The sequence below is a fragment of the Trichomycterus rosablanca genome, chromosome 7, assembly GCF_030014385.1.
Source record: "Trichomycterus rosablanca isolate fTriRos1 chromosome 7, fTriRos1.hap1, whole genome shotgun sequence".
NCBI classification, from domain to species: Eukaryota; Metazoa; Chordata; class Actinopteri; order Siluriformes; family Trichomycteridae; genus Trichomycterus; species Trichomycterus rosablanca.
Window position 1 is genome coordinate 37,968,800 of NC_085994.1, and position 119,496 is coordinate 38,088,295.

At 39.6% G+C, this 119,496-nt stretch overlaps 4 protein-coding genes and 1 non-coding gene across 5 annotated transcripts; 1 reads left to right on the plus strand and 4 right to left on the minus strand.

Annotated features, from left to right (window-relative positions):
* Window positions 1–12,534: 12,534 nt before the first annotated feature.
* On the plus strand, window positions 12,535–29,400 carry setd1bb (SET domain containing 1B, histone lysine methyltransferase b). Its single transcript, XM_062998188.1, has 19 exons — window positions 12,535–12,574; window positions 14,086–14,192; window positions 15,601–15,696; window positions 15,790–16,054; window positions 16,180–16,301; window positions 17,829–19,076; window positions 19,377–20,003; window positions 20,403–20,570; window positions 21,129–21,219; window positions 21,295–21,518; window positions 22,183–22,249; window positions 22,331–22,711; window positions 22,845–23,021; window positions 24,317–25,473; window positions 26,484–26,657; window positions 27,381–27,506; window positions 27,820–27,939; window positions 28,615–28,752; window positions 29,124–29,400. The coding sequence occupies exons 1-19, from the start codon at window positions 12,535–12,537 to the stop codon at window positions 29,295–29,297; spliced, it is 5,502 nt and encodes a 1,833-aa protein (XP_062854258.1). The 3' UTR covers window positions 29,298–29,400.
* A 5,879-nt stretch (window positions 29,401–35,279) lies between these two features.
* On the minus strand, window positions 35,280–35,352 carry trnaa-agc (transfer RNA alanine (anticodon AGC)). The gene has a single exon. It is a non-coding gene; the product is annotated as a tRNA-Ala (tRNA).
* A 1,941-nt stretch (window positions 35,353–37,293) lies between these two features.
* Window positions 37,294–52,185, minus strand: hpdb (4-hydroxyphenylpyruvate dioxygenase b). Its single transcript, XM_062998189.1, has 13 exons — window positions 52,162–52,185; window positions 45,146–45,208; window positions 44,018–44,122; window positions 41,716–41,758; window positions 41,456–41,538; window positions 41,225–41,314; window positions 40,771–40,874; window positions 40,600–40,677; window positions 39,992–40,154; window positions 39,404–39,475; window positions 38,970–39,092; window positions 38,349–38,465; window positions 37,294–37,946 (listed from the first exon to the last, which is right to left on the minus strand). Exons 1-13 carry the CDS (start codon window positions 52,183–52,185, stop codon window positions 37,836–37,838), a joined length of 1,176 nt encoding a protein of 391 aa, XP_062854259.1. The 3' UTR covers window positions 37,294–37,835.
* Window positions 52,186–63,875: 11,690 nt separating this feature from the next.
* LOC134317490 (carbonic anhydrase 4-like) lies at window positions 63,876–73,516 on the minus strand. Its single transcript, XM_062998190.1, has 10 exons — window positions 73,502–73,516; window positions 70,289–70,336; window positions 68,753–68,826; window positions 67,813–67,851; window positions 67,523–67,696; window positions 67,139–67,284; window positions 66,962–67,054; window positions 65,395–65,461; window positions 65,156–65,313; window positions 63,876–64,094 (listed from the first exon to the last, which is right to left on the minus strand). The coding sequence occupies exons 2-10, from the start codon at window positions 70,312–70,314 to the stop codon at window positions 63,876–63,878; spliced, it is 996 nt and encodes a 331-aa protein (XP_062854260.1). The 5' UTR covers window positions 70,315–70,336; window positions 73,502–73,516.
* A 7,897-nt stretch (window positions 73,517–81,413) lies between these two features.
* aplnra (apelin receptor a) lies at window positions 81,414–83,701 on the minus strand. Its single transcript, XM_062998687.1, has one exon. It carries the CDS (start codon window positions 83,563–83,565, stop codon window positions 82,489–82,491), a length of 1,077 nt encoding a protein of 358 aa, XP_062854757.1. The 5' UTR covers window positions 83,566–83,701; the 3' UTR covers window positions 81,414–82,488.
* Window positions 83,702–119,496: the final 35,795 nt, after the last annotated feature.

Genomic DNA, 119,496 nt, shown 5'->3' on the forward strand with positions numbered 1-119,496 from the left:
CAGGCGCTGCAAAAGTTTAAACATTTATTAAAATTTGGGCAAAGATACAGAGGTTCCTTTTTGTGCCAGTATGTCAAATGTAAACACACTTAAATAATTTTATCTATGGACTTTTTCAAGTTGGTAGCAATGTATAGTTTGCTGTTCAAAGATGACCCTTTTACCCCTTGATAATGATACAACTTACTTTTATACAGTTTTTTTTCTTTTGTTTAAGAGGTATACATGCTGGCCCCTTCTACACACACACACACACATATATATACACACACCTGTGCACATTCCTCTGGCTCTCATATCAAAACACCTTCAACTCACCACACACAGTTACCCACACACACCCCTACACACACAAATGTATACACAGTGGGGTAAAAAAAAAAACTTGCGGCTCATTTTGAGGTGATGGAACACGTGGAGCCTGTAGCCATGACACCTTAGAGAGCCCAAAAGCATACACATGAACCCCACACCTCCACCCCCACGAAATCCTCGAAACAACCTGACAGCTCACACTGATGATAATTTCATCATACATTTGATGGATTGTATTTATAATAGATAGTATTGATTTTAATGATATGATAAAGATGATATGTATTTGTATAGCATTGCTCTGATTCATTCTCACTTTTTCTGTCATGAATATAGCCAGGGTGTGTAAAACATGATGTTAAAATCCTAATAATGAAATAAACAATAACTAGTACTGTAGTAAATACAAAACCCCATTTTCCGAAAATTTGAAAAGTTGCAGAAAATGTGACTTCAAACCTGAACTGTAATCATTATGATACGTGTTTGTTTGTTTATTAGGATTTTAACGTCATGTTTTACACTTTGGTTACATTCATGACAGGAAAGGTAGTTACTCATTACACAAGGTTCTTCGGTTCACAAGGTTATATCAAACACATTCATGGACAATTTAGTGTCTCCAATTCACCTCACTTGCATGTCTTTGGACTGTGGGAGGAAACCGGAGCACCTGGAGGAAACCCACACAGACACGGGGAGAACATGCAAACTCCACACAGAAAGGACCCGGACCGCACCACCTGGGGATCGAACCCAGGACCTTCTTGCTGTGAGGCGACAGTAAGATCCGTGTCCACATACTTTTGGTTGTATATTGTAGTTCATGTAGCCTCATGTCTTTAGCATGTAATAAATCACCAAATCATCACTTTAATCTGAACCACACAGCACAAGCATTTCAAACGCTAATTTAACTGAAACATCATGTTCTGCATCTTCTGTGTTTGCTGAGAGCAAAACAGCAAAGCCGATCATCTCAGTGTGACTGTACTGACTCTCTGAAAACAATGTTTCTTCCCCTCAAAACAAATCATTTCTAGATGGAACACATGTCCTTAATTTCGGAGAAGCTTTTGGCCATCTGGTTTAGGACTCCGACTAGCTGGAGGTTGGGCACTTTGTGGCCACAGCGAGGTTTCTGAGCTGGAGTGTGTATCGCTGTGGACACACACCGGGCAGCGACAGAAACGAGGACACAGATGCTGGGACTTGCTTTGATGCTGCTATAAGGGGGGTGAAAGGTACAGCTTAGGGTGACACAACTGACTTATTGGGGTGGCTCTAATGATACTGTCGTACAAAGCCGAGTCAAACAGACGAATACACATCAAGCAATCAACACAAACACGAACACACAAACACTCTTCAAACGAGGCAGGAAGGAAGCCCTGTCAACATCGCAGGCTCTTTTATGTCTGTGGTTTTATTATTTGTTTTCATTAGTGTTTTTATTGTAGCTGTTTGGCCCGTCGTATCTCCTGTTTATGAAAGCCGTGGCTTTCAGGACCCGTCTCTTTTCTTTTTTTTTTAAATGAGCAGCTGTTTGAAATTGAGCTCTCTCGAGATTCTATGATGTATTTTCTGTCCCTCAAAGGCTGGTAAACACTCTTTTCTGTCTCTTTCTAAAAAAAAAACCCACTCTGTTTGTTTTTAGGGTAGGAGTCTCCTCAGGGGACGGGCTGCTTTTGAAAAAGCGCTCCACCCTAAAGATGAAGCTATAGTTTGCAAAAGCACGAGATGAATAGATGCCGGTGAGGAAGGTTCAGTCATCATACACATACAAAAGCTTCATGTCAAAATGAACATGCCTTTCATCAAAGTAAATACCGGAATCAGTTTTAAATTGGTCATTAAACCTTGGTACGGTGCAGGTTTGGAATAAAAGACTAGCTGTAATAGTTAGTTGTAATACTACATTTACACTGATCAGCCATAATATTAAAACCACCTCCTTGTTTCTACACTTACTGTCCATTTTATCAGCTCCACTTACCATATTGAAGCACTTTGTAGTTTTACAATTACTGACTGTAGTCGATCTGTTTCTCTACATATCCTTTTAGCCTGCTTTTACCCTGTTCTTCAATGGTCAGGACCCCCACAGGACCACCACGGAGCAGGTATTATTTAGGTGGTGGATCATTCTCAGCACTGCAGTGACACTGACATGGTGGTGGTGTGTTAGTGTGTGTTGTGCTGGTATGAGTGGATCAGACACAGCAGTGCTGCTGGAGTTTTTAAATACCGTGTCCACTCACTGTCCACTCTATTAGACACTCCTACCTAGTTGGTCCACCTTGTAGATGTAAAGTCAGAGACAATCGCTCATCTATTGCTGCTGTTTGAGTCGGTCATCTTCTAGACCTTCATCAGTGGTCACAGGACGCTGCCCATGGAGCGCTGTTAGCTGGATATTTTTGGTTGGTGGACTATTCTCAGTCCAGCAGGGACAGTGAGGTGTTTAAAAACTCCATCAGCGCTGCTGTGTCTGATCCACTCATACCAGCACAACACACACTAACACACCACCACCATGTCAGTGTCACTGCAGTGCTGAGAATGATCCACCACCTAAATAATACCTGCTCTGTAGTGGTCCTGTGGGGGTCCTGACCATTGAAGAACAGGGTGAAAGGGGGCTAACAAAGCATGCAGAGAAACAGATGGACTACAGTCAGTAACTGTAGAACTACAAAGTGCTTCTATAAAATGGACAGTGAATGTAGAAACAAGAAGGTGGTCATAATGTTATGTCTGATTGGTGTATACTGATGAATATGTCACCATACTACATACTGCTACCAAAATTTGATTCAAAAGTTAAGTTAATAGATAACCTTTTTTAAATATTGTTTACATTTTGGCCCCTCTGAATATACAAAGGGATCTTGTAGGGCAGTTGTTTCCTAGTGGTTAAGGTACTGGATAAGTAATCGAAAGGTCACTGGTTTAAGTCCCACTACTGCCAGGTTGCCACCGTTGGGCCCTTGGGCAAGGCCCTTTACCCTCAATTGCTCAGACAATATACTGTCACAGTCCTGTCAGTCACTTTGGATAAAAGCGTCGGCTAAATACTGAAAATGTAAAATTCAAAAAGTTTCAGCACTTTTATTTTGGTTATAAGCAGTGAGGGTGTAGTAGGAGGAGTAATCGGTCGTGTCTGAGAGACTGAGAGATGCTTATAGTATGAATTTAGCGCCCTCTGATTTGAACAGAAATCCAAAGCTATGAGGTACGTGTTTCTGTATGTACTGTACATCTCTGACTGGCCTGATGATGGTGATGGCTGTCACTGGATGTCTCTGGTCTGTCTTTGCTAACTGAGCTTCTCTGTGTGTCTTGTGAATGAGTAGTAATATAAGTGTGTGTGTGTGTGTGTGTGTGTGTGTGTGTGTGTGTGTGTGTGCCATCATGCTCACTCTCGCAATAAGCGCGGCAAACACAAAGGCGGCTCCTTACAGTGTGTCGTTCCAGGGCGAATACCAGGCCATAGCAACCCGCAGTAGAAAGAAAAGGGGGTGTCCAAGTTAGCTTAGCCGCACTGCAGTTGACGACCCCCGTGTGACCCTTCAACATTTCAACAATCGCTCTCACCCAGCTGGAGATGTAGCCTGTGTGTGGATGAGTGTGTGGATGTGTGCGTGTGTCTCTCCGTGTGTATGGGGGTAGCGGGTAGGCTAGTGAATGAAACCCAATCAGCTCAGGTTCCTGCTCAGCGTGAGTCCCGGACCCAGAGCAAAAGAAAGCCATGAGGGACTTAGCACTAACGCCATCATGTCCAGACAATGAGGCCTCTTATACTTACACAGTTATAAACACATCCCGCACTTTCTCACACACGAATGCACGCGCACACACACGCACACACATATTTTTGATCTGCTTGATTAACTTTCTCTCACTTTTTTGTGCACGTTTAAGTCCTGTATTATTCACTCACTCCAGGATTTTGCATTTTGCAAATTAAACGTCTGCAACATTTGCAGGAATTGCAGTTTTGCCCAAACACGCCAATATTTTAATGTTAAACACGTACAGCTGGTCAGAAGTTTGCAGGGCGTGTACGTCATGACAGTCTTCGGATTTCAATGATTTATGCAAGTTTATTTTTCTGTATCTTAAACACTTAAACTGACACTTCTTTATCTAAATATAAATACATAAACAATTCTAATGTGGGTTTTCTATAAACATGGCAAAATCTGCTGAGTTAAAAATAAATATACGCTACATCTAATAGACAGACAGACAGACAGACAGATCAATAGATAGAGCAATAGACAGATAAACAGACAGACAGACAAACAGACAGATAGACAAATAGACAGACAGATAGACAGACAGACAGACAGACAGATAGATAGATAGATAGATAGATAGATAGATAGATAGATAGATAGATAGATAGATAGATAGATAGATAGACAGATAGATAGATAGACAGACAGACAGACAGATATACAAACAGACAGATAGATAGATAGACAGACAGACAGACAGACAGACAGATAGACAGACAGATAGGTAGATAGATAGACAGACAGACGGATATACAGACAGACAGATAGATAGATAGACAGACAGAAATACAGACAAACAGATAGATAGATAGATAGATAGATAGATAGATAGACAGACAGACAGACAGACAGACAGACAGACATACACACAGATCATATGTCCCCCCTGCTTTTACACTTTGACTAGTCGCTTTTATGGGCCATAAACTCTGAGCTTCTCAAACAGCTCTGATTGGCTCTTTTAATTCAACCAGATGTGTTGGTTTTGGCACAGACCTGACGTTTATAACAGTCCACATGTACTCAATAGGGTGGAAGGCAAGACTTTACCAAGGCCTTTTCAAAACCTTATAGCCTGAATCACACATTCTAAAATGTTGAAACACCCAATTACATGCAAGATTTCATAATCATCACTTGAGCTAGTATTAATTCATTATTCTTTCAGATTTCTGCAATGCAACAATTTTACTGGCAGTGAAACGGCACTAGAGCAAAACACCACCAACACCACCAAAATGCTCAGCAGTGGGTTGAGTGGTGCTGGTCTGAATGTCTCACATCATTTTCTCCTCCAGACATTATTTTGGTCATTCTGTCCAAACTACAAAGAACTTATGACAGAACTCAAGTTTGTGAGTGTTTTATACTTTCAGTCATAAAAAAATAGTTGAAATCACAAACCAACCACATAATCCTCTACAAATGTTTGTAATGTTTCATTTCTGGTTTTGTTTGGGTCTTTTGGTTTGTCTTGCTGTTGGTGCACCCCTCACTCCCACCCTCACATCCAGCTTTCTGCTTTTCTATTTGGCCAGCGCTGTATTTTTTTGTGCATGCTAAGCTACAAATACTTCTGAAAAATACAAAAACTTCATGTTCAATATTGTTTTCAATAACGGTTCAGTCACACCAGTATATCTGTGGAATTGAAGTGTGAGAGCGCGAGTGAGTATTAAACCTGCAGTGTGTGTATGAGGCTGTAATGTCCCGCTGACTCATTAGCATATCAGAATCGTCACCCAGCGTGACGCTGCCGCTCCCGCTCATGCTGCTAGGTGGCACTTCTAAGAGACGCCATGCGCCCTTTGAAGCACGAGCAAGTGAGCGTTCCAGAACCTTTAGAACCTCAGAGAGAAAAGAAGAATGGAAGTTTAGCTTTTTCTTTATATTAGTTTTCTGAGATTGATGCTGTTTTTTATTTCATTTTGGAAGTTGATGTTTAATAATTCTCTGTGATGCTGCTTCAAGCAGCGCTTCATGTGGGACTGTTTTTAATATCAAACAACAAAAGCAAAAGCACAAAATAAAGTGTTTTCTTTAGAAAAATAGGCACAAGTGACAATGACATGAGGCAAAAACATATAAGACCGTTCTTTAATCAAGATTGATCTGCTGTAAGCTTTGTTTTAATACAGTCTGATTCTAAAACCTTGAAATGCCTGTATATGCGCTACTGAATGCTAATAACTTTACACATGTAATACAGCGGTAATGTGGTTGACCTGAAGGTGTCATGAGTGTATCCCAGTGCTGTAGTGTTTAAGGATGGGCCCCTGGATTATCCACAACTTTCACCAGAATGCAGCAGTTATGAACAGTAAATGAATGAATGACATTTAAAAGTGGTTCTCAGACTGTGGCAGGAAAGCTGTGCGGCTCTTTCCTTTCAAGCTGTGACTCTTCAAATAAAATAAAGTAAAATAAAATAAAATCAGACTTTATTGATCCCCTCAGGGAAATTAACTTGTTACAGCAGTACAAGAGTGAGAAGAAGAATGGAAAAAAAGGAAAAACAAATCTATATATGTGTGTATGAGTGTGTGTAGGTGCACATGTAGATGTGTAAATGCATGTGTACATACACTGATCAGTCATAACATTAAAACCACCTCCTTGTTTCTACACACACTGTCCATTTCATCAGCTCCACTTACCATATAGAAGCACTTTGTAGCTCTACAATTACTGACTGTAGTCCATCTGTTTCTCTGCATGCTTTGTTAGCCCCCTTTCAAACAGTTCTTCAATGATCAGGACTACATCAGCGCTGCTGTGTAATATCCACTCATACCAGCACAACACACACTAACACACCACCACCATGTCACTGCAATGCTGAGAATGATCCACCACCCAAATAATACCTGCTCTGTGGTGGTCCTGTGGGGGTCCTGACCATTGAAGAACAGGGTGAAAGCAGGATAAAAAAAAAAAAGAAACAGATGGACTACAGTCAGTAATTGTAGAACTACAAAGTAATAAAACGGACAGTGTGTGTAGAAACAAGGAGGTGGTTTTAATGTTATGGTTGATCAGTGTATGTGTATACGTACTGTATATGTATGGATATATACATGTAGTCATATCTCACCAAAAATTGCACAACACTAGTTTGCACACTGTATTCACTATATTGTTAGCATACACAAAAGTACAAAACATTATTAAATGTTTCAAAAACAAGAACTAGTTTAGCTTTCAAATAGCAGAAGATGCCTAATTTAGCACTCTGCATTTGCCTTTATTTTAGTTAACTATATTTTCTAATGCAAAAAAAAAAACAGTTTGTATCTTATATTTTATTCCCACATGACTGATGCAAAACAATACAATCAGTTTTATTTTGTTGTAAAATAGTGAAAAGAAGCTCACTGCCATTTTTGCCAGACTGATGCCTAAACTGATGCACAAGCTCAGAGCTGATTTGGTTAAAAACTCTCTCCTCTTTCACTCTCTTTCTTTCTCTGTTTTTTTTGGGGGGGGAATTAGCCTTGAAGTTGGTCTCCCATCAGTCACGATGCACAGCTCTATTGACGGGCTCCGGGTGGGTATTGATGGCTCCATAATTTGGGCAGGGGAGCACAAAAAGCCGTGCCCCCCGCTGTGCCCAGCACGGCACCGTGGGCAGCGGGAGACCTCGCATTTTATTAGCCTGGGAGAGTGGCAAATAAAGCGCATTCAGCCGGCCACTGATCTCTGTCAGCGAAACAATACGGCCGTATCTCACGACGCTCTCCTGCTCTTTCATTCACTCACTCACACAGACGGAGAGAAAGTTGGTGTTACTCTATTCTCATCACTGTTCACCCCTTTTACCTTTACTCTTCATTTATCTTCTGTACATTATTTTAAATATGAATTTATCTTTCTTTCACTTAGTTGCCCCCAGTACCCCTCATAGTTTGCCTCTTTAGCTTGATGTATAGCCGCAGACTGAAGTAGCTGAAAACTAGCCCATTCAAAGGTGCTTTTGCTACAAGACGGCATAACTAGATTAGGCCAGTACTAGATTAGTTTACCACCTGCCCTGTTTTATGTGAATGTTTACAGTGACTGGAACAATTTTAGCCTCTAAACAATTTTGGGTTTTATTCTTTATATTACACAAAGTCTTTTTCTTCAGTGTGCATTATGACACATAAAAAACATCAACCACATAGAATATATTACAACAAACCAATGTTTATGAAAGAGTAAAAAAAAAAAAAAGCCCTTAAACATAAATTATGTTACTGTTTACATTGGTGCCCAATGCCTGCAAATGTGTTTTCATTCTTGTCCTCTGAACATTCAGTCAAGTGCCTGAAGCCAAAGCTCATGACTGGTAAAGATAAGTGTAAGGGTGTGGCTGGAGCTCAGTATGAGCATTAGGATGCTGTGTCCCAAACTAAATATTGCTGTTCCTAATAGTAAACTAAATTAGTATATACACTACTTGGCAAAATTTCTTTTAATGGTCATAACAACAAATTATTGTCAGAAAATCTGCAATATTTAAGAAAATCATTTTTCTAAGATCTATACCACCATTTACATATTTACATATTTGATATAAAACTTAAATAACACCGGTCTGGGTGTTAGAATTTTTCCAAAATATATTTTTGGCTTGTTTTTTTTTTTCATTGAAGATTAGTTCAGCTTTGGGTTTGTTCCATTTATTTACCCAGGAGTAAATGTTTTTTACTACCTGCTCCTCTAATTAATGGAAAGAAAGAACTTCTGGCCATTCAGATAAACCATGACTGTGTTTGGATGTCTGCGCATCTAATTTAGACTTTACTGAAAGGATTTTTAAAAGACAGAAAATCTTGTGGTCTGATAAGAATTGGAGCATTTTGGCTTAATTTTAAGCAATATGTATGGAATGAATTTAGTATGTCAGAGAAAATAATTGATATTTTGGTGCTGCACATTTTAATACTGATTAAAATAAGATAGATAGCACAGTGATTTCATTTCATTATTAATTAAAGTCAATAATAACAAACCTGGTGTTTGACAGTGCATTAAAATGCATGATTGTAAAACCTGATGAATTGCAGTCATCCAAAATAATCCTGATTGGCTCAAAATGATTCTGATTAAGCAATTATATAACACACGTAACAGAAACAGAGACACATAGTTTTCTGCACGTGTACTTCATTTTAAGTACTGAAATAATAATCAAAGGTTTGTTTCAAGCCAAACTACAGTCAGGGTACCACTGTTGGGTTCTTCTAAAGTGTCTGTTAAATGCTGTAAATGTAAATCCAGAGTAGTGAAGTTACCGGGGTCAAAAGTAGCAGTGACTCTTACTTTGGCTTCTCAGTGTCCATTAAATACAGTCATAACACACAGAGACACTAATAGGGGCAAGGGGGCGTAGTTCTACACCATATGGTGCCCTCCTAAAGTATTATTGGTAAGAAGATCCTGTATATAAAGCTCTCTCTCTCTCTCTCTCTCTCTCTCTCTCTCTCTCTCTCTCTCTCTCTCTCTCTCTCTCTCTCTCTCTCTCTGTGTGTGTGTGTGTGTGTGTGTGCTTATGTGAATACTCATACATACTGGGACAACTGAGCAAACATAGAGATGAAACGCCCCTTTTTTGACCCAGGGGATTAATAACATGCACATGCTTGTTCATGACTGATGATCATAGATGACATGAATCCTTTGTCTCATATTGTCTTCTATATGCTTTATAAACCAGGTGTGTCTTTTTTGGAACAACATGTAGAGATTTTAACCATTTGATAGCCGTAAAGATGTACAGCCAGGTCCAAAAACCCAAATGTATTACCAAGAGGGGGATCTAGTGACTGTCATTTACATAATTTATGTGGACATTAATTAATTTGAGTAACTGAGCCAGGCCCTTAACCTTATACGTATATGCCTGAATATAAATATATAATACAACTGAGTGGGGATTTTTTTTTTTAAATGTGTCAGTACAGCACTCTTTATCTAAAAAACTTGCTTAATGTTTTACTCTTTGAAACTTTTAAATATTTATCAGTTATTTGCCTTTTAAGATCATTTTTTAGATTTTATTACATGTAATATTCATCTGGGCCTAATATGGATAATATGATGTTTAAATCCTGTATTTCTCTAAACCCACTTTTAACCTGCCTAATCATACACACACATACACAAAAAATACACACATGTGCCGTGCTAACAGTGTTTAGCTGAGACCGCTACATCCTTGGAAACATGCCCACACAATTTTTGCCACACAGTATTTGGAGCTTGCTTTAATCTATCCGTCCACCAACAGTTTTATTTAATATCTTACATAAATTATGCTCTCAGTATTAAAATCAACGACTTATGCAACAGTCCCAGAGCTGTACCAGGAAACTTTTTGATGGGCAGAAAAAAGTCCATTTTTTGGACTTCTCATAATAGGTTCAATATTTACTGCAGAGTCAGAGCACAATTTGGTTGTCTAGTTTTCTAACATGGGTTGAGAAGAAACAAGTCTAAACACTGGTACAGGCGTCCCACCACCCGAACCAGAGCTGCTAAGCTTAAAAAGAGCAAGGGGGTCAGGGGTGGGAATAATTTTCATAATGCAACCTTCTCTGTGGGTCTAAAGCATAAAGCTATACAGAGATATTGAAGGAATACATTAAAGAAAAAAAAGGTCTTGAAAGCCAAAGTGGCAGAGAACAGAGAACTGCCAGGACAAGAAAAAAAAAAAAAAAAAAAAAAAAATGAGAGAGAGAGAAAGAGAGAGAGAGAGAGAGAGAGAGAGAGAGAGAGAGAGAGAGAGAGAGAGAGAGAGAGAGACATTATAGTATTATTGTAAGTATTAACAGTATTAAAACAGGAGATAAATAATGATCTGGTTACAGTTTCAGCAATAATGAACAAAATTTACACTGAGCTAGAGGCAGTGAGAGATCAGTAGTAGTTACTGGACTAGTGAGCAGAAAGTTGCAGGTTCGAGCCCCACCTCTGCCAAGTTGCCACTGTTGGGCCCCTGAGTAAGGCCCTAACGGCAGCAAAAGATGAGCGATCATCTCTGACTTTACATCTACAAGGTGGACCAACTAGGTAGGAGTGTCTAATAGAGTGGACAGTGAGTGGACACGGTATTTAAAAACTCCAGCAGCGCTGCTGTGTGTGATAAAAGTTGCTGTTTATATCAGGTTTTCTACTGTGCTTTTTTAGGCCTATGTGAGAAAGTAGAACAACAGCACTTCAAGGGGCTGCAAGTGCAGGTCCAGGTATAGATCTGATAAACTGAGACAGCTGTAGGTCTGACTGTATACTGTGTTTCTATATTGGTAATATTATATGCATGTGTAATTAAGTCTAACATGGTGCAGTGTTATAATCAATAACATCACCGAACATACAGAACATTATTCTTAATTTTCCTAATAAGTTTTTTTTAGTGGGGGTTAGATGTCACTCCAGTAAATCTGCTCTGGAGTGATTTTCACACGATACCCCAAGCACTGGGAAGTAGGATTGAACATTTGACCTTTGTCGCCATCTGCTGGTAATACTGTGTCTTAAAGAGTACACATCTTTCTCTGCATCTGACTCTTGTGTACCTCACTCAGTTTGTACCAATGTTGTCCTATACTATATTATGGATCATTATCATAATTATAATTATTATTATGCTTTAGATTTTATATCATTGAACTACACCTATATGTATTAAAGTATTGTATATATATATATATATATATATATATATAGTCAATTATGCACGTATTATACTGTACATGCATAATACGTGCACCCAATGGGGGGGGGGGGGGGGCAATGAGGTGGGTGGTTGAGTTCATGTTGTGTAGGAAACAACCCCCCCCCCCCACCCCCACCCGCCATGGGCCCCAGTGCACCTGCCCCCCCTGTAGTTACGCCACTGGTGGAGCTTGACTGTTATTTCACACAAACGCAGATTCGTCTCATATTCGCACTTTGATGAGTTACTTACTGCACTGCTCAAGCCAAGCGCTGAACAAAGCGGCAGTTCACTGTTAATTTGAATTTAAATTTTAAAAATTTTTTTATCCGAACACGTTGAGTTTATGATACAAATTTCTTGACAAAGGGCATTCAGTTTCAAAAATTTTGAGTTTAGAGGACGTCGAGTTACAAGGTACCACTGTATTTATTTATTGATTTTTGAATGAATGAGGAGGGTTTAATTTTGATCTGGCAACCATATCCACATAGCAACCGCTGGTTAGGGCACCTGTATGATGCGGGGCGGGGCCACAGGTAACTCCCACCTGTTGTGATGGGTTCGGTCTCTCGGGAGAAGCTCGGCAGTACAATGAAGGAGAAAAACAACAATATTAAACGTGTATATATGTGTGTTTAGGTGTTTATAGTGTAAGAGTTTATTTATTTTGAATAAGGAGAGAGAGTGAACAGGAGTGTACAATGAGTACTAATGATGTGCGAAAGCGTACAGAGGGAGGAACAGGAAGATAACGGTGAGTAATGATGCTCAGACTACCAGCAATAGTCCATCTAACATGGCTGCCGTTTATTTTCTGCTATAATACAACATAAACACTCGTGTTATTAACCAATATTGATATTTGGGCTTTACAGAATCCACCACATTCATGTTCTTTATCATGCTGTTAATAGGAAATATATTCTACATTAAAGACATCTTAAATTAATAGGATGAGCCTATTGAGTCTATACTATCTACCTGTCAGGTCACAAGTTTACATACAGCTGCAAGTAACATTCATGCCTCATTTTCTGTAAATAAATACTGTTATTTTGGCACCATGTTTCTTATGTTAACTTCGTATGTTACCTTATGTAAACTCCTAACTCCACACAATTCATTATGATTGACTACAGCTGGTGAATTCCCTTTGCCCATATAAATAGGGCTAGTTTGACTGCAACTTTTACTCCTTATGCTGAGAGGAAAAACTGCCACCAAAACAGGTCTGGCAAACGATGCATTTTAATCCTATATTATACATATAGAATTAGAGGCTGCAGTGCAAGAACAATGCCATAGCTAGTGCTTTTTTCTGCTCACATGCTCTGTCAAACTTAAAGGTGCCAACTTTGGAGCCAAAGTTTAAGGGCTCCCTTATAGCATGCTAACCTTGAAAGCCCATGAATGATTTAAAGTCTGTTTGACAACTGTGTTCCAGCTGCTTCTAAATTATCCGCTCTGTTTTCTCCTATACTTATTATTCACATATTTAACTCCTCTAATTAAAAATATAATACAAAATAAACCACAAACAACTCCAGTGCTTACCAAGACTGTAAAAAAAACATGTGTTGTTATGTGTTACAAATTCTAAATATTTAATATTTAAAAACATTACACATTAAATGACCAGTGGACACATATGTTTATTGCCTAAATGAAAACGGGATATGAAAGCCATGTCTCTTTTAATTAAAAACAAGAGAAGCAGTTGCTAATATTACTGAACTTGACAGCACATTCTAAAACCATGGGCATTGATTTGGGTCCCGAAGATGTTCAGTGGGGTTTAGGCCATTGGACTTCCTCACATTTACATTTTCCACAATTAGCAGATGCCTATCCAAAGCGACTTTCAGTACAGTTACAGTCTGAAAAACTGAGAATTAAGGGCCTTGCTCAAGGACCCAACAGCAGCAACCTGGCAGTGGTGGGACTTGAAGCATACCTTAACCACTAGGCTATGGCTAGTGGTAGGCTAATTCCTTCACACCAAACTCATTAAACAATGTCTTTCCTCACCTCGCTTGACATATGGGGCCCAGTCATGCTGGAACAAGTAATGGCCTTTATCAAGCTGTTGCAACAAATTTGGAATCATGTACACACAGGGTGTCCACATAATTTTAGGCATAATGAGTATAATAGTAATTATAAGTGTATTAACACATACCTTAAATTCAGGTTCAGAGTCTTCAGCATTGTATTGAAATGTACTTGAATAGAGAATTAATGTTACAGTAATGTTTATTTCTGTAGAAGACAGAGCGCCGATCTGGAGCAGCTACAAACTGATTGTGGATCCAGTGTTGAATGGTGGGAAAGAAAAGCTCTACCGCTATGATGGACTGCATTTCAGCGTACCTGTAAGTTTGTGCTGGGCACTCTCACTGTCTGTCTGATGTTAATGATGTGATCATTCTGTATTCATGCTGATGACTTCTCAAAGTGAAAACGTACTCAAATTTCTAATGGAAATGTCTGAAGGGTCTGAATTCGCAAGTTCTTGCCAGCGGTGGCTTCCTACTCATTAGATTATCCCAGAAGAAAAGTGAGAATTCACCCAAGCTTCCTTCAGTCTCACAATCTCTAGGGTTCTAAAAAGCCCCTACATTGAGTTAGAGTTAGATATTTACACTTATACTATAGACCAGCAGTGGCTCTGTGACACAGCAGGTATTGTGAGTATTTTGTAGCTTCAGGGCCCAAGTAACCTGGGTTTGATCCTGGCCTTCAGTCTTTGTGATGCATTTTGTACGTGCTCCCGAAAACTGCATTTAGGTCTCTCCTGTAAACTGCCCTTAAGTAGATTTAAATGCATGAATAGGTGTGTATGTAAGCAGGCATTGAATTCTGATAAATGATGCTTAGGATTACACATATAATAGAATGATTTATTTATCTTTTATCTTCAATATTCACCTGTTTATCTTCAATAACTGCTTCAGGGTTGCAGTGGGTTCAGTGCCACCCGAAAACACTGGCCACGAGGAATACATCTTGGACAGGGTGCCAATCCATTGTAAACACATGTAATGTTACAGGATCTTGTACCAGTGGATTAATACTTTTAAGAAAGTAGATATTAAGACTCTTAGTAGTGAGACATTAACAACTATTAAAGTTCAGGTGTTTCAGCCACATCAACTGTTAAAAGATGTTTAATTACAATGAAATAAAATAAATCATGAGCTTTTAACTTTGTGGCAACAAAGGCTGGACTTCAAAAACACTGATCACTAATGGGATGAATTGGAAGACTAATTACAAGCCAGGCCTTCTCATTCCACATATGTGCCCCACCTTAATAATGCTGTTTTGATTTAACAGTTACAAATTCCCAGTGACATACTTCAAAATATTCTGAAAAGCTTTCTTAGAAAAGTAGAGGCTTTTGTAGCCATGAACGGGGTGCCAACTGGGATCTCATGGTCAGGTGTCCACATATTCTTGGCCATATAATGTAGTTAATTTTATTAGTAAGAAATTTTGGACCCAATCTTGGCTCCTCTGTGCAGTCAAATCAAGTGTGTAGGGTCTGTATATCAGTGTTGTGTAAAGCCCTATGTGGATTGGAGGGACCTGAGGCCATTTCATTTTTAACAGGTGCTACTCGTTGGTGGTATTTCTGTTGATTAAACTATCTTTAAATCACCCTGACAGTTCAGAAAAAAACTATATTAACAATAACTGTATCCTGACTTATGTAGACTAAATATTTTTCCAGAGGGTTGAATAATATAAGCCTGTATTTTAATATTTTTTCTTTTACAGAATGCAGACGTTTTTCCACCAGAAGTCAAAGACCCAAGATTTGCTCGCATTTGGATCAAATTCAAAGAGACAGATCTGCCAGTCCCCAAGTTCAAGGTAACAGCAACACACTCATTTCTAATGTGCATCATGTTATCTGAATAATCTTTGGTTTATTATTGTTGTATTTATCAATACATCTCTTTCTAGATTGATGAGAATTATGTTGGTCCACCAAAAGAGGTGACGTTCGCCAGGTTAAACGACAACATCAAATCTGGTTTCTTAATGGACATGTGCAGAAAGTTTGGAGAGGTTCAACACTTGGAGGTTTTGTACAATCCTGTAAACAAAAAACATTTAGGATTAGCCAAAGTCATATTTGAAAGTGTCCGAGCCACCAATGAGGTCGTGCAGAAACTTCACAACACATCAGTTATGGGAATCACCATTCACGTAGAGTTGGACCCTAAAGGTAATTTTACATTTTTTAATTGATAGTTGTATTGTAGTATTGATATCCTAACACAACCTGCACAGAGTATTTGCATGCTTTGCAGGTAATGCTGACATGATGCTTTTATGCTTTTCTGTTTCCAGGAGAGAAGAGGACGAGATATTTCCAGCTGCTTGTAAGTGGGCTTTACACGCCCTTCACCTTTCCTTTAGGGGACGAGGCCTGGAGACCACAGTCACCATCCTACACTTCAGACTCTCTTACTGTGAGTGTGACTTGCACAAACAGCTAACAACAAGCTCTGGATTAATGCTGCGCTTTTTACTTTGGGCAAACAGAATTTGTATGTAATCTCTTACGTTCTGGAAAATGTTTTATTTGCATGAAGTGAAATGAGGTGGTTGTTAATGTCCTGACTCTTAAAGGGGTCATAACATAGAAATCTTTTTCATTTAAAACATATGCTTTAATGTATAGAATTGCTTATATTGTTATATATGTTAACATTTCTTCAAGTTTTAAACTGTTTAGGTCACGCCACAGTTTATTCAGTACATTACTGTCAGAATCAGACTCTTATTTTAATAATGTAGACCAGATATAAACATGATGAACCTTCATTCACTCATGAATGAATCAGCCAGTAACTGTGGACCTGGAACTCATGTTCAGATAAATTGAAAACAAACAAGTTGAAACTACAGTTCAAATAAAAAACTGCTTTTAAGACCCCTGAAATGCACATACACATTTTGTCTCTTATTATCACAATTTATTCAGTTTGTTTGCTTAGACAAAATCTGAATTATGTCACATTAACAACATTAACAGTAATTATTAAATGTCTAAAAGCTGATTGTCTGTTTAAGATCATGTATCCCCAAGTTTTTTTTATAAATGATGACATTCTGTTCCGACTGAATCTGGAGTAATGTATGAAGTTTAATATCTGTCCAATAGATGGATACATGTAAACATAAATAACACCATAATGTTTTAAAATCTACAATCTAAATGAGCGTTCTGGTTATAGAAGACCACATACAGGTGTGTGTGCTAGTCTCAGTAGCAGCTGTCAGGCATGTGTTGGATAGAACTGTTATATGGTGTAAAAAGCCATAGATGCAAACAGACCTGCAGCAGTGAACTAAGGGCTTGTTCAATATTAGAATATTAGAATTGATCTATTTACAGTTAAAATAAAAAATACATGTTGTTATTGTTGTGTGAGTGATTAAACCTTCAAAAATATTCATCTATATCTTAATTTTTTTATTTCTCTTAACCACTAGAGACAGGATGCCAATTTATTGCGGTGCCTTGGCCACCCCCCAAATATTGCAAATCATGTCTGTACTGTATGTAAACCCACAACTGGCCTATAGCGTTGTTGAGGATTCAAACCCTGAATCCCAGCACTAATGGGTTTGATTAATTTACCATTGCGCCACTGGATATTACTTGAAGTATAAAATTATTTATCTTGGAATTTACTAAAACTATTGATAAATATTAATATTGAGATTATATAAATCAACGACATAAGGTTTCCTGTGGATGTTCTTTTTAATTAATAAATGTGGTACAGAAGGGTGATAAAATGTATGAAGCAACATATGAGCTAAAGTCAGTAATTGTATACCCTTGATGAATTGTATTCATCTGTATAATCAGTGAATGTATGTAACAGACTGGTGTACCTAATTAAGTGCTCGGTTAGTGTATATGTTTATCATTTCTGCATCCTAATTTTTACTCTTAAATCTCTAATTCGATGCTTTTGTTTACACAGGAGGATGAACTGGTTAAACGTCTGACCCACGGGTTGTTGTCTTCTTCTCTATCCTCATCCTCATTTCTCCTTGGCTCCACCCCATTTGATGTCTCCACACCGATGTCTATGGACACTGCCTACTCCAGCATGCATCAAGACACACCCAGCAGCTTCTGCCAGGATACGCCCCACTCCTCGCCCGTGTCTTTCGTGTCTCACAGTAACCCAGGAACCCCTCCACAATGCAGGGGGAATGAAACAGATACCCACATACACACGGATACACCCGGATTAAAAACCCAGTCTGATTCTCAGCCCTTGTATCGCAATCCTCACCTGGTACAGCTGACCCCACACACGCCCAACACAAGGCCAGGGGCTCAGAACGTATCTACCTCCCAGTCTCACCAGACGGGCAGAACTCCTCGTGGTAGGCACAGGGGTCAAGTGTGGGGTGCCAAATATCAGAATGCGTATAACCGCAGGCCTGAACATCGCTATGTGCACAGACCAGGATTTAACAGTTCCCATTATCGTTCTGGCAACAATTTAGTGCCATTAGGACCTGCAGCAGCTCAGACGCAGATGGATATATCTTCCAAGAAACGTACAGAAGCTTTGGGACAAAAAGTGACACCTTTTATTAGTAAAGCCTTAAACACTCCTAGTCGGCCATCTACAGGAATCAAAGTCAAGGAGCCAATTACACCAGTTTCCCCCAGAGTCAGTACACATCATAAACAAACATACAGGAAGATTGTGGACAATGCTGTGCACATAAAACCATCTCGCACCTCGTATAATTCTCCTCCTCATGTGCCCATGGACACATCTGTTACCCAAACCCCAAAACAATGTTCCTCTCCAGGGCCAGAAAAAAGCCCTTTAATTGCAGCACCTTCTCCAGACCCGGTTCCAAGCAGCCTGGATTCTCGCATCAAGATGCTTCTGGGTAGTCCAGATCCTTTCCCGAATGGAGAAATTTTAGATTCTGAGGGTCGTGTTTCTCCAGACATTCCTCCTTCTTCTGAACCCCTTGATGTGTCAGCCTCTCTGAATTGCAGTTCCAGTCAGTTTAGCTCTACACTGAATCAGCAGGCCTCGCCTGGGTCGGGAATCGAAGACGTGAGTCCTTTCCCTCTCCCAGACTCAGCAGAAGAACAAGAAGAGTCTGAATCAGACAATAAAGGTCCTTCCAGGATACCTGTGATTTCAAACATGTGTTTAACGACACGCTCAGCACATCCATCTTATCACACACCTACGGTAAAGCTGGTGCATAGTTACAAACCTAATATGCTGCTTAAACTGGCAAAATTTTTATCCTGTTACAAGCTAAATATTATTATATTATGTTTATTTCATTTAACCAATGTAGATTGTTACAAAATTGGTCAGATTTGTCAGTATGTTTATTTGTCTTTTAGATGAGCATCTCTGTTTTAGAGTTTAGAGTTTAGCAAAGCACATAGTGTTTTGTGTGCTGTGTACATATGGTCATAATGACTGTGGTCATAAAGACCATTACACTGAAAATGTAAATAATAACGTTTTTATCTTTTTCAGCTGTTCCTACAAGAGGGTGAAACCTTAGTTCATCCAACTGACCCTGAACCCCACAGTGAAAGTGCTGCTCCTGTATTCCAAATGCCCCCTCCTCCTGTTTTATTACCTCCACCTGGTTTTCTGCCTCCAAATTTACCTCTTTGTGGACCTCCGCCCTCCTTACTGCCTCCTGTTCCATCCTTGCTAAATTCTTCCTCTTCAAATCCCTCAGTACCACCTTCACTTTTTTACCTCCCACCGAAGGTCCCAGTTAGCAATGTTAACAGACCCTCTCGGTTTCCTAGCCCTCCTGCACCCCTTCCCATTCCAACCAGAATAACCCAGGGAAAATCCCAACCCGTTTACCCCACACCTTTTCCCATACTGGCTCCTCCGACACCGCTGCCCTATCAAGCTTTTCCTTCATGGCCACCTCCGCCCGTGCCTGTGTTTGACTCATCGGTGCCTCCTCCGGGTTACGTTCCTGTGAGCGCTTCACTCCACAAAGCCACAGTGGATGGAGTGATGGCTGCTGTGGCTGTTGAGCTCAGGGCAATAGTGAAGAAAGATATTCATCGCAGGATGATCGAGGTCGTCGCTTTTGGGGAGTTTGATCAGTGGTGGAATGAGAACGAACGCACAGCTAAGGTAAAACGTGTGAGTTTACCAGATGTGAAATGGAGAGTGTTATCTCACTTTCTGGGAAAGTATAATAATTCTTTTAATTACAGTTTATATTAGATATAATCATTTAATTATTACAAAAATTATGAAAGAAGTTTGGGTTTTCTAAAAATGAATTTATCAAAGTGTTGCATAAATCAAGATGGCACTTATATGTCCTTTGAACTATGTGATTTTTTAGTTTTGTCTGTACATTAGATCTTAGAAACATTAGACACGTATTGAGTAATTGACTATATTTGGGGCAAATTGTTTACACTTGATTTATATGAAGTGATAATTGTAGTTATAAACAAAATGAATGTATTCACTTCTTTAAAATTAAATGCTTTTGTTTATTGTTTTATTTGTACATATTTACAGATATCAACAGGTCATCCTCAGCCTGTGGACAGTAAAGAGAAAGAATTTGTAAAACCCAGAGATTTGGACCAGTGGAAGACTGTCGAGAGTGTGGGGGCAGATGGCACAACATTGGGCACAGGACTAAGTGTGGGTCTAAGATCTGCTCTTAAACTTCCTTCATTTAAGGTACCTCCTAAACAGCCATTTACTTCACTTAAAATAAACCCTGATCTTTATTTTATTTCGCATTTATGAATTTGGAAGAAGGGTACAAATGAAAGGCCCTAACCTTTCTGGTTTATAACATTTTATTACATAATGAGGATTGATGGGAGTTTGCACATGTGAGACTAACCTAATGATAGACTAAAGCTGACAGTTTTAAAGCTAAATTTGGGAAGCACAGGATACCAAATACAAAATTCATTTCTGAATTTACTTGCTAATTTTTTCTTCTTTTATACCCGATTGTGAAACCCTCAATTGGTACCAATTCACCTGCTTATTGTGGATTTTTTTCACTTAAATAAAGAATTAATCACAGGATAAATAAAGGATAAATCACAGATTATTGTTTCTATTGCATTACACAAATGTCCCAACTTTTCCGTGAATGGGGTCTGTAATAAAAGTAATTATAATAATCTATTGTTAAATAGTCCTTTTTACGTATCAACTGAGTAGCCAGACACATTCCTGGTATATAAATAAATGACCGTTATAATAATAATAATAATATTTTAGGTAAAACGGAAGGACCCCTCTAGTGAGGACTCTGTAAAGACCAAAAGGTTGTGCCCTTTATCACCTGGTCAGAGACTCTCTGCAGAAACAGGTGAGTGCATTATAGACTGTTCACTTGCTGTAGGTGTGACTATTGTAGCTTATTTTACCAGCTTGTTGTGTTCAGAAGCAGAGCAGCAGACGTATACGGAGGAAGAAGCTGTAAATGAGCCCAAAACAGACCATGAGGTCTCTGTGGTGAAACGGCGGCATGCCAGGCCTCTGGAACTCGACAGTGACGAGGAAAAGGAGGAAGAGGGGAAGGAGGAGGAACAGAATTTAAGAAAATGGGATAATTCAGGGCCTGAAAATGAAGACATGAAGGAACGAGAGCTTTCTAATAATGATCAGGTACAAAACGCTTACAAATGTTAGAGCTGACATGCTTATAAGCAACAAGGACTTTAAAATGATATCTTGCTATTACATTTACATTTTCAGCATTTACCATACGCTTTCAACCAAAGCAACTTGCAGTACTGTGACAGCATACAGTCTAAGCAATTTAGGGTTAAGGGCCTTGCTTAAGGGCCCAACAGTGACAACCTGGCAGTGGTGGGGCTTAAATCAGCGACCTTATGATTACTAGTCCAGTACCCTAACCACTAGGATAGATTTGCCCTTAAACACACCACATGATTTAGTAGGAATAGTAGCAATTTAGTGACAAAAAGTACCCTATAACCAAATGTATGTAGACACCTGACTTTGAGCTTGTTAAACCTGTCTTGATGGACCCTGTTTGTGCATATTGGTACAGTCATGCTGAAAGAGAAAATGGCTTTATCCACATGATTGGCAGAAATTTGGAATCATATCACTGATTTTTTAGAGTTGATTTTATACACCTGTTGGCAGTGGGTGTGGCTGAAACACCTGAACTCAGTAATTAGGAGACGTGTCCACATACATTTGGCCATATATCCACCAAGACTCAATTCAATATATTTTAGCAGTTCTGGGGCAGAACGGCAGAAACTTTGCTTACAAAAGCTCTTTATTTTTGTGATGATAGGATAAGAGTGACAAAAATGAAGAGTGGACCTCAGCTGATAGACAGGATGAAAGTCACTCAGATCAAGGTAACTGTCAGGTTAAAATTAAATAAAAGAATGTTATACACGCTTCTAAATGTGAGCCTAAACTCATTAACGTTTTCTCAGAAGTAATCAGCACAGCATCACCGGAGTCCTTATCCTTCATTGAAGTGGATTCCAGCTCCACAGTCTCCCCAACATCTGACTTAAGCTCTTCCTATGAGAGTCGGTACTCTTCTGAGTACTCTTCAGACTCTGCATCCACTTTTGAGGAGGATGATGAAGATGAGGGTGAATCTCTGTCCTCTGAGGCTGCTGAAGAGCAGACGGCACCAGAGGAAATCTGGATCTCATCAGATGAAGAAGGTGAAAATGAGCAGATCATTAGCAGTCCTGCTGGTTTCTCCGTGAACTCCTGGGAGGATGAGCTCGACCCTCCGCTGACACCGTCCGCTCCATTTTTTAATGCTGAAGACCTGGACGAAGATCTACTGAGTCTTCCCAGGGGTGAGAGCCCTTTGATTAACTCCAAATATTGATCACAAATATTGAGTCATGACTTATTTTATTCCAATTTGTTTTTTTTTCCAAATAACTAAGAATAAGTGAGAGATTGGTTTAATTTTTCTATTTTTTGTAGACCCAGGTCAAGAGGAGGAGCTGCGGGTGCGAGTGTTTCTGCACAGTTATGGCTGTCAGGATCCAGTCAAGCAGCACTTATCCAACAAACTAGACCTAACAGACCCAGCTTTGCTTTCAACCAGAGAACTAGAGCTGCAGTATCCACCATCACCATCCTACAGAGCATCGTCCTCAGGTACAGGTCACAAATCATAAAATCCTAACTCAACCAGAAACTGAATGCTATGATATGGGTAAAGGTTTACATGCACTTGCAAGATACTTGGAAGGACAGTGGAACCCCGATTAAATAAAACTAAAAGGGGGGAGCACTCATCCGAAAGGTCGATTGTCCGAAACAGTGAGGTTTTTTCCAGGAGGTGCGAAAATATACGAAAACACAGCACTAAGGTCCACAAAGTGCTAAACATGCACATATGATTAACAGTAAAATGAACAATGTAAATAAAGATGTAAATATATCATGTAAACCCTGCAAATAGATAGACATTACCATTAGCACTGTCGCCTCACAGCTAGGAGGTCCTAGGTTCATTCCCTAGGCGGGGCGGTCCGGGTCCTTTCTGTGCGGAGTTTGCATGTTCTCCCCGTGTCTGCGTGGGTTTCCTCTGGGAGCTCCGGTTTCCTCCCACAGTCCAAAAACATGCAGTCACGTTAATTGGAGACACTGAATTGCCTTACAAGTGAATGAGTGTGTGTATGTGTAGTTGTGTGTGTCTGCCCTGCGATGGACTGGTGTCCCGTCCAGGGTGTTACTGTGTGCCTTGCCTTGCCCATTGAAAGGCTGGGATAAGCTCCAGCACCCCCCCGCGACCCTAAGCGGATAAGAAAATAAATGAATGTACTGTACGGGTGTGTGGGAGGAGATGTATTTTTGCCGTGATCGTATAATGGGGAGTCTAAAACACTGCTGGTGGCTACTGGAGCAGCGCTGGTGCAGAACTAAGCACTAGAACTTGCAAAAATTAAGCATAAAACAGAGAAAAGGCGAGACCGAAGCAAGCCTGCAGACAAAATAAAGCCTCTCACTCATGTAAACAGAGAGACGTGCGCTGACTAGTGGGCAATTACTGAACTACTGGTCTTGGTACGCTTTTCGAAGGAATTTTAAACAATTGGACCGGACATCTCTTGGTTTTCCAGATTTTGTCTGTTAAATCCGAAATCTGTTAAATGAATGTCCGTTAAATTGAGGTTTCACTGTATTGACATTCATTTTTATTGGTGACTGAATGATTGACAAAAAGGATTCATACAACAACTTCATTTGTTTCTGTAGAAAGTTCTGGAATATTTTTACATTTTGTGACATGGCCTCCTGGTTAGTGATTTTGATTACTGACTATATATTTGGTGACATTTCTTTACCCTCTATAAATAGGGATAGTTTGACTGCAACCATTAGACTAAATCACAGCCATTACAAAAAGTGTTAAAGTCTTTGTAAGTGTATCTTTTTAATATTCACAGATGAGGGGTTGGAGACTCAATCAGAAACAGAACTGGAGGATCCTATTTACAGACCAGATTTACTGGAGGATTCTGGGAACCTTAGACCCCCCACACCCACTGGCTCCCAGTCTGATAGCGACCCCGAACTCGAACTCGGACACAGACTCTCACTCCCTGCGTCTGAGGAAGAAGAACGACCTCCTACTCCAGGTGGAGGTTTTGAGACAGAGATGGAAACTCCTGTTCTGTCTCCTGCTCGTGCTTCACCGCTCCCTCCTCCACCTTCTCCTACAGGCGCCCATGACTATCCTTCTCCTCCTCTCTACTTATTCCCTCCTCTTCTGCCCCTATACCCTGCTTATGAGGAGACACCCAAAACTCCAGGCCGAAACAAAGAGGAGCTTCATCATTCTGTGGGTTTAAAATCATCACTCAGGATGGCCATGCACAGCCCGTTTTCGCCTTCCTTTCTTTCCGTGTCGCCTCATGCAGGAAATGGGATTCCCAGGACTCCGGGACGAGACGTAAACCCTATGTCACCTCTTTCTGAGGAAAGTGAGGTCAATTTTAATCAAAGGGAGAGTCTGCGGCAAAGGGGTCGATGGCAGCAACATTCACACCCTTACTGGGTGCATAGCGCCAGCTCGTCACCTCACTCCTCAGACTCCTCAGGTTCAGAAACATCAAACTCATTTCACCCTCGACAGCAACCGAGTTTATCCTCGAATCAGTTAGAACGTTTAGATGTTTTGCAACTCAGGAAAAAAAGAGAACGACTTCAGCACAAACGAAGAATGATGTTTATGCACCAAAACAAGCACAAAACAGACACCTCAGATGTACCTCTGAGCAGGGAGTTACAGCGAATAGACGTTCAGGCCAAAAAGCCACTTCAGGGCCTAGAAAATCGCCTGGACAACCAACTAGAGACTGAGCTTCACCAGAAGGCACTAGGTCACCGAAAGGCCCTGTACTCATACAGAAACAGGACATCATGCCCACGTCAATTCACTCCACGCTCCAAGCGCAGAGAGAGGTTGCTTATCAATGCTGTCTGGACTAAGGGTGTGAACATGGAGGAGATCGGTCACCTGAAGGCCTCTTACGAGAGGATGCTGCAGCAGGACGATGCCCATGATTGGCTCACCAGCACACATTGGGTCCCCCATCCTCATATCCTTTTTTAGACCATTGTTTCTTTCTGTGTAGGCCTGCAGATGCTTACTTATTGATGTTGGTTGTGTGTAAGCCCATTTTTCCTGTCCTTGTTTATATGACATTAAGGTTAAGCAGGGGGCGGTAATAAATAAAACTTGCAAGCATGGGGATATTTTCAAATCCACTTCAGCTCAAAATTGCACTTTTGGGTTCAACCTCTTAGCACAGACGCAAGGCTTACATTAAATTTCACTGAGTTTTTTTATGGAACAAAAACTGTGGGTGTGGTTGGCCCATCTGATATAGTAGGTGCCACACAGCAACAGCTCCTGAGGAACTTGGTTTGATCATTGTTTGCAACAACTGCTGGTTACTGAAGGTAAATCAAACAGCTATCGTGTTGACACACAGAAAACTAAATATTTTGCATTTATTCATTTAACTTAAGTTAATTCTTTATCATAATAAGGGTCACTGTGGTTCCAGAGCCTTTGCCATGAATTGTATGTACAAGACAAGAATATTCCTTTCAGTGATCAATATCCAAGTAATTGAAGGTTTAGGTCCTTGCTCAAGGGTCCAAGAGTGGAAACCTGGCAGTGGTGGGGCTTGAACCAGCAACCTTTCAATTACTAGTCCGGTACCCTTACCATAGGTTAGAAAAAAATGCTTTCATCTATCACCACAAACTGTTCTTTAGTTGGAATTATCACAAGTTCTGTGTAACACCATATAACAAGTAAGTTTTGTTGAGGAGCATTTGAAGCAGTGAAAAAATCCTAGAACCTTTACAGGGTACTTCATTTAGAAATGGTTTCACATAGAACATACAAAATATCCACATGAATTGTGACTGCACCAATCACATAGGTCTTTAAAGGGTTGGATGTCCCTGCAGCACACCTAACCACACCTCTTCATAATGTGATCATTCTAGCCCAGTCCATTTGTAGAAATTGCACCATTCACCACCATCGTCCTTTATTTTCTCTCACAGTAATAATCAGGAACGTGTGTATTTCTTGACTCCAGTTCACCCAGCAGTGCTCCTGTAGAATGGCCGACAAAGTCGAACTGCATTCGGTATCACCTGACAGGATGTGCCCGCACCGAGGGATATTACATCATCAGCAAGAGGGACAAATTGCAGTACCTCCAAGACAGTCACACAGTTTCAGAGGAAGAAACAACAGACACCCGGGTGAGAGATAAACAACTGGTACAAAATCTGTCCATATTCACTTATTACAACACCCCACCTGCTGAGTAGCGTGGCGGGGGCACGGATTGCATTATCATGTCCACCTGCCATGCCAGGGTGTGGATTTTATTTGGTTAGCTTGATTACTTTTATCTATGTATGTTAGTTTGGCCAACTAGATGGAAAATCAACATCTAGTTTGTTTTATTTGTTTGTTTATTAGGATTTTAACGTCATGTTTTACACTTTGGTTACATTCATGACCGGAACCGTAGTTACTCATTACACAAGATTCATCAGTTCACAAGTTTATATCAAACACAGTCATGGACAATTTAGTGTCTCCAATTCACCTCACTTGCACGTCTTTGGACTGTGGAAGGAAACCGGAGCTACCGGAGGAAACCCACGCAGACACGGGGAGAACATGCAAACTCCACACAGAAAGGACCCGGACTGCTCCACCTGGGGATCGAACCCAGGACCTTCTTGCTGTGAGGCGACAGTGCTACCCACCGAGCCACCGTGCCACCCCAACATCTAGTTGAGAACAGGAACGTGGAAGCACATCATAAGGAATTGTTTACTGGGAAAAGCACTAAGTACTTGGAATAAATAGCAAGCATGCTTACTGAATAATGACTATAATTCTGAAGCAACTGACAGTATGCAGTGTTAATACAGGCTTATGTTATTAGTTTGTATTCCTGTATTTAATTACAGTGTAAGAACACGCAGACTCAGTTCTCATCATCATCCCGGTCCGGATCAGATTTTCGGGCTGAACAGCGCCGCCTGCTGTCTTCCTTCAGCTGTGACAGTGACCTGCTCAAGTTCAACCAGCTCAAGGTGCTCATCATAAACACACTAGCATGCTGTAAACTCTCTCTAATGGGTCATATAATATAGCATATAGGTAAGTAATAAAGTATAATTAAAACATAGGGTGCGTATACAATTATCAGGAAAAACAAGTTAATTGTTTAATGACAGTCAATTACTGTCAGGCCTAAATGTAGAATCACTTTAGTTTTTAACTGCATTTTATTAGCAATGCAGAATGTAAATGGTTTTTAAGTTATTTTTATATGCAATACAGCTAAATAGTTTATATTATTGTAGGTAAAATATGTAATGTGTGTTCATTGTGTTGGTAATGCAGTACCGTAAGAAGAAGCTGCGCTTCAGCAGGAGTCGAATTCATGAGTGGGGTTTGTTTGCAGAAGAGCCAATAGCTGCTGATGAAATGGTGATTGAGTATGTGGGAGAGAGCATCCGTCAGGTGAGATCTGTGGGCCATGTGTAAAAGCCTTGAGCACTTTTTTGCTCCTATATTATTTGTTAGCAACGGTTGTGGCTAAAACACTTGAACCTAATAATTTGGATGGTTGTCCTCATACTTTTGCACACCTCATACACATCACATTACATTGATTTCATGTTAAATTTGCAAAGCAAGACCTTGTGTAGCACTAATTTATTTTAGACCCACACGTTTTATTGGCAAAAAATAGCCAACTTTGCTATGTTCACCCTTTAAAGGACTGCACTTGACCAAAATACACAATAGATTCAAGATGAAGGAAGTGCTTAATATTCAAGTGTTACAACTAAGATTTTATACAATACCACTTATGATACTACAAATATGTGCAGACATGGTTTGCAGTCACTATAAAGGCTAAATTAGATGGCTTATTTACTCTATACTTTCTGTTTGCTTTTGTTATTTAAGCTTAGCCTAACATTATAAGTGATTAAGGCAGGCAAGGCAGATTGCAGGCTGACTGACTTCCACGGAAATAAATAGACACTGGACTTTAGGAAACTAGAAATCTTTAATAAGAATCATTCTACATTTTAGCATAAGTGGTTCATTTGTTGTTTCATATGTTAATTTATACTCCCAGTGTTGTGTCTAGATTTCAAGCTGCTGTGGTTTAAAAACAATGTCTAGGTAATAGCTGATATGCGTGAGAGACGCTACGAGCAGGAAGGCATCGGTAGCAGCTACCTGTTTAGAGTCGACCTGGACACCATCATCGACGCTACCAAGTGTGGCAACCTGGCCCGGTTCATCAACCACAGCTGTAATGTAAGAAGTGACTCTGATTAACACTATTTTAGCCCTACACCAAATGTAGTAAATAAGTGGGATGATTCAGTTAACGAGAACTGAATACATTTAGAACAAAGTTACAAGGCAGAATTATGGTAAACTTTCATCAGCTGATAATATATATTTGGTAAAGTATATTTAGCAAAAACAAACAGTATATTTTCCTGTGTGTTGATTCTGTGCTAAACTAAAGGCTTTATACTTTATACTTCCCTCACTTGGTAGCAATATTAGCCTTGTAATCGTGGTACCACACTGAATAAGAAATGTCTTAAATTACTATATTTTAACTATGTGGGATTAACTTTGTTTTTTAATTGCATGTTGATGTTCTGTTGTATGTCCAGCCAAACTGCTATGCGAAAGTCATCACGGTTGAAGCTAAAAAGAAAATAGTCATCTATTCTCGCCAGCCGATCGGTGTCAACGAAGAGATCATGTATGATTATAAATTCCCCATCGAGGATGAGAAAATACCTTGTCTGTGTGGAGCAGAGAACTGCAAAGGAACTCTCAACTAGCAACAATGCTATTTTATGCCACTTAGAGGGCTATGTATATAAAAATAGATATATTCTTTAGTTATTTTACACAAAGAGGACTCTTATAATGGTACTTAATGTTTATTGCCAATGTTTTACTTCCTTTGAGGAAACAATGATGCATAATTAGCTACAGATTCAGGGGTAAACATTTTAACAAAGCAATCATTGTTTAATTTAATGAAGCTGAGTCTAACTCACTGTATATAACTGTACAGCTCTTTTCTAATATTTATAAACCATTTTAATACAGATCATATCCAGTATGTATGTATTACATTTCAGCTTAATATGCAAGACAAATAAAATCTATTTTCTTGCACATAAGCGACTTCACCTGTTTAATAAGTCATGTTATGACAGCTTATAACCACAGCCTGGTGCACCGGACGACTTCTGTGTATTGGCACACAACCCATAAGACAAAGGTAACGAAAACATGACTGATCAGCCATAACTTTAAAACCACCTCTTTGTTTCTACACTTACTGTCCATTTTATCAGCTCCACTTACCATATAGAAGCACTTTGACGTTATACAATTACTGACTGTAGTCCATCTGTTACTCTGCATGCTTTGTTAGCCCCCTTTCATGCTGTTCTTCAATGGACAGGACCACCACAGAGCAGGTATTATTTGAGTGGTGGATCATTCTCAGCACTGCAGTGACACTGACATGGTGGTGGTGTGTTAGTGTGTGTTGTGCTGGTATGAGTGGATCAGACACAGCAGTGCTGCTGGAGTTTTTAAGTACCATGTCCACTCACTGTCCACTCTATTAGACACTCCTACCTAGTTGGTTCACCTTGTAGATGTAAAGTCAGAGACGATCGCTCATCTATTGCTGCTGTTTGAGTCGGTCATCTTCTAGACCTTCATCAGTGGCGCTGTTGGCTGGATATTTTGGTTGGTGAACTATTCACTGCTGTGTCTGATCCACTCATACCATCTGTTTCCACACAACAATTTCACTTTGTAATGATAGTACACCATCTGTAGTTTACCCTCAGTTTATATCAAGCAATTCTGATGTATCATTTCTAAATAAAGGTCTTTATATTGCCACATTTCTATTATTTTAACTCTAGACTGTTATTAAAAAGAATGATCTAGTTTCCACACAATAATTCCACTTCATAATGATAGTACACCATCTGTAGATGTCACTCAGTTAATATCAAACCGTTCTGATGTATCATTTTAAAATAAAGGCCTTTGTTTAAAAATGACACATCAAAATTGCTTGATAATAACTAAGTGACATCTACAGATGGTGTACTATCTTTATGAAGTTAAATTATTCTGTGGAAACTAGAGAATTCTTTTTAATAACAGTCTATATTGAAAATAATAGAAATATTACAATATAAAAGGCCTTTATTTAAAAATGATAAATCAGAATTGCGTGATATTAACTGAGTGACATCTACAGATGGTGTACTATCATTATGAAGTTAAATTATTGTGTGGAAACTAGAGAATTCCTTTTAATAACAGTCTAGATTGAAAATAATAGAATTATTACAATATAAAAGGCCTTTATTTAGATATGATACATCAGAATTGCTTGATATTACCACCATATTACCAGTGACATCTACAGGTGGTTTACTATCATTATGAAGTGGAATTGATCTGTGGAAACTAGAGAATTCTTTTTAATAACAGTCTAAAGTGAAAATAATGGAAATATTACAATATATAAGGCCTTTACTTAAAAATGACACATCAGAATTGCTTGATATTAACTGAGTGACATCTACAGATGGTGTACTATCATTATGAAGTGGAATTATTGTGTGGAAACTAGATAATTCTTTTTTATAACAATCTAGAGTGAAATTAATAAAAAAACAACATAAAGGCCTTTATTTAGAAATGATACATCAGAATTGCTTGATATTGACTGAGTGACATCTAGAGATGATGTACTATCATTCCAAAGTGGAATTATTTTGTGGAAACTAGAGAATTCTTTATAATAACTGTCTATATTAAAAATAATTTAAATTTGACAATATAAAAACCTTTATTTGGAAATGACACATCAGAATTGCTTGATAATAACAGTGATATCTACAGATGGTGTACTATCATTTTGAAGTGGAATTGTTGTGTGGAAACTAGAGAATTCTTTTTAATAACAGTCTAGAGTTAAAATAATAGAAATGTGGCAATATAAAAAGCCTTTATTTAGAAATGATACATCAGAATTGCTTGATATTGACTGAGTGACATCTACAGATGGTGTACTATCATTATGAAGTGGAATTGTTGTGTGGAAACTAGAGAATTCTTTTTAATAACAGTGTAGAGTTAAAGTAATAGAAATGTGGCAATATAAAGGCTTTTATTTAGAAATGATACATCAGAATTGCTTGATATCAACTGAGTGTAAACTACAGATGGTGTACTATCATTATGAAGTGGAATTATTTTGTGGAAACTAGAGAATTCTTTTTAATAACAGTCTAGATTTAAAATAATAGAAATATTACAATATAAAAGGCCTTTATTTAAAAACGATACATCAGGATTGCTTGATATTAACTGAGTGACATCTACAGATGGTGTACTATAATTATGAAGTGGAATTATTGTGTGGAAACTAGAGAATTCTTTTTAATAACAGTATAGATTGAAAATAATAGAAAAATAACAATATAAAGGCTTTTTTTTTTAGATATGATACATCAGAATTGCTTGATATTAACTGAGTGCAAACTACAGATGGTGTTCTATCATTATAAAGTGGAATTATTGTGTGGAAACTAGAGAATTCTTTTTAATAACAGTCTAGATTTAAAATAATAGAAATATTACAATATAAAAGGCCTTTATTTAAAAACGATACATCAGGATTGCTTGATATTAACTGAGTGACATCTACAGATGGTGTACTATAATTATGAAGTGGAATTATTGTGTGGAAACTAGAGAATTCTTTTTAATAACAGTATAGATTGAAAATAATAGAAAAATAACAATATAAAGGCTTTTTTTTTTAGATATGATACATCAGAATTGCTTGATATTAACTGAGTGCAAACTACAGATGGTGTTCTATCATTATAAAGTGGAATTATTGTGTGGAAACTAGAGAATTCTTTTTAATAACAGTCTAGATTGAAAATAATACAAAAATTACAATATAAAGGCTTTTTAAAAAAATGATACATCAGAATTGCTTGATATTAACTGAGTGACATCTACAGATGGTACACTATCATTATGAAGTGAAATTATTATGTGGAAACTAGAGAATTATTTTTTAATAACAGTCTACAGTAAAAATAATACAAATATTAAAATATAAAAAACCTTTATTTAAAAATGACACATCAGAATTGCTTGATATTAACTGAGTGACATCTACAGATGGTGTACTATCATTATGAAGTTGAATTATTTTGTGGAAACTAGAGAATTCTTTTTAATAACAGTGTAGATTTAAAAAAATAGAAAAATAACAATATAAAGGCTTTTTTTTAAATGATACATCAGAATGTCTTGATATTAACTGAGTGTAAACTACAGATGGTGTACTATCATTATGAAGTTGATTAATTCTGTGGAAACTAGAGAATTCTTTTTAATAACAGTCTAGAGTGAAAATAATACAAATATTAAAATTTAAAAGCCTTTATTTTAAAATGATATATCAGAATTGCTTGATATTAACTGAGTGACATCTACAGATGGTGTACTATCATTATGAAGTGGAATTGTTGTGTGGAAACTAGAGAATTCTTTTTCATAAAAATCTATGTTGAAATTAATAGAAATGAGAAAATATAAAAGACTTTTATTAAGAAATGACAAATCAGAATTGCTTGATATTAACTGAGTGACATCTACAGATGGTATACTATCATTATGATGTGGAATTGTTGTGTGGAAACTAGAGAATTCTTTTTCATAAAAATCTATATTGAAAATAATAGAAATGTGGCAATATAAAGGCCTTCATTTAAAAATGACACATCAGAATTGCTGTCAGGTTATTACCAACTCTTTTTTTCAAAGCTTGAAATTGTATCCCTAATACAGTTTGCAGGTAGATATGGGTTTATTTATTTTTTCATTTTTAACTGATATATGTATATATTTTTTTAATTGATAAATGTATATATTTTTAACTGATACATTTATATATTTTTAACTGATATTTTTATATATTTTTAACTGATACATTTATATATTTTAACTGATATATTTATATATTTTCACTGATATATCTATATATTTTTAACTGGTTTCTATATTTTTTAACTGATACATTTATATATTTGTAACTGATATATTTCTGTATTTTTAACGGATTTATTTATATATTTTAACTGATATATTTATATATTTTCACTGATATATCTATATATTTTTAACTGGTTTCTATATTTTTTAACTGATACATTTATATATTTGTAACTGATATATTTCTGTATTTTTAACGGATTTATTTATATATTTTAACTGATACATTTATATATATTTTAACTGATATTTTTCTATTTTCTTAACTGATGTAGTCGCTATTACCATAATGTTTAGTACACGCACATCCTTAGAAACAACGTGGGGTCTGACGCCATACTGATTTGACTGAGCATTTCGAAGTGGAGGCTGGCTTGACTGGCTTGACCGCAGTTGAATGTGTCCGAGTGTTGATGCCGCATTATAAAGACAGAGGATGCAACGAGTTTCAGCTCATGTACACTTTTCAACATTATGCGTTGCTCTTAAATGATCATTGTCTCAGTTTATTTTGAGTTTCAGTCACAGCTTTTATGTCGAGCTTTGTTTATATTCTGAAAACAGAGCTTCCTTGGAGAATGCGGGCATCGATCCCGCTACCTCTCGCATGCTAAGCGAGCGCGCTACCATTTGAGCTAATTCCCCTGACAGCCCAAGTGCCTAACCACAGAAACAGTCAATTACATTGTACTATTTACAGCCTGAACTGAGAGCTTAAACCATAAGAAATCGTTATTTAAATGTTAAATCATCTTAGTAACTAACATCACTAAACAGGTGTTAGTGTTTGTTCTGCTTTATATTGAAGATTTTGTATTGACCAACAACTCATCTACTTTTTAAAGTTGTGTGTTGCTGTTAAAAGAGAACAGAAACATGATTTCAGCTTTCTGGTCATGAAATTAAAACTCAAACCTCCACTGGAGAATAAGGATACCAGCAAATAAAAACTACTTTAACCCAAATGTACATTTGTGGCTGCCTGTCTGTGTTGCCAGATTGGGTGGATTTTATTTATAACTGGCGGAGAAATTGGCAGAAATCACGACATTGCAAATAAAAATATTTATGTCAATGCCAATTTGTAATTTGTAAGATATCAGCTGTTAAATATCAGCAGTTTGGCTCATGTAAACTTTTTAACAATGTGCGTTGCTGTTAACTGATCATAGTCTCGGTTTATCTGGAGTTTTAGTCACTGATTATTTGACAGACTGTATTATGAAAACAGAGTTCCGCTGGAGGCATTGGGCATCGATCCCGCTACCTCTCGCATGCTAAGCAAGCGCTCTACCATTTGGCATGCATGCAAACTGTAAGTTTTCAGGGTATTAAACTAAACATTGGTAATATTTCAAACATCTATTTTATTAGCATTTTATCAGGGTTGCCAGATTGCTACAGTTCCACAACGTATTGCAAAATCCGCAAAAACGCACGCAAAGAAAACCACCCAAACATACTCATTATAACAATTAACTGCTGATATATTACAGATCAGTAATTATACATTTAGGGACATTTAAATTATTAATATTTTTTATTTGCAATGTCGTGATGTCTTAAAATCTACCAGTTTTAAATAAAATCTGCCCAATCTGGCAACACCGGCAGCTACAAATGTACATTTATATATTTTTAAGTTTATTTGGAGTTTTAGTCACTGATTATTTGACAGGCTTTATATATTAAAAACAATGTTCCCGTGGAGAATGCGGGCATCGATCCCGCTACCTCTCGCATGCTAAGCGAGCGCTCTACCATTTGAGCTAATTCCCCTGATGGAGATTTCTACTTACCACAGAAACACAGTACATTATACTGGGCTAAGACTGAATTATAAAGAATGCAACGAGTTTAGCTCATTATACGTTTCTTTTAAATGATTCAGTTTATTTAGAGTTATTACAGCTTTAATAATAATCAGAATATTCTGAAAACAGACTAATGCACTGTACAGCGACCCTGACCCTTCATTTTGTATACCTCAAACAATATACTGTACATAAAAGTTTGGTACACCAACAAAAAATCACGTATCGCTACTTTAAACCAAAAATGTTAATACAGTTTTAATTGCAATAGTGGCGGTGTTTTCTAGGCGATCAAACAAAACATCTGAAACATGTCAATAATGTAGCATTAGCAGGTCATGCTAATTTGTTTACCAAATCAAAAAGGTTTTTAAATAACACAACCATAGCGTAAATGTTGTTGTACTCTTTTTAACAATATATTTAACAATGAATTGATGTTAAACGATTATAGTACTCCACCAAGTGAGCCAATTCCTGATGTGTACTAAGGACATTGTAAGTTTTATGACAAACTTTTAATCAATAAACCATTAGAAATTGTTGTTTATTATCTTTTTATCTTTTAACAACTAATATACTGTAGCGTCGCCACTGGGGGCCTGGCACGGGCTTTACCCAGAAAGCCTTGCAGCAGTGGTGTCTAGGCTCACCGTAGCCGTGTATCCTGGTGTTGGGAGTAGGGTGGCTGCGGTGAGGGCTGGGTAAGTAGTTTAGTTGTTTGTATGTTGTATGATTGTATGTGTGTATGAATGGGTGTGTGTCACCAAACTACTGAGTGAACTGCCAAAGGCAGCTCACTTGCGTCCCTGAGGCTATCCTTCCTACTCGCCGGCGCCACATTGGTGACAGAAGCGGGATCGTGGTGTTTGGGTGGCTCTGATGGTTTGGTGGGTCAATATGCCTGGTCTGTCCGATTGTGCTAGCCCAGGTGTTGCGGCGAGGGCATGTGTTACTGGCGGCTGAGCCCACTGATCGGGTCAGTGCGGTGTTCCAGTAGGCCAGATGCAGCAGTGGGTAGAATGGCGGCTCGGCAGTGTAATGGGGTGTGGCCCGGACATGGAGCCACCCAGTAGACGCTGGTGAGTTGGTCACCGGGTCGGTTGACCATTAGGGAGGGGGCAATGTAGTGTCGCCACTGGGGGCCTGACACGGGCTTTATCCCAGAAAGCCTTGCAGCAGTGGTGTCTAGGCTCACCGTAGCCGTGTATCCTGGTGTTGGGAGTAGGGTGGCTGGAGTAGGGTGGCTGCGGTGAGGGCTGGGTAAGTAGCTTAGATGTTTGTCTGTTGTATGATTGTATGTGTGTATGAATGGGTGTCTGTTCCTAAACCACTGAGTGAACTGCCAAAGGCAGCTGTCACAATACTGAAAGTTCCTAGGTGAAATATATGTTAGTGTTTTTACTTTATATTGTAAGGTTATGTAGGCTATTTAATAATTTTAAAATGACATATAAACATATTCCACTGGTTATCTTTTCACAATGTTAGGATCCGTCTCCAATCAATTGTTGATATGGAATAAATCAACGGCCCCACATGTTCAATTCATTGTTACGTCCTTGACTTTACGTTTTGAGCCAACTCCCGGTCAACAGTTGTGTATTCTTAGTGGCTCATCATTTAAATGTCTATTTCTCTGGCTATTCATGCATTTTCTCTAACTGCATTGTCCTGGTAAGGCACACGGTGGGCCTGGAGCCAGCTGGAAACACTTACTTTACTCTCTTATTCTGGAACTCTGGAACTCGCAAATTTCTTTTTGCTTAAACTGTGTTAGTTTAATTGTTAGGTTTGACAAGGGAGAGGAGAGGTGGCACAGACAATATAGCTGCAAATAAATAATGATACATGTTTATGCTTTTTAAAAATAACATAATTTTTATTGTGTTTCAAGTGACAGCAATAGTACAGGAGCAAGAACAGTTTTAAAACAAGGTGATAATGCCACTGCAGTGAAAGCATCATAAACATGCTATAAACATGCTTAGTAAAAGATGTTGAAAGAATAGTTCAAGTTAAGCATCAGCAAAACTTTGTAAATAAAACAAAATCACTTTTTAGAGTAATGAGGTTCCCTGCAGCTTTGGGATTGTAAACATTTGGGACACCAAATCCCTTGAGGTATTTAACACCCACACTGATAACATGTTTTGGTGGATCTTGTATGAATGCTGTAAGAAAAACAATTAATACTGCAAGAGTTTTCATGCACATTGATTTTGCTTTGGTGTGTATTTGATTTACTTTCTCATGATAGCATGATTATTTTTCATAATCTGCTAACTCTACTGTTTACAAAACCTGGTAATAGCCAGTTATAGGGATACAAAAATGCAGAACATATGGCATCACTCTGTTAAGATCACAGCTTTAATATGCAAAGTTTGAAAAAAGGAAATTAAAATGAGTGTATAAAATGTTTTGTATTTGAGCATAATGCCTGATTCAGAGTTTCTCAGCTGTGCCATTAGGTGTGAGGATGGTGAGGTTTCCTCTGGCGTGCTGGTCCGCCTCGATTGCCTCAAACAGAGACTTGAAGTTTCCAGCTCCAAAACCCTGTAACCAATAACACAGCATGACACACAATTTAACTTAAATTTTGGTCATTTTAGCAGTAAATTTTAATTGATTATTATTAGTCTTTGGTTAAACACATGTAGTCATATTTTAGCCATTCTGTTTCAGTCTAGATTTATAGGAGAAAAACGACAACAATGTAGCCTCATGCTACTTTGTGTTGTGTGGTACTGCACTACGCCGGGAAAGGATCGTGACCAGGATAAAGAAGCTATAAAACCTGACATAAATAAAATTTTTTATAAATTTTTATTAACCATTTTATCCTGTTCAGGACTGAAGCAGGAACACTGGATACAAGGTCACGGGGATTCAGCGACTCCCTTAGACCTAGCCAATCATGTCTGCAACAGCTGCAACAGTGACTTTGTGATGTCTTACCTGGTGATTGTGCCTCTGAATAACTTCGAGAAACACAGTCGGTCGATCCTGAACTGGTTTGGTGAAGATCTGAAGAAGGTATCCATTGTCATCATAATCAACCAAAATGTTCAGCTCCTAAATAAACAAATGCAGATCGTTATTTGTTGCATTGTGTGGATGCTGATCAAATCCTAAATCCTTTGATCTTTATTGGACATCTCATTAAAACAAATGATATTCAGATAGAGTGACCTCTATGTGATCTATTCTGTGGAAATGTGTGACCATTTAGTCAAAGCATTTAAAAGCATCAATTTAAAGCTGGTCAGTCGGGCTGAGGTCAGGGCTCTGTGAAGGCCACTGGAGTTTCTTAAAATTTGAGCTTTTCTTTATGTCTTTATAGAGCTCGCTTTGTGCACAGGGGCACAGTCATGCTGGAACAGGAAAGGACCTTCCCCAAACTGTTGATGCAAAGTTGGAAGCTTATAATTTCCTTTATAGAATTGACTTCTTATACCGGTTAGCAACTGTTCTAGCTGAAACACATGAATTTAATCTTTTGTCCATATAGAGTATGTTAGTATATTTGTTTATATTTGTCTGAATAAAACATATGCCTAACAGGGATTGAGATCTGACCTCCAGGGTGCTCATGTCCTCAGTGATTTTGACTTTGGAGAGCTTTAGTTTCTCTCTGAGCTGCTGGTAGTAGACATCTGGGACAGCCATGAACTCCATGCCACGCTCCTTCAGATTACGGATCTAAACACAAGCACAAACATTTCTTAGGTCAATGTTTTTGGCACCAGGAAGCTAATTAAATTGTATTTTTAGATCTTGTCTATAGTAATATTATACCATAATACTGTAAAATGATTAGTTCATGTACAAATTGTAGTAAAGGCTGCTTTATGCTTTCAAAAAGCAAGAAGATGTAAGTTTGGTGAGGTGGCTTGGGTCAAGGCAGTTTGAAAAAGTTTAATAAAAAGGAGTGATATTTTGTATATTTCATGTCCTAGCTATCTTTTTAGGAGTGAAGTCTATTCCTGCATGTCCTTGTGTTGTTCACTCACAGCGTCAATAATGTTTGAAGTGTTCATGGCAATGTGCTGGACTCCTGCACCACCATAGTACTCCACGTACTCCTGAACACACAGGCAAAAGTGTTAACTATTGATGGTAACAAATTACTACTGATGTGATGTTATAAAAAATGTGTGTTTGTAAATGGAAGATAACAGTATTAAACAAATAATACCAAAAAGCTTTACATTCCGATTCATTTGAAACAGGTACAATATAGTTACATAAAGAAGGCATGAAGAGCAACTGTTAAAACATTTAGTGGCATCACAGTGACAGGAGGTGATGTGGCTGGATGTGACGAGAGAAAAGTCATCAATGTGACACCAAAAGTTTACTTTTATCTTAAAGCAAATATGTAGCAAAGTGATATGGCCACAGCCAATCAGAGTCAAGCACAGAGGAACTTGCCTTCTCTCTACCAGAGAAACAATCAGAAATGCCCACTAGTTAAGAGCCAAAATTGATATAGATGATATATAAATATGATGAAATATTATGATCAGATGCTACTTCTGAATCTAAATGACATAATAACAGTATGTACAGTATGTTCTGTTTGGGTCCAGTGTGCTTGCCTGAATCTGTGATTTGCGTTTTCCCATGGCAGGTTCATTGATGGGCATTTTTACTGTCTCCTCGTAGTTGGCAACCACGATGGATCGCAAGGCACTGAACTCTGTCTGCAACTGTTTATCATCCACCGACCAGAACCGGTGAAACAGCAGGTTCTTCTGGTACCTGCAAATACATTAAGGATGTGTTCTCTGTACCGGTAAGTCTCAGTAAAGGAGGTTTAGGTCTGTAATTATAAGTCCACCAAAAAGAAGTATAATCTTTGTATGTGTGTCATTGTATGGGTCCATGCCTATTTTGTTTGGGATTAAAAGTAAATAGTGCTGAACAAGAAATACATTCAGCACAATACTACATCTGAACACTGTATCAAACAAAGCATGAGAAACAGCTTGAATAATAATATAGTGTCTGTTTTGTTTTAAATATGTTATATATTCTGTCACACTTACTGCATTGAGATGAGCATTGGCATTTTCTAAGCTAGAGATAGAAACATATTGGTATAAAGATATGTAAACACAGCTCCTAAAAACAGTCCTAAGTGGCCACAATAATGTAGAAAGTAAGGCAATGACTGTTTGTGAGATATACAGCTGTAGTTCCTCACCATTCCACCACAGGCACCATCTCATCAACCGGCTGGTTTCCAACCACGTGATCAATGAAATCCAGATGCCCGCTTGGTCTGTGAGGAAAATAAAAACCAGTTTGAAATACTTTCTACTACAAAACAGACTTGAAAGTGCAGTATCTAATGTTCTTTATACTTTTCACTTACAGCCGAGCCAGAAGAGGATCGTGGAAGAGTGGGGCATGGAATCCTGGGAGGAAAAGTCCTGAATATCCATTTCTTTCCACCAGTGTGTGAGTTGTGTCTCCATACTAAATAAATATAAGAAATGTCTCAGGCTATAGCAATACATGTTTCACTGAAAGAGTCACTATCACAGCGCAGTATACACTCACGAATTAGGAAAACTCATTTTTACATTGGGACAATTTAGTGCAGCCAGTCAGCAGTACTGCAAGTTTTTAGAAAGTGGCAAGAAGCTGAAGTACCTGGAGGAAAACCATACAGACAAAGAAAGAACACACACAACCCCTTATATACCCTGGTCAGGTCCCCAGGGCACAACTCTACCATCTGCACCATTGTGCCACCCACTAAATAAATGTAACTACCTTTAAACTAACCTGTGTTTTTGTTCAGGAAGCTATAAAGCCGTACATACCGTCTGCAGCACAGCAACTTTCACACTGCCAAACTTGTCTTCCAGGACCTGAGGTTCCTTAACTATAACAGCACCTCGCTCCCTGGCTTTCTGTGCAACCACACACAAACAAGGACATTTAGACACACTGATTCTGCCATTCTGGGATGAACAAGTTTTATAGTAACATGCAGAGCATAAATACAATAACAATCATGTTCAACAGAAATACGTCTAGCATGTTATATTTACTTGCACCAAGAAGTCACAGTCCTCTACAGTGAAAGCAACATCTTTAACTCCATCTCCGTGTTTAACCAGGTGAGCCCCCATCTCTGCTCAGATAAAACAGTAGAGTCAATTTCACAACCGAAAGCCTGAAAATGGAAAGGTTTGTTGCTAACAAGAACTACACAATGTGTTAAATAACAAAGAGAAGCAAAACCAAATGTTACACAGTGTGTGACTACAAGTAACCGTATAATATAATAAAACATTGACATTTTTCTGACCTTTGTTATTAGGATTCAGCGCAGAGGAGAAGACATAAATAATCTTTAATTAAAAAAGAGAAAAGAACAAAGACATTACTCTGTTTTTTTTAACTGAATATGTGCTATTTAACATTTAATCATGTTATTAATATCATGTTTTGTATTACTGCATCTTTACTTTGACATTATTCTTACAAACAGGCAGGTAAATTACAGGTATTAGATATACTGCTTGTCTGGAGCATTTGTTTTTTTAATTTTACAGCTGGCTGCTTTGAAAATAATGTGATTATCTATAAAAGCTTGCAATTTTATGAGCCTATATTAAAAACAGATGTGTCTGTTTAATACTGTGGTAAATTAAATAAATGAGTATTGACACCTGCACACTTTTAACATGGGATTAATGGAAATACAGTGTATCACAAAAGTGAGTACACCCCTCACATTTCTGCAGATATTTAAGTATATCTTTTCATGGGACAACACTGACAAAATGACACATTGACACAATGAAAAGTAGTCTGTGTGCAGCTTATATAACAGTGTAAATTTATTCTTCCCTCAAAATAACTCAATATACAGCCATTAATGTCTAAACCACCGGCAACAAAAGTGAGTACACCCCTTAGTGAAAGTTCCTGAAGTGTCAATATTTTGTGTGGCCACCATTATTTCCCAGAACTGCCTTAACTCTCCTGGGCATGGAGTTTACCAGAGCTTCACAGGTTGCCACTGGAATGCTTTTCCACTCCTCCATGACGACATCACGGAGCTGGCGGATATTCGAGACTTTGCGCTCCTCCACCTTCCGCTTGAGGATGCCCCAAAGATGTTCTATTGGGTTTAGGTCTGGAGACATGCTTGGCCAGTCCATCACCTTTACCCTCAGCCTCTTCAATAAAGCAGTGGTCGTCTTAGAGGTGTGTTTGGGGTCATTATCATGCTGGAACACTGCCCTGCGACCCAGTTTCCGGAGGGAGGGGATCATGCTCTGCTTCAGTATTTCACAGTACATATTGGAGTTCATGTGTCCCTCAATGAAATGTAACTCCCCAACACCTGCTGCACTCATGCAGCCCCAGACCATGGCATTCCCACCACCATGCTTGACTGTAGGCATGACACACTAATCTTTGTACTCCTCACCTGATTGCCGCCACACATGCTTGAGACCATCTGAACCAAACAAATTAATCTTGGTCTCATCAGACCATAGGACATGGTTCCAGTAATCCATGTCCTTTGTTGACATGTCTTCAGCAAACTGTTTGCGGGCTTTCTTGTGTAGAGACTTCAGAAGAGGCTTCCTTCTGGGGTGACAGCCATGCAGACCAATTTGATGTAGTGTGCGGCGTATGGTCTGAGCACTGACAGGCTGACCCCCCACCTTTTCAATCTCTGCAGCAATGCTGACAGCACTCCTGCGCCTATCTTTCAAAGACAGCAGTTGGATGTGACGCTGAGCACGTGCACTCAGCTTCTTTGGACGACCAACGCGAGGTCTGTTCTGAGTGGACCCTGCTCTTTTAAAACGCTGGATGATCTTGGCCACTGTGCTGCAGCTCAGTTTCAGGGTGTTGGCAATCTTCTTGTAGCCTTGGCCATCTTCATGTAGCGCAACAATTCGTCTTTTAAGATCCTCAGAGAGTTCTTTGCCATGAGGTGCCATGTTGGAACTTTCAGTGACCAGTATGAGAGAGTGTGAGAGCTGTACTACTAAATTGAACACACCTGCTCCCTATGCACACCTGAGACCTAGTAACACTAACGAGTCACATGACATTTTGGAGGGAAAATGACAAGCAGTGCTCAATTTGGACATTTAGGGGTGTAGTCTCTTAGGGGTGTACTCACTTTTGTTGCCGGTGGTTTAGACATTAATGGCTGTATATTGAGTTATTTTGAGGGAAGAATAAATTTACACTGTTATATAAGCTGCACACAGACTACTTTTCATTGTGTCAAAGTGTCATTTTGTCAGTGTTGTCCCATGAAAAGATATACTTAAATATCTGCAGAAATGTGAGGGGTGTACTCACTTTTGTGATACACTGTAGTTTAAAAAGTAAAATTATATTGGTATGTTCAGACTGCTGGACAAATTCAATTTATTTCTCAAATCCAATTTCAAGTTTTTGTACTGCCAATAGGATTTGTCTGTCTCAATGGTTGTTACATTAGTGTAAGCTTTCAGATTGTCTGCTATGGTAATAATGCAGGTAAAAAGGCCAAAGTCTTAATGTGGCAGTGGTGGGACCTGAAACCACCTGATTACTAGTCCAGTTAAACAGTTTAACAGCAATATTAGTATACATACCTTTCCCTGTTTGACCACGTGGGACACCACATCACGGCTGCCCGTCTCAAGCCCCCTGTACGCCAGCGGCTCAAAACCAAGCTTATTGCAGTAATAGGAGGCCGCCTAAAGTAAAAAATGAATTAGATTAGATCCAGAATTCACATCTAGTTATAGAGGATATTTAACATACTTTATAGAGGAAGTTTAACATACTGGAATCAAGTGCATTTTACATACACCTGTATGGTCAATATAATCTAAGGATTTTAATAGCTTCTGCAAATGTTTTTGTCAGTGACTACATAGTAAAATAGGAAAATTATCCTTTTTCTGGTGTATTGGCTGGTGAAGAAAATCCTATGATGCCATTTGCTTTTGTGTCATGGAACAGGTGTTTCTTTCCAACGTTGGAATGAAAAACCAGGCTGTTACCTTATGCTGATAGAATATTTGTCTGGATGATTAGATGTGATCCAAAATCACAAAAAAAAATCCTAAAAAACATAGTCCTATTATAATAGCACAAAGGAGACACCGTTATACATTATATAACTTTCTACACCACTAACCTATCAATACAATAGTAGTGTTAGGATTCGAAATGTAGTACTGAAAGCTCACAAATAGACATGAAAATGCTGCTTTTACTAGAGTATCTATTGTCAAATCTTTTTACTAAGTCATGTGTACAACTATATCAATGTGATAAAATAAGTTAACAAAAACCACACATCTTATTCTTATGACAAAATCATCATATACACTGTACTTTATGTATATTTGTATCCTGTATTTTTAGTCATTTTACTCCTATAGTAGAACATTCACGATAAAACTAGCAGAAGAGCAGATGTTTCTGTATCAGTAATAGATAATCCTTTATTAGTCCCACAATGTAATGGTAACGATTGTAAGAAGGGCGTAACCATGTGGCCACAAAACATTACGACTGGAGAAAAACTTCAACATGGATCCAATTAGTGAGAGGATGGAGATAATTTTCTTCATCTGGTTTACACACTCCCCTCTCAAGAACCAATAGCATCGTTCAACACAGAAACTCCTCCAAGGTTTATCGAGTTCACCGAGTCAGGATAAAGAAAAACAATACCTGAGTATAAAGTTCTGAGAAAAAGAAAGCTTTACCTGTTTGGCATTGCCAACCCAGAAAGTGAGATGGTCGAAGCAGAGGAACTTGCCCAGGTCGTGCTGATGGAAAAAAAAACATGAAATGAGTAAAAGAGTCAAATAAAGTAAATCTTGTGTGCAGTAGAACATTCAGTAGATGTCTGACAAGGATTAAATTATGGTTGAATATTTAAAGCACATACCTTTTCACCTTTGTCTGTGTAAGTAGTCTAGCAATAAAAGGAAAATAACACAGCTGCTATTTTTATTCAGCATGTTTAAGAGTGTAATTAAACACGAATTCATTTAAAGAAAAAGTAAACTTACCATGTTGATGTTCTTTAGCTCCTGTGCTCAAGATGCAGTATTTGGTCTGTCTGAATTTAAATAGCAGGGGGGTCTGTGGCCCTCCTCACACCGGGGCGGGTCAGATGCAGGAGTTATGTAATACAGCTTTACAACAACACTACTACACATAATGTCTTCATTTAAATAATAAATAATAGCAATACTAGCACGACAATGGATACAAATATATTTTCCTGCATTTTAAATACTTATCACATCATTGCAACAAATGCGATGGAATTAATGCTTACTTACTACAGGTCAAAAATTTGAATGCACCAACTTACAGAGGGTTTTTTCCTCTTTATGTTCAATATTTTCTGCATTTACACTAATAACAAACATTATTTATTTTATTTATTTATTAGGATTTTACACTTTGGTTACATTCATGACAGGAACGGCAGTTACTGGTTACACAAGATTAATCAGTTCACAAGTTTAATGTCAAACATAGTCATGGACAATTTTGTATCTCCAATTCACCTCACTTGCACATCTTTGGACTGTGGGAGGAAACCGGAGCTCCAGGAGGAAACTCACACAGACACGGGGAGAACATGCAAACTCTACACAGAAAGGACCTGGACCGCTTCACCTGGGGATCAAACCCAGGACCTTCTTGCTGTGAGGCGACAGTGCTACCCACCGAGCCACCAGTGCCAAGACATCAAAATTATACATATGAATAATTAACTTAATCATAAAGTCACTAAAAAGGTGGTAGCTGCATAGGGCAGTGGTAGCTCAGTGGTTAAGGTACTGGACTAGTAATCAGAATGTTGCCATCATGTTCAGTCATAATTGTAAGTTGCTTTGAATAAAAGCGTCTGCTGAATGATGAAAATGTAAACTTGCCTGGACAACAGCTTTGCAAAATATTCTTTTATCACCTACAATGAATTTTCAACACTTTTAACTCTATTCAACACTTGTCCTTTTTTACCTTCACGCAATCAGGTAAAATTTAATTTTTACTTTAATGAGGTGTGTCCAGACTATTAGCATACATGCAGCAATGTTAACACACTTAAAATACAGGAAAATTACAAATAACATCTATGACAATGTGGAATAAAATAAGTATATTTAAAAATTGTAGGGTGACATGTTGGCAGAGCTGGTTGGTGGAGATGGTGGCACACAACATGAATCCTAGTGACCTTCTGAGCATCGCTGGTCAATAAAAGTAAGCACTTTTTTGCCGTGTGTACTCAGTGTTAGTGCCGCTCAGCTTGAGAATCCTAAAACCTGACACTGATTCTCTACCTTTATTTAGCGGCACACTAAAATAGTAAAATGCTGTCAAAAGTTTTTCTCCGAACACACTGTTTTGTCCTCCCCCTTCCAAAATGCAGAATGTGTGTCAACAGTTTAAGGAAGGCCTTTTTTTGTTCCTGCATGTCCAAGCCCCATGTTCACAAAATGAGGTCCATAAAGACACGGTTTTACAAATTTGATGTGGAGGAATTCTAATGGCTAGCACAGAGCCTTGAACTAAACCACATAGAACATTTTTGGAATGAATTTAAAAATGTGAGCCAGGTCCTCTCGTTTAATATCCATTAACGTCCACAGGCATGCTGAAAAAAAGGGAGAGGTATTACAGCTGTGAAGGTGAGGGCGACTTCATATTACTTCCAAGGTTCAAAGTTTATTTGTCATATACAGATCATACATGGTATAACTTGCAGTGAAATGCTTTTACAACTGCCTGGTCACATTAGTACCTAAGAACAAAGGTAAAGAGCAAATGTAATGTACAAAATAGAAAGTGAAGTAACGTGTTAGTGACAAAACTTTTTAACATACAGATATGTTGTGAGTCTTTTCTATGGAAGTAAATCTGTCTCATCAGATTTTGAATTTAAAAGCCTTTGAATTTTGATTACTGAACTTTAAGCCTTTGAATTTTGATTACTGAACTTTTTTGCCTCAGAATTCAACCCACACATTTTACAATAACTCATTTTCACTTTCATTTTTTGATGTTAACAAATTCAAAATCAAAAATTCAAGTTTATAAAATTCAAATAATATATATTCAGGTTGCTCAAATTCGATAGGTCAAATTCAGATCACAAAATTCAGATTAAAAAATTCAGACTAAACATCCGGGACACGCAGGATGAGCAATCGATTCCAGAGCCGTAGAGAGAACAGAGTAGCGACACTCCCATAGAGAACCGCTGTGACGGGGGCGGGACATTTCTCTGCACAGCTCCGGGTGGAGCTCTGTTCATTTCCACTACTGAGCAGCATTTTCAGCTGTATGTTGCTTTGTTTTAAAGAAATAATGAATTTGATGTCATTAATATACTTAATACTGTTATTGTTTAGCATTTGCTCAGCACTAAATGTTACATGTTTATCTTATTTAATAGGTATAACTGAATTTAGCTCATTCAGTTAAGCTTAATTAATGCCACTAGAGTCTTTTCACCTTAAAATGAGGTGATTAATCAAGAGTCTTGTTACAGAAATGATAATAAAACATTAGAGCCATAATAAATCATGCTACTTTTACTTTCACACTTAAGTACATTTGAAGGTAAATACTTTAGTACTTTTACTCAGTGAAGTGGAGGTAAAGAGTATTTTACTTTTACTACTACTTTTACTGGAGTAATATTTTACCTTGGATATCTCTACTTTAACTCAACTACATGGTTTGTGTACCTTGTCCACCACTTACATTAGACAAAATGAACTAGTGCATATTATTATGAATTAATTCATGTATTACATGTAGGAATGAATTATTAATCACTCATGAAATAAGAGATGAATGAAGCTATTTCATGTACCTGCACAATAATGTTAAAGGTACGGTAGTGTGTTTATAAATCTGTTCATTCAGTGCAGGTAAACATTATGAATCCAGCCACATGGCTCAGTGTTTAACCAAAATGATGATTATTATTATTATTATGAATCCTCAGGAAAGTGAAGGGAGATTATAGTTTATGCAAAAAAAAAAGAAAGAAAAAAAGCTCTTTAATCTCTGTACTGTATATTGTTTATACTACTTAATGATATGGCATTATTTAATGTATGCTAATATAATGTACTGTGTGTTAACAAGAACGATCTATTCATTATAAGTCATTATAAACATCAATCTTTCACTTCATATACCAAATGCAGTAAATGTAAAGGCAGTTGAAAATACCCAGAAATTGTACAAATGTTTATTATTTAGTGTTTAATACTTCATTCACTGCTGCTTGTCCCATCCCAGCTAGCCTTGTAATTGTGGCCCACTTCCGGCGCAGCTGGGCCGGAATAGCCCCCAAAACACTGCGATACCATTTATTTCCCGTTTTCTTCTCCTTTCACATCCTCATAGATAAAATAATACATTTATTCTACAGATTAACTACAGATTAACTACAGATTGTGCAGCAGAAAGTATTTTATTAAGATAATTGCAGCAAGTATAATAATAATAATAATAATAATCAGAATATTAAAAATAAGACAAATTATAAAAGTGAAACAAAATGACAACTATATTAATATTATATATAGAAAATAACATATAATTGCATATAAGAATGATAATTATCAAAGTGAACAATATTGTAAATATACATACTATACTACGCATACACAATACTACTAAACATACTACTACTACAACTACATCTACTAATACAGCCTACATACATACCATAAATATTTTACACACACACACACACACACACATATATATATATATATATATACAGTGGTGGAAATAAGTATTTTATATTATTAATTATTATTATTAAGTATTTAATACACTATTGAATGAGCTTTAATTATTTTGCAGCTGTTGGCTAATGCAAGAAACTGTTTACCTTTTAGCTAACGTTACCTGAAGTGTATTAGTTCAGACTACCAGTTAACCTGAAACTCAATAGATAACATTACCTAACAGTTTCCATTTCCAAATTGCTCTCTATCTTAATCCAAAACTCATTAATAGACTTTCTGCTTACATTTTGCTAAGTAAAATGTTAAGATTCAACGTTAATTTACCAAACACGAACAAATAATTAGTCCTCTTTTTTAACGGCTCGCATCGCACTGTTGCTATGGTGACGTTGTTCCGCGTCTCTACGAGCACCAGCCAAACCCAGCTGTGGTAACAACTGGACCGGATCTGGCTACACTGATTCTGGCCGATTCTGACACTCGGCCGACTGTGCCGATAGAAAAGAGGGAGCTGGACCAGATGATTGTGCTAGCTGGGATATGAGAACATGACAGCGCGGGGTTTTTTGAAACTATTGGATGGATACATAAACCACGTGACCGTGTGGCGGCGAGAACAAGGATTGTCGCAACTCTCTCTATCTACGGCTCTGATCGATTCTGTCTCAAATCGAACCGACACCCAGCCAATCAAGTTACACTCCAGCGATCAAGTGACAACGAAGCGGCTTCGTTTACAGCAGAGCCGTAGAGAGAGAGAGTTGCGACACTTCTTGTTCTCGCGGTCACGTGGTTTATGTACCCCTCCAGTAGTTCCAAACAAACCCGGCGCTGTCATGGGACAAGCAGCAGTGAGTGAAATATTAAAAGGCAAATAATAAAATATTGTACAATTTCTGGGTATTTTCACCTGCCTTTACATTTACTGCATCTGCTTTAATGTCAGTTTGGTATATGAAGTGGAAGATTTTTATAATGACTTAATAGGTTGTTCTTGTTAACACACAGTACATTATATTAGCATACATTACATAATGTGATATCATTAAGTAGTATAAACAATATACAGTACAGAGATTAAAGAGCTTTTTTTCTTTCTTTTTTTTTGCATAAACTATAATCTCCCTTCACTTTCCTGAGGATTCATAATAATAATAATAATCATCATTTTGGTTAAACACTGAGCCATGTGGCTGGATTCATAATGTTTACCTGCACTGAATGAACAGATTTATAAACACACTACCGTACCTTTAACATTATTGTGCAGGTACATGAAATAGCTTCATTCATCTCTTATTTCATGAGTGATTAATAATTCATTCCTACATGTAATACATGAATTAATTCATAATAATATGCACTAGTTCATTTTGTCTAATGTAAGTGGTGGACAAGGTACACAAACCATGTAGTTGAGTTAAAGTAGAGATATCCAAGGTAAAATATTACTCCAGTAAAAGTAGTAGTAAAAGTAAAATACTCTTTACCTCCACTTCACTGAGTAAAAGTACTAAAGTATTTACCTTCAAATGTACTTAAGTGTGAAAGTAAAAGTAGCATGATTTATTATGGCTCTAATGTTTTATTATCATTTCTGTAACAAGACTCTTGATTAATCACCTCATTTTAAGGTGAAAAGACTCTAGTGGCATTAATTAAGCTTAACTGAATGAGCTAAATTCAGTTATACCTATTAAATAAGATAAACATGTAACATTTAGTGCTGAGCAAATGCTAAACAATAACAGTATTAAGTATATTAATGACATCAAATTCATTATTTCTTTAAAACAAAGCAACATACAGCTGAAAATGCTGCTCAGTAGTGGAAATGAACAGAGCTCCACCCGGAGCTGTGCAGAGAAATGTCCCGCCCCCGTCACAGCGGTTCTCTATGGGAGTGTCGCTACTCTGTTCTCTCTACGGCTCTGGAATCGATTGCTCATCCTGCGTGTCCCGGATGTTTAGTCTGAATTTTTTAATCTGAATTTTGTGATCTGAATTTGACCTATCGAATTTGAGCAACCTGAATATATATTATTTGAATTTTATAAACTTGAATTTTTGATTTTGAATTTGTTAACATCAAAAAATGAAAGTGAAAATGAGTTATTGTAAAATGTGTGGGTTGAATTCTGAGGCAAAAAAGTTCAGTAATCAAAATTCAAAGGCTTAAAGTTCAGTAATCAAAATTCAAAGGCTTTTAAATTTCAAAATCTGATGAGACAGATTTACTTCCATACTTTTCTGGGCTGTTTTATTTTACTGAATGGAGGGAACACACTGCAAAATGCACTACAGCTTCTAATTAACAGACTAGAAGATTCTATACAAAATACTCTCAGTATAAAATAACAGTTTCCTTCCTAACCTTGGCAAGAGACCACTATTTCATGTACTTCAAACAATAATAGGAAATAATAAGAAAAAATAAGAAAAAGATCAAGATATCTGAGTTGTCTGGGTTTTTTTTGGCTTGTAGGGTATCAACGTTTTTCTTAGAAAGCCATTTTTATGGTGGTCCAAAATGTGGAACATATGGAGCGCAGACAGAGGAGGCACAGCTGCTCTGGCCTCTGATTGGCTGGCTGCATTTTCTGCTCTGGTTCCACATGCCAGACAAATTGCAATAAATTTAAGTTATGCAAGTATGAGTTCTGCTGCACTTAAAAATAAAAATAAAACACATATACATATTTGTGTACATATTTGTGGCCGTGTGCTTTGGTGTAACATATGATTGTATAATAACCTTTTGTCATGAACTGAATTTCACAAAAAGTGCAAAGTCATCCTGAACCAGCTACAATGATCTCGGCTTGGTTCCACATTTGTAAAACACTCATGGCAGAATCTCTATATGTGAAGCCCATACTGTCTTCATCTCTCTGGTATACTACCACCATCACCTTACCCCATCACCACACATATACACACACATTTCTTTCTCCTCCTATGTGCTGATATCCCCAGGTGTGTTTCACCCTCAGCAGAAAGCCTGTGTGCATCTTGGGACTTCATTATAAATGTACTCACCTTGCAATGCTGTAACAGATGACAAATGAATCAGATCATACACTAATGAGCTTAGTTACACCCTGAATAAGGACATAACACCCTTAATATAAAAAAGTCTGTCTTTAGGGAGTAATAACACTTATACAGTGACCCGTGGGCAAAGCTGGTACAGTTCAGTTCTAAGGTTTACATAAACGAGTTTACACAGAAAGAAGCTCATGTTCTTGTAAGTTCCCTTGATAAGCAACAAGCATTAAGGTGTCATTTTTAGATGGTAGTTGTTGAATTACACATTACTATCTACACATCTTCTCTTAGTAAAAGGTAACGTTTGGGTTTCATCACAAATCTGGCAGTAAGACCACTGTACTTGTAAGCCAATATTAAAACCCTGCTGTTTTTGTTTCAGATGATTCTATTGTGATCTAATATATAAGCATTAGTATTTTGTCTAATGTTTTTGTCAATGGTAAAATAACAGTAATACTTTGTATAGATGTAGAAAAATAAAATGTTACCAATGCTCAAAATAACCAGCTACAGTGCTGTGGAAAAGTATTTGCCCTACCGATTTCTTCTATTTTTGCATTTTTGTCACACTTACAGTGTATCACAAAAGTAAGTACACCCCTCACATTTCTGCAAATATTTCATTATATCTTTTCATGGGACAACACTATAGACATGAAACTTGGATATAACTTAGAGTAGTCAGTGTACAGCTTGTATAGCAGTGTAGATTTACTGTCTTCTGAAAATAACTCAACACACAGCCATTAATGTATAAATAGCTGGCAACATAAGTAAGTACACCCCACAGTGAACATGTCCAAATTGTGCCCAAATGTGTCGTTGTCCCTCCCTGGTGTCATGTGTCAAGGTCCCAGGTGTAAATGGGGAGCAGGGCTGTTAAATTTGGTGTTTTGGGTACAATTCTCTCATACTGGCCACTGGATATTCAACATGGCACCTCATGGCAAAGAACTCTCTGAGGATGTGAGAAATAGAATTGTTGCTCTCCACAAAGATGGCCTGGGCTATAAGAAGATTGCTAACACCCTGAAACTGAGCTACAGCACGGTGGCCAAGGTCATACAGCGGTTTTCCAGGACAGGTTCCACTCGGAACAGGCTTCGCCAGGGTCGACCAAAGAAGTTGAGTCCACGTGTTCGGCGTCATATCCAGAGGTTGGCTTTAAAAAATAGACACATGAGTGCTGCCAGCATTGCTGCAGAGGTTGAAGACGTGGGAGGTCAGCCTGTCAGTGCTCAGACCATACGCCGCACACTGCATCAACTCAGTCTGCATGGTCGTCATCCCAGAAGGAAGCTGACGCACAAGAAAGCCCGCAAACAGTTTGCTGAAGACAAGCAGTCCAAGAACATGGATTACTGGAATGCCCTGTGGTCTGACGAGACCAAGATAAACTTGTTTGGCTCAGATGGTGTCCAGCTTGTGTGGCGGCGCCCTGGTGAGAAGTACCAAGACAACTGTATCTTGCCTACAGTCAAGCATGGTGGTGGTAGCATCATGGTCTTGGGCTGCATGAGTGTTGCTGGCACTGGGGAGCTGCAGTTCATTGAGGGAAACATGAATTCCAACATGTACTGTGACATTCTGAAACAGAGCATGATCCCCTCCCTTCGAAAACTGGGCCTCATGGCAGTTTTCCAACAGGATAACGACCCCAAACACAACCTCCAAGATGACAACTGCCTTGCTGAGGAAGCTGAAGGTAAAGGTGATGGACTAAACCCAATTGAGCACCTGTGGCGCATCCTCAAGTGGAAGGTGGAGGAGTTCAAGGTGTCTAACATCCACCAGCTCCGTGATGTCATCATGGAGGAGTGGAAGAGGATTCCAGTAGCAACCTGTGCAGCTCTGGTGAACTCCATGCCCAGGAGGGTTAAGGCAGTGCTGGATAATAATGGTGGTCACACAAAATATTGACACTTTGGGCACAATTTGGACATGTTCACTGTGGGGTGTACTCACTTATGTAGCCAGCCATTTAGACATTAATGGCTGTGTGTTGAGTTATTTTCAGAAGACAGTAAATCTACACTGCTATACAAGTTGTACACTGACTACTCTAAGTTATATCCAAGTTTTATTTCTATAGTGTTGTCCCATGAAAAGAGATAATGAAATATTTGCAGAAATGTGAGGGGTGTACTCACTTTTGTGATACACTGTATATGTTCCTGATTATCAAACTACTTTTAATATTACACAAAGATTAAGGTAAACACAAAATGGTTTTTTTTGCATTTTTTCCCAGTTTTCCTCCCAATCTAGTCCTATCCAATTATGCGATTGCATTACGATTCCTCTCTACTGTTGCTAATCTCCACTTCTGATTGAGGAGAGCGAGACTGACACACGCCCCCTCCAACGCGCGAGCAGTAGCCGACTGCATCTTTTCACCTGCACAAGGCGAGTTCATATGTGGATCAGCTCTGTGTACAGAGAGCCACACCCTGATCAATGCATTATTCCTCGACTCTGTGCAGGCGCCATCAACCAGCCAGCAGAGGTCGTAATCAGTTATGGGGTCCTTGTCCAGCTTCCCACCCTGTGTGAACAACAGCCAAACGTTGTTCATGTAGCCACCCACCCAACGAGTTTGAAATGTCAGCTCTGGTGTGCTAGGGTGTTTTACCAAACTACTTTTAATATTAGACAAAGACCGAGGTAAACACAAAATCTTTTTAAATGATCTCATTCATCAAAGGAAAATACAAAACACAATTTGGTTTGTCAGTGAAAACAAAAAATGTTTTTTGTACTTTTAACAGTTAAAAAAAAGTTTAAACAATTTACTGAATTATAGTTTTTAAATTTTATTCCATTTTTAGAAAGTGTCCCAACTCTTCTGGAAATGGGGTTTGTAATTGAAAGATCTGAAATGCAAAAATAGAAAAAATCAGACTTTCACAGCACTGTATGTCTATTGGCAAGTATCATGTAAGCATGACATCCACAAAGTCCAAATCCACAGAACTGTGTTTGACTGAAATGAAGTGTGGGTTAGAGTGTGTTTAGGGAACACGATTATGTAGTAATGGCGTATTCCCCCATGGCAGAGTGAGTAAGTGTCACAGAAGAGTGTTGGTAAGGTAACGCTAAGATGGTCCAGCTCCACAGGGACAGAGCCTGTGTTAGTCTGATCGGTTATCCACTCTCAAAGCACTCAAACAGAGACGAGCAATCAGAGAACAGCCTTAGATACTCAGTCATTAAAGAGGATAACAAACCACTAGCAGCATGGGTGAGAGGACCGGTGAAGACGTGACCATGCCTGATCATCAGAACGAGGAGAACAAAAGCAGAATTGAAGGTGAAGGTGAAGAGAAATGCCTGGAGGACATTACTGCTGATGATGATCTAGCTCTCCAAACCAACACGATTCAGGAACAGATGAACAATGGTGAGGAAATAAGTGAGGAACAAGCTTTAAAGACAAAACGACAAAGGGTGAAGTCTGTTTTCTCTCTGGTGAGGAATCAACTTCTTCCGCAGCCTGCTCTGGAGGTACGCAAGTTGGGAATGTTGCAGCTCGTGCATCAAATTACCAAACAGCTGGACAACAACAAACTGGATGAGCAAGAGAAGCCAGGATGTAATGAGGCCCAGCTGCCTGAGGTGAATGTTACAGAAATACGAGACGTCACCTCGGAAGAATCTGAATCAGAGAAAGTGGAGGTAAAGCAGGACGAATACATGGTGCTGCTGCGTGAGGTACTGGAAAGTGTCGAGGTTTTAAGGAAGGAGGTCAGTGAAGAGATGAGTCTGCTGCGCCGGGAGTCTCGGAGCCATACAGAGGAGATGTTACAAGCCCTGGAGAAGCGACTCACTAACACGTTTAGGACTAATGCAGATACGAGTGTGAACTCTTTCAACACCATTCCACCTCTCCCAGGAGTCGCCAGAAGACGCCCACTGAGGCGCACCATGACCACCGTGGCTATGAAAAACACAGCACCGACTGAATTCCGGCCCCGATGCCTGTCCGAGCCGGTGCGAAGTCGAGCTGCCGAGAATACAGTCACTGGAAATGTCAATGGTATCACCCACGCTTTAAGAAAAGGAGCTGAAGCACAAAAACGGCTGCTGCTTCCATCCATCACAACACAGCATAATAATAAAGCGTTACATTCCAAAACTCGCACAGCCAAACCAGCTTCTTAATTATGTACTGGAGAGTACAACCACACAAATGAGAGTCCGTGGAGATTAATTAGTACAGCAAACAGAGGACATGCTGTTAACAGTCAGAGAAAGGATTTATCAGCCTGCACTGTGGATATAAATACATTTAAAAATTAGCTGAGAATATGTTGTTAGGACTTTTAAACACAAGTTACTAAGGGTGCTTGCTTTATAAGTCATATTAAAGGACTGTTTTCTAGCTATGGACTGGTGTACTAAAAGCCTAGCTCACTAAAAATATTCACTGTAAATACATGCCCATCATTATATACTTCCAAAATCATTTTTTACAGAAGCCAAGCCACCTACAGGCATATTTTGAGAAACATGAAGAAAGTGGAGCAGGGGTGGTGTGAACCCTAAACCATATAGTGACACTAAAGCTGTATGGGACTTACCTGTAAGTAAATAAACACAGATTTGGTAACAGAATCTGCTACATGTCTAAAAGTAACACCAGAACTCAGCTATGATGTGGCATTTTAGCATTATTATTCATCAGTACAACACATAATGTGATGTTCTTACTTTTGTCTTTATGCTGTATGTATTAGACTGATATTAATTTTACAATTAAATTATTAACCCTAATAGTGCAGACTGTAATTCTTCATAGGCTTCAACCCAACGTTTTGAAACCATTGGTGCACAACCACAGAAACCCGGTAGATCTTATCGACTAAACTATTACTTTGTTTATAAGTAAACAAGTGTACTTTTTATTAACACCATCCCTAAACGGACATTGTAAAATCTGTTGTAAAAACAGATTCATTTCATTCATTCAACTACATCAACTGCTTAAAATCGTTTATTGAACACTGGTCACAAGGCAGGACTATTCTTTCACATCAAAAAGCAATTCAGATAAGTCAGTCTACCTTCAAGAGTTCAAGAGAGGCTTTAGTGTAATTTCAGCTATATACAAGTACATACTGAAATGGAACAACGTTTTTCCAGGACCAGGGTGCAGCATAGAACAAAAAGTGCAAGATAATACAATATACACAGTGCAGATAAACAACAGTACAATACATACAAAATAAATTTCTAATGTAAAAGGAAATTAGGAGAGACAAGACTAGATTCAAGTGTAGTGTTGGCCAGTACATGGTACAGAGTAATTGATAGGTGAGGTAAAAATATATATTCTGATATACGTACAGTTAGCAGCGTAGGGTGTTTTATAGCAGCAGAGATATACACTTACATTTTCGGCATGTAGCAGACGCTTTTATCCAAAGCAACTAACAATTATGACATAAACATGATTTTGAGCAGCTGAGGGTCTTGCTCAGGGGCCCAACAGTGGCAACTTAGCAGTAGTGAACTGGCAACTTTCTGATTACTAGTCCAGTACCTTAACCACTGAGCTATCACTGCCCTACTATATATAACAAGAGTAAGGTGCAAAAAATGCAATATTGTGCAAAGATGCAAGTAATACAGTCACTAAATGTCTGTCATTATGTGTTGGAGTTGTCAGAGTCCAGGGAACAAGACTGTGTGTTTGAGTGTATGCATGTAAGTTTGAGTAAATTTGAGTGTGTGTGTATGTTCAGTGTACTTACTGGTATGTTTCTGAAAGGTGGAGAAATTTAAAGTACTTAAAGGAAATCCACACTAATATGGGAAAACATACCAAACTCAGCAGTTACCGAAATAAACAATAAACCCTATTATAAGTCTCTGTGAAAAAGTAATTGCCCCCCAAAGCTAAAGTTAGATGTGCTATCTGACACTAACTACTGCCTCATACACTTCAGATAAACAGATTTTAGTCTTTTACATCACTTTAAAGGACTTTTGAGCCACTCGTTCTTGGAGAACCGATTAGTCTGACCACATATTGACTAAAACAATTCAAAAGCTTAATTTCGTTTATTATGGTATGAGTTAGAGATTGATCTGTTATTGTTTCTTTCCCACCTGTTTATCTTCCGATCACAAACTAATGATCAAACCTTATCAATAGCCTACAAGGTTTTCCTTCAGAAATCTCTGATAGAAAGATGAATTAATGCTTCTGTCAATTAAGAAGCTGTAAAAGTACAAACATCATCATGCTTAAGTGTTATTGTGATGTTGTAGTGGAGTCCTGTGTTAGTTGAGTTCCATTTTTAAATGATCAGTCCACAAAACTCCACAGCGATTTTAAATGACTTAAAACATTCCGTAAAGACTGTCATTCTTAACTGTAATCTGAGAGACGGGCTGTGTGGTGGTCGCAAACATTCTGATGTAAACGATTAAAGTAATGGTGGTGCTGTGTTTTCCAGTGGTGCTGTGGCGCCCCCTTTTGGTACAGAGCAAGTTGTTCAGCTATTTGAACTCTTTTTTTTTTTTTTTTTTTTTTTTTACTGTAGAAAGACTTTGGTGCAAAAAGGGATTCTAATGGAAACAGCTACTTGTGTAAAATAGTCCCTTCGGCCCACCAATTCTCGGACATAGCCAGTCTGTGCAGATGTCCGACTAGCCGATAGGAGAGCTGAGATTTGAACTCGAGAGCTCTAGATGTCAGCAGTGGTGAACTAGCATGTTTAGTGCTGCAACACCCAAGTGGCAATTTTATTATCTTCATATGTATTGTATATTTATTTATTAGGATTTTAACATCATGTTTTACAAACTATGGTTAAATTCATGACCCAAGATTCAGTTCAAATTTTAATCTCACACAGTCATGGACAATTTTGAATCTCCAATTCACCTCACTTGCACGTCTTTGTACTGTGGGAGGAAACCGGAGCTCCCGGAGGAAACCCACACAGAGGACCCGGACTGCCCCGCCTGGGGATCGAACCCAGCACCTTCTTGCTGTGAGGCAACAGTGCTACCCACCGAGCCACCCGTGCCTACTCGTATGTATTGTATAACCTGAACTCTATTGTAATTATGTTTCAAATTTATTAGAATATCACTTTAACTTTATTTACAAGCTATAAAGTATTATAGCAAAGTACACTGTAGGAGTCAACAGAAAGAAACCAAGACATGCAAAGCTGTTTATAAATGTATTACAAAGTTAATTCAGCACAGCACGACGAGGGTGAGTATGATTAAGATGAGTGGGGGAGGGGGGGGATGATTACAAAGAACTGACTTCTGTGTTTTCTGGAACGGTGACACACACACACACACACACACACACACACACACACACAGAGTGAGAGAGTGAGTGAGAGAGAGAAAGAGAGAGAGAGAGAGAGAGAGAGAGAGAGGTATCAGTTTAATGTTAATTATTTAATCATTACTTAAATGTTATTTATTCAACACCATGTTTTTTATCTACCAACATGACATTACATTTGAGCTACATGAGAATAATGTTGGGAAAAAAAAAGATCAAGTCTGAAGCCAGATCATGCTTCATGTTGTCATGATCATGTGATTGCTGCAGATTTGTCGGCTGCACTTTATACCACAAAAGTGCAGGATGTGGTAATTTAATAATAAATAAAATTAATGTATTCTAAACTCATTGTCATGTGTTTGCACAGTTGATCATGACTATTGTTATGGGCCGTGGCCCTAACCCTTACATAAATATTACAGGATAAGAAATTGTAGTCATAAAGAGTTTTAACAACTGAACAGCCTCAGTGCCGATCCCAAGCCCAAATACAAATTGGATGGCTGTGTCAGGTACTTGCGTCAGGCATTTGACTTAGTCAAGTATGCCGACCAAATCCGCTGTGGTGACCCCCCATATATATACGGGACCCGAAAGAAGAAGAAAGTTGCAAAATGTGTTGGTGTCTTAAACAAAGCAGCTCCTCTTGATGAACTGTTTGTGTGTGTATCTTACCTGCTCTCTAAAGATAACAATGGGCTTCTCAAACACAATCCAGTCCACAGACTGGCAGCAGGGGGGAAAGGTTTCGCCTCAATGGTAAAAATACAACTGGCTGCTTTCTGGAGGCATCAGGTCCATCAGTGCTGGTGGTGTTACTTTTACTGATTGTCCTGAATAACATTAAAGAAGAAAAATGAGAGCAAACATCATGTTTTTCAGATCAGTTTTCATTGTGTGTGTGTGTGTGTGTGTATGTGTGTGCTACACACCTGGGTATTTCAAGCTGGGTATAACATCAGATAGGGCCTTAAAAGCCTCATGCACTGTGTGACCAATCTGTGAACACAGCAGATTTCTAAAAAATAAACATTTGCCTCAAACAAATACACTTCATGGCTTTTTCAAACTCTACTACAACTAGACACACTCATAAGGGAGCAACAATCAGAACCTTTTATTTATTTGCATTTGGATTAAACAGTAAAGCAATGCGCATACCTGTGTCATGGATTTTAGCAACAGTCCAGGAGTTTTGCGCTACATCAAAGCCTGTGAAGTTGAGTGGTGGAATGGTGTTGTTTTTTATAACTCTGTGACCCAAACTGATGGGCGATTGGTGTCTGGTGTCATCAGGCGTGCACATGGAAAAGGTTTCCATCCATTCATACAGACCTGCAGTTACAAGTGGCACTTGACAGCGTGAGATTTTCAATCACCAATCACCATAAACAGGGAATAAAGAATAAAAAGGGAATAAAGAGAGGTACTACAAGATATGTACATTTCTCCACAAAACCTTTAAAAGCTGATAACATTAAAGCCATAATCAGCTGGACCGTCATTTTCAGCCAGCACTCCATTGCCCTGAAAATGTCTACAGTTAACATTTGTATTTCAATTACTTGCAATGATCTACACTATATGGCCACAAGCATGTTGATCCCCTTCTTAGTATTAAGTTCAGGCATATAAAATATGTCCACTATCTCTGTCTGACCATACAAATACTTCTTTGACTACACGCCAAAACCTTAACAGATAAATGGACACTGTCATAGTTGCAGTTTTAGAGGGATACCATGGAATGGTGGTCTCTTGCCAAGGTCTGGAGGCATTTTGGCAGTCAGACTTTATACTAATGCAAAACTGTGGAAGCACATTCCCGACACCTACATATATATATTAAAAAAATCCAGCACCTAATTTTTTGCTGTGTGATCATATTCAGATACTAAGTCATGATGTACACTGAGGCTGAGAAATATGCACTCCGCTCTCAATTCAAATTGTCAGCTGTTGGAAATGTATTCATTTATAAGGATTTTAATGTCATGTTTCACACACTTTGATTACATTCATGACAGAACAGGTAGTTACTCGCTACACAATTAATCAGTTTACAAGTTTATTGTCAAATACACTCACTCTCTCACTCACTTTCTTAACCGCTTATCCAATTAGGGTCGCGGGGGGTGCTGAAGCCTATCCCAGCTTTTCAATGGGCGCAAGGCACACAGTAACACCCTGGACGGGGTCGCCAGTCCATCACAGGGCGGACACACATACACACACATTCACCTATAGGGCAATTCAACGAACCCTGCATCCATAGACCGCCAGTCCTGATGAGACATGTCTACACAAGGTTTGTCTTGCCTCATGGCCTGCCAGTTTATTAAAAAAGGGTCTGAATGAGTCTATTGGGTTTATAAGGACACCTTCATGAGTGGACAAAATACGAGAAACAATAACAATATATCAATATTAATGAGCTATTGAGTGAGAGGGTGATGACATGGCACAACCAGGTAGTTAAGTAAACTGCTCAAGGCTCATAACCTCATACTTAGTTACAGTAATGAGTTCTGCATGTTCTCCCCAAGTGTAAGTGGATTTTCTCCAGGCACTCATTTACCCCACCTCATAAAAACATGCATAAGGCGGTCATGTACTCTGCAGTCTGCACCCCAAAACATACCAAAATGTCAATAATGTTTAAACCAGGTGATTGGTAAAGAACATGGAAGATTTTTTTTTTTTACAAGTATGTATGTGTTTCAAGAACATTTGGAAAAATAAACATTTTACTTACTTAGTTGACTGCTATGTATACCTAATTGTAATGTTTAGGCACTTGAGTTTTATTTGGTTGTTTCTCCATTTAAAGTGCAGGTATTTCCATGTACACAATTACTAGCTTTTTTTCTTTGTTTTTAATAGTCTGGTTTGTACATACATTTGCTGCCTGTCAGCGTCTCGTAAACAAAGAGGTACACAATAAAAAAGAAGGAAGAGAAATGTAGACATGCTTTATTGCTATATTTTATTATTGTCAGAATATATTGCAAAACATTCAATAATGCAAGCCACGGCTCAGACTTAAATAATATGTTTCAATCTAATCAATGAACATTCAACATGGATTATTGCAGTAGGCATTTCAATTCCCAGCCAGTGTGGTCTTGCTGTTTTTTGGAATAACTGAAATTATTAATCACACAGAACTATTTCTGAAAACATCAACACCAAACAACCAAACACAACCAAGAGCCAACAGCAAACAACTTTCTTATATTTGGTCAAGAACTGTAGTAAACATAAAAATACTAGACAACTCAATACAAATGCCCTCAATAAAAAAATAGCCCTCCTCTCAGCCACATTATATACATGTACCCAACAGATGTACAATATGACTCTGGTATGGTATGCAATATCACTAATTTAAACTTTTTTATACCAATTTAATGGCATTACTGTTTACCATTAATGCTTCATCTACTGTAAATAACTTAATTACAGTGCCTTTCAATAGTTCAAAACATAGAGTGGCTGGCTGCAAGTACATCAAGATCTTCCACCAAATTAAATCAAACCACAGTCGATGTGTATCAATATGTTGTTGGCACAAACAAGATCTTTGCAATGTACATTATCCCTGCAATCGACAAACAAAAAACCCTCAACTGATGCATCCTACACAATGCACCTTTAAACATATTCACCAAAACCTCAATGTATCCTTCTTGTAAAAAAAAAAAAAAAACACAATCCCAACACTACAGCACTGAATACTACATGAATGTGATCGTTTACTGAATTTTTCCAAGCAATCTAAGCAGATCCAGTTTTAAAAAGTGCTCCACTGGACGTACCGTCCTGAAAGGTTTTTATGTCAAGTGGTTATTACAGATGTGAAAATCACACGCAGCATCTACAGACGAGGACCAATCCCAGGTCCCATTGACCCATGTTGCTGTGCAGCACTGTCAGCTAACAACAGTTTAGTTGATGACGTTTTAAAACTGAATCTCAGTATGTTAGGCTGAAACCCAATTTACCCATATTTTGTTTGCATATTTACTCAGATTTAGGTTGTTGTGAATCTGATTCTCTATACTAAAATGGCATCATCATTTAAATAAATAGCTGGTTACATTTTGTTTTCCTGTATAGAGCATTCTGATCTTTGGTTTACAGTATTCTAACATAGCTTATCGAAGGTCAGCATATCAGTGTTAATTTTTATTGCATAGTATCATATTGGTTTAGCATTCTTAAAAAATAAATGCAGGCTCTGCTTTTAAACAAAAGCTACATTATGAACATTACCTGCAAACTGACAGCCTTAGCTTTTATCATTACAAGAATGCTTTGATTTAGCATTAATGTTTAAACTATATAGATGGAAAGTATGCTGGTTATGAAGACTAGGCAGATGAAGAAGTGCTGGCTCTGAGTGCCTCCTTTAGCTGAATTGCTGATAACAGCGGAGGAAACAAAGACTGGACGATCGAGGTTGGACTGAATGAAACGATAATTCTCCACCAACTGCTTCCTCACCGAGTCATTTTTGCCTGAGTAATAAACATGCTTAGTAAACTGCAGATACTGAAACACAGAGAAAGAAAGAACAGAAATGAGTGCATCTTCTTTCCACACTAAGAAAAGCCAGGCAAAATGACAGTACAGTCAGCTATAAAAAAAAATTGTTTAACACTGTTTTAAAGCTTTGTAGGGTAAATGTAGCATCGTTTCATTCCATCATTTCATATTGTTTTTTATTTTATTTTATTGTCTGTAGTATTTAACTGATCAGAGTCAGATCCATTGAAAGTTAATAGTTGTTTGATTTGTTTGTTTATTAGGATTTTAACATCATGTATTACACTTTGGTTACATTCATGAAAGAAACAGTAGTTACTCTTCACACAAGATTCATCAGTTCACAAGGTTATATCGAACACAGTCATGGACATTTTAGTGTCTCCAATTCACCTCACTTGCATGTTTTTGGACTGTGGGAGGAAACCAGAAAAACATGGGGAGAACATGCAAAAACCTTCTTGCTGTGAGGCGACAGTGCTACCCACTTAGCCACCATGCCGCCCAAGTTAATAGTTGACTCCAAATCAATTCCATGTACTGAAATGGATTTGGATCAATGGACTTATCCAAACTAAGGTTGTTAAGTTGGGTGAATGTGATGTGATAGTAATATTCTTAACTCTTCCGTTAAGATTGATACATTTAAAGGAGCAGTCATCCATGGCCAGCCATCCATCAGTTTTACTATTACGACTCATGTGGGATTACCAGTTGAACACAATGGAACTAATCTGTTGAGCTGGTGTGCCCCCAAGAGGCATTTACTCCAACCTATGGAAGATGCTCCCCCACCTTCTTTACTTACCTATTTTACCTGGTACAAAACAGTCAGTGTCTGTTGTGGAAAAAAAACAAGATCTGCTCATAAGCCAAGTGATGTGAAAATAAATAAAATTTAATAAAGTGAATCACTAAGCTGTTTACTAGTCCAGTTCTGTTTACTAGTCCAGTTTCTTAACCACTAGGCTACAGCTTGCCCAAGTTTATCATGAACTGAGATAGTTTTGAATTGTAGCATTTTATTTTTTGGAAGTGACTTTGTGCCTACATGTGTATTTTTGTACCTGGTCTCTGGAGATGACAATGGGCTTCTCAAACACAATCCAGGCCACGTTTTGGTGACAGGGGGGAGTGGTTTGGCCACCCTGATATTGAAAGTACCTGTTATCATCAGCAGGAACAAGGTCTGACAGTGCTGGTGGAGTCACGTTCACCCAGTCACCTGTAAAACAGACCAGATGTTGGCTGGAGGAGGCAGAATAAAGGATTAATGGGCATGGGTGCTTTAAAAAGGTGTAATTACCTGGGTATGGGACCCTGCTGATAGCAGCAGATATGACTTCAAAAGGTTTATTTACTTTGTTTACAATCTAAAAAACAGACATACACACCTAGTAAAAACAATATTAATGGTTATGTTAAAGAGTACAAAATGATGCATGATTATATGTCTGCATTTAAATTCACATGAAGATGGATACAGTACTGGTTTTCATTCTGTCCAGAATTTAATTTATTTGTACCAAAATATTGTTTAGTAAAATCATGAACAAAATTTTTAGTAGTCTAAATATCAATATACCTTCTATAAATTAATTAAAAAAAAACATCTGATCCATGGCTTTATGACTACAACCCATTAAAGTCCAGAAATAATACATGATGCATACATGCCAAATAAATACAAATAAAAACCAACAGATATTTTCTTTAAAAAAAAAAAACTTCATACTGACACTGACCACCTGCCACTGTTTTTTTTATGACAAAATCTTTAGGTTAAGGTTAAAAGTCCAAGCTTTTCAACATGTTAATAAGATTTCTACATCAATTCTACATCATAATTCAATGTTTAAATGGGCTGAGTAATGTAAACAAACAAGCTGCCCCAAGTGTTAAAAACATGTTATTAAAATGATGTTCACATGAGCATGCAAGGACAGTCTCGGTTAAAAAAAACTAAAGAGGCAATACATTAAAACACGCTGTTATGCAATGCGGATCAATCAGGCATCTGATTTGAGGGGCATTTTCAGATAGTACAAGTTTTGGTTGGGTGAATGTGTAACATCAACTTAGCTAACTTAGGATGGGTATGAAGGATCAACTCTAAATTCTGAGCTTGTTGGACGTCCCATTTTAAAACCAAATAGTAATCAAATAGAGTGACCTCTATACAATCTTTTCAACTAAAACAATGGAAGTATGTCTGTGGGAATTTGTGCGCATGTAGTCAAAAGTGCATTTGCATGGCTGGGCGCTAATGTTGGTCATGAAAGCCTCAATTAATGTTCCAGTTTATTCCAAAGCTGTTCACTGGGCAAGCAGGTCAGGGCAGGTGCAGGTCACTGAAGTTTCTTTACACCTGTTAGTAATTCTTGTGGCTGAAACACATTAATTTAATAATTAGAAGGGGTGTCCCAATACTTTTGGCCATATATTGTATTTCCTATGTGATTAGAAATTAAATGGGGCTTTAAAGGCTTCTCATTGCACATGGGGTGTTGGACAGCTCAAACAACCTCATTAAAACTACGCCAAACCCACACTGTATTCAAATTCATCAAAGAGTTTTGATCAGTTGGTGTTACACACTTTGCATGTTCTTACTTTTCTTTTATATCTAGAAATCCTTTATAGACTAAAAATGTTGCTATTATATAAATGAAAGCTTATTACTGAAATGCTTAAAAACAACATTTTTCAAAGAAAGATTGGAAGGGATTTGCATATTTTCCCCTCTACAGCACATAATATCATTAAACAATTTAAGGAATCTGGAGGAATTTAAGTGCACACTTTACATGTTCTTAGCTTTTTCCCCCATTTGTATTTAAGAATCATTGAGAGATGAAAAATTTAGATATTACATCAATGAAGACGCCCATCATGAGCAGGCCTGACTGTGCACCCGAAGCTGCTTCCACACTGTCAAATCCAGGAGCAAAACCCACTATCTGCATCTATCATCAAACAACAGTGAAAGCAAACAATTCACATCAGACGTACATGTTTAAGTGTGTCATTGTCAGTGTGTGTGTGTTTACCTCCATCGGAAATCTCTGTTTATTAAGTGTGTGCTCTGATCCATTGGTGGTATTTGACCCCCAGTGGAACCTCATCTCTACAATACGATAGTCATGCTTTAATCCAGCACCCCTTACAGTCATGCCTTCTTGAAACTCCACAACAACTACACACACACACACACACACACAAAGAGAAGTTCAGTCATACATCGCATACTTGGTTCCTTGTGATAATCATGTGCTTGGTAAACTAACAAAAACAAGCTTTTCTTTTCATTCTGAGACACAAACTGCTTCACAAGCCTTTTGGTTATTCATGTCATTACACTTAAATATTTACAACAGGACTCATGTGCATGTGTGGCTGGGTCTTAAGAGTATCTTAATCATGGTGGACTGTACCAGTGTGTCGAATGTTAGCCACAGTCCAGGATTTCTGCTTTACACCGAATCCCTGAAGCTCCAGAGGAGGGATGGATTCATTCATCTTCAAATTGGGGTTCAAATTGATGGGGGACTGCGGTGTGGACTGTTTGACACCACATGTGGAAAAGGTCTGTACCCATCTGTGTGCATCTGTTAAACCCAACAAAAGCAAGCTGATTCATTATAGAATGAACTGATCACTAGTAAGCATGGTGCAAATTACTGGTGATGAAATAAAAAGTGAGATTTAACACATTGGGACTTACTGCAACTATCTTCTGTGTAGCAGAAATTAAGATCCGACACTGGAAAATAAACAAGTGTGGTTAATAAAAGAAAAATTTTAAGCTTTCAAAAAAAAGCTCAATAATCAAAAACAAGGCCTCTCTGCCTGCATGTATTTGCAAGATCAGGGCAAAAACAGTCCCTCAAGCTATTTGTGGCTGAGAATGGGAGGTGAGGGCTCTCCAGGGAGGCAGGATAGTATTTCTGTCTCCACTGTTAGTTATGCTTCAGCGTTTGTACAGAGTAAGAAGGCTATCTTTCCCCATATAAGCGTCTGTGCTAGCTGATATGTCATTGTGAAACATTATGTGATTTCAAACATGAAATATCTCGGGTTAATGCTGTCTGCAATAAAATAAAAGTCAAAGTAAATGTTTAGATATGGGCAGAACAGAACTGGTGAATGCCCAAAATCGTAACAACCGAGATACAGATGAATACAATCAAATACAGAAACATCATTAACAAAAACAGGATCTGCCATGAAGAATGAGATAAACTGCCAAAATCCAAGTGCACAAAGCTTGTAGAGTCGTGGAGCTGTAATTGCTGTCTGAATAAAAAGCCTTAATGATTTTGTGAATAATTATAATTTTTAAATTAATAAAAAAAAAAAAAAAACTATTTTCACTTTGTGATTATAAATGATTAAGTGTAGATCAATGGTAAGAATCCATTCAAAATCAAATCTGCAACACAAGATATAAAAACAGTCAGGATTTACTGTGTATCCATATTCAGAAGTGTGCTGAAAAGTAATGTTTTGAGAAACCATTAAAACTGTGTATATAAATTGCTGAGCTGTTTATATTTCAATTTTAAGACACGCCAAAATTGTTCAGCTCGGACCTAAAGGTCACAATCAGTTCTACTAAACTATAACCCACTAAAAAATGTGGTAAGAGTGAAAATATGTGAAACCTTTGAATGCTGATGTATTCAGCACCAGTACGAACACTACAGCGGCCTTCAAGCACTCCATACCAAAGCCATTCCTGCAAACAAGGCCACAACAGAAACATGTCAGATACAAGCTTTACACTTGTAAGGGAACTGATTTCGTGTAGATTCATGTTAAAACATAAAAATGCTATGAGCTAGAGGTGTCAACACCACATAAACATTGGTCAATTCAATTGATCATGAAGGGTCTACTTGGGGAAGGGTTTCTGCCATTCTAAGACATACCTGATGGGAACACTGACAGATGCTAATATTAAACAAAGCTAGAGACTAGAAGTTTATTTATGATTAATTATTTATACTTTAAACATGCCCCCTAATGTATACTGTGATTATGATCATAATACAGCACACATAAAGTCTGGTTATATGTCCCTATGTTTTTGGCACGCTACCCGGCAACACTGATGAATTTGTTAATTTGTTGGACACAAACTTCCATTTCAGTCCAGATATTTATAATACAATTCAGGTCAGGACTATGGGAGGTTAATTTTAACAGCTTATTATAGCCAGATTTGGCCATCATGGTGTTTTGCATCATTGTACAACAGCCAAACATTTTACATCTACATTTGGCAATCTAAACAATTCCACTGGCAGCAAAATAACCCCAATACACAATATTACCACCACACTTGATAGTGGGGCGACGCGGTGGCTAAGTGGGTAGCACTGTCGCCTCACAGCAAGAAGGTCCTGGGTTCGATCCCCAGGTGGGGCGGTTCGGGTCCTTTCTGTGTGGAGTTTGCATGTTCTCCCTGTGTCTGCGTGGGTTTCCTCCCACAGTCCAAAGACAAGCAAGTGAGGTGAATTGAAGAAACTAAATTGTCCATGTTTGATATAAACTTGTGAACTGATGAACCTTGTGTGATGAGTAACTATCGTTCCTGTCACGGATGTAACCAAAAATTGTAAAACATGACGTTAAAATCCTAATAAACAAACAAACAAACTTGATAGTGGGTGTTGTTTCCTTGTTTTATCAACCACAAAACTCCATACTTCATAAGGCTTTTGCGCTGTCCATCAGCAACTAACTTGTATGACAGCACTAACCCTGTATGACAGCATCTAAGCCCAAGGTGACACAAAGCCAGCTTGACTATGATGAGCTTCTTACTAATTGTGGCTTAGCATTATGGTTTTAGTCAAACTTTAGGGGTATATATAGGGGAACAGATGAGTGACCAGCTGAAGTGAATCAAAATCACTAACAAGGAATAATAAAAACTTTATAGAACTATCTACCACCACATTGATCATATGTATAAAGAAATAAATATCAGAAAATAAACACTGAAATTTGGATCTACTGTCTGATATTCATATTTTAATCTCAAAACCAAATGTCTTTAGTCCATAACAAAAACAACAGAACTGACCTTGTCACACAGTAGAGTCAAATATGCAGCATATTTACACTCGATTAAGATTATAGGTATATTACTTATCATCATCAAATTAACCTAATATAAATAAATCTGAACTTACCTCCACAAAGTTTTTATTATCATCATCTGATCTGTAGACGATTTATCTCTGTGAGTAAAAAATAAACAACTGCAATGTGATGTTTCATCAACAGCACTTGTGAAACAGCCAAAGTAACTGCCCTTGTTTCTTAATCAAACATTCTGGAAACATGAACTGCCTTATGGGATTAGAAGGATGATATTAGAAAGAGACATTTACTGTAATTATCTATCTGTATGTTTACACTCTGGTATCACATCAATAAATCAAATGATAGACTTCAAAATTTATAAGCTACATTATATGAACAAACATGTGGACACCTGACCACGAACTTGCTGGACATCCCATTCCAAAACGCTATTAAGCCTATAACAGCCTCCACTCTTTTTAAATGATCCACATCTTTTCACAAGATCCCAACTGTCCCAACTTTTTGGGGTAATTTGGGGAGTGAGTCTCTTACTAGCTGTATTTAGAATATACACCAATCAGCCATAACATTAAAACCACCTCCTTGTTTCTACACTCACTGTCCATTTTATCAGCTCCATTTACCATATAGAAGCAATTTGTAGTTTTACAATTACTGACTGTAGTCCATCTGTTTCTCTGCATGCTTTGTTAGCCCCCTTTCAAATCAAGTATTTATGGAGCTCGTGTTGTGCACAGGAACATGGTCATGCTACAATCGAAAAGAAACTTGAAACCAGTGGCCACAAAATATCCCTGTAAACATTGGGTGAACTTTCTAATTAGGACTGGTGTCCACGTTTTTTTGGCCATATGGTGTTTGTAGCATGTGAGGGACATTTTGTGTTAAAAGTTGGTTTTGCGTGCACTTTCAACATCCCTCGATCAGCTCTGTCCTCTTACCCTCAAACGAGGAAAACCTTCTCACCCTGCTCCTTGGCTTTCAGATGCATTGCGCAGCAACAGAAGAGAATTAAGGGCAGCTGAGAGAAAGTGGAGGAAATCTAAGCTCGGAGTTGATCTCCAAAATGCAAAAACATCTTTTTACAAAGCCAAGCTTGAACAATCTGCTGCTGACCCACGTAAGCTTCATGCTATCTTTTCCTCTCTTCTGAACCCTCCTCCTCCTCCCCCATCTGCCTCTCTCACTGCTACTGACTTTGCAACATTCTTTCAGGACAAGATTGACAAAATCAATCAATCCTTCTCTCCGACTGACCCACTTTCAACTGACCCTCAACCCACCAACACACTCACCAGCTTCACCCCACTCACCATGGATGAGGTTGCACAGCTCCTCTCATCCAGCAATCCCACCACATGCACACTCGACCCTATACCATCCACCATCCTCAAAGACATCTCACAGGACCTAATCCCCTTCATCACACCCATCATCAACAACTCCCTGACATCAGGTGTGGTCCCTACTGCTTTTAAGAAGGCTCAGGTCATTCCCCTTCTTAAGAAACCTACACTAGACACTACAGACATTAACAACTACAGACCTGTCTCACTCCTCTCTTTTCTATCCAAAATTCTTGAACGTGCTGTCTATAACCAACTATCTGCCTTTCTTACTCAGAATGACCTCCACGATCCGTACCAGTCTGGCTTCAAGGCAGCGCATTCTACGGAAACAGCACTTGTAGCTGTTACTGAGAAGCTTCATGCAGCCAAAGCAGCCAAACTGTCATCGGTCCTCATTCTTCTTGACCTCTCTGCAGCCTTCAACACAGTGAATCACGGCATTCTCTTGTCCCCTCTCTCCAACCTTGGAGTAACAGGTTCAGCATGGCAATGGATGACCTCCTACCTTGAAGGGCGCTCCTACCAAGTGTCATGGAGGGGATCCATAACTCCCCCATGCACTCTCTCAACCGGTGTTCCTCAGGGCTCTGTATTTGGCCCACTTCTTTTCTCTATCTACACCCGCTCTCTGGGTAAGGTCATAGCCTCCCATGGCTTCTCCTACCACTCCTATGCAGATGACACTCAGCTCGTTCTGTCATTTCCTCCTTCAGACACACAAGTCTCAGCTCGCATCTCAGCATGTCTGCGAGATATCTCACAATGGATGTCAGCTCATCATCTGAAACTTAATCCCAGCAAGACAGAGATGTTGCTCATTCCCGGAGATCAGTCTCCAGGACCTTCTCATTTCTCTTGATGACTCCCAGATCAGACCATCTGATAAGGTAAGAAGCCTTGGTGTTGTCCTGGATAACCAGCTGACCTTCTCTCCTTACATAGCCCACATGACAAGATCGTGCCGGTTCCTCCTGTACAACATCAGGAAGATCCGACCATTTCTCTCCAGGGAAGCTACCCAGATTCTGGTCCAATCACTTGTAATCTCGCGGTTGGACTACTGCAACTCCCTCCTGGCAGGAGCTCCCATGTCCACGATTAAACCCTTGCAGCTCATTCAAAATGCAGCTGCCCGTCTGGTTTTTAACCAGCCCAAACACTGCCACATCACCCCACTGCTGCGTTCTCTTCACTGGCTTTCTGTAGCTGCACGCATTCAGTTTAAAACACTGATACTCACCTACAAAGCCAAAAATGGACCAGCCCCAAGCTACCTTCGAGGCCTAATCAAACCCCGCTCTGTACCACGCAACCTCCGAGCCACCAGTCTTGCTCGACTTGAGCCTCCACCCAGGACTAAAGGAAGACAAGCATCAAGGCTCTTCTCTGTTCTAGCACCCAAGTGGTGGAATGAACTTCCTCTGTCTGTCCCAACATCTCAGTCTCTTGCTGTCTTTAAAAAACGATTAAAACCCACCTTTTTACTAAACACTTAAGCTGACTTAAAAAAAAAAAAAAAAAAAAAAAAACAAACCTAACCTTGGTTCTAACAGGTTTCAGCAGATTTGTGTTCTTTTACTGTTGTTTACTAAAACTTGAGAAATGAAATGTTTACTATGGAAGCACTTCTGTAAGTCGCTCTGGATAAGAGCGTCTGCTAAATGCAGAAAATGTAAATATACTTTATCTTAGATGTTTTGGTATTATTTACTAAGCGCAGTGAGACTAGAACACCGAATGTTAAACGTGGAATATAAAACCAACAAAACGCAATTTTGGTGCATTTTTAACTCTTCTAACACACATCCTACACACACTTAACACAGTTATATCTGATTAGATGTGTCTAACTAGCAAAGTCACACAAGTAAACGCTCATAACTGCACATATAAAGCGTTTGGACCAATGTTTACATCACTGTGCAAACGTAATGAATAAAATCATACCTCACGATGCTGCGCCATCACCGAACAGCGTAAAGGGACTGAATGAAACACTGCAGTCTGGAAAGCCTCCAAACAGAAATGGGAGGAACAGTCCACTAGATAGCAGTATTGTTTAGCAGTAGACTTTGCCTACCACCGAAGAGGACTAATATGAATGTCCTTATTTGTCATGCCAATACAGCTTCTTTTGAGTTTGAGTTTGACTGGACACCCCAGCAGGGGAGCCATTGAACATTTGGGTGCCCCAACTCCATACAAACAGGTGATCAACCCTGGGCAATGTTGCCACTCCTTTGGATTTTTTCCAAGATCTTGGGATTTGGGGGATCGACTTGGGATTTGGGGGATTTTGCCAAGTAATCTTGGGATTTTTCATTTGCACTCAAGCAATTAAAATCCCCCTGCAATTTTATGGTCTACAGTCATAAATACGGAATAATAAAGAGTACCACTACTAAATAATAACCTTTGGTTGTCGCTGGTCATTTCTACGGCTACTGTACATTTACTTCTTTACTTACTTACGTTTTCTTGGACACGAGAACATGATGTCACGTCTGTTGTCAACTGTTTTTTGGTAATTGTTGTGAATGATTACAATAATTGCAATAATAGATTGTGATAACTGTGAAAATACATTATATAAATCTTCACAATTTTGTCGTTTTCATTTACTTGGGATTTTTAGTACAATCTTGGGATTTTTGTGGCAAGATCTTGGGAATTTTTAAAATGGGGAGTGGCAACACTGAACCTGGGATCCTAGAGCTGTAAAACAGCAAAGCTACATGCTGTTTCACATGCTGCTATTATAGTGCTCTTGGTTCTTGGACAGTCTCTAATCTCACCAGCCTTACCACAACTGTTACACCATTACTTGACAAATTTGGCAGAGCTTCCCATTGAAATTAATAAAATGTAGCTAGGCATGCTGGAACTCGTACCTTGGCTACTTGTTTAAATTACCTTAAGGTGCAGTACGTAACTGTAAAGGTGTGTTGCACCATCTTTTTGGGTTCATAAATTTGCAAATCTCTATGGTTAGGGCAGCTGTAGCCTAGTGGTTAAGGTACTAGTCGCAACTGCTGCCAGGTTGTCACTGTTGGGCCCTTCAGCAAGGCCCTTAACCCTCAATTGCTTAGACAGTATACTGTCACAGTACTGTAAGTTGCTTTGGATAAAAGCGTCTGCTAAATGCCGAAAATGTAAAATGAAAATGTAAATGGTTAAAATGTAGAGGGACCCCCAGCAGTTTGCAAATGTTCCATCATATACAGTACATCAGTTACATCTGGCTGCCATTGGTTTGGCCTTCTAGGACAAGGCCGGTGCAAAGCTTGGGGATTTGTGGTCGAACAGGTTTGCAGTAATCAGGGATGTTTGGTAGCTGTCGTTCTGCCTCTCTCATGCGATCACTCAGAGAGGTCTCCTAGTTCTCCCTTTTAGTTATGCTGTAATAATTAGGTGTGCTTGAGTCCCATGCTATACTCTGCACAACTGACATTGTTGACATTTTGTTCACACCAGAGGTTGGCAAATATTTTACAATTAAAGCATTTAGTGGACACTTTCATCAAAAGCAACTCAGAAGTGTCACTTAGTGCAATCAAAGCAATTAAAGGTTAAAGACCTTGCTCAATGACCCAACAGTGTCTTGGATCTATGACTTTTCATGTTCTTGTCCAGTACCATGAGCCCTGAGCTTTCACTTCCTCATACGATACATACGATATGTAAAATCACATGCAAAAACCTGGTGTGACCGTTCTTTAAAAGTGTGTAAAGATGCTCAGAGTGATTAGTGGTTTTAATTCAGAAAAGCAGGGGTGTGTTGGTATGCCACTCTCTTCACTTCCTCTGCCTCTATAGCTTTGAAGGGCTGCCATGCTCCTCTCACACTGAAGCCCTTTTCATAGAGGGCACCTGTCAGGAAAGAGGGGGGGGGGGGGGGCGGTTGGTCGCAGTGGTTGTTGTTACAGGCAGAGGATTCACTGATGAGACAGGTGTGTGTGTGTGTGCGCGTGTGTGTGTTGTGGGGTCTGAAGAATTTCAAAGAGACAGCAAAAGACATTTATATACTATCTATTATGTATTATTACTCATTCTTTAATTAATTAATTCATTCATTCATACATTGTATGTTTTGCCGTTGCTGTATACTGGTCAGGGTTGAAGTGGGTTTGATTTAGTGGGCAAAAGGCAGGAAATACCCCAGACAGGTCATCAGTCCATCACAGAGCACACACACACACACACACACTGAAACTTAGGGCAATTTTAGTAGCTCCCATTTGCCAGACATGTGGGGAAAAAATGGAGCACCCTGAGGAAAACCAGACACCGGACACAGAGAGAACATGCAAACACCTTCCAGTAAGGACCCTGGACACAAACCCATATAATAATAATAATAATAATAATAATAATAATAATAATAATAATAATAATGTGCAGGTCAATATAAACAGTCATCAGTTTGTTGCTGCATCTGCAAATACAATATTGCCAAGACTTTAGGCCTTTCACCATCAACTGTGCATAATATTGGGAAAAAAATTCAGGGAATCTGAAGAAATCTTTTGGTTTGGTTAGGACAAAGCCAGAAACCACTGTTAGATGTGAATGTCCTTCAACCTTCAGGTGGCAAAGCACGAGAAACTGACATGTTATGGTGATAAATAAAGCCACATGGGCTCGTGAGTACTTCGGAAAATCATTGTCACTTAACACAGTCTACCACTGAGTCAAGAAATGTAACCTTAAGCCGTTTTACACAAATAAAACCATACATTCTGTGCAGTAGTTCTACGCAGCTGAGGTTTCTAGGCTTGAGCTTATCTCAAATGGACCAACATATAGTGAAAATGTGAGCTGTAGTCCAAAGAGTCCAGGCTTTTTAGGAAAACGAATGTCAAGTTCTTCTTGCCGAAAGCAAAAAGGGGCAAAATCGGTCATGATAAAAGGGTGCATCAGTGCCCACCGCATGGGTCAGTTGCATATTTAAATATAATGTTCAGTGATCAAAGTTTACTGTGTTTTTTGCATGCTGCAGGTCATTTAGCAAAAGATCTAATACTTCTTTCACCTATGCGACACAAAAAGTCTAGTCAGTGCATATGCTAATCACTGCAGCTTTCTCTCTCTTCATGCTTCCCTCCATCCATCCCTCACTTCTTGAAACTGCTTTTATATTCACCCATCACTCTCTCGCCCGAGTGGTGATGCACCCACATCCGATGCTGATTTTGGCGGGAGGATGTGCGTACCGATGTGTGTGCGTGTGCAGCTGGACTGGCAGTGGGTCCCAGGCCTGGACAGGAGAGTTATTTAGCCCTGTAACGCTCATAATGACAGTCTCTCAGAACAGCATCAACGGGCCCTTTGTGGCCCCTGTGGAGGAGGATGAGACCCTGATCTAACCAGATCCGGTGTTCTACACATACGAACGTTGGAAAATTCAAAGCTGTTGTGTTGGTACACCTTCCACGTTCACTTCTAATGCACACGCTGCAGCTATGATGTGCCAGTGAATCTAATACCTGTCTAATGTTTTTTTTAAATACGACAAGGGGAAACAAGTATTTAACCTCTTTTCTTCTAGTATATTACACTACAAGTGCATTTATCCATTTTTTAATTAAACAAACAATATATTTTACTTTGTACATTTAAATATAAACAAAAATTAAAAGTAATAGCATGGATCAGGGACGGCACAGTGGCTCAGTGGGTAGCACTGTTGCCTCACAGCAAGACGGTCCTGGGTTTGATCCCCAGGTGGAGCAGTCCGGGTCCTTTCTGTGCGGAGTGTTCATGTTCTCCCCGTGTCTGCGTTGGTTTCCTCTGGGAGCTCTGGTTTCCTCCCACAGTCCAAAAACATGCAGCCAGGTTAATTGGAGACACTGAACTGCCCTACAGGTGAATGTGTGTGAGTGTGTGTGTGTGTATGTGTGTCTGCCCTGCAATGGACTGGCGCCCCATCCAGGGTGTTACTGTGTGCCTTGCACCCATTGAAAAGCTGGGATAGGCTCCAGCACCGCTCCGTGACCCTGACTGGATAAGCGGTTAAGAAAGGTTGTGAGTGAGTGAGTACGGATCAGAAAAAAAATTTAGATACTTATAAATAAATTTTCACCTGGTTTCATGATAGATCTTCTCGGGAAGTTGTGCCATAATAAAAATTAAGGAGCTTTCTTAAGTTCTTAGGGCCAAAATTATTCAACAGCACTTAGCTAGAAAATCAGCAGATCCACAGGAAACACAAAACATTCCTCTCAGTACAGCTGGTTCCATAATCCATTCAAGTTTATGAACCAATATTTAATTGGCTAAATTGGCTTACCAGATACACCGATCAGCCATAACATTAAAACCACCTCCTTGTTTCTACACTCACTGTCCATTTTATCAGCTCCACTTACCATATAGAAGCAATTCGTAGTTCTACAATTACTGACTGTAGTCCATCTGTTTCTCTGCATGCTTTGTTACCCCCCTTTCACCCTGTTCTTCAATGGTCAGGACTCTCCCAGGACCACCACAGAGCAGGTATTATTTAGGTGGTGGATCATTCTCAGCACTGCAGTGACACTGACATGGTGGTGGTGTGTTAGTGTGTGTTGTGCTGGTATGAGTGGATCAGACACAGCAGTGCTGCTGGAGTTTTTAAACACCTCACTGTCACTGCTGGACTGAGAATAGTCCACCAACCAAAAATATCCAGCCAACAGCGCCCCGTGGGCAGCGTCCTGTGACCACTGATGAAGGTCAAGAAGATGACCGTCTCAAACAGCAGAGTGTGTGTGTGTGTGTGTGTGTGTGTGTGTGCATATCAGACAAATTTTCCAAAAACAATCACTTCTCACTGTGGCTATGTTTACAATATTGTGGTCTAAAATGTTTTATATATTTTTCTTGCTTTGATCTAAGACAAGCTTATTTGAGTTGTGCTGTGCTGTTGAAAGATGTGGGGACATTTTTCATCTCCATTTTTGTAATAGTATAGTTTAATCTGGAGACAAATGCTGGGTGTTCCTAAATATGCATTATTAGTTTTGGCATTTTTTTCATGTACGCCTGAGGTCATCTTTCTCTGCTCAGGTTTCAGTATTAGAGAACCGCAACTCTATATATCAACAGATACCAGATAAGGATTTACCTTAATTTCCTTCGGAATTAATAAAGTATCTGTCTGTCTGTCTGTCTGTCTGTCTGTCTGTCTGTCTGTCTGTCTGTCTGTCTGTCTGTCTGTCTGTCTGTCTGTCTATCTATCTATCTATCTATCTATCTATCTATCTATCTATCTATCTATCTATCTATCTATCTATCTATCTATCTATCTATCTATCTGTAGTTCCACACTTAATAATTGGAACCTGTTTTTCTTTTCTTATCAATGTTTTTATTAGTTTATTGTGGATATATTTTACTGGGACAAAATAACATGCAACAAGTGTTATTAAGCTGGTGGTGTATGTTGTTTGTTTGTTTGTTTATTAGGATTTTAACGTCATGTTTTACACTTCGGTTACATTCATGACAGGAATGGTAGTTACTCATTACACAAGATTCATCAGTTCACAAGGTTATATCGAACACAGTCTTGGGCAATTTAGTGTCTCCAATTCACCTCACTTGCATGTCTTTGGACTGTGGGAGGATACCGGAGCACCCGGTGGAAACCCACGCAAACACAGGGAGACTCCACACAAACTCCACACAGAAAGGACCAGGACCGCCCCACCTGGGGATCGAACCCAGGACCTTCTTGCTGTGAGGCAACAGTGCCACCCACTCAGTCCCTGCCCCTGTTGGTGTCGAAAGTTCTATAATGCCATTAAACTTTGTAACATGGCCTCCTGATTTCTGTTAGTGATTATACAGCTGGTATCTTTTTTTAGTTCATATAAATAGTGATAGTTTGACTGCACCCATGTAAAAGTACAATAGAACAGTGGAATTTTGTAATAGTATCTCATTCAATCTGGAGACAAATACTGGGTGTTCCTGAATACACATTATTAGTTTTTGCATTTTTATCATGTATGTCTGATATCATCTTTCTCTGCTTAAGTACAGTTTCAGTACTAAAGAAAAGCAGCACTAACAAACTGGAGCTCTACATATCGACTGATACCGGATAAGGATTTATTTCCATGCTTAATAACTGGAACCTGTTCTTCTTTTCTTATCAGTGTTTTATTAGTTTATTGAGGATATTATTTACTGGGCCAAAAATAAACATACAGCAGTTTTAAATAACAAGTATTATTAAGCTGGTGCTGTAGAAAGTTCTATAATGCCATCGAACTCTGTAGCATGGCCTCCTAATTTCTGTTAGTGATTATACAGCTGGTATCTTTACTTAGTTCATATAAATAGGGATAGTTTGACTGCACCGATGTAAATGTACAAAGAAACAGTGGTCCAGTCTGTCACTTTATGCTGAAAGTTAATTTGACCTGATAGTCAGATGTAATCCCAAAACCACAAAAACAGGTCGGCTATGCATTACAAGCATTAATGTGAGTGTGTGTGTTGTATTCTGGTCCTGTTCGACCTGATCTTGAACTGGTGACTCTGGTGAAGCAGGGTTCATCCTGTCTAGTCCACTTGCTGTTTAATTTCAACAGGACAGAAGTGGCCACAAAGGAACACTAATAAACACTAATACAATTCTTATCAGGTCTTCGTCTCAATGTTTTAACTCCTGATCCTGGCCCATGTAGTTCCTTCCTATAAATTATTCTAAATGTAGGAGTTTTATTTGGATATTATATGTCAACAAATACAAATATCAGTGACAAATATAAATATACAGTATATCTCACAAGACCAAAGACATGCAGGCAGATTAATTAGCGCTACTAAACATTGCCATAAGTGTTAGTGTGTGTGGGATGGGGTGTCAATAAATGAATGTAATGGTGTGAAGAAAGCCTGGATTATTTTAATGATATGGTTTATTTAAACACTCACAGAAACACACAGAGTGTTTGGAACCTGCTATACTGCTATACTGTGTGTTTGTGCGTTTTACATTTTTACGTGTGTGTGTTTGATTCGTTTTCACTCGGTTTGCCTGAATCACTACAGTAACATTTCTCACAACACAACACACAACACACACCACAACTGAGTGATTCTCTCACATGGACATGGCAACAGCAAACACTCATTAACACACACACACACACACACACACAAACACACACACACACACACACACACCTATGAGTTTAAAGACATAAAGCATGTCACATCGATATCAATAAGAATTTGTACTTTTACTGTGAGCCCTAATGCCTTTATAACTTTTTATTCTTCTCTTCATTTTTCCGCACCTTTAGACAACAAGAAAGTAAAAAAAGAAGGTGGAGTGATGACAGATGTATTATTGTTATCATCATTATTCGAATTTGGACCTTTAGTGGTTTCATAGTTTTGATTTTCAAAATAAGTTTTTCTTGTATATTGTGTGGACTTAATTAGAATTCGTTTTTTATTTGTATTTTTTTTTTTTATATTTAAGCTTGTTTTTGTTGTCTTTTATGTTCTGGCCAACATTTCATACAGTTTAAAGTCAGTCTACAGTCAGTTTTGCATTTTACTGTGTGTTAGGTATTTGAGGGGATTGTGTACCTCTTAAAAGACATTTTTAAAATTATTACGTCTTATCTTAACACTAAAAAAAGCAGTTTAAAAGCTTTTTACAGTATTACAAAATGTAAGTGAACAAATACCACAATAAGTTTCACTTAAATACCCATGAAGCATTTTATCTGCAAGCCCTTATTTGACCTCACGGGTTTCTCTATATTTAATTTTAGGTTTTATTAAACGTAACAAACCGGCTTTTGTTTTAAAATTGAAACACATAATTAAATGAAAGAACTGAAGACACGCAGCAGTGTTGATTCCTTTATAATATCTTTAATACAGTAGTTAGTTACAGAAAGGTCAGCAAAAATAAAACATCATTCATGAGGCCTCTGTTATCACCCCTCTCTCCCCCTCTGCGTATCACCTTTCTACCCTCCATCCAAACCTCCTACCCTTCTTTCCCAGAGACATTTGTCAGCTGCCATCTGTCTGTCTGCCTCGTCTCCTCCTCCCGTGTCTCTGTGCCCACTCTTTAAACTAGCTAATTAAGCCACAACACCTTTACTTTAGCTACTAACCCCCCTCCAACACACACACACACATACGTGCTTTGAAGATTTAATCGACAAACACACACCAAGAAGGAGGGCTCATTACACGACCTCATGCATTTATATCTTCATTTACACAAGTGCTACAGACACGACACACCTACCGCACATATAGTATGAAAATACTGTACAATTTGTAGTTTTCGACCAGTGTAGATACACACACACGTAGATACACACCCGGGGTGGGCGATACGGGAACGTATTATAATAACCTGGTATTATCACGTCTTAATACTGAATTTTCTCACAGCACCAACAAACAAGTAAAAACAAAGTGTTTAGATTTTTAAATGGACGTTTACAGAAAAGGAATGATACCCATGATACTAATATTACCATAATATCATATCGCCCACCCCTAATACACACATGTACATTCACATACAATCCATAGAGTTCTCTCATCAGCTCTGTGTGGGAAGAGGACGGGGCACAAACTTTTTCTTCCCTGTCACAGATGACATACTAGCATACACACACACACACACACACTCATATATCATGTACTGTATATCATACAGTAGAGCAGGCTAATTTGTGGGCATTATTTACACTGTACATAACACACATAGCTTCACTTCAAGTCCAACAGATAGACGGAGACAGATTAAGTCCCTTATCTCATTTCTCCAGTCAAAACATTTCTCGTCCAGGTCTCAGCCCAGCCGAGTCGAGTCTCCAGATTATCGGACCAGCCGTCTGGCCTCTCCCCACGTCTCGTCTCACCTCCGCTTTTCTGCTTCTCCTCGTCTCCATGAGCTCGTCGTCCCCTCACACTTTGGTGGCGAGTGAGTGCAGCTCAGACTTTTGGGTCTGCGCGCTGAGCGTGGACGACGCATAGCTGACATGGCCGTGCACGACCTTCTTCAGGCTGAGCAGGCACAGGCAGCGCGAGCGAAAGCGCAGGTCGAAGAAGGCGTACAGGAACGGGTTGAGGCAGCTGTTGACGTACGCCAGGCAGGTTGCGTACGGATGCGCCAGGAGTAAGAAGTGCAGGAAGCCACACGAGGTCGGGGCGAGCCCCAGATATGACAGAGCATCCATGCTCTTCAGGACGTGGAACGGCGTCCAGCACAAAGCAAACACCACCACTAAGGTGGTTATGATCTTCAAGAGTCTCCGCTTCTTCTGGTCCTCCTTCCGCAGGTGGCCAAAGTGGCGCGCCACTGTGCAGCCGATCATGCAGTAGCACACGGTCATAGCCAGGAACGGCAGCAAGAAGCCGAGCGCAGACGAGGACAAGCTCAACCCAGCGATCCAGAGTGACTCGTGGTGCTGGTTCATAGTCACCAAACTAAAGTCCATGGCGCATGTTGTGCGGTTGCCGTCGTCCACCGTGGTGCGGAAGAGCAGCGTGGGTGCTGCAAGAGTCCCGGACAGGAGCCAGATGGCACCGAGCGATACCATGATGGTACTTCGGGATCGGAGTCGGCTGCTGCTGAGCGAGTGCACGATGGCCAGGTAGCGGTCAAAGCTCAAGCAGGTCAGGCAGAAGACGCTGGCGTACATGTTCACCAGGACCACATAGCTGCTGATTTTGCAGAGCGCTACGCCAAAGGGCCAGTGGTACTCTAGAGCTGTATATGCAGCCCAGAGCGGCAGGGTCACCACGAAGGTCAAGTCAGCCAGAGCCAGGTTGCCGATGTAGACGTCTGCAGCACGCCGCTTGGACTTGGCCGAGCGCCACATGGTGAAGATGACCACACCGTTCCCAGAGAGGCCCAGGATGAAGATGAGCATGTAGAGGACTGGAATGAGCGAGTAGGATGGCTCCCATTCTGAGTAGTCGCACACCGTCTCGTTATCTTCATAATAATCGTAGCTGTAAGGGTATTCCGTTGGATCCATTGGTAGATAAAGGTGAAGGTTCTTCACAGCTAAAAAAAACGTCCTCTTGGAAAGGTTTTTAGTCCAGATGTGCTGCTGGAACCAGAGAAGCAAAAGTTGCTGAGCTGCTAAGGGGCAACTTGTTGGCTTTCCTCAGTGAACAGGAGTCTCTCTGTGAAGTTCTGCACATGGGCAGCGGGACAGAGAAGGAGTGTGTGTTTAAGTGAAGGGGGGAGAGTCACCCAGCCTATTTAACCTCCGTCCCCCACCTCATCTCCTCCTCCCCGCCCCTCAGACCCCCCTGCTCCTCCAAAAGCACTGCCCCCTATATCCCGGTATCCCACCCCACTGAGCCTCTGGGTCTCTGAGTGGGTCAACACAGCAGGAATTAACTCTTGTTTTTCTTCTTAATGAAAAAGTAATGGCCCGTGCTTCTTTCGAGTCAGGCTTAAATTGAGGCCCGACCGAAGACCCCTCCCGGGTCCTAATACAGCCTCAACCACAAGGTACTGAAACTTTTCGAGGAGTCAAATGTCAGAAAACTTAGGAGTGGATTAACTTATCAAGATGTTCACTGGTGTCGTTTATATTGGGTCTCATAACCAAACACCCGACATCTGTTGAGCTGTCATTTTCTAATTAGAAACAAATAGACATTTATTATTACTGCTGTAAATACAGAACACTGGATGAGTGAACAGACGCATGAGATCTCAGATATACCGCATTTTAATACGTAAGTAAATAAAGGGTCTAATTTTAAAAAATAAAATTTTTCTACTTATTGTTGCCACAGCAGATAGTTTACACACTGCCAGCATAACACTCTGATTTAAATCTATTTAATATTTCTTTTACATTTATGAATCAATTTGTATTTTATTTGTTGTATTTTAAATAACAATTTAAATTTTTGTATATTGTTTATTGTTCTTTTATAATTTAGTTTAACATTTAATGGATCTGGTGCTTAAAAACAAAAAGAAATAAATTATATTTTCAGGTAATTTACAGTTTTTAATTATATTTATACAAATTAATTGAGATCTTTAATAATCCAGAACTAATAATGACACATCCTTATTATTAATATTCTGCTTTGAATAACTGAATGCATAAAAGTACAATAAACATTTATTAAAATATATTCTAAATAGTAATTAAATTTTTTATTGTTTTATAATGTTTTTTCCTTTAAATAATTTATTAAGATTTCTTTCTTTCTTTTATAAAACAGCTAAAAATCAAATGCCACTCCACTTTTCCTCATGTATCAGTAACATTGATAGTTGTGTGTATGGATAAAGCACGCCTGAACAGGTTCCTTTATGAAACCAACACGTGGAAACGTCATTTAAATGTAAAAAGACTTTCTCATTCCTGCGAATTTCCTTTAAACTGCATAATTTCTCACCCTCACATCAGATCTGATCTTAACCAAACTGTCATAATATAGCAGACAGACATTTATCAGTTCTGACACACAGGACGGATTTTATTATTATTATGTAAAACTGTTAAACAACTAATCTGACAGTGTGTTAATGTGGGAGCTGGCAACCTGGGTTTCATCCTTAATTTTTGTCCCCTTTTCTATGGACTTGAGCATGTCTTTGTGGGTTTACCTCAGGCCCTCTGGTTTCCTCCTACTTTCCAAAACAAGCAGAAGGTGGATTAGCTACTCTAAACTGCCCATAGATGTAATAGACTGGTGCCCGGTTTAGGGTGTATTCATGTCCTGCACCCAGTGTTTCAGGATAAATTTAGATCGTTTGGCACAAGTTACTTTATTTATACACCATAAATCTTGACAGATGCTTTTGGAATGTGTCTGTGGAAATTTTTGCCCATTTATCCTGATTAAATTTGTGGGGTTAGGCACTTATGTTGGAAAAAATGGCCTGGCTCACAGTCTCTGTTCTAGCCACGTTCTTCCACAGCAAACTCACCCAACCATGACTTTTATGGATATTTATGGATATTCCCCAAACTGTTCCCACAAAGTTGGAAGCATGTGATTGTCCAGAATGTCTCGGTATGCTGAGGCATTAAGATTTCCTATCCCTGGAACTAAGGGGACCAGGCCAATGCCTAAAAAAAGCTTTATCCAGCCTCCACCACACTTTACAGTCGGCACTCTACCATTAAAATAAATAGTATGTAAAGACTTGCTCTTTGTTCTATACTGGGTTACTATTCAGTACAAGCCATTTGGTATCAGGGCCTCGCTGAAAAATAGTGGGTATTAAAATTATTAAAATCAGGTCTAAAGGTTCAGGTTTAAAGATTCAGGTCTAAAGCTTCAGGTCCAAAGCTTCAGGTTTAAAGCTTCAGGTTTAAAGGTTCAGGTTTAAAGGTTCAGGTGTAGAGGTGAGCAGGCTCTACAGAGAGTGAAATGAATAGCGGGGATTAATTAGCATTAGAAAGAGAGACACAAACGTACAATGTTAAATGTGAGTTTAAATAAAGGAAACGAGACGTTGCTTATAAACAGCACCGTTAACACAGTACCACACCCTAAAATACAAAAATACAGACATGATCTGCACAACCCATCCACATTCCTGCAGCTTAAATGTTAAAGCTATTTATGATTTAAGGCTTTATAATGTTATTTTTATAAAGCTGTTATTTAGAGGAAGAAAATATGCACAAACCAGTCAGAAATGCTTCTAACCACTTATTTTTCATGTTTTGTTTCAAGGTTTTGTCTATGATATTATTTATTTATTTAATTATTTATTTATTAATCCATTAAAACATAAAATGCAGAACCTAATTCAGACAGCATTTGGAAATTGTAATATTTAAGATTTAAGAACTGCTGCACTGTCATGCCCCCCTGTTTATTATTTCAAATTATTTCTTTCTTTTAACTGTATTTGTTCACCTTTGTCTGGGAAACACTTTTGGACAGGATGCCAATACATTCAACAACTTAATACACATAATTAAACATGAATTGCAGCCAGTTCACCTTCTGCATGATTTTAAATGCAATGAGCTGCAGTACCTGGTGAAAACGCTGGCTGGTATGGTGGAAAAAATCAACCCCAGGGCCACATTGCTGTGTGTGCACATGTATTATTTATTTTTATAAAAAATAATTGATCAATCCAAGAGTAGTTACATTAATTTAATTATCTGGCTCTCTCTGGTAATACTGGATTCTTTCCCACAACCCTGTTCATGTGTTTATTTTAAGTACCATAATAAACTGTGTTGGCGTGGAAGCCTTAATGATACACCTTTTGTATAAATATGAGTAAATATGTATTAATTATAGCAAAATATATGCAGTGTGTCATTAATGTACACAGTAAAGTCATATTTAAATCATTGCCATTAATTCTATTCATTAAAATAAATTAGTAAATAAATGAATGAATAAATAAGTAAATACGATATACCCTGGAGGGTCCTACTGCAGTGACAACCCACAGTTTAGTTCTTATATTTTAGAAAACATTTAACATCATTAAAAAACATTTTAAATTGAATAAACACATTAATAACATAATAATAAACTAAACCCTCAGTCATTGGTGTTTTATTGCATGTTGGGGTCTCGTGGCGGTGTGAGAAAAAGCAGAAAGTGGAAAGTTGTGTGTCGGTTCGTTCTGTGTGATCAGAAGCACTAAGTAAAATTTAGTTAACACAGAGACTCATTGTACCTGTAACGTCCCAGCTGGGAACGACTGAAACGCTGATCCTACAATTATTTCTGTGTTTCTAACCTACAGCATGACGGACTAACATAAAGAGCTCAGCTGTTTCAACCCTGTTGTTCGACAGAGTTTACTGATTATTGTATTTATTTGTGTTTATGACGACGTCTTCACTTTCTCTACAACATCTTCTTTGTCTCTTTGATAAATATGGGTTTGTTTTATGTAAAAAAAATTAACCAAAATTATTGCCAGTGCAAAAAATGTGGCGGGTGAGATCGGCAACACACAATAATACTCAGCTAATTAGTGGAATATAAAACCAGCACTTAGAGTGCATTTCAATTCTCCGATGGGACTTGCTGATTTTGCAGGGATTAGCGCCGAACCCCAACAAGAACCCCAACAGGTGAAAAAGATCACCCAGTTACATATGAAGCCATTTCTGTGACAATATCTCTTTTAGCTTTTCAAGACAAGAGAGAACCATTTTTATATAATAAAAAAGCATGACAGATAAAGCATCTGGATTTATTTTTATAACTAAAGTATGGAGTAAAGATACAGACATGTTACATTACCTTTCCTTATATTTTCCATTTCATATGCAGCCTCAGCACTTTTCAACCATTCGAAAACTACAAATCACTCAAGGCTTCCATAAAAATCCCAACCGGGCGAGTACAGAATTGATATTTATACACCAGCCAACTTCAGTCCTGCAGTTTACACACAATTGTATACACTGTTGTTTAGTACTATATTATGATTACCTGACATTAGAAAATAAATGTATGTTAGAACTATGCCACTAATCATACTGGCTTGGTTTCTAAAATGCTTTAAAACTGTGGACTATCATTACAGATTAACATCACATCACTGCAACCTGACATCACCCTCAATAATCACTGAAATCAGACTGAATAAAACCATATTCAGGGTTTAAAGGTATAATGATTAAATGAAGTGAGGTTTGGCAATTTCACAGCTGATTGTGTCATTAAATTATCTCTAATATAAAGTTTTGTGCTATAAATGCAGCAGTTATGGTCAGTCTTTCGTAGCTCTGGAGGGTTTTGGTCATGCATTGTACTTTGGGTGGCAACTTAACGACAATTTCCCTTCCAGGAACAATAAAGTATCAGCCTAGATCACCAGATATGACTTCTACTTTTAAATGTGTGGGATGAATTACTGGTCAGTCTTGTTTCTCATCAACAGCAGTTCCAGTTCAGATTTAAATGCGGCTCTATTGTTTGTTGGATTGCTCAGATTTGTAGACGTTTAACTGGGTTTGTACGTGTGAACGATCCTGTGTGTAGCTGAATTACTAAAGTGCACTGGTTTAAAACATAGGCCCAAACTTGTTTCATTTTTTTACCGGTTTGATGGTATGAAGCTGACTTAAACATAGTTTAGATTTTGTAATATTTGCTTAACTATTAAATTATGTTCTGTATGTTAATAACAAAAGTAATTTTACCAATTTGTCACCTAAGCAAATCAGGTCTAATTTACATCATATCATCTTTTAATGATGCGCACAATTACGTCCCACAAACAATTTTATTTAGTATTTTTTAAAAAGCATAATAATAAAATGTCTTTTAGGTATTATGGAAAAATATTTGTAAAAAGCTTGGAAAAAGTTCAGATTTTAACATACAAACAGTTTTGTGTATATAAATAATAATCAGTACATTAAAGAACAAATAAAACAGTAAAATGACTGTAAAACTTATTGTAAATGATCTAATTGAATAAATTAAATAAATGTTTAATTATTACTATTATTATTATTTCATTTTTATCAATTGCTTAATACTGGTCAGTGTTGGAGCAGGTCTGGTTTCACCAGTAAATACTGGACGCAAGGCAAAAACATTATGGACAGGATGGCTTCGGCCACATAGACAATCAAGTCACAGCTGAGAGTCAGACCTGGGTTTTGCCCTTTGTTTTTGTTAATATTATTATTATTATTATTATTAATAATAATAATAATAATAATAATAATAATAATGCAGTTATTACTGTACACAGAATGAAAGTCTGGAGAATCTGTTAAGTGATTTTGATTTAATGGTGAGAGAGAACAAAGACCCATGACTTTCTCATTGTAGCTCAGTCTAATGGGTTCAATCAAACTTTTTAGAACAGCTAACTAACAGTCTTCATTATTAAATCCATATCTTTGACCCAGTAGACTTTTAAAAAATGTATTAAAGCTGTGGCACACAAACCCTTTACAAGTTTATGTAAACTTTTGACCAAAACTGCTAATCCTTCTTAATTTAAATTGTGAAGGAAAAGGACGATCGCTACAAACAACCCCGGTGTTTCTGAAGCATGTGTAGCATCAGTAAAAATGTTCTGCGGCGTGGCTGTGGCCCGTCTACACCCAGTGACCCTATTATCTTTTCCCCTGGTCCTGTCTGCAACCCCCTTTCCCATCGGGACTGTTTTTGTTGGACTTCAGCACTCTGTGTTGGGAGAAAATAAAACACCGCTCAGACACAGCAGAAGGCCTGGCAAAAACAACACGGCGCTTCCTGCTCCAGCGGAGCAGGCACGGTGCCAGGAGATGCGCCGACCAGCGGAGTAATGCACACGTACATAAAGAGTCTTTATGGCCAAAATGATGTGGACATCTGTAGCCTAGTGGTTAAGGTACTGGACCAGTGATCAGAGGGTCACTGGTTCAAGCCCCACCACTGCCAGGTTGCTGCTGTTGGGCCCTTGAGCAAGGCCCTTAACCCTCAATTGCTCAGACTGTATACTGTAACTGTAATGTAAGTCGCTTTGGATAAAGGCGTCTGCTAAATGCTGAAAATGTAAATGTAAACATCTGACCATAAGCTTGTTGGGCATCCTATCCATGTGCAGTGTTATACTGTAGATTTCTACAGATTTCCCCACCTATGCTGCTATAACAGGCTCCGTTCTTCTAGCTGGGTTTTCCACAAGATGTTGAAATCACAAAAAAAGAAAACAAGCACTAACGTTGGACGAAAAGACGGAGATCACAATCAACGTATCAATAATCTCAAAAGTGTTTAGTGGGGTTCCTCATGACCTTGACCTCATAAAGCAAACGCTTCTATTTAAAGCGACTTACAACATTGACTAAATACAATCCAAGCTACTGAGGGTTAAGGGCCTCGCTCAGGGCCCCATAAGCAGCAGACTGGTGGTGGTGGAGTTTAAACCATCAACATTACCATTTACATTTACATTTTCGGCATTTAGCAGATGCCTTTATCCAAAGCGGCTTACAGTAGTGTGACAGTATACATTCTGAGCAATTAAGGGTTAAGGGCCTTGCTCAGGGGTCCAACAGCAGCAACCTGGCAGTGGTGGGGCTTGAACCAGCGGTCCTCTGATTACTAGTCCAGTACCTTAACCGTTAGGCTACAACTGCCCTATTAATTGTACAGCACCTTAAGTGCTAAGCCAACACTGCTCTTAAAAATCCTTAAACCATGGAGCACAGTCAAGCTGGAACAGGAAAGGTCCTTCCCCAAACTTTTGCCATGAGGTCAAAAGGATAATATTTATTTTATATAATTTGGGTGTTGCTAAAACATCTGACCTTGACAGTTAGAAGCCATGTACACATACTTTTGGTCATTAAGTGTGTACATTACTCACACATGATGAAATAAATGAACACTGACGTGGTTGACACTCATCTCTGGTGCTTTGAGACACACACACACACACACACACACACAGGTAGGTGGGTTCTGGTGCTATCTAGCGCCCCACAGAGAGGAGAGGACACCTGCAGTTGGCAGGGATCCTTTAGGCAAATAAATAAATTCACAAATTTAAAAAATAAAAGGCAGCCCTGATAAGAAACAGATGGTGAGATTAGCCAGACGACCCTCAACCTCTCACACGTACCTCGAACTGAAATAAAGATCTCCATGGGACAAACCTGACACTACAGTATATACAACAGTTTATACAGTTTTGCACCCTTCACACGCTCTATAAAGACATGAAGAACATTTGGTTTGAAGGGATTCCAGTGTCCTGCACTGAGCCCTGACCTCAGCGCCACTGAACAGCTCTGGAATGAATTGGAAATTCTATTAAGGCTTTTTGACCAACAGCAGTGACCGGTCATACATATTCTGTCATCTTTTGACTAAATGGGCTCAAATTCCAACAGACATACTTCAAAATCTTGTGAGAAGCAGAAAAGATCACACAGAGGTCACTCTATTTTAATCCCATTTGTTTTGAAATGGGGTGTCCGACAAGCTCATGTTCAGGTGTCCAAATACTTTTGGCTGTATGGTGTATTTTGTTTAAAATTTCAACAAACAGATTAACAAACAATCCCCCATGAAGGCCTCAGTCATCTCAGATCTGATTATTAAATTAAAAATTACATTTGTTTCCATTACATCAGCTTTAATAAGTGACCCTTCTTACAGCACACCCGGCCCCAGCCTGCCCCCGAAGTAAAACGTCCTTGACACACCACGATAAACTGCTCTAATAAATCTTATGAGTTTTCTATTCATTCATTCATTTAATCACAGTTTTACCACTGCTTTATTCATGGTGGTTCTGTTTCATTGGGCAAAAGGCAGAAAACACCTTGGACAGGTCGCCAGTCCATCACAGGGCAGACACAAACACACACACACACACACTTAGGGCAATTGTAGTTGTTCCAGTTGGAGTGCACGTCTTTGGACTGGTGGCAGAAAACCAGAACACTCTGAGACACTGGGAGAACATGCAAAATCCACACAGAAAAGTGTGTGAGACAACAGTGTTGCCCATTGTGCCACTTATAATAATAATAACAATTGATCGCAAGGAGACTCAAACTACTAGTTTTTAGTACGACTGAGGCTTTAATAAAGAACCGATGCAGCATTTAGCAGAAGCTTTGATTCAAAGACACTTACAATTATGACTGAATTCTATTTGAGCAATTGAGGGTTAGGGGCCTTGCTCAGAGGTCCAACAGTGACAGCTTGGCAGTGGTGGGGCTTGAACTAGCAACCTTCTGATTACTAGTCCAGTACCTTAACCGCTTAGCTACCACCGCCCCACAATAGAAAGAACTAACATGTACTAACGCTCTTATTCTTGTTCATTTCTTATTTCTTTCAGCAGATTTGTGTCCTTGGACTGGCAGTTGTAGCCTAGCGGTTAAGGTACCTGTCTAGTAATCGGAAAGGTCGCTGGTTCAAGCCCCACCACTGCCAGGGTGCCCCTGTTGGGCCCTTGAGCGAGGCCCTTAACCTTCAATTGCATGGACAATATATAGTGTCACAGTACTAGTTGTAAATGTATAATGTAAATGTATTCTCTGGGCAGTGGTAGCTTAGTGGTTAAGGTACTGGACTACACAGCAGAAGGTTGCTGGTTCAAATCCCACCACTGTTGGGCCCTTGAGCAAGGCCCTTAACCTTCAATTGCTTGGACAATATATAGTGTCACAGTACTGTAAGCTGTAAATGTATTCTCTGGGCAGTGGTAGCTTAGTGGTTAAGGTACTGGACTACTGTCCGAACTTCTGAGTCTCTTGCTGTCTTTAAAAAACGATTAAAAACCTTCATCACCTCTTTACTAAGCACTTAAGCTGACTTGTACTTACTTACTAACACTCTTTCATTTCTTAAAAAAAAAAAAAAGCACTTTGGTTCTAACAGGTTTTAGCAGATTTGTGTTATTGGACTGTTGTCCACTTAAACTAGAGTAAGGTAATGTTTACTATGGAAGCACTTCTGTAAGTCGCTCTGGATAAGAGCGTCTGCTAAATGCCAAAAATGTAAATGTACTAAGCAGAAGGTTGCTGGTTCAAATCCCACCACTGCCAGGTTGCCACTGTTGGGCCCTTAAGCAAGGCCATTAACCCTCAATTGTTAGGAAACTGTTTAGAATGCATACTGTACGTTGCTCTGGATAAGAGCGTCTGCTAAATGCTGAAAATGTAAAAATGTAATTGTCATACTGGTCAATAAACACACTGTTACTGACATCACAACCTGAGTGTGTTTACCCTGAATGTGTCCTCAGGACCGAGAGACGGGGTCTCTGTTGTGTCTCCTGTTGTTTTGACTAGTCCCTGTAAACTTTATTTATCCTGCTCAGACTGCGCCAGCCAAGTGTGTCTCACTACAAAGTGTGTGCATGGATTTCCTCTGTTCCTCCATCATAAAGCTAAATCAGTTGTTCTCTGGTGTGAAGGCTCTAATGGTGTTTTGTTTCTCCCCCCCTCACATCACTTATCATGAGTGAGACCACACAAGGGACAGAAATCCAAGTGGGGGTAATGGCGAGGGGGGGGGGGCGGAGCAGCTGTTATTTTCCTCTGAGTAATCAAAACACTTTTGCATGCTACGTGCTAACCGTCACCTGAACAGTCAAGCTAACAAGTTAAATTAGTTAAGTTTCTCTGTCATGAGGGTGTCGGCTGTTCTTTATAAATCAAATAACTTGTAAGTAGTTGATTCTCCAATTTCATTCAAACCAATGGGATGAGGTGGCACAACACGCTAGCATGTCAAATAACATCTCCCTCAATGTACCAAAAATGGTTAAACTGTCCCTGACGAGCCCGAACTTGCAAATAAATCGCTTGTACAATTTTTGTTTTAATTTATACAAATTAAAAATCAATAATAATTTATTTACATTTGAAAAGAACTCAATGCTTGGATTGCCTTCACCGCTAAGGCAGCATCGGGTGCTCCCTCGTTCTTGAGTTAAAATAGCGTTGAAATTTTAAGATACCTTAGTAGTGAGCATATTACGGCATCTAGGATTTCGAACAGCCTCCTTCTTGGGAGCGCGCGTAGGATGATACTGTATGTAGAGAGATCACTAGGTTTTCGAACACACCCTATATATTGTCTAAGCAATTGCAGGTAAAGGTTCTTGCTTAGGGGTCCAACAGTGGCAACAGACCTTTTGATTACTAGTCCAGTACCTTAACCGCTAGGCTACAACTGCCATGCCAGCTTGGTAGCTTAACTGCTAAGCCACCACTGAGCTACCACTGGCATTTTTCTAAATCAGTTTAGAAATATATAAAGCTAATGTCTGCTTAATGAATTTACAGTTGAAGTCAAAAGCTGTCACACATGTAAGAGTCTATATTTTATTCTACGAGCATTACGACAGTCTTGGGATGTCAATGTTATTTCATTGTCTGCTCAGGGTCATGGTGAGTCTGATTCATTGGGCAAAAGGCAGGAAACACCTTGGACAGGTCGCCAGTCCATCATAGAGCAGACACAAACACACACTCTTAGGCCAATTTTAGTTGCTCCAATTGGCTGCATTGACTGCATGTCTTTGGACATGTGGGAGAAAACCAGAGCACTCTGAGGAATTCCACACAGACACTGGAAGAACATGCAAAATCCACACAGATGGGACAGTGAATCAAACCCAGAGCTCTTGTGCTGTGAGACAACACTACCCATTGTGCCATCGTGTTACATAATAATAATAATAATGAATTATATGATAAATAATAATGTTCTTTGAAGACATAGCTAGCATTTTTTTATAATCGCACACCCATCACTTCATGCTACATATCTTCTTGTGAACTTTGGTGAGCGTTCTGAGTTTGAGTGACAGCCGCTGACCTGAGTTATGCTGAAACAGAAGTTCACACATGTCGAGAGTGGAGTTAGCAGCATGAGCTGAGACACGCCGGGTTGTGACAAGGTTAAGTGACCTGTAGCTCAGAAGCAGCCCTGAACATAAAACCTTCAGACAGATCTGATCAGCCGCCGCGGCTTGATTTGTGACCCGGCAAATCACCTGGCGGCATCTGAGAGGACCAAGTTTCACCAGGTATCACCTGAGAAGCCTGGGGTGGGGTGAGACTGAGTCCATGCGGCTAAAAGCTATTGGGGTTGAAAGATCATCCACTGATGAGGAAATTGGATGGGGGTCTATCTCGTCTGCAGGTCTGCACTAAAGTCTGGGTCCTTAATTTCAACATGCTAAGCACAGAGATCTGCACAAGGGGTGTAATTCAGCATAGACATTTATTTTGGGGACCTGCAGTGCTAAGAAGACATGACAATCCTGGCATAGACAGACAGACAGACAAACAGATAGACAGACAGACAGACAGACACAGATAGATAGATAGATAGATAGATAGATAGATAGATAGATAGATAGATAGATAGATAGATAGATAGATAGATAGATAGACAAATATATACAGACAGACAGATAGATAGATAGATAAATAGATAGATAGACAAACAGAAACACAGACAGACCAATAGACAGATACATAGACGAACAGAAAAAAGACCAATAGACAGACAGACAAACAGAAAGACAGACAGACTGATAGACAGACAGATGGATAGGCGGCTAGACAGACAGACAGACAGACAGATAAACATGTAGATTGATATATAGAAAGATAAATACAAAGACAGACAGACAGACAGATAGATAAATAGAAAGACAGACAGACAGACAGACAGACAGACAGATAGATAAACAGAAAGACAGACAGACTGCATGTCTGTACTGGTGGGAGAAAACAAGAGCACTCTGAGGAAACCCACAAAGACAGAGGGAGAACATGCAAAATCCACACAGAAAGGACCCTCCACTACCTGTTTTTCCATGAGTCAAGTAAACATTACAACACTGGTCTGGAATCCCAGACTGGTATTGGCAGCAGTAGGAGCTAAACGGTGTTTTTGTGTCCATAAGCGGTTAATTACCACATGTTCAGCATAATAAGCAGCAGGTAGAGCCCCCAAACATTACCTTTAGTTTTTAACATGTTCTCCTGGTGTCTTTATGGTTTCTTTAGGTTACTCAAATCTTCTCTCATCTCCCAGTTTCATACAGACGGTGTATTGGCTGCACTAAATTGGCTGTGATGGGGAGGTGGGAGTCGATTCCTGTTTCAGAAGTATCAAGGCCAGGTTTGTAGATAAAATCACACCCATGTGCTACTTTACACCCCCCCCCCCCCCCCACAGCTCCCAAAGTGATTATTAGCTTATGGAAATGAGGTGGGATTTAAAAGGCAGTGGTGTGATTTATGTTGATTTGGTTAAAGCTTAGCAGGTTAATACTGCTGTTTGATGTGGTTAAGCAGGGACGGTGTTGCTCCAAATCCCTGCGGTCTGGTTTTCTGGAACTTATCTAGAAGTGCTGAAACGTGGGTCTGATTTAATAAGCGTGGTCATGACATTTAAGGACTTAATATAAGAGTAACCGAGTTAGTGTACTCGGTGAGTTGCAGCCCAAAAATTCAGTCAAACTCCACTACCCACAATAACAAAACATGAATCCGGCCAATCAAAGATTTTACCATATCTACATTTTACGGTATCCGTGTACCGTATTGCAGACGTCTTTACATCAAACATCTGTCTGTCTGTCTGTCTGTCTACCTGCCTGTCTGTCTATCTATCTATCTATCTATCTATCTATCTATCTATCTATCTATCTATCTATCTATCTATCTATCTATCTATCTATCTATCTATCTATCTATCTATCTATCTATCCATCTATCCATCTATCTGTCAATCTGCACGATCACCCACCAGCATGGACAGTTTAGGAAAGTGATTGGTCACTTGTGTAGGTGGTGCAGCAGTCTAGTACGATAGCTCACCGCCATGGACAGTATAAGGGAGAGAAGGGCGGGTGGAATTTCTTCTTATTCTTGCTGCAGCAGTGACCCCTGCTGCATGGTTAAGGTGCTGGCACCAATAATCCACCACTGGCTGGTGTAAAGAAGAGGTCAGCGATGTTGGATGTTTGTCTGTGACCCTCCTCAGCCACAACGGGGGTGGTGCAAATGGCAAAACAGATTAAACATGCCTGTACGAATCTAAACGCTCACTTCAGTATCAGCAGTATAAAAACACACACTCGTTTATTCCTCATTGTTGGTGCAGTGGGTTGCTCTGTCACCTCATAGCCAGAAAAGGTGTGAGTTTGATTCCCCAGGCTGTGTGACCAGGAGTTTGCATGTTCTCCGTGTCCAAAGGCAAGCTGTATGACTGTGAGTGCCCCAGAAGTGAGTATGTGAATGTGTGTGTGTGCTTTGTGAAGGACTGGCGACCCGCCCTTCGTTTCATACCTTTCGCCCAAAGAATCAGACCCACTGTGACCCTGACCAGGATAAAGCGATGGTAAAACAGAATGAATGAAGTATTTTTGTCAGCCATCGTTTGCTTGGTGAGCCTCTGTGTGTGCCACAAATATCTGACCTCATTAAAAACAATAGAGACGTGTCTATCACAACCCAAACATCAGATTTCCAGACTCCGCTGTTACTGTTGCTACGGAAAAAAACGCTGCCTGTGTTCGTCTTATCTGACTTCCTCACTGAACGTCTGCCAAGACGCCCATAAAAACAATACAATATTTTATCTTTTTTTTTGCTTTTAGCTGCACTTTAATGTGACTCACTGCTCATTACTGGCTCTAATGAGGAGATGATTAAGGAACAATGAGTGAACGATGCAGTTTATTCTTCAAAACAATAGTAGAGGCATAAACGTCACGCCGTATGTGCTGATTAAACACCTCGTCTGGAACCACAGACGTTCATGTATCGGCTGGTATAACAGCTGTTACTGTATTGGAAAGCTTTCCATTAGAGGTTAGATTCACAGGAGCATTAGTTGGGTTGAGTGTTTATGTCAATTGACACATCCTAGAGGGTAGTGTACAGTTCAACACAATTCTCTCATTTTCCGCGTATCCCAGCTTGTTTGAACGCTGGAGGTCAGAGCGCAGGGTCAGCCATTGTACGGAGCCCGGGAGCAGACAGGGTTAAGGGCCTTGCTCAAGGGCCCAACAGTATAGCATAGCAAAGCCTGGATTTGAACTGACGATCTTCCGATTGATTCCAAAGCTTCCAAAGGTCTACCCACTAGGTCCCTTGTTGTTCCTAGTAGAGGTGTTGGATAGATTTAGAGACAGGGCTCTGCGCAAGTCAGTCATTTTCCAAACCTCCAAAACTCTGGAATGTGTTATATGCTGTAGCACTAAGATTTCTTTACAACCATTTTATCCTGGTTAGGGTCGTGGGGGGTCAGATTTCCCCAGAATCTATTGGGTGCAATGCAGCAACTCAACCTGGACAGGACGCCAATCCGTAATGGGACCTCGGCCATACCCACCTCAGACACAGCCAGTCACGTCTGGATGTAGTGGCCTAACATGCAGATAGCAATGCTAGGGATTTAAACCCTGGATCCCAGCGGAAATGGGCTAGTGTAATTTACCGCCACGCCACGCCACCCGATCGCCTACTAGTATACCTCCATTACAAAAATATACTTGCCACTTGCCAAGTGTAACATAATCATTGCACATGCTAATCCCAAAATCATCCATCAGTCTCATCATTATATAGATCAGGTTCAACAAAATACCCTTAACGTAAAGCCTCCACAAGGGGCGTTCGTGTACAAGTTCATTTTGTGTTTATGTGTCTGTTAAAATTCATTTATTTAATTATTGTTATTTTTCTCTGTGACCCTTTTTTGGCTTGTGACGTACAATGTCTTTCCATTGCTTCAATGTCCAAAGCCGGTGTGCTTTACACCAGCTCAGTAAGTAAAGCTGCACGAGCATTAAGTCTCAATGCATGAAGATCCAACTGAGAAACTTTTTGGTCAAAAACTTGGGAACTTTCACATGAATTTTTACTGGTTCATTTCTGAGAGCTTGTGCGGATTTTGGTCGAGCTGTTGCTGCTCCTGGATGTTTTTACTAACAGATGATCAGAGCAGAAATTTCACACACTAACATACAAATCTACATTAAAAGTCACTGAGCTTTTAAGTATGAGCCAGTACACTCCCAGTGTTTGTCTATGTGTCATATCATGCACGTGTTTGCAATGCATTTGGCTAAAAAAGCTGAAAACACAAATCAGAAAGTGTCCACATACTTTTGGCTATGTGGTGTTTTCTAGACTGATTAAAGAAAAATGCAAAGAAAAGCAAAAACAGAAACTAATTATCTCGTACATTTTGTTTTTACCTCGTTCTGTTTCTCTCATCTGTAGTAAATATCCTTCCTGTCCTGGCACATTGTGCATGGCCATTTGTTTGTGTGTGTGTGTGTGTGTGTTTGAAAATGAATGCAGGAAGAGCGCCGGGTTCACAAGGTGTTTTCCCACTCGTGCAGAGGACTCGGCGACCTTTGACTTCGCCTCTTTCTTTCCTGACCTCTGTGCCTTAAGTGGTGGAAACAACAGGATGAAAGATCAGCACAGCGCACAGTAAGATACACTTTCCATTTGTGTGTGTGTGTTTGTGTGTACTGTTTACATCTGAATCCACATAACCTTTCGTGCATAAGTCAGGCTATGTTCATACAGCAATATTTAGTGCTTAATTACGACATTCTGCTCAAAGTTAAAAATGTTCTCAGGCTGAACCTGCATGTGCAGAACTGGGCTCTGCCAGAAATTCACCGGGGACTTATGTGAATGTTTGAATTCATTCATTCATTCGTTCATTCGTTCATTCATTCTCAGTACCGCTTTCGGAACACGACACTGTTCCAATATGATTAGTTATTGGTTAGTCATTATTTTAGTATAAAAACAAGACAATTAGCTCCATCACCAAGCTATTATTGATGACATCCTTGGTCTAACCACTAGCCACATATAGATGTGAAGACACTGAAGAAAGACAGATTCAGGCTTTAAAGAACAAGTGTATCAGAAAACTGCTGAAAATCTCATAGAGGAAGATGATCACCACTGAGCATGATGCTGTATGTAAAGAGTGTGTTCAGTTTACATCCATATAACCTTCTGTGCATAATTCAAGCTGCAAGATTTAGTGCTCAATTATGACGATCTGCTCAAATCTAAATTTGTTCTCAGACTGAACCTGCATGTGCAGAACGGCGCTCCGCCCGAAATTCACCAGGGACTGTACGTGAGAGTTTGAATTCTCAGTACAGCTTTCACAACAAATGACACTTCCAATGTAATTAGTTTATTAGTTTGATTAATTTAGCATGAAAACAAGTCACTAAGATATGATTGATTAAAACCTTGGTCTGGCCAAGCAAGAAAAAAGACAGATTTAAGTGCATCAAAAAACTGGTAAAAATCTCACAGAGGAAGATGATCACCACTGAGCAATCGTACAGAAAGCCAGAACAGAAAATGAGCTACTGAAGTTCCAATAATTTGGTCGCTTAATGAGGCACTCACATGACAACACTGAAGTTTAAATTGGTAACACAGTTAGTCTTTATGTGAATTATATGAGGAATCTTCAAAAAGTTGCCACACTTTTATATTTTGGTTATAAGCGGTGAGGGTGGGAGGAGGAGTAATCGGTCGTGTCTGAGAGACTGAGAGACGCTTATAGTCTCTCAGATTTATAGATTTAGCTCCATCTGATTTCCACCTGGGTGGCACGGTGGCTTAGTGGTTAGCACTGTTGCCTCACAGCAAGAAGGTCCTGGATTCAATCCCCGGGCAGGGCGGTCCGGGTCCTTTTTTGTGCAGAGTTTGCATGTTCTCCCCGTGTCTGCGTGGGTTTCCTCCGGGAGCTCCGGTTTCCTCCCACAGTCCAAAAACATGCAGTCAGGTTAATTGGAGCCCCTGAATTGCCTTGTAAGTGAATGGGTGTGTGTATGTGTGTGTGTGTATATATATATATATATACAGTGTATCACAAAAGTGAGTACACCCCTCACATTTCTGCAAATATTTCATTATATCTTTTCATGGGACAACACTATAGACATGAAACTTGGATATAACTTAGAGTAGTCAGTGTACAACTTGTATAGCAGTGTAGATTTACTGTCTTCTGAAAATAACTCAACACACAGCCATTAATGTCTAAATAGCTGGCAACATAAGTGAGTACACCCCACAGTGAACATGTCCAAATTGTGCCCAAATGTGTCGTTGTCCCTCCCTGGTGTCATGTGTCAAGGTCCCAGGTGTAAATGGGGAGCAGGGCTGTTAAATTTGGTGTTTTGGGTACAATTCTCTCATACTGGCCACTGGATATTCAACATGGCACCTCATGGCAAAGAACTCTCTGAGGATGTGAGAAATAGAATTGTTGCTCTCCACAAAGATGGCCTGGGCTATAAGAAGATTGCTAACACCCTGAAACTGAGCTACAGCATGGTGGCCAAGGTCATACAGCGGTTTTCCAGGACAGGTTCCACTCGGAACAGGCTTCGCCAGGGTCGACCAAAGAAGTTTCGGCGTCATATCCAGAGGTTGGCTTTAAAAAATAGACACATGAGTGCTGCCAGCATTGCTGCAGAGGTTGAAGACGTGGGAGGTCAGCCTGTCAGTGCTCAGACCATACGCCGCACACTGCATCAACTCGGTCTGCATGGTCGTCATCCCAGAAGGAAGCTGACGCACAAGAAAGCCCACAAACAGTTTGCTGAAGACAAGCAGTCCAAGAACATGGATTACTGGAATGCCCTGTGGTCTGACGAGACCAAGATAAACTTGTTTGGCTCAGATGGTGTCCAGCATGTGTGGCGGCGCCCTGGTGAGAAGTACCAAGACAACTGTATCTTGCCTACAGTCAAGCATGGAGGTGGTAGCATCATGGTCTTGGGCTGCATGAGTGTTGCTGGCACTGGGGAGCTGCAGTTCATTGAGGGAAACATGAATTCCAACATGTACTGTGACATTCTGAAACAGAGCATGATCCCCTCCCTTCGAAAACTGGGCCTCATGGCAGTTTTCCAACAGGATAACGACCCCTGCCTTGCTGAGGAAGCTGAAGGTAAAGGTGATGGACTAAACCCAATTGAGCACCTGTGGCGCATCCTCAAGTGGAAGGTGGAGGAGTTCAAGGTGTCTAACATCCACCAGCTCCGTGATGTCATCATGGAGGAGTGGAAGAGGATTCCAGTAGCAACCTGTGCAGCTCTGGTGAATTCCATGCCCAGGAGGGTTAAGGCAGTGCTGGATAATAATGGTGGTCACACAAAATATTGACACTTTGGGCACAATTTGGACATGTTCACTGAGGGGTGTACTCACTTATGTTGCCAGCTATTTAGACATTAATGGCTGTGTGTTGAGTTATTTTCAGAAGACAGTAAATCTACACTGCTATACAAGTTGTACACTGACTACTCTAAGTTATATCCAAGTTTTATTTCTATAGTGTTGTCCCATGAAAAGATATAATAAAATATTTGCAGAAATGTGAGGGGTGTACTCACTTTTGTGATACACTGTATATACGTATATGTGTGTGTGTCTGCCCTGCGATGGACTGGCGCCCCGTCCAGGCTGTTACTGTGTGCATTGCGCCCATTGAAAAGCTGGGATAGGCTCCAGCACCCCCCGCGACCCTAACTGGATAAGCGGATAAGAAAATGAATGAATGACTGATTTCCACCTTTTTTGGACGCTCAAAAAAGCTTTAAGGGGAAGAAGATTTTCATGTGATGATGATGTGAAAGCAGCGCTGCATCAGTGGCTACAAGCTCAACCACAAACATTTTTTGCTGATGGCATTAAAAAGTTGGTACGATGCTGGCAAAAGAACCCTTGTATATTTATATTTGTAAAAGGTGCTTGGGTGTTGCAGTAGGAACCCACTGGCTCTGGGATCCAGGGTTTGAAACCCCAGCAGTGCTACTTGCCGGTCAAGCATCTACAAACAGACATGATTGGATATGCCTGAGGGTTGATCCAATATTTTAAATATAAAAAAACAACAGCATACTTTAGTTTATTCCACTTCAAAGATCCGTACCAACAGGAACTGCAGAACCTGAAAGTGCGTTTGTGTTTTTTTTACTGCTTCAGCAGATAAAACATCTTTGTTTTCCATGTAATAAGGGGTTTAAGAAATGCCCTGAGGAAAGTATAGAGTAAAACAAAAAGCCACAGAGAAAACAGGGGAGGAAAATGTGAGAAAGAAAAACACGGAGAAGGAAAATGAGGCTGAAGATAACGGCAATGAGAGGCCGGAACGGATAATGAGAGGGATTAGTGAGCAAGGATGGACACACACAGGAGGGATAAGGCTTGAAAGCCACTTACCTACCCCTTTTCCTGGGGGGGCAGACAGGAATTTAGCCACATCTGGACCCAAATCCCACTAAAAACAAAAGTTTGGCCGAAGCTTTGCAACAGCAACACACACACAATGAAGTGACAGGGTAGATGGAACACATACAGACATGCAGTGTTTACTAACGTGAGGCGGAACGGTTGTGTTCTCACTGAGTGATAAATGTGATTCATTATCCAATATCACAGTCCGACCTTTCTGGAACCCTGTTAACACCTACAGTGGGGGTCAGAGGTCTGAGAACGTGAGTGTTTTTTTTATTTAATTCATTATTCATCATCATTTTGCCATCAGAAACAAGCTAAGACTGGCAAACAGCTAAAGCAGGAATGTTTTTACCATGATAAAACCAGTCGACTATTCAGTTTATACAGAACAGCTAATAGAACTTTATCTATAATAATAATGATAATAAAATTTTATTTGAAAAGTGCCTTTCATGACACCCAAGGACACTGTACAATAAAAATAAAGAAAAATCTAGCAAGTATTCATTTTATTTTGCTTGATAACTGGATGGCTATCTAGATAGCTAGCTTTCAAATTTGGTTTTACGTAGCTCATTAATCTATGATACATATTGAAGTCATTTCCCCCCTTTTGCTCCCATCTTCTCTGTCTATATCTGATGGCTGAACATATTAACCATTAGCACTGACATGTAGCATCTAAACCGAGGACAGTTGTTGAAATTTCATGACTATTTTACTACCTAGTTTGTATATTAAATATTTACAGGACAGTTAATGGAACATCAAGACTTTGGTCAGCTAGCAAACCCTCTGTATTGTCCTTTACAGGCCTGATATGGGCTGGACTAAAGAACTCATTCATGTTTGCTCATTGGTAAATGTTAAGCCCTCTAGAGACGGTTCCTCATGGCCAATCTTAGCCAGTCCTAACTGACTCTGTGCTATTTAGTCTTAATCTGCAATAAAACCAAACATGGTTGTACGCTACGAGGGTCCAGTACTGCACTGCCTGTAGGAAACCCACAATGAGACACATTCCTGAATGTTTGTTTGGGCCCCATATGGGTTTTGTTTGGTATTTTCCAAGCCAACATCGCTCACACAGACCAGAGTGGGTTAATGGTGACATGACTGCAGGGCTTGTTGAAATGGGGTGTATCTGAGATTATTTTCTGGTAGCTAATGAGCAGACGTTAACAGATTAGCTTGGTACCAACAGCGAGGTACCAAAAATAAAAAAACAACAAAAACCACAGTGAATTTGTAAACAACTTGTAAATAAGTACAGTTTCTTCACGGCTGATAAATCCTTCATTCTTTCCGCTAGGTTATTTTCAAACCATCACACTAGCTATTGGCTAGCTGTGTGCACCTTTTGTTTTATGTTTAACAAAACTGGTTATCAAGCAGATATTATTTTATACAGTGCTGGCCAAAAGTTTGAGACTACTAGTGAACCTGCCTCTGTTTAGAATTTTTGTCAGAAGTAATATGACGTTTTTTTTAGTTTTCTTAGCTGTGCCAGTTGTGTCTACACAGACATGATTGGCAATATCTGGGGCAAGAGGCCAAAGTGACCATGCTACAGTACAGAATGCTCAAGATTAAAACTAGAAGTCAAATGCTGGTCAGTATCATAGTTTTTGTCTTATTTTATGTAAAAATGTATAAAACAGGACTGTTCATACAGGTGTTCATTCATGAGAAAGGGACAGTGGTAGCCTAGTGGGTAGAGCTTTGGCCTATCAATCGAAAGGTTAAGAGTTCGAATCCCAGCTCTGCCATGCTTCCACTGCTGGGCCCTTGAGCAAGACCCTTAACCTTCTCTGCTCCAGGGGCGCCGTACAATGGCTGACCCTGCGCTCTGACCCCAGCTTACAAAACAAGCTGGGATATGTGAAAAAAGAACATCAATGTACTGTGCACATGTATATGTATACAAGACAAATAAAGGCGTTCTATTCTGTAAATTAACGAGCAATCATTGAGCAGTAACGTTCTCCTCTGAATTAGAACAACTGTCCATCATTAGCTCTGCCAGCTAGAAACCACTGAAGCTGCAGGTGAATTAATTTGATAGTCCAGTTGATAAATACCTCAAACCTCATGTTGAAATATGAAAACCCTACTGAGAACGTTCTACAAACAGAGCAGGAGAATATTTACTGTGAGCTGACAGACGATAGATAAGAATTCCCCCGAGAACGATGTAGTTCACCACTGCGCCCGGTTTCCACGCCTGCTTTCCTACGTCCAGCGTGTTCCTTTTTCCCGCACAGGCTCGTTTCTATTAAAAGGAAAGGTAGCTTAGGAATGTTTTTGCACTTTGTCAAATCTCTGGTCGCCATATGGTTTACAATCCTAAATGTGGCTAGTATGTAGAGTGTGTGTGTGTGTGTGTGTGTGTGTGTTCAGTTCAAACCCCTGTTGTGAAGCTCTGCTGTGAGGTGGGTCTCTGAGTGTTTGATTGACAGGTTTCATTTCAGTGCTTCTGCTCCTAAACTAACACGTGTGTTGAGTGTTTTGTGAGAACTGAAAGATGTAATTCTACACAAACACACTCAGACTGGCAACAAGCAGCAGGGCTGCGACAATACACCGTTTCATCATGTGTTAATACCATTTAACACCACCATACAGCTAGTTTTTAAAGGAAATGTACAAATAAATGTCAGATTTAAGACTAAGACGAGAAGAGGAAAAATTTTATTTATTTAGATGGTAGGAGCTTGTCACAAAGACTCAACTGTTTACCAAACTAGCTTGTTTCAATGCCAAGCATGATGCTTCATAAATACTTAGCAACCATACAGTTCAGACATGCGCTTCATCTGGGCAGCCGCCCTGTTCTGGAACCCTATTTTGCTACACTGTATGGCCAAAAGTATTTGGACACCTGACCACAAGCTTGTCAGACATCCAATTTCAAAGACAAACAGTAATTTAAACAGAGTGACCCCTGTCTAAGTGATCTTTTCAGCTCTTCTAATATGCTTCCCATCAGGCTTGCAATGGACGTTCCAATTCATCCCAAAAGGTATTCAACACAGGTTTAGGTCAGGGCTTCATTTCTTTACACCACTTGTGTACAGATTTAGTCATGCTGGAACAGGAATGGGCCACGAGCAGCTGACATTTTGGTCTGAAAACACCTTTTGGTTGGGCTCTTGGGAAAGGCCCTTAAAATGTACAACAGCTGACCCTGCACTTTGACCCCAGAATCCATACAAGCTGGGATGTGTGTTGACAGAGTGTATTTTACATGTGTATGTCTGATAGATAAAGGCATTGCCACTGTTGGGTCCTTGAGCAAGGCCCTTAACCCTTAAATGCTTAGACTGTATACTGTCACAAAGTCCCCACCAGTTCCTCCAGACTTTAGTCTTGATTGAGATCCAGTCTGGCCCTGCAGGAGCTGTAATGAAGTTATAGTGCCGATGTGATGCTTCTGTGATGAATAGTGCTGAACTGCTGTTTGTGCACAAGTGTGTGTGCTGCTGTCAGCACCCCCCCACACACACACCCACCCACCCACACACACACACACACACACACACACACCATTTCCTCATTAAGAGTTTTGCTGTAATCAGAATAATGCACAGTGTAAATTGTTTTCTTTCCTTCTGTTTCTTCCTCTCAAATACTTAAGTGTTTTGTAAAGTCAGCAGAGACCCCCACTACACTCACCCACTCATCCATTTACCCACTCACTCACTCATCTATACACCCACCCACCCATTTTTACCATCTATATGGACACAAGTATTGGGACACCCCTTCTAAGTTTGAATTCACGTTTCAGCCACAACAATTACTAACGGGTGCAATTAATCGATTATATTAAGGAAAATATACGCTTCCAACTTTGCAGCAACAGTTTAGGGAAGGTCCTTTCCTGTTCCAGCATGATTGTGCCCCTGCGCACAAAGCAAAGCTCTATAAAGACGTGAAGAAAAGCGCAGGTTAAAGAAACTCCTGACTTCAGTCCAACTGAATAGTTTGGATAGATGGAAACACAATGCTGCACATTTTTATTCTAAGCAGCTTACAGTTGGTACCATATACAATCCAAACTGATGAGAGTTAAGGGCCTTGCTCAAGGGTCCAAGAGTCATGGGGCTTGAACCAGGGACCTTCTGATAGCTAGTCCACAATCCTAATTTCTGAGCTAGCACTGCTCATAAAGCTGTAACTGCCGACAACGACTTTGCATCAGTGTAGTTTTAGTAATTGGTGTATAAAGACTTTTTTCCTCCATCAATTTGTTGTAACCCCCCCCCCCCCCCCCCCACACACACACACACACACACTCGCCACCCCCATTAAATCTGTTTAATGTTTCCTCAGCAGCTGAAACTAATGTTAAAGTCGTTATAGTTCACTTATAATAATTATCACTCACACACAGTTTAGCTACAGTACACACGTGTTCATGTCATTACGCTCAGGTTATGGTTATTATTGTTCTTCTTCTTATTATTATACCACCTAAACCTTTTTACAGGCCTGCACAGAAGACGATAAAACACACACACACACACACACACACACACAAACCTTAGCTTCCAGTATGTGAGTTTCAAACAGGAGAATGGCGGTTCAACGATTCCACACACACATGCTCGCTGCTGCCGGTGGGCTCCGATAAACCAGCACTTAATGACACCACACAGACTCAAAGTAAATCTCAAAGCCATGTGTACAACACACTCATACACACTCATACACGCTTCCGCGCGGCGAGATAACGACCCGCGACACCCAGCTCACTGTGGGAAAATATTTGGACAAAGCTCACGACGACTCTCAGTCGGCTCTCCGTACACACAAAAGAGTTCCAATTCTACACGTCACGAGGGGTTTCAAAAATGCATCACCAAACGCTATAAATTAGCCACGACAGCTTCATTTCCAGCCATTTCTTTAAACCTACTGCTAGTCTGTAGGACCTGAAGTTGGGTTACAATGTGATTTTATTTATTAGGATTTTAATGTGATGTTTTTCACTTTGGTTAGATTCATGACAGAAACGGTAGTTACTCATTACACAAGATTCATCAGTTCAAGTCTTTAAAATCAAACACAGTCATGGACAATTTTGTATCTCACTTGAACGTCTTTGTACTTTGGGAAGAAACGATAAATCGGGACAAAAAGGGAGAAAATACATAAATAAAAAGAAAAAAGATCCACCACTGACTGATGATTTCATGATGTTGTGGGGTCGAATCTGCGTCCCTGTTTATGACTACAATAGGAAAATGAAATTTTGAACACTTTTCGGCATCACTTTAGGTCACAAACCCTTCATGTGTGTGTGTGTGTGTGTGTGTGTGTGTTTGGTTGTTTCCTGAATGTGTTTTGTGCCTGATTAGGCATCCTCTTTAACACTGACCTTAATGTTCTTTGCTGCACCATCTTGAGGTCTCAGCGAAAGATACAAGACGCCTTACATTTCCTTTTTAACCCCCCTTCACACACACACACACACACACACACACACACACACACACATTTTCACTGAGTGTTTCACCCAGGTCAGGGGCATTGTAGGTTCAGTGCCACCAGTAAGCACTGGTCACCACTGGGTGATAAGCAGGAAAACACCCTGGACACCCTAGTTCATTACAGAGCAACACATCTATTGGTCAGTTCACCTTCACTCCTTACAGACAGTACCAGGAGATGAGGACCACACCCAGGTCCCCAGGAACCCTGTCTGTGTGCCACCCATAAAGAACATTGTGTTGAATGGGTGGAGGTCAACAGTGGGCTAAACTTAGTAGCACCGCACTAAATCTATCCTCTAAATCACGTACACACACACAAACTCAGAGGAGTTCGACTCTAACACAGCGAGTGTAGCCGGACAGTGATCGAGTGTGTGTGGGTCAAAGGGCGACGCATTGTTTTGGCTACTTGTGGGCGCGGCTGGTAACACAGTGGATTTAGAAATAATTCAGACCCTTGAACTCTGTGGAAAATCGTCGACGTTGTGGATTTAATTTTGATTGGATGTAATAGTTTTTTTTATTTTTTTATTGCTGAATCTGCAGTTAAAGCACCAAGGTTCTCTTTTATTGGAACTCTATTAGTTGCCTCATGTTGCTTCTATGTCTTACATATTAATGACATTAATTAAGCTTACTTCAGCAGTGTGTGTGTGTGTGTGATTATGGTTGATTATAAAGTCAAGCTGTGGTTAGTTAGTAGGTGTTTTGGTTTAATTAAACAGGTAAGTCGATCCTGAACTGAAGCCGTGTAGGTGTGGCAGGTTGAGACCTGCACCCATCGTCCCGTCCATCACCTCGTCCTGTCAGCTCGACACACACTCGCAGTGGAGCAGATAGACGGGGTGGGGCGCGGCTTCACCTCTGACTCGACGCTCTACTCTATGTGATGCGACATGCCTGCAGTTTAACCCCTAACACACACACACACACACACACTCTCACACACACTCACAGTACACCAAAGGCGACGCATTCCCAGGATTGACCCTTCACCTTCATGCTAATCTGTAAAGGAAGGTCAGACAGAGACAAGCCTGAGCAACACACCTGCACACACCCGCACAAACACACACACACACCAGCACAAACAAACACACGGCAGGTATAATGCATAATGGTGAATGCTATTCTCTTTAGTGACTTTGACAACTTGTTAATACCAACGATGCACACACACACACACTGTTGATAAATGACCACGCCCAGACCTGTCAGAATGACAACCGTCAACACGTACTCTACATTCACAACAGAGGGCGCGCTCTCTTTCACACACACACACACACACACACACACACACACACACACACACACACACAGCAGGTATAATGCATAATGATGAATGCTCTTCTCTTCATTGACTTTGACAACTTGTTAGTACCTACGATGCACACACACACACACACACACACACACACACAAATTATTGGTAAATGACCACATCCAGTCCTGGAGGCCTCTGAATGACACCTGTCAACACATACACAATATTCACAACAGAGGGCGCGCTCTCACACAAACACACACACACACCAGCACACGCACACACACCAGCACAAACACACACACACACCAGCACAAATGCACACAAGGCAGATACAAAGTATAATGGTGAATGCTCTTCTCTTCATTGACTTTGACAACCTGTTAGTACCTATGATGCACACACACACACACACACACACACACACAAATTGTTGGTAAATGACCACATCCAGCCCTGGTGGCCTCTGAATGACATCTGTCAACACGTACACTATATTCACAACAGAGGGCGTGTTCTTACACACACACGCACCAGCACACACACACACACCGGCACACACACACTCCTTCCTCTTTGCTAACATCCTGGTTTTGCATCTTTCAGCATTGTAACTTTACCGGTGAAGAAGTAACTGTATTATTCATTCATTCATTCACTTCCTTAGCTGATTATCCAATTAGGGTCGCGGGGGGTGTGCTGGAACCTATCCCAGCTTTTCAATGGGCTCAAGGCACACAGTAACACCCTGGACGGGGCGCCAGTCCATCGCAGGGCATAGCTGTATTATTTTACAATAAATTAATCTCCAGTAAAGATGACTTTTGTGTTCTAGTATGTATTCAACATTTTGTTGTAAAATTGAAATAAACGTATTAATAAAAAATAACTGTGATAAACAGCTAGCTGATTAATGCTCCTGTAAATATCTTTTGTGACTATTATGAGGGTTCTTCAAAAAGTTTCCGCACTTTTTAAAACTATTTATGTACTTTTTAATGCCATCAGCACAAAATGTTTTTGGTTGAGCTCATAGCCACTGATGCAGCGCTGCTTTCACATCATCATCAGATGAAAATCTTCTTCCCCCTAAAGCTTCTTTGAGCGTCCAAAAAGGTGGAAATCAGATGGAGCTAAATCCGGACTATAAGCGTTTCTCAGTCTCTCAGACACGACCGATTACTCCTCCTCCTACTACACCCTCACCGCTTATAACCAAATTATAACAGTGGTAAGACTCTTTGAAGATCCCTCGTACATGATTTACTGTAGCGGTGTTAAGGTTAAGGTGCAGGACTAATAATCAGAAGTTCGTCTCTACCAATTTGTCTCTGAGCAAGGACCTTAATCCTCAATCACTCGCACTGTAATTAGCTCCAATTGCAGGCCACTTTGGTCAACAGTGTCCACTGAACACTGTAAATGTTTGGATTTAAATGCAGCCCACTGTAGTGTAGCACGTTTACATGGGATCAGGAAGTCAATTTAAAAACGATAGAATAATAGACAATAATAAGGGTGTAAAACCTGTCAGTTTTAGCTACAGGAAAAGAAACACTTAAATACTAAAACTACGGTGACAGCCGAGCTCTATACAAGTGTGTGTAAATGTTCCACTGTGACTGATTCTGTTCTGGAGTGTGACACTGACACACACACACACACACACACACTATTAATTATTTTTCTAGAGCTGCATTCATGATTAATTTCTAGGCTAAACAGTAGGGTTAGCAGTAGTGTGTAGGTGTGTAGAAAATATTTTACCTTGTGTGTGTGTGTGCGTCGGCCAAACAGGAGGTTAATGGTGCTTCATTGGTTTACATCACACACACCATCGCTCTTTGTTCTGCTGATTACAGGGTGTACGCGGTGTGTGTATATAATTGTGTGTGTGTGTGTGTAAGTGTGTGAGAAGTAGTGCAGTCTGAAGACCAGATGATTTCGCTTTATGGTCAGCTGAGCTCAAACCCAAACTAAAGCCTGTAATTAAGCATACACACACACACACACACACACACACACACCTCATTATTTATGTCGAGCATAGCATGTGTACAGCATGTGTGTAATCAGTGATGAAAAAAGAATAAAGAAGTGTAGAAGTACAGACACTGGTACAGCAAAGAAGTTATTAATGAGTGTGTGTGTGTGTGTGTGTGTGTACCCGTTAGATGTTCAGGGTGATCTCCATATCCTCAAAAGGTGAAGGATGCATCTTGAGTCAGAAAAACAATAACTCTGCACATCCTTGTGTGTGTGTGTGTCTAACTATACTCAAACTCAAACACCACTACCCACTTACACATATTTTCACATACACACCTAGCTGTACATACACACAAAAATAAACACACACAACGACCCATACATACTCAAACACACACACACCTACACATAATCAAATAATCAAACACACACACACACACACCTACCTACACATATTCACATATTCACACACACACACCTACACATACTCAAACACACACACACCTACCTATACATACTCAGACACACACACACACCTAACTATACTCAGACTCAAACACCACTACTCACTTACACATATTTTCACATACACACCTAGCTGTACATACACACAAACATAAACACACACAACGACCCATATATACTCAAACACACACACACACACACACCTACACATAATCAAATAATTAAACACACTCAAACACACACACACACCACAAACACAAATACCTATACATACTCAAACACACACACACCCCTAACTACCTACACCTATTCACACACACACACACACACACACACACACACACACACAACTCTACAATCAATCAATTATATAGGGAAACAACCTGCTTCCAAATTTGTAGCAACAGTTTAGGGAAGGCTGACTGTGCCCATGTGCACAAAGCAAGTTCTATAAAGTTTAAAGAAACTCTGACTCTGACGCTTTGGGATGAACTGGAACACCAACTGAGGTTTTCTTGTCTTTCCAATTTCAGCGCCCAGTCATACAAATGCGGTCATCTTTTGACTAAATGGGCACAGTCAAAAGAGCAGCTGCTGTTCTAGCTAAAAAGATCACATAATGGTCGCTCTAATTTAATAGCATTTGCTTTCAAAATAAGATGTCCAATAAGCTGATGACCAGGTGTCCAAATACTTTTGGCCATACGGTGTATTTTCACATAGAGAATAGACGTATAAAAAGACCAGATTGTATATATAGTAGAGGTGCTCAAGTATTTTAACAGGGAAATCAAAAACATGGGAAGCGCTTTCAGTAAAGCTGCTCGGCTTGTTTACACCTGGTTTTGGCAATCTGAGAAAATGAGGAGCAAAAACTAAACCCAGTTAAGCAAAATATGTAACGAGAGGCACTTTCAGTATCTCCATCATCTGCACCATTAGGCTCGTACATCACCTTCACACACGACACAAAGATTTTACACAGAGTGCAACCACATGGTGCCCAAAACAGGAGCTAAAAACATTTAAAGAGTTTAACTAACGACTATCAGATCATCTTACGAATAACACGGTCCACACCGGGCACACACACACACCCACACTGTTCAAAAGACAATAACAGGATGTTCTCACTGATTCAGCACAAACACAGAGACAAAAAGGTTCTTCTTAAAGACAACTGAATGAAGGCAGTTGGCCAACAGTCCCTGATCACATCCAGAGGATTAAATAAAGGATCATAAAATAGCGTGCAAGCTGCTTCCTACTGTCTTCTGTTATTGTCTCGTACCATCCTACACCCACACCGTGCCGTCTTACTGCCCGCTCTGCATCCGCTCAGTCATCCTTCACAATAACACCGCTCTGACCTTTAACCCGGCACAGCTCCTGACCAGTAAAGTCTGATCTGAGTGACACACACACACTCACTCCCACACATACACAACCACACTAGACACTAAGCGGGCGTGACAAATGATGGGTACGTTTAGAAACCCCGGAGGAAACACACACAGACACGGGGAGAACATGCAAACTCCACACAGAAAAGACCCAGACCGCTCCACCTGCTGTGAGGCGACAGTGCTACCCATTGAGCCACTGTGCCGCCCCGAAAGATGCTTTGAAGTGCTAATAGTGCGGCTCTCACAGCACCTAAGGCTACCACACACACACACTTCCTTTTAAATATAACAATGATATTCAACTATAAAATAATAAATCAGCAGAATAAAAAACAAAGACGTGTGTGTGGGGGGGGGGAGTGATGAGAAAAGCAGATTGTGGAAACACCTTGCAGGATGTGTCCTTATTTTTTTTTCATTGTGTCCTCAGATGGTCTGACCTGCACCAATTCCTAATATTGCATCTTCCTAATATTGTGTCTGTTCCTCCTGCCAAAACAGCCCTGATCCGTCGAGGCATAGACTCCACTAGACCCTCTGACCCCAATTTGAGCTACAGTAGCTCGTCTGTTGGATCGGACCACACAGGCCATCCGTCGCTCCCCACATGCATCAATGAGCCTTAACCACTGTTCCTTCCTTGGACCACTTTTGATAGACACTGACCATGGAGATGCTCTGACCCAGACATGTAGCCATCACAATTTGGCCCTCGTCAAACTCGCTCAGATCCTCACGCTCGCCCATTTTTCCTGCTTCTAACATCAACTTTGAGGATAAAATGTTCACTTGCTGCCTAATATATCCCCCCCACTAACATGTGCCGTGATGAAGAGATAATCAGTGTTATTCACTTCACCTGTCAGTGCTCATAATGTTATGCCTAGTCGGTGTAAATTTCTTATGCTTTTGTGGGTTCTTGGCATCGTGTTACATCCGCTTGAATACACACGCTAATAATGTAATGTTACCACTTCAGGCACTCTGAAACATGCTAGCTCTGACATCACAGATATCATCAGTATACAGGATGTAATTATCCCGCCCGGAGCGACGTCTTTTCACGCAGGTACGAGTGCGAGCTGCTGAAAGCTGTTGAGAAACTCAGTCGCTCTTCTGCTGGTTTCAGCCTCGGTTCCTGCATCTGATTCCGTTTAGCTTCGCTGTAGGATCTTGATTAACCCAATCAGGGGTGTTTGTGTAGGGTGAGAGCCAGAGTAGCACAGACCTTCCAGAACAAGATAACATTATAACTGTGATATCATACAGTATAACCTTACAGGTAAACATATCAGTGTCAGGAAGCAACTCTACACACTGAGTGCACAACCTAAAGATTAAAATTCATTAATACAATCACTGGAGAGAGAGAAACTGTATACAGGAATTTGCAGTTACTGGGAATTTATACATTGATGAGTCAAAACATTATGACCACCCACAAAAACCTGACTTGTAATAATTTTGTGTAATATTTAGTATATAAACTGCTGGCTGACGGACTCCTAGTCACTGTTAAACGCAGCAGATACGGGAAGCCAAATCGTTATGGGTTGAAGAATCTCCAAAATGTAAGGGGGGTTTCACGTGTAGCCATAGTGAGTAGGGTTTATTTATTTATTAGGATTTAAACATCATGTTTTACACACTTTGGTTACATTCATGACAGGAACGGTGGTCACTCATTACACAAGATTCATCAGTTCACAAGTTTAATATCAAACAGTCATGGACAATTTTCTATCTCCAATTCACCTCACTTGCAAGTCTTTGGACTGTGGGAGGAAACCGGAGCTCCTGGAGGAAACCCACACAGACACAGGGAGAACATGCAAACTCTACACAGAAAGGACCCCGACCGCTCCATCTGGGAATCAAACCCATGATGACATTGCTACCCACTGAGCCACCGTGCTGCCCCCACCAACAGGGTGTTTGGTGGACAAGACCTATTTAAGCCAGAGGACAACAAAAGCTATGGCGTCTGGAACGGTAGGACAATCTGCCTTGCAATCTACAGGATTTTCTTCCTACTAGAATCAAGGTATCCAACCACGCATCCATCTTTTTGCGATTTATCAAGGAACTTCGCTTTTTTTATCTTGACCATTATTCTGTCCGGTCATACTCCCCTCTGTCTGTCTGTCTCACAGTGCTGCTGCTTTTATCATATCTGACTGTGTTCTGGATTTACCGTTCAGAGCAGTGCACCAAAAGAGCAGGACCAGGGGAAAAAAACACACACACAAATTCCCACAAACACTCAAAATTCTTGAGGAAAATCCATTCCAGGAATGTGCAGAAGAAGGGTGTGGCAGCTACATGTTAACTGCACATATTTTTTATTAGATGTCCTAAAATGATTGTGTCCACATATTTTGGACTACCTTATAGTAACTTGGTCATCTCTAACAAAGCTGCTGCTTAGTTCTGAAGTCCGAAATCCAAATCTTTGTTTGTTTGTTTATTAGGATTTTAACGTCATGTTTTACACTTTGGTTACATTCATGACAGGAACGGTAGTTACTCATTACACAAGATTCATCAGTTCACAAGTTAAATATCAAACAGTCATGGACAATTTAGTGTCTCCAATTCACCTCACTTGCATGTCTTTGGACTGTGGGAGCAAACCCATACAGACACGGGGAGAACATGCAAACTCCACACAGAAAGGACCCGGACCGCCCCACCTGGGGATCAAAGCCAGGACCTCCTTGCTGTGAGGCGACAGTGCTACCCACTTAGCCACCGTGCCGCCCTCCAAATCTTGTACTGTATTATTGTGAACTGAAATCAAAGCTTCTAACATTTAATTTCACACATATTGTTGTTCTGACTGCTGTGTCAAACTGTACAGTAATATTATTTGTCCTTCACACTGACTACGTCCCTCTCACCACCTGTAACTCTACTGTTCATTTCTAGCATCTTCTGTCTTCCATCTCCTTCATTGTGATTTCTCCCACTGATGAAAGTTTGTGACGTCGGTCTGATGACACGAGGACTTCAGGGACGACGATGACGAGCCTGCAGCAGTTTTATAAAAGCATACATAAACAAAAACAGAGCTGAACTGAGCAGCGCCTGGGAAAGCAGCCATATTAATAGTTATTACATTAAAAACGCAGTCAAACATGGACATTTTTGGAATTTGTAAACACCCGATCCAGACATCTAGGGACAGCGAGAGTCTTCACGTCTCAACAGAGATTATTGTTTATATTAGGATCTAGAAATGCTGTACAAAGAGAAACACACTTCTTATCAAGTACAGAGTGATGATGCTAATAATGAAAGATCAAAAATAAAATCTAATCCTACATAGGTCTAGGGAAAGTAATGTTATGGATTGACGCCAAGCGAATCCGGGGAGGACGGACCTACCATGACCCTGACCAGGATGAAGTGGTAAAAACATAGAAATAAAGTGAAAACTTTTTAGACTCTCTACTGAAAAAAAAAAACCCAAAACAAACACCCCTAAAAGTTGAAATTTCTACTAGGAAGCTTGAGGCGGTTGGTTTTACCCAGAGTGAGGCGTGTAACCTCAGCACGGTTGCAGAAATTTGAGATAGTTGCAGCATTTACACAATTTTGAGCACTGCAAGCTATTGAGGGTCAAGAGCCTCACACAGGCGGCACGGTGGCTGAGTGGGTAGCACTGTCACCTCACAGCAAGGTGGTCCTGGGTTCGATCCCCAGGCGGGGCGGTCCAGGTCCTTTCTGTGTGGAGTTTGCATGTTCTCCCTGTGTCTGCGTGGGTTTCCTCCGGGAGCTCCGGTTTCCTCTCACAGTCCAGAGACATGCAGTCAGGTTAATTGGAGACTAAATTACCCCATAAGTGAATGGGTGTGTGTGTGTCTGTCCTGCAATGGACTGTCGCCCCATCTAGGGTGTTACTGTGTGCCTTGGTTGGAAGCAGTGAGGGTGGGAGGAGGAGGAGTAATCGGTCATGTCTGAGAGACTGAGAGAGCTTATAATCCGGATTTAGCGCCATCTGATTTCCACCTTTTTGGGCGCTCAATAAAGCTTTAAAGGGATGAAGATTTTCATGTGATGATGATGTGAAAGCAGCGCTGCATCAGTGGCTACGAGCTCAACCAAAAACATGTTTTGCTGATGGCATTAAAAAAGTGGTATGACGCTGGAAAAAAGCATCAGAAGGTGACTATGTATAAAAGTGATGCATCAATCAGACTCGGCATTTAGCCGCTCACACAGACGGATCGAGACAAAACACATCAGAACACGAAGCGAAGTGATTTTGGGGCTGATTAGTCACGTGAAAGCTGCAACTGGCGCTAATCTTCTGTTCCCCTGCAGGCGACCTCCAAACACACCCCTGTGACACCCGAAACTCGAAAGTAAGCAGATAACCTGGCCTCTAATTTTCCGCTTTGTGAATAAATTGCATTTAACCCCTGTAACCCACCGACCTCCGCTGTTTCCCCCCCAATCAGCCGATACTGAAAGCTTCTGGAACACACAGAGCAACAACACAAGAAATCAGTTCTGTCCCATCATACACAGCTATGATTAATAAAACATGTTGGTTAGGTTTATTAAAAGGCTTCTGATTGTACAAAATCTATACAATAAGACTTTTAAGATTACAATATTGTCACTGCTCCCGTGATACACTCTGGAAAAAGATCCATTAAAAGAGCACTGAAGGACAGGCGTCCTTAAAATAAAATCTCATAAAACAGAAATCCACGTCTGAAGGCAGCCTTGTGCGTGTCCGTCTCCGAGATTGCAGTCCCGTAATTCAGTTCACCAAGCCAGAGTTCTTGGTGAGTTCTACGAGAGTCCAGAGTCATCTCGCCAGTACAATATTGTGATATCATAAACCGTGATAAAATAAACTGTTATATAAAGATAGATTTCTAGTTTCACCCTTTTTTAAAGCGTTTTTAGTATTAAGCAAATTCCAATAAAAAGTGCGTAGTAAAGATCTCAGCAAAAACAAATAAAATAAAGAACCCCACTAGTGTCTGTACAATACAGCACATTAACATCACAAACCTTGCCGTCACATATATTAGAAATAAAAACAGATAAAATAACAGCAGACTAAACAGCAGAGTTTAGTCGTGTAGTATGTAATAATGAGTGAGTGTAAATACTCTGACACATTTATTAATGTAGATTCATACAGTGAAAGAAAAACCAAGTATTTAACCACTTTAGGTTTTGTTATTTAATGTACGTTTAGTGCAAATGTTCATATTTCTGCCTGTCTATTAACTCTGTATTTATAAATATGAACATTGCTTGTTTGTTTATTAGGATTTTAACGTCATGTTTTACACTTCGGTTACATTCATGACAGGAACGGTAGTTACTCATTACACAAGATTCATCAGTTCACAAGGTTATAATCAAACACAGTCATGGACAATTTTGTATCTCCAATTCACCTCACTTGCACGTCTTTGGACGGTGGGAGGAAACCGGAGCACCCGGAGTAAACCCATGCGGACACGGGGAGAACATGCAAACTCCACACAGAAAAGGACCTGGACCGCCCCACCTGGGGATCGAACCCAGGACCTTCTTGCTGTGAGGCGACAGTTCTACCCAC

Bases quoted from the DNA above. Each gene is read 5' to 3' on its own strand.
- hpdb (XM_062998189.1), bottom strand. From the start codon at position 52,185: ATGCACACAGGCTTTCTGCTGAGG. The intron at 45,209-52,161 runs GTGAAACACACC...TTTTTCCATCAG, and splicing joins ACACAGGCTTTCTGCTGAGG to CACGACCTGGGCAAGTTCCT. The intron at 41,539-41,715 runs GTCAGAAAAATG...TTATCTGAGCAG, and splicing joins GCTGAATCCTAATAACAAAG to AGATGGGGGCTCACCTGGTT.
- LOC134317490 (XM_062998190.1), bottom strand. From the start codon at position 70,314: ATGATGATAATAAAAACTTTGTGGAG. The intron at 67,852-68,752 runs GTTTCACATATT...TTTATTTTCCAG, and splicing joins GAATACATCAGCATTCAAAG to TGTCGGATCTTAATTTCTGC. The intron at 67,697-67,812 runs GTAAGTCCCAAT...TGGGTTTAACAG, and splicing joins CTACACAGAAGATAGTTGCA to ATGCACACAGATGGGTACAG.
- aplnra (XM_062998687.1), bottom strand. From the start codon at position 83,565: ATGGATCCAACGGAATACCCTTACAGCTACGATTATTATGAAGATAAC.
- setd1bb (XM_062998188.1), top strand. From the start codon at position 12,535: ATGTGCGAAAGCGTACAGAGGGAGGAACAGGAAGATAACG. The intron at 16,302-17,828 runs GTGAGTGTGACT...TTGTTTACACAG, and splicing joins ACACTTCAGACTCTCTTACT to GAGGATGAACTGGTTAAACG. The intron at 19,077-19,376 runs GTAAAGCTGGTG...TATCTTTTTCAG, and splicing joins CATCTTATCACACACCTACG to CTGTTCCTACAAGAGGGTGA.